This window comes from Procambarus clarkii, chromosome 79 (genome assembly GCF_040958095.1).
Source record: "Procambarus clarkii isolate CNS0578487 chromosome 79, FALCON_Pclarkii_2.0, whole genome shotgun sequence".
NCBI lineage: Eukaryota > Metazoa > Arthropoda > Malacostraca > Decapoda > Cambaridae > Procambarus > Procambarus clarkii.
In genome coordinates, this window is record NC_091228.1 from 5812223 (window position 1) to 5956401 (window position 144179).

A 144179-nucleotide genomic window follows, 5' to 3' on the forward strand; every position below is an offset into this window, starting at 1 on the left:
ACAAGGACACATGGTTTAGTGATATAAACATAACTCCCCTCCCAGGCTGATGGAATGGTGCATTTTTATGGCAACAAAAATGAATAATAAATAAAGAAAGGTTCCTGGTAGGCTTTTAGAGTGATTCTGTTTGTGAAAGGTATTTATTTATTTTCATTGTGTGTGGGATGCAGAGAAAACGGTGAAGAGGAGCTCCAAGTATTCACTCGAGCAGCCTGTGGAAACCTGATCTTGATTTAGAATATTGTTGAAATCATTAATGCGAATAATTGCAGTAATAAAATCTAGCCTTCCTCAGGTTGAAAAGTCCCCAATTTTGTATCTTATTAAAGGCATTTGGCTGAATTTTAATCCTGATATTTTGTAAGCATTTTCTAAACTACCTCTGCCTTGTCATGATTGTTATCATTAAGAAAGTTAATGAAGGACTAAGAATAAAACTAATATCAGGAAATCTCCATCCACATACCGAGAATATTTTGTGGTTCCTTAAAGAATAAATAATAACTTAAATAAATAAATAAAATAAATAACTTTAATGGAAGTACAATTGCTGAAGGATGTGTTTTTATTAAAAATAAATGTTTCCATTAAATTCAATAATTATAGACATGTAAGAAGGTGAAAAAGAAAAGATGAAGGATTAACAGATGTTTTGGGATACTTAAGGGTGATGTGTGAACAAGACTTCTTTTATACAGCTCATTTTTAGACTCGTCTTGTAATATACACATACGTTGGAACATTCTCTTAAGGTGACCACTTTAGTCGAAACCAATCATATCCTTTCATAGACCCAAGTATATCCTTATAAAAGCCAGTCCCATAAATATTACAGAATCTGCTCCAGCTGTCTCAACTCGATAAGTGGCTAATAGATACATAAATAAATTGCACCCGTGTATCTTAGTTTTATGCAGCTCCCCTTTTGAGAAAGTTCCATTTCACATGCCGATCCACGCTAAGATTTTCGTTTTCTGTCCTGTGATACGCGCCAATTTTGTAAGACTCGTACATAATAATATTGCTCCATATAAGCAGGTTAGTAACACTTCAGTATAAGTAATGAAATGTAAATATGTGTGTGTCTGCTGTTTATTTCCTTAGGAAGTACCAGTTTATGGCCTGCTACACTTTGGGTCATCAACATGCTAGAATGACTTGTTTAAAAATTACTGTTTACATTCATCAATGCCCAGATAAACAGTGTTCATCTGATTAAATTACAAATTCAAAGGTATAGTATATTATGAGCTTCTATTTTACACACAACAATATACTGCATTTTGCGCCTCAAACTTTAAGGATAGAGATTCGGAAATCTGTAATTTTGTTTTTAATGCTACTTTCAGCCGGACAAACAATATTAATTAATAGAGAGCATGGCATTCTAGCATGGGATGGACTATTTCAATATGCTTGTTTTGGGTTGTGAGTGATGGGCTACAGACTGAACGTGTAACTGACGTGACATTCAAGATCTTTGAATGAATATGACTTAAAGGTATTTCTGTTTTGCTGCCATTGCAGTATGTACAGTACAGTATTTTTTATGTAATTTGAACCGTAAACAACAGTACATTTTATCTTTTAATTTCCAACGGAAAAGCTTTTAATACTTCTCTGCATTTGTAGGTTTGATTTAATTTTAAGTTATCTGTTAGATAATTCTCATGATATATTTTCACTTAATTTAGCTGTTCTATACAGCTGTAAAATTTGTTCAGAATATTGAACCGAAAAATGAGGCTTAAGATTTGCCTGTAGGCTATGATCTAGGAGTTTGTAATGTGAAAATATTCCTGTAAAATAAAATTTCTTTTTTAGACATGGATTTTTGTTACCTTAATGCAGTGTTGACATATAGATCGTATACATTACTTGTAATAAAGTGTGGGCTATGAAAGGTTTTGTGGTTTCCCATTTACAAGACTCTGCTACATATGTGCGACTTTTAGAGAAGCTAATGTTTGTAGGTTATACATTCTAAAGCTCAAAAGGGCCACTTAGTTGATGAGTACAATCAAGGGAGACTATGAATTATATAAAAATTAATAATATAGTATTCAATATAGTTGTAAGAATATGACAGGAAAAGAAAAGTTCTAAAAAATAAGTAATTGCCTGGGAAACATTGGCAACCCCGGACAGACTATGTACACAATCATTCTTTCCTCTTCAGCCTCAACTGCTAGTTACACTTGTCTGCCACCATATGGAGACCCCCGGCAACTCGGGCTGCAGCCAGCTGCCCACCTCATTCACTTGTGTGGTGTGGCTGTGTAAGCTACTAGTGCTCTGCCTGTGTTTCCTGGCTTCAGTTCAGTTAAGTGTTGGCTATCGTTTTTGGACTCTGTCCAGTAGGAGTCTATGTGTTTCATTTTTATTTTTGCATTGGTTTTGTTGTCCAGGAGCCTTGTTCCGAGTAGTGTATGGGCTTTGGCTCCTTTACAGGGGCCAGAGGTTAGGGTGGAATTGGGTTTATGCCAATTTTGGTGTTGTACTGTGGGTTTGTTGACCAGACCACACACTAGAAGGTGAAGGGACGACGACGTTTCGGACCATTCTGAAGTCGACTGTCTTGAGTTACAATCGATTTGAGAATGGTTCAGGGCGGACCAAAATGTCGTCGTCCCTTCACCTTCTAGTGTGTGGTCTAGTCAACATACTTCAGCCACGTTATTGTGACTCATCGCCTGCACTGTGGGTTTGTCCTGGCTCTGCTTTGGGATATCAGTTTATACCTTCATTTGTTACATTTTTTCAGTTTAGGGGGAGGGCATGAATATGTGCATTTCATGGCACCTGGCCTCACAACCAGTCACCACAGGTCTTGTGTTGTCTGGGATTAACAAGGACCATTCCTTTGAGCCTGTTGCCATCAGGGAAAGAGCTGGCAAAGTGTTTTTTTCCTGCTGGAGATAGCACATCTTTTTCTAGCAGTGTCTAAATGGCTTCCCAGTGGCCTTTTCCAAACAATTGTTGGTGATGTTAAATCCATGCAGCACTAAGGGCAAGCAGTATTCCATGATTTGGGCCTTGCTGCCTCCTGTTCAAGATGAGGGTTTTGTGGATATTACGCTGTCTTTGTCTTCCTCCACCATCAGTAGTGTTCTCATGCATGTAGGAGGGGGGGGAGGAGCCTTCATCCAAGTTCTTTGATCTCGCCTTGTTTGTAATTTTCCCCCCTTTCAGTTGTCTTTTTGACTTGATCTTCCCCAAAAAGTTACTAAATCTGTATTCTCTTGAGCGCAGGCGGGAGAGATACATAATAATTTACACGTGGAAAACAGTAGAGGGGTTGGTCCCAAATCTGCTCCAAGAAATAACACTACATATGACCAGAAAGCATGGCAGGATGTGTGGAATACCCTCGTTGAAAAGTAGAGGTGCTATAGATACTATGAGAGAAAACTCTATCAACATCAGAGGCCCGAGACTGTTCAACACGCTTCCACTACACATAAGGGGCATAACTGGCCGACTCCTCACAGTGTTCAAGAGAGAAGTTGATAAACACCTCCAAAGGATACCAGGCTGTGATTCATATGTCAGGCTGCGATCAGCGGCATGCATCAGCCTAGTTGACCAGTCCAGCAACGAGGAGGCCTGGTTGAGGACCGGGCGGCTAGGACACTAAGCCCTGGAATCATCACAAGGTAACTCCCATAGCTTCTCTCTTTTAGGCATCATGATTTAAGGCTCTGCAGTCTCCTGTGTATTTTGTGGTTGTTGCGTGGGTTGGTTGGTTTGCCTTCCTTCCTGTGTGTTCAATCTTTTCTCATTCCCAGATTGGAACTTGTTGGGCCTTCGGTTGGTTCTTATCCTTTCGGGTGTGTGTGTGTGGTCTTTTCCCCTGCATTTCCTTCTATGTGCCCTCTGCTACTGGATCTGTTTGGCAGGTCCAAACCTGTACCTACTTGGTACAGTATCCCAGGTCCTTCTGGGGCAATTTTGGCCTAGTAGCAGGCATAGGCAGGCAGATTAATGCTCTGGCATTTTTCTGTTTTGCCACGGAAACAAGACTGTTAACAGTGTCTGACATTTCCCAGAAGTTACCAACTATGCTAGAGCACTGAGTGAATGGCAATAGTGCTGTTTATGTTGCAGTAAGAGGCATCACTTTTTAAAAGTTTTGATTTTTATGTGAGTGACCGTAAGTGACTACCATAACGATTAGTGATTTAAAATACATAAAATAAAAAGAGGAATTTAACAGGCAGTCATTGTAGTGCAATGAATGAAGTTAAGTGTGGACTCCATGAACTACTAAGCATCAGAGATCAATGACTAAGAATCTCCATTCAATTAAGTACTGCAGCAACTTGTACATGTCAAATAAAGTTCAGTTTCTGTCGGTATCAAATATAGTTACAAGTTCAGTATGCTAATCATACAACAGTAGGCATTTAGTCCATTAATCAATCATCCCTCTCCTTTTCACCCATATGTGGGCTGTTGGCTGCTCTAAACAACTGCCTGTTGGACCGTGGTATCCCAAGTCAAGCCTGATCCTGGGACAGGCTTGGGAAGTAGAACTCCCAGAACCCCATCCAAGTACAAAAGAGGTATCCAGCATCCAGAGAAGGAACCCACCTTTTTGGCTGGAAGACCCAATGGTTTAACTTATAACTTAAGTAACACAATAAAGAAGCAATATGAATATACGTTATGTATTAATCTTAAAAGTTATTAATGACATGAAATTGGCAGGTAAGGTAAGTGGGTATGTCAAATATGGGATGTGTGATAGGATAGTCACTCACAGAGTGAAGTCAATTGAGTAATAGTTGTGCCAATGGAGCTACCATGGCGATTGTCAAAAAATCACAGCATACAACAATGAGGAAAATGACTGCAAATGCCTTTACCAATTTTATTGAATAAATTTCAATAGCCTTGGCAGTGGCTTAGTCAATGAAACCACTGCCATCAAGAATAGAGAGAGAGAGAGAAATGAGGAGAATAAAGGGGAAAGTTTTGATAAATTAATAAAGAAAGCATAGAAACGATCAAAATATTATACAAACAATTGGTTCACTAGAAACTAGCTCAAATCCCTTCTTGCTTCCCGCTGTTAGAGCTGACAGTAACCCCGAGGTACCGATACTGGTCAACCCATTCAAGAAGTTCCCCATTGATTTGCAGGTCTTCATTTTCTTTCTTGTGATGGGAGTATACTTTTCTTTAGTTTGAGGGAAGAATGGAGCCCGAATTCAGTACATTTTCTTTAAAGAAACTGAATGAACTACTTCGTCTTTACAAGTGTGGAGCTGTACTGTATGAAGACATTGTATGCACGTACCACTTGTACTCCTTCAAGAAACTCGATAGTAACGTTGATATTCATTAAGATGAATACAACACTGCAAATCAGGCATGACAGGGCAGATCTCATTGAAATTTTTAAAATACTGAACAATTTGGAGGATTTAGATCGAGTCTATTGCTTCAAAAGGTCAGATATAACAAAATGAACAACGGTTTCAAGCCTCAATGTAGGACTGAGAACAGGAAATGCGTTTTCACCCACAGGGTTATTAACCCCATGGAACCGCCTACCCGCCAAAACTGTTAGTTAAAGTACAGCTGGGAAAGATCAAGTCAAATAGGGGGACCTTCGACAATCCGCCGGAATCCTGACCCTGTAGAGGCTATTAGTGCTAGTGGCTCTCATGTAAACTCAGGCATGTTATTGTGACTTGCTGAAACTATAAGATTGTCTGCCGGATAATTTCGTAATAAAAACCAAACGCATATATCTACACAAAATCCGCTCCTCATAAAAATTCCTGAAACTGTCTGCATACACATTATATAACATGAACGTACAGAATTGTTGCGATAAAGATTAAGCCACCCAAAAGGTGGCACGGGCATGAATAGCCCGTATTTGCAACCATTATATATGGACGGCGTAATATCGATTTGAGCGACTCTGGTGGTCAGAAGCTTAACTGTGGTGTTATAGTTCAAGAGTTTGGCGTTATGGTGAAGGAAGGGAGAGTCGAGTGTCCGGGTGCATAAAATTAAAGCAAAGGGTCATTTGACGCCGAGGAGCCGAGAGGGAAGGATCGTTGACGCCCATCAATAACAACTACCAAGGAGTACATCGATTAATTGTGAGTACAAGAAATCGATGTGACAGCCATTATTGATTAGTAAATTGAAATAGAAGTCTTGTTCCCGCGTGAACTATATATTTGATATTTTTTGTATTGAGGCCAAAATTGCCATAGGTGTTGTTCAACTGGCAGTTATAGTTGCCACATGGTCATTTGGGGTCAGTGTAGTGGCCTTTAAATACCCTTGTCTAAGGTCAGCCTTAAACCCCACACTAAATGATAAACATTTTGATTTATTTAAATAAGTGGGAAATGTATATAAAACGATAAAGTTGGGCAGCAGATTTAGTGTATTGGGGGGGGGGGGGCTTGACCAGTGTGTAGGTCACTTATACACTAATGTATAATTAGTTAAGAGGAAGTTAGTATATTGAGCATGATTCAGATTAAGAGAAGGCTCGTATGATAAATTTACCTACGGGCCACCATCTCCAGTGGCTTTGACGGGTGACAGAAAGCCAGTGACTTGTCAAAATGTCCCCCCCCCCTCTCCCTTTTCCCCTAATTTTAGTGAGGATTTTTTGTATCTGGATTATAAACTAAAATAATAATTAGGCATTTACAGCTTAAGTGGTTTTGGAGTTCCATGAATTTGTAATCTTATGGGTGAAAAACCATCTTTTCTGTCCTACGTTGTAGTTTAATGTGTACACCTGTATGTTGTACAGTGCGGTACATCATAGCCTAGTGAGTCGAAGGCAAATAGGCTACTGTTATTAATCTATTACACTCTTTTATCAGTATAGGCTGTTTTCTACTATTGATAGTCTGTAATTAATCTCCATTACAATTTCACCCTTTCCAGTGATTGGGTCCAATCTTTCGAACACAATTTTATTTTGCTACTCGATTGTAATTGAAATAAACTTTTTGTATTAAACGCTAATGAAAAAATGTTTTTTTACTTTTAGGTGCGTGGCAAGTGCTGGAGCTGACGACTGAAGCTTACAGCTCAAGCTGTAAGGTAAAGAGATAAGTAAACAATTGTTCATGGGAAGAGAACTAGGCAGACAGGAGTAGACAACTTCAGACTCATGTTAGCAGGCTGAGAGCTTTCCCTTCCCAGTAGCTCATAGTAAGCCTTACTTTACTAGTTTTACACTGGAATACGACTCGTCAATCGGTTTATACCGATATTCCCAATTAATGCTGGGTGATCAGAGGCAAACATTACAGGATTGGCGGACAGACAATCCTCATCTAGGGCTCATAAAAAATAGGTGGGGAAGACTTAGTGAGTTAGGAAGGGTGGTGGAGCTAATTGTAAAGGGCGGGTTACATCGTATATTGAGATATCAGAACCATCTTAAGATTAGGATGAAGCAAATGTAGACTGGCATATGCATTATGTACTATTAATGCATATGCCAGGGGGAGTGCGCTCCCCCCAAAGGCATAAACGTCTAGGTTGAGGTATAATCCACAAACCTATCATCTGTTACCCCAAGTTCATGTGAACTTTTTTTTAGTTCACATGAAAGTGGAGTGATGTTGATTGGTTAGTGGATTAGGAAGAGGGAAAGCGGAGGGGCCTTTCCTAGGGGTTTGTGCCTTTGGAACTATTTGCATTCATTTTATTTTGAGATGAGTGGGAAAGATTAAGTGACGTAAGAGATGGGTTGAAGTAGACTTAATATAGAGAATGGGTAAAACATATTTCGAGCGAGAGATAGGAGAATCGTCTTAGATTAGGATGATGCAAATGTAGACTGGCATATGCATTATGTATTATTAATGCATATGCCAAGGGGAGTGCGCTCCCCCCAAAGGCATAAACGTCTAGGTTTAGGTATAATCCACAAACCTATCATCTATTACCCCAAGTTCATGTGAACTTTTTTTTAGTTCACATGAAAGTGGAGTGATGTTGATTGGTTAGTGGATTAGGAAGAGGGAAAGCGGAGGGGCCTTTCCTAGGGGTTTGTGCCTTTGGAACTATTTGCATTCATTTTATTTTGAGATGAGTGGGAAAGATTAAGTGACGTAAGAGATGGGTTGAAGTAGACTTAATATAGAGAATGGGTAAAACATATTTCGAGCGAGAGATAGGAGAATCGTCTTAGATTAGGATGATGCAAATGTAGACTGGCATATGCATTATGTATTATTAATGCATATGCCAAGGGGAGTGCGCTCCCCCCAAAGGCATAAACGTCTAGGTTTAGGTATAATCCACAAACCTATCATCTATTACCCCAAGTTCATGTGAACTTTTTTTTAGTTCACATGAAAGTGGAGTGATGTTGATTGGTTAGTGGATTAGGAAGAGGGAAAGCGGAGGGGCCTTTCCTAGGGGTTTGTGCCTTTGGAACTATTTGCATTCATTTTATTTTGAGATGAGTGGGAAAGATTAAGTGACGTAAGAGATGGGTTGAAGTAGACTTAATATAGAGAATGGGTAAAACATATTTCGAGCGAGAGATAGGAGAATCGTCTTAGATTAGGATGATGCAAATGTAGACTGGCATATGCATTATGTATTATTAATGCATATGCCAAGGGGAGTGCGCTCCCCCCAAAGGCATAAACGTCTAGGTTTAGGTATAATCCACAAACCTATCATCTATTACCCCAAGTTCATGTGAACTTTTTTTTAGTTCACATGAAAGTGGAGTGATGTTGATTGGTTAGTGGATTAGGAAGAGGGAAAGCGGAGGGGCCTTTCCTAGGGGTTTGTGCCTTTGGAACTATTTGCATTCATTTTATTTTGAGATGAGTGGGAAAGATTAAGTGACGTAAGAGATGGGTTGAAGTAGACTTAATATAGAGAATGGGTAAAACATATTTCGAGCGAGAGATAGGAGAATCGTCTTAGATTAGGATGATGCAAATGTAGACTGGCATATGCATTATGTATTATTAATGCATATGCCAAGGGGAGTGCGCTCCCCCCAAAGGCATGAACGTCTAGGTTTAATCCACAAACCTATCATCTATTACCCCAAGTTCATGTGAACTTTTTTTTAGTTCACATGAAAGTGGAGTGATGTTGATTGGTTAGTGGATTAGGAAGAGGGAAAGCGGAGGGGCCTTTCCTAGGGGTTTGTGCCTTTGGAACTATTTGCATTTGATTTGTAGATATATTTTGGCCGAAATGACACACTAAAGTAGGATTTTTTTAGTGACGTAAATGAACAAATAGAGGAGCTCGATGTGATGAAAGCCATAGGGCCAGACATAATCAAACGTTTCATCCTAAAAGTGGAAGATGCAGGCTTTCTGAGGAGCCCTTGCTATAGATTTCAGCTCGTCATTGGAAAGGAGCTAATGAAGTACCTATATAGAAGAAAGGATGACGAGAGCCACAGAAGAACCGTCGGGTATCATTAGCAAGTAATCTCTAAGATATTAAGGATGTTGAAAGAAGGTTCGTCGAATGCATGTTCTGTTTTCAAGCACCAACGGAAAAGCCTGCGAGACCAATTTCGAGTTATATGACATAATGAGAAGAATCAAACAGGAGAGGAGGTTGCGCAGAATATATTTTCGTGGATTGCCAGAAAGCTTTTGACATTCCCTCACAAGCAACTTCTATACAGATTCGAGAAGCAAGCTGGTGTATTATGAAGAGACCTTAAGTGGTTGAAGGAGTACCTTTCAGAAAGACTGCAAAAAGTCATAGCTATGAGAATGGAGAGAGGTAATAAGTTGAGTCACCCAAGGATCGGTATAAGAACTCATCCTGTTGCTAATGTACGTAAAGGATATAAAGAGGAAGTAAACTCATTTTTTATCAATGTTTGTTGATACTAAAGTAATGAGAAATAAAGATTGCAATACATTGTAAGATGAAGTAGACAAAGTCCAGAAATAGTTTGAGAAATGGCTACTAGATTTTAACCCTGACTAATGCAAATTATGAGGACAGGACTTTGAGCAAAAAAGGCGACTTAGGAGTGGATATAACTCAAGATGCTACACCAGAGAGGCTTATCATGCGACTAATGAAGGAAGCCTATGCCATACTGATAACGTCAGGTTATCCTTCAGGAACTTGGACAAAAATCTCTTCCAAGAGCACTATAGAGTATTCCCAGACCCATTCTTGAGTACACTGCCACAGAATAGATAATAAGTATCACTTATCCAGAGAAAACAGGCCACGAAAAATGTTAAAAAACATGTAACGGGGATCGTTCCTGAGCTAAGGAAACTGTACCTCACTATACTGCAGGAAAGAAGGAATATGACAGCGAGGTACATTATACTGAGGGGTTCGATAAAGTAGATATAGAAGCAATGTTTACAACAAGGAACAGGAGATAATTTAAAAGCCAGACGTCAGAAAGACCTAGTTTCAGTCCAAGAGTGGAACGGTCTAGATGACGTTATCAACGTCAATGCTAAACACAGTTTTAAAAGTAAATGTAATTGCGAGTCAGTGCAATGAACTACTAATGCTCGACCCTGCAAGCACAACTGGACTTGCGTAGTCTATAAGGTCCTGGACAGTGATCCCAACACTGGTGTTCAGCCAACATGAGATATATGGAGCGATGATAAAAATGAAAGGGACATTACGGGGCTGAGAGCGAACAGGCAAGAGGCTACCCCAGATCATCCAACCCCTCATAGCCTATGTGTCAACAAGAGATGCATGGAATAGGCGTGGTAAAAGTAGAGAGATGGGCAAATAGTCCTAAAGAGCCATGATGAGAACGAGGGGTAAGATTCTAGTCGCAGAGAAAGAGATGGGATAAGTAGGAATCCGTCACGGGAAAGATGGTAAAACTAGAAGACAAACGCTTCTTGAAGCAACACATTACGAAATCAACAAGAGTAAGGGAAGATGACCCACCAGCAGTATTAGACCTAGTGTTTACCCAAGATGTGGCAGATATGAAAAAAATAGAGTACGAGATACTTCCTTGCAGCTAGCGACCTGTGCCATATCATGGAGCTAAAAGTTTGATCAAGAAACGTTACATACATGGGGCTTACATGAAGTCTTGAACTAAAAGGTAGAAAGAAGAAATGAAATGTTTTCTCAGAAATGTGTAGATGTTCATCACACTGAAGAGGAAGACAGAAGCACAGTAAACCTCGGACTCGTTAAGTGATCCAAGGAAGATCAGAAGTCCATAAAAACCGAGAACTATGAATAGAGGGGATCTTAGAGACCTAGAAATGAATATACTATGATGGAAGAAAATGGCACTGAAGTGAAAGCCATATTCAGAGCCACGTGGGACATCGTTTAAGAGACGTAAACGAGCGCTCTTTCAAGGCACATGAGTTAGAGGAACCTGACCTGACACACTTTGAAGGACAGATCACAAGATATAAAGTTCCATCCAGAACCTTAAGACTAGCGTAAAGAAAGAATTCGAACGTCAGAATGGTTATTAGGCTACAGGCAACTTAAGTTTGGACCTCGTAAATTATATATTTTAACTAGTTAAATGAGAAATAATACCTTTGAGAGGGCGGACTCTAAGCTGACAGGTTAGTGCAAAGGATAAATAGGCCCATATGTTGGCTTCAGTAAGATTGTCCATCGCGTTAAAAATAAGTTAGGCAGTGCTAGAATCCTGGTTTGTAACCACATATAGCGATGTCGTTTGCTTGTTCCGTTTAATCAGAGTAGGTGTTCGTCGTATTTGTGTAACAGCCGCAGTTCCTGATGATTTTGATCTTATGAACACTAAATCATCATGTAGATTTGCAATCTGCGTTAAATTGTCTAAATCGGCCTCGTCTAGTTGTAAAAATCTCTTATTATTAAATCTGACAAAAATCGTTCAGATTGCTAGCTTTGTAAAAGTTGAATACCGTGTGTCAGTAACTGCAGATTGTCTTCTTTACATATGGAATAATGCGCAAGTTGGTATCATTGCATTATTAGTTTGATCATAATAAATGCAAAAGTTTGTTGGTAACTTATGATTGCGTGTTCGGTTTATCGCCATTGAAAACAATAGTTTTATAAATCAGTCGAGTTCGTAAAAGTTGTAATAATTGGCGTAGCTCGTTCAGTTTTAAAATGCTTGAATGTCAAAAAAAAAGTTGGGTTTACACAGTTTGAAAAATTTGATTTACCTTACGCATCAGTGATGATAACTAAGCTTTCACTATAGTGCAATTAAATTGTCCATAGCATGAAAACAGTTATCAGCCTAAAGTTTCGTATGGGTTCAATGTCGTAATTTTCAATTTCAAAACATTTGGCTTATAAGGTTAGACAAGATTCCTTTGGAAATATGTTTTATTATATAATATCTAGTAATAACAATTGCCTTGGAGCAAAATGTGTATAGTTGCGTCACGATCTTCCTTTATCGTTCAGAAGTCTGTTGAAGTAGTGACAAAGGCGGAAGTTGCAGTCTAAGTTGACGTAGGAAGTCAGTTATCCGATGCCATGATGGTTGTGTAGCCATTGACACAGACGTGTCGCGTGCACTCAAGAAGTCTGCTCAGATCTTAAGCTTGCCGCCAAAGTTGTAGTTATTGGCCGTGTTGCTGCACGTTGCGTTAATTGCATAGAAGTTCAGTTTCATTGCCGTTGTCAGTGATGTCCATTATAGTCCAGTTGTGTTGTACGTCGCCACCTGCAAAGAAAGACGAATATTAGTTGAAACCTTTGATTCAAAACGGTGTTGTACCTTAAATAATTTGAGTAGTGAAAAACATGTAGTTAAATGTTTGAACTAATTCGTTTGCTTAGTGCAAAATAAGTCTTAAATGATCGTGATTAAGTTAATACAAACAAGCATATTGTGCCTAATATGGTTTCTGTTGACGGTTTTGAAGTTAAGCTTAACATGACATTAATTTGAGAATGATGTAACGTTGATAACCTAAAAATAAATATTGTATTATGCATTACTGAAAATTACGGTCAAAGTTTGGTATCCACTTTCTTTAATTGTCTTAAGTCTCTGAATGTATCTTTAAACAAAAACCTAGCAATATTGTTTATCAAATGAACCTAACGATTGTTATATATTTATACCGATTCTATTAAAATTGCTGAAGTAGCACTTAAGGCTGTATTCAATATAGTACATTAACTCTCCCACCACCTGAAGTTAGTTATGATTATTACTGTAACTAATAACCTACCCTTTGTCCTAGAAATTATTCATGGTAACTTGTGTATTATATAAACAAGAAAGATTTTAATTTCTACTAGAAAACTATTTCCTGGTATAGCGATTACTTTAATTCCATATTAGTCAATATTACATCGTATTTACGTTATCTAATGTAATTGAACCTTACCTATATAGTACCGATATCTACTCTTCATAGTTATTTGCTAGTTCTCAGTAAATCTGGTCCGCGAGCCGATTCTCTCAGTATTCATTGGAAGGGTTCAGTTATCTAGATTATGCTACCTCCCCCCCCCCCCTCTTAGGCCTATTTAATTATGGAAATTGGCAAATATTATTTCTCTATTTCCTGTGGTTTTAACCGCGCCTCCTATGCCAGTTTGACTAATTAAATCTATATTTCTGCTGCCTTGATTTCCTGCTTTTAACTTTGTATATGTTTACGTTAAGACATCTGGATAGAATTTTGAACTTTTTCCCTCGACTATAAGAGCTGAAAATTGCTTAAATATTCCTAAGCCAAATATATCCCGCATTTGCTGTATTACCCCTCTAGGTTTTTAAACTAATACTGAACCTTATTCGGTTTGTCAAAAAGATAAAAATGAACAAGTAAAATTGGTATTATGTTCATTACATTAATATGTATATAACTATCTAGTATAGAGTGAATCATATATAATCTATCTATATACAAATGTGCTGAAGACAAGGTCTCTATGCTTGGCTAAACTAATGCAAGTGGCAGCGCACCACAGACGTCTATACTCCATTAACTATCTAAGACAAGTGTGAGACCAACTACTTACCAACCCTTTGGGAGCCTTAAGAAGTGGTGTGGTGCTTGAACAGCGGCCAGGAGTAGTCTGGCTGTTTGGGGTCAGGCGCGCCAACTTGTTGGGTTGGAGGGTACAGGGTTAACGACCCAATCCTGGGGGGGGGGGGGGGGGTGATTATACCCGATAGCCTCGTTATGGATTTGGCCTATGACTTGTGTATATACTGCAAGGATTGTTATAACTGTTTTCTAGTAGTCGTAAAGACTTTTAAAAGTGGCCATCTTCATTAGTTTAATGAATATATTAATAGTTGAGTAACATAGGGGTAACTATGAGTATTGTAAGCTGAACATTTACATCTGCGGTAAGGCAGTTATGCATATACTTTAAGTTGCTAACTATGCTCCTCACTGCAATTAAGTGCAGGGTGGTGGTTGACTATATATTAATATAGTTATATGCATGCGCCACCTAAGCAAATCTTGGACATTTAGTCAGGATTTCTGGTAGTACATAATTTTGAATGATATTCACATTTGTTACTGCTACCTATATATTTATTTCCGGTTTGGTGCCTTCTTTTAATGGTTATTTCGACAAACCTAGGATTGAAATGAGTATAGCATTTCCTATAGTTGCTCCATGCATTTGAGATAGAATCATGTAAAGGAATTTCAATATTTGTTTACATTAAATTAGAGAGACGCAAAATATGCGAATTAATAGGTATTGTATTATAATAGAGTTTACATTTGGTCAGGTTGACCGGCTCGCGTCCGAGGCGTGTTAATGGCCGGCCTCTTCTGAGTGGCTAACAAGGGGTCACTCCACGACTAACAATCCTCAACCAGCAGGAAAAGATTAAAAGAAAACGGGAAGTTGTCTGAGAAAACGCGAGCCATATTAAAGACATTGCAGTGGTTAGTTAACAATAACCGTGACTTTTATGTCTAATATTTGTTTGTTAAATAAAAAAAGTGACAAGAATCATCATTTTGTTGTTACAACAGTGTATATTTCATTAATATTGAATAATGGGCGTTCCTTTAATATAGTTAAACGGCAACTGACAGGTTTTGTAAAAGATCTTAATTGGACCGCTGTGATTTTATTTGACATTATCTTTGTATTTATCCGTACATTTTTTATTTAAATAAAATGATATAGAAAGTAGCAAAGCCCCTCTACTGTTTATCTTTCAGTTTGACGTCTTGAAGTCAGTGAAGAACGACCTGCCATATCCGGATTTGAGCACGGGTGCCAGTTCACCCTTTAGCACACGACACTGAATTTGTCGTGTACTGTAGCTTTGTGTATTAAATGTTAAAAGTCAATTGGGGGAAATTTTGTTACATATGCGCAAGTATTTTTGTAGCGAGGGAGGGAAAGGATTAGGGAAATAGGATGAGAATGTGTTCACGTTAGATGTGGCACCACAGCCTCTGTCCCCTCCCCCTCCCCCGGGTCTCGTCGTCTGCCGTCCACACGCCGCCAGAAGGTAAACACCGTCTCTGTCTCTCTCCCATTCTGTCTATTTCACTGCTGCACAGATGAACTGAATGTTTGCTTGTGTTTATAGTGACATAGAGGTAAGACAGACATTTCTAAGGGGGGAAATAGACCTAATTTTTGAAGTATTTCAAGACCTAAGGGGGAGGGGTGAGTTATGGGGGTAAAGTTTGTTTAATAGTTAACAAGCTTAAGTTTACGCCATTTGTTTCATTCCAGGGACATTTCTTCCACGCCAAACCCTTTAAAGGCCATTGATAATGGTGTAGGCGGTCCTCTATGGGGTATGGTCAAAGCGTACAGGAAATGGTTTAACGAAACATCGTTTTGCAATTGTCAGACTCGTCTATTGTAGTATATATTACATATATACTATATATATTAATATATATATAGTATATATTACATATATAAGTTAGGCTGGGTTGAGTTAAATTAATTTGGGGCGAGTTAGGTTAGAATATTCCGTCTTGTGTACGATGCGACTCGGATCCTCTTAAAATAAATCGTCACATTGTGTACACAAGTCGATTCGCCAACGGATTGTCATACATTCCAAATTTTGGAAATTGAAATTGATTTTCAATTTTATTGAACCCAGTGCAGCCTAACCTGAGGTAAATACAGGCAGTCATAATACATACATACAGTGTTACCAAACAGAAAACGAAAATCGTTGAAGCGTCTTGTTTTTGTTTCCGAAACGACCAAACCCATCATCAAGGCGGTGTTCGGGTTAGGTGCTTGGATGTAAGTCATATTTTTTGGAAGACGGTTTGCTAGCGGATGTTAAAACCTACTTAACATCCACTGGCAAATGTCTCACCTATACAATACTTACTAAACTTAACGGGGAAACAAATGCACCCGGAAGGGAGCCGGTAGGCCGAGCGGACAGCACGCTGGACTTGTGATCCTGGGTTCGATCCCAGGCGCCGGCGAGAAACATTGGGCAGAGTTTCTTTCACCCTATGCCCCTGTTACCTAGCAGTAAAATAGGTACCTGGGTGTTAGTCAGCTGTCACGGGCTGCTTCCTGGGGGTGGAGGCCTGGTCGAGGACCGGGCCGCGGGGACACTAAATAGCCCCGAAATCATCTCAAGATAACCAAGAAGATCCTAACCTGATAATACAGTATACATCCTACATACAGTAATAATACAGTATGCAACCTAACCTAACCTAATAATACAGTATACGGGTTTAACACTTTGGAAAACTAGCATTGTCAAAACTGTATACAGGGTTTTGACAGAAAGGGGGGCTGTTTGTTATTGTATCAATTCCTATTGATACCCAATTTGATGAAAATAGGGTAATTATCAAGGGAAGTGTATGATTTAACTTTTTTTTTTTTTTTTTAATACGGGTTGAGATTATCCTCTATACAACCGTACGTTGTCGTGGACCCCTCCCTCTAAATAAACAATGAAACACCCTTAATCATGGTGTTGCTTGATGTATTTCGACATATCTGGTACATACTGTATTTGCAGATGGAGAGAGAGGTACTAAAGCATCGCATTTAATACCACAGCGGACTGTCTATATCCCTAAAGCAGGGGCTTGGAAGGTATTTATAATAGACTGGTTCTTGGCTGAATTATTTAATGTGCAGTGTCTTCTGGCCCCCAGTTGTACAACTAGTGATTGCTAGAACCTCAGCCACTGACACACTGTGTAAAGTTGCTTCATTCACACCAGTATTTTGATAGGTACATTATTAGTACAGTGTGTTTTCAGAGGTGTCAGTTCACAAGATTTGAATTTGATCCCCATGTACAATTATTCCTTGTATAGTACTCAATTTGAACTGCATAGATCGCCACCAAACTGCAAATGACCTAAACTGTTGTCCTATGTTTTATATATACTGTACAGTATCTCTAAATAGTTTTTATTCATTGTAATTTCGTTTGTATTTTATTTTGAATCCTGTTTTGATAGGTGACAATAAATATTATCACATTCACAGGTAATTAAGAATGGCAGGAGTATACAGAACTCTGTGCGCTATGCAGCGAGACAGCTGTGTGGCTCTACTGAGATTGCCGTCACTTTTACCGTGTTCTACCAGAGCCAATTTTTGTACAAGAATCGTAAAGGTAAAGTATCGGCGTAAAAATTTTAATTTATTATATAGTACTGTGGTTAACGGGTAATGAGTACTGTATAGTGTACACTTAAAATTGCATATTTTTTTATGGATAAGTAACATATATGGGCTAACAAATGAGAAATATTAATTGAATACCTTGTTTTGTTGTTTAGAATCAGCTACTCGGAACAAAATTTCAAAGGAGCACGGGCTATGGTGAGCCTGTAGTGGACTTGATGGAATACGATATGGGTTAAAGCAGGCCAAATTAGTAATGTCTTGAGTTAAAGAATAATGTTCGTTATAAGTTTGCTAGGTTTTCTATTGTTCTCCATATTTCTTATCTGCTCAGTGAATCTTTTAGTTTTGAAAATGTTGGGTGAATATGAGGATAATTACTGGGTATTTTTGTTTTCAATTACTAAGGTCTCGATCATTTGAGTTCTTCACAAGTTAGCGTGTCCCTAATATGCCCACCTTATGCCTCCATGCCCCCTACTTTAATGAATATAAATTTAATAATTAGAATCCAAGTCTTACTGTCTCTGTAGTACGGGTTATTTTGATGCTGCAAATAATGTATTTGTGTATGAAAGGAAACCATTTAAGTAAGGGATTTTGTTTTTAGTGCTTCTATTGATAAAGATAAATGAATTTGTTTGAATATGCAGTGGTTTTTGGGTTGTATAAGATCAGCTTTGCTACAACTTATGTGGTTGTTTTGCTCAGTAGTGGTGGTTGTAAGAACATAAGGACAAAGGCCTATTGGTCCATACTAGGCAGCTCCTATCAATAACCACCCAATCCCACTCGTATACATGTCCATCCTAGGATTTAAACAATCGAGGGACCCCACCTCCACCACGTTATGTGACAAATGGTTCCACAAATCAACAACCTTGTTACCGAACCAGTATTTACCCAAGTCTTTCCTAAATCTAAACTTATCCAATTTATATACATTGTTTTGTGTTGATACTTTGAATACCCTATTAATATTCCCTTTGTTATGTCCAGTAATCCACTTGTAAACCTCTTATCACGTCACCCCTAGCTCTTCGCCTTTCCAATGAATGCAATTTAAGCTTTGTTAATCTTTCTTGATATGAAAGATTTCTGATTTGGGGAATTAACTTAGTCATCCTACGCTGGACATGTTCAAGTGAATTTATATCCATTCTATAGTATGGTGACCAAAACTGAACTGCATAATCTAAATGGGGCCTAACCAGAGCAAGATATAGCTGAAGAACAACACCAGGTGTCTTGTTACTAACACTTCGATTAATAAATCCCAGTGTCCTATTTGCCTTATTGCGAACATTCATGCATTGATCCTTTAGTATAATTTTAAAACAAATCATAACTTCCAGATCCCTTTCGCAATCAAATTCATCAGCATCTAGCTCGTATCTTGTAACTCTATCATCATTACCTCGCCTCAGCACTTTAATCAGCATCTGCCAATCTTTTTGACCATTTCAAAGGGTCTTCAAAACCCTATTTAGATTAACTTGTAGTGATAGTGAGTCTTGTGTGTTAATTTCCCTACCAATTTTTGTATCGTCGACAAATTTGCATATGTTGCTACTCAAACCTGAATCTAAATCATTTATATATATTATAAACAACAGAGGTCCCAAGACAGAGCCTTGAGGCACTCCACTTACAACATATTCCCACTCTGACTTAACCTCATTTATACTGTTTCCTTTGGTATAGCTATGCCCTAATCCAACTTAATATAGCACCCCAATACCATGAGCTTTTATCTTTTTAATGAGGCTTTCATGTGGCACTGTATCAAAAGGTTTGCTAACGTCAAGCTACACAACATCACAAATCTTACTACTATCAACTGCCTCAACTATGCTGGAATAAAAAGATAGCAAATTTGTAAAACCTGGTTGTGACTCGTTTATTAATGTATGTTTTTCAAAATGAAGACGAATGGTATTTGCAATTATCGATTCAAGTAACTTTCCCACAATAGACGTTAGTCTAATTGGTAGATAGTTTGATGCAAGTGATCTATCACCTTTCTTAAAAATTGGTACCACATTTGCAACCTTCTACGACTCTGGCACTCTGCGTGACTGTAATGATGTATTAAATATAGTATACAATGGCTCCGTGGCAAAGACTAGGGACTTGTTTGGTTTGAGTTTTACTATTTGTTTAATAATAATATCCCTGGTAACTGTTAGACTAGTCAACCTGTTCTTGTCCCCACCCACATAGACTTGCATGGCTGAAGGCATAGTTAAGTTCTTCTTTAGTAAGTACAAAATATTTATTAACAATACTACTCGTCTCTACGTCATTATTCGTTATCTGACCTGTCCTTTCCCTAACCTTTGTTCGATATAACTGAAAAAACCCTTTAGGAATTGCCATTGCTTGGCCTGCTATACGAACTTCATAGTTTCTTTTTGCTCTCTTTATCTCTCTTTTTTTTTTAACCAGTTGTGGGAATTCTTGCTCTAAACTGACTTCCCCATTCTTAATCCTTTTGTACCAAGCTGTCTTTCTACCTATAAGGTTTTTCAGATCGTATGTTATCCATTTTGGTTCATTTGTATTTGATCTTTTCAATTTGTAAGGTATACTACTTTTCTGTGCTTTGCTTAGACTATTTGTAAATAAGACATATTTTGAATCCAAATCGAAATCCCCCTTTACATCACACATCGCTGAGTTCATGTCTTGCTCCAAGACTTTCCAATCTATTTGACTCAAACAATTTCTTAGGATATTAAAATTAGCGATTCATAAATCTGGAACTTTTAACAGAATTTTTCTGCTTTTCTATTCCATTCTATGCTAAATCTGATTTCTTTGTGATCACTGTTCCCTAGTACACTCCCAATTTCGATGTCATTAATCGGTGTTTCCCTGTTAGTTAACACAAAATCTAAAATATTATTTTCCCGCGTTGGTTCCTTAATGTGTTGCGTAAGAAAGCAATTGTCAATTAATTCTATAAAATCTTCTGCTTCGTTAATCCAGTTTAATTTTAGTTGAATAAAGTCACCCATGACACAAATAATTTTAGACCTAGATTCTCTAGATATTTCATCCCATAGATGCTTTGCTTCCATTCTGTCTAAATTTGGTGGCCTATATATAACTACCTATTATAAGATTATTTGCTTAATTCTATCCAAATAGTTTGTGTGGGGCTCAGTTTTGATTCCCTCTTTGAGACTACATTTCAAATTGTCCCTAACATATATGGCTACTCCCCCTCCTTGTCTAATATATCTGTGTGAAATAGTTTAAATTCATTTGTCTGATAATCAGCTAATAGTTCTCTATTTTCTACATTCATCCCCGTTTCGGTAAGTCCAATAATATCAATTTTTTCTGTACATTCAAGAGCATTTAATTTGTTTCTTAGACTTCTACTGTTAGTGTAATATACCCTAAGTGTATTGTTATTTTGAGGCCAATCTCTCTCTCCCCCAAACACATACTTTTATTACCGCCTTCCTCCATATTAATTTAATTCCCATACCACTATGTACTAACAGTTGAAACGCCTCCAAGTTTGCAACAGCAACCAACAACCCCATCACGCGCCTACATTTCATTTCTTCCATAGAAGTGTTCGCAGTTATCTATGAAAGACATTGCATTTGATTTGCAATATCTTTCCAGCCGGCAATTACCAAATGCCCTCGACAACCATTCATTTTCAGCTCCCTTACTTGGAAAAATGCCACATATGATTGGGATTTCTCCCTTGCTCCTAATTCTATGGCTGTTTTATACCTCTGAACCAGTTCCTCACTCGTAACTCGACCAACATGATTTCCGCCTGCGCTAATACAAATAAAAGGAATGTTCCCATTGCAGCCATAATATCATTCATGTTGTTTATAATATCACCAATTCCAGCTCCCGGATAGCAAGCCCTTAACCTGTTCCCCCTATCTCTAGCACAACACATGTGTAAATACCTCACCTGGTATTTACACAGGGATTGTGGTTGTGGGAATCTCCCACAACCAAAGTTTGCTTAGGTGCCTAGTTTACGTTCTGAGCACTTTGAGGGGCCTGCACTTCGTTGATTTCTCTTTCAAGTGAACTGCAGGCTCTCGCAGCACTCGTGTTCCAACATGACAAAGGATTTTGAAGTTCTTAGGGCATCTGTAGGCGGCCTTGTCAAGGTCTTCTTAAGACCTCTGTCCTTTACGACTTTCCACAACAAGGTCTTTTTAATATTGTTCTCCTCCTCTGTTTCTTCTTGATGTTTCAGCTGTCGTACCTCCTGTAGGGAATCCATCTCTGCTCTCAGAGCTCCAACTAGGTTCATCAGTTCCTTGACCACACCTCCCATTATTGCAATGATAATATTTCTAAAATTGCAGCTCTAGCTAACACACCCTCTCACTGTTTTCAGAGTTGTGGTTTGGTTGTCAAATACAATCACTGCAATTGAATTGAAATGTGTTTTATACTTTATGGGTTCCTGGACTATACAGTATCTAACATTCTTGCTATAATATGTTATACATAATGGATCTTTATAATAGAAATGTACCATTTTGTAACAGAAACCACTACATGGATGGGAGGATGCACAAAGGTTGGTTTTGATACGAAAGTTTGGCACCAAAGAAAAAGAGACACCGATTTCCAACACCGAGACAGAGTACGTGACATGTTTTCATATTTAGTATAATAAGTATAAAGTAGTAATATATAAAATTTATGCATTGCTATGGATATAAGGAAGTGATTAGTAAATATAACAGTCTAAGACAGGTCGCCAGCCGGTGGTCCGAGAGAATTTTATTTGTGTATTTTCTTTAACTGTTATATATAATGGCATGAAATAGTTTAACTTTAATAACTATTAATATTGTTTAGTGGAACAAAAGGATTTGTCTTAGTGGTCAGCAGCATTTAAAATTATGAATTTGGTGATCCGTAAACTCAAAGGTTGGCGACCGCTGGTCTAAGAGGATTATACCGCGACACAATTTGCATCCAGGAAAATCGGTTACGCATGTATGTAAGAGTTATATTGCTGTCCAGTTGCAGCATGGCTTTTAAATGTCTTCATTTTCACCAGAGTTGATATTGGACCTGGCACTTGGAAGGAAATTTACCATGGGATCCTTTCAACTCAAATCAGGATGGTGAAAACATTCTCACTCTCCACATCTCTTATGGGTCTCATGGTCCAGCCAGTCCTCATGCAGGTTAGTGGTCTTGTGTTACACCAAGTTAAATACAAGTTATATCAACCTGGATACAAGAATTAAGACTTGACGTAATGTAATATAACATATAAATACAGTAGTAAGGTGTTAAATGTTAGAATAATTTGATTTATTGGCTTAACTAGATTACAGTAGGTAAGTGGGGAAAAGATGACAGACAATGGTTAAACATACTGTGTACTAGGATCTTATAATTATGAACTGTAGTGAAATACAGAATCAGAAACACTGGCCTATTCTGAAATGGCATTCAGGAGCTTGCTGCTACAATGACTGGTATCAAAGACATTCACGAACTTACCAGGCTTCTGAATATGGTGCTCTCATAGAGGTGACGGAAGTTTGAGGAGCCAAAAGCGAGTAACATCACCGGGAAAGTATGGGTAAAGGGAAACTGTGTACGGTATCTTATTTAGAGAAGACAGAGGTAGAAGTGGTAGTTTGTCCATTGTCAACAAACTATGGTCTACTAGTGCACCACTAGTAGATGGTAAGCTCTTCACTTGCATGTACAACTACTGTATACAGACTAGGACTTGAGGAGAGATTTTTAGCTGAGGGTCACGACAAGGACAGGAAGCCGGTGGCTTGTCCTGTCCGCTGATATGATAGGTTAGGATCAAGTGAAGGAAGAATGCCCAACCTTATGTATGGATTGATTGATGCGCTGGAGGTGGTTAGTTTATTGTGCACCCCATAATCATCCTGTGAGTGGTGATGCCAAAGAGGATTACAGAGGGCACAAAAAGTCATTATACCAGGTTGAGTATATTATGATGATGATCATCAGGCACATAGCAGTTACTGTACTACTAGTTGAAGGTTTAGTACACGTTGTGAATGAAGATGGAACGTATAGGAAGGTAGTGAATACAGTTTGTTTTTAATGTCACCTGAGGAGTACTTGATAAAGTTAGTGGTTTACATGGGCTGTTAGGCATTGGATGTTGTTGCTTAAGAAGTAGAGGATTATACAGCTATTGAAGAAGTTACCAAATATATACTGTATAGCTTTTTGTTAATGTTTCACATAGACCACTGGCAGCGTATGTCATGAGATTGTTTAGAAATACCCTGTTCAAATTGCTGGCTATGTTGAATCTAGAATTATGAAAGTAGATTATTTGGGAAATAGTGCGGGTACAGATGGTACTTTGAAAATATAGTACCAATTATGTTATGGTAGATTTCAGCATTATTAGTTGCATAAAATATCCCCACCCCAAAACTTGCCGTTTCTGATCTTTGAAAATATTATATTAGTAATAGGTGTTGTGAATGGTAGTGGGAGGTGGTAAAAGTAGCATTTAATATTTAGGAGGAGGAGGAGGAGGGATGTTTGATTATACAGTACTGTATATTGTTAATTATGAGTAGCATAAGTTATCTTCAAGTATTAGTGAATAAAGTTGGTGTATATTTCAGAAAGTGGTAGGAACTCATATGGGCGTGATTCTTGCTGTTGGTTCCTTTGTTGGGTTCTTCACCTTCATCACGCCGTTGCTCATTCACTGGATCACAAAGAAGTATGTGACGTCTTTGGAATACGATCCGAAGAGAGATATCTACTCGGCAACTACTCTCTCCTTTTTCTTGAGGGAGAAAAAGGTAAAACATGCGTAAAAAGTGACAACAGTGTGAATGAAATTGTTTATATGATTGATGCCTTGCTTACTCTAGGAAGTTTCCTTTACAATCTTAGACATAAGGGGAATGAGAGAGCACTAAAGGCTTTTGAAAGAATCTGAAATGTTTGAATATTATTGTTAGGGTATTATACAAGTTAAGGAATGCCTTGGCGAGAATACACAGTGAGGGTGATGGGGCTGTTGTAAGGGGAGGCAGGTGGCACGGCACGCATGAGCCATTGTCTGTGGTTATTTATAAATTTTGTGCAGCCTTAACCCTTTCATTGGTTAAATCATATATGTTTTAGAGTATTGTGTAAAAATTGAAAGGCCCATGGAAGAAGTTCTCGGGTCTCTAATAAAGAAATGGCATATTTTTTTTTTTTAAATGTGGGCTCTGTGAGTGTGAAAGCTTGAGTAACTAAGGGCAAAACATGCAGCACGAGCTAACAGCACTGCTGTTTTGCCTGTGACCACAACATTGCATAAACATGACATAATATATACATTACTGGTATTATTTTGCAATGATAGTATCGTAGTATTTATCACAGTCGGGATGTTCTATGTACGGACATTAGTGAACACAATGTTGTAAAGAGTGTGCGGCAGGTGACCAGAGCACTATGGTTTGGTACATGTAATCATCTTGAAACAACAGCTCATGTTCCGTTACAAAAACTTGTGGGAATGATGATAGCAGCACTGTACACAGGGCGTTGGGAGGAGGCATTTTGGAAAGTAAGGTGGCGTTGTCAGCTGATTAGCACGTGGTGGTACAATAATGTTTGGACTCGCCAGATGAGCTTAGTGATTCATTATGGTGCACAATAATATAAGAAACAGTACTATATGTTTTATTGTTCAAAGAATATAATATTTATCTGAACGTGTGTGTACCAATAATCTAGAGTTTGTGATGCAAATAATAATAACAGGCCAATACAACATATCATTTGAAATATCGATGATAAAAAGATTTGCCATAAAATACGAAAACTAAATTATATATTGAATGCATGGTGCTGTTAGAATTAAGTGAATTGTGATAACCAGTTATAAGAATATTAGACTCAACAGAAATGCATAGTAATCTGTAAATGTAGTGTGAAAACAGTTTTAATAATATCATAATTGTATCACAAATATGCACACCAAATTTGAGCCAAACAATGGTTGACACTGTTGAAATAGTATCCAATACATTTATATATTCAACTATGTGTAATACATGTGGCAGCTCCCTCCACACGGCAAGTACTCTGTCAATGCCTGTATCTTGAGACTTAGTTGGCCCATCTATGTCGAATACAGATTATGTGATCAGGGAATTAATTTAAGCAATATTAGTTTGAAGAAAGAGTCTGAAAATATTGTGGGTTGTCAGTTTATTAACTGGGGCAGAGTTAAATTACATAAGTTTATGGAAACAAATAAAAAAATATATAATATACAGTGTGTGTGAAAAAGTATGTATTTGAGGGCATTTGATTACATTGAACGCTCAAGTTGTGACTGTACAATATTTCAAACCTTGAAGGGGCCAGGCTGAAAATGAGTTGTAGTAGGACAAAAATTAACATCTTTCTCTTAGTTTGGGTATTTATATTTAAGTGATAACATTGTATGTGAGTAGGAGATATTTTGAACAGTTTCGTTGATGTTATTTATACATGTTGTACATCTATTTCAACAGATTCACTTTCACGCTGATGATGTTAAGGTGCCGGATGTTCACAACATTTCTCGTTAAAAACAAACCATTGTTTGTAGATCCCAAAATGTTTGAAAATGTTGAACATTATGGACGTTTAATGGGCTACGATAAGCCAATTGATTTCCATCTTGGAGATCCAAATAAGAAAGAATAAAAGTTGAGTAATAATGCATTGTATAGTTTTATAATAGCAAAAAAAAAGCAAAATTAGTTCAATAACAGTTTTGAAAATATTCAAATTGCAGGAGATTGACTTAGAAAGTGTAAGTTGATATTGTAATGGACAAAGATGTCGCTTCATATTTCTCAGTTGAAGCCGCTTGGGTTTGAGTTATGTACATGAATGGAGAGAGCACAATCTGTTGACAAGTGTTGGGTGAAATGGCACTTGTGGAGGCTTGATGTGCTAGTGCAGTACAAAAAAAAGAGGGTGATAAATATATGTACATATTTAGTTGTTTACCTATTTGTATTGTTAATATTTAAGAAAAGGGTCTTGGACTGAATTGTATTACTTAGGGAAATCTTTGGTAAATATTTTTGTTTGTAAATATATTAGATATACTATTGTTTTTCTTGTCATTGACATAATTTGAGTCTGTTACCCACCAAAGTTCCTGGAATAGCATGTTTAATGATGTTTGTCCTTTGAGTAGTGTTTCATCATTATTTTGTCGGTTGTTTCTGAGTTTTAAGTGATATTCATTGACAGATTTTCCTTGCTGTATATAATGTATAAAATTAAAATGGAATTTCTACAAGTTATGAATTAATCCTTGAATAGTATTAAGGGAGTTTAGCAGACAGAGGGTTAATTTAGTTAAAATGTAATGGACCCATTTAGCAAATAGTGAAATAGGCATCAGTTGTAGGATGCTGACGTTGATAAGGCTAATGGGCTTCCTAGCCCCAGCAGTTTGCTTTGAAAGTAATGTGAAAGTTTCACGATTGTAATCAATGAAAGAATAGTAATTTTCAATGAACTGGAGAAAAGTGCAAAATAGAAATCCAGAATATGTATATATATATCCATGTAACGTTTAGTGGCAGAAGTCCAAATGTGGATAAGGTATATATAATGGAGGAAGTTCGATGGTCGATGATTTGAAAAATGCACATGTATCATTATATCGGAGTAATTCAGTAAGGTTTTGGCATGGTGAGTGTCAAGATAGCCATAAATAAAAAAAATTTGGTTGGTTTAGTATAGTGCAATAAATATTGAATTATTGTACATTGTAGTTGTGTGTGTTAAACCGGTGTAAGGAGCATACACAGTAGTGTATGAATTGAAATTTGTTCAAATATGGAAAAAATAATGTGGTTAGACACATTTTGGAGAAACGTCAAGAATGTTAAATCAGTGTACTTGTGCAGAATGGGCATGTAATATTTTCCAGGTCGAGACAGGATTCACCCTAAAGGTCTGTGACAGTTACAACATTTTGCTTAAAAATCATTCATGTAATGTAAAATGTATAAATTTAGCTTTGTTCATATTGTTAATCTGTTAGATATTGAGGTGTCAAGTACATGAATTGGTTAACTTTTGACTATTTGTAGCAAGAGGAAAGGTGACTACATAGTGAGAATTATGAAGAGGATAAGTTATCTTTAAGTAATACTGAATAAAGTCCTTTATATTTCAGAAAGTGGCAGGAACTGATATGGGTGGTAATCAAGATATTGAAGGTATAAAGTAAGGAGGCTGACAAGAAGGTCAGCATAGGAAGAAATCTAAACACTGAAGCTTGATTTTGAATGGGTACAGTGTAAGCTGCAGGAGGCAAATGAAGGTGAGGTGTTGGCTGTGTTTATCTGCGAAGGGTTGTAGTGGTATCACTTGGAATGCAGTTGTTGGTATCTTCAAATATAATATTGTAACATAAGGCAGGATTTTAGTTAAAGTATCCATTCTGTTTTAAAATTGAAATAGGAAGTACAAAGAAATTGGCACCTTGCTGGTGTGAGGTATATTTTATGTTCATTGTGCAGTTCATGTAATATAAAGATAACTTGGGATGGTTTAGGAGTAGTCTGGCATTAACAAATGGCAGATTCATTGTGGTAGTTGCTCTTGAAAGTTTTGAATTACTCTTTGTTGATGGGCACAGATGGCAGGACTGTTAATACAATACAGAAATGAAACATTGTTGTTACTCCTTTACTGACCGACTATGAAGCCCATAAATGGTTTCATACATACTACTGTACAGTATCTGAAAAGCAATGACAAATTTCAGGCAAATAGGAAGAAATTTTTCTATTTATTGATGGTGATTAGGGCATGAATATTAGCAGAGTATACACTTGACTTTGAGAAAGGTCTATAGATTGTTGTTGGAATGTAGGAAAGAGTTTTGTGTATATGTATACATATACCAGATTAAACGTTAGGTAAATATTTCAAATACAGGTCCCCCTTTGTATGAATGGGCATTATAGATGCAAAGTCTCTCCCAAGTCGCTGTTTTTGTGTGTGTACTGGATACCTGTATGTATATAGGAATGACCCACAATGTAACGTATTCTGCCCCAGTCAGTAGTACTGTGAATGGTGTCAATGGCATAGTAGTTTGGTTGTTATCCCTAATGTTTGCCAGAAAGGCGATAAGAGTACATCATGTTGAATCAGTAGTTCATTTGACTGGTGTTGGTAATAAATACAAATGGGGGATTGCAAATAGAGCACAGAATGTATATTAATGACTTTCATGATATAATTAGACCTCGTAAAAAAACCCAGCAAAGTCCATCATTCCATATTGATAATATGGAGTTGTTGTCCGTTCTGCTTATGCGTATGGAAATATCAATTAACATTAGAAGAAATGTAGTGTACTTAGACTTGTTTAGAAGGGGGGGTTGCCCTCTGACAAATGAAGATCTTTTCCTAGTAGTTGAAAAGTTAATGAAATGTATGTGTACTCGTGAATGTTGCAGAGATATTAATGCAGTAAATGAGAGGTTGGTAGAATGTTTTTCCCAAAACTCCAGGGGGGGTAGGTGGAAATGTGAATGTTTGGTAATATGTTTATATGTATGTACTGAACGGGGTGAGAATAGCTTGAGGTACCTCATCCCTTTGTGTGTATTTTACCTCAATTCCACGGGGGGTAGGTAGCTTGTAAGGTCCAAATTCCTATGAAGCTGTTTACTGTTAGATAAACAAATGGAACTTGAGGTGTGGAAGTGAACCCCAGGACCTTCCAGTCTTTGATATGATGCATTTATATTGGGGGTCAAATAAATAATAGAAAATATTGTGTGTTTGAGGCCGTGCATGGAAGCATAGTGTATAAATCAAAACACGTGGATATACTATATATATTTATTATGCTAGTATATAATATTTACAAAGTTGCAATCAGTTTTGAGCAATAATTGGAACAAATATGTACAATATATTGTAAGTGGCAAACATCATTCAATAAAAAACTGTCAGAAATGCTGAAAACGAAAATATTGGTATGTACATGTCAACACACTTGAAAGGCATTGGCGCAAAAAAAAACAGAATTTGAATATACATGTAGAAGAAGGGCTTAGTATATGAATCGTTTGGGGGAGGGGGGGAAATAACTGTAAGTGCCATGAATGCAGAATGTAGTTTTAATTAGCAAGGCCACCCCCCCTTACAATTGTTCAATATGTTTTTTTTTCTTTTATCAGACGCAAAGAAAAGTGGATGAGAGCCATTGATGTCATAGTGCAGCTGCTGTTGGGACTTTCTAATTAACATGGATTAAATATGTGCATAGAGCAACACATGGACATTCCACAAAAAATGTTTAGGAATTTGTGTGTGAGGAAGAGATATCTTACTATTCAATCAGTAGAGAAGGAAACGGTATTGTGGTCAATTGCAGACTTACATATACAGTATTTTTTGTTTTGCAAGCCATTACAAGACAAATAAGAGGTTTTCAACATGGTTGAGACTTAAACTAGGATACGCAGTAGTTGTATAATCTGAAACATGCATAATGAGGGCATTTGAAAAAGCCAAAATTGTTAAATGTACAACATTATATTTCTTTAAATTTGATGTATTGTTTTTAATGTGTATAACTTAAGTGTAATTTAAAGAATAATGATAGTGTCATTCGTAGGAAACAAATAAAATGTATTGTGTAGGGGGTATCGGGTATATACATGTCAAGACATAACCTGAATAAGGAGGAGAAAATGTTTAGGAAACAGCATAGACTGTACTGGAGCAAGGTCAAAGAAAAAACTTGGTGATGGTAGATTATATGCACCAAATGTTAGTTGATGACTATTGTGCAAATAATATATATATCTTGGTTTCTGCACCATGAAAAATTGATCCAATATACTGTACAAGGAAATAAAAAGAACATGATGTAGGTTCGATCATATTGTATATACACAAATAGAGGAATGGGAACCAAGGTTATATATGTACGAAATAGTTGTTAATACTGTACAAGAAATGTTTAAAATGAATCTTGTTCGAAGCTGTTGTTGATGGCTCTGTGAATAGATATGCCTGGTTCCATGGTGGAGTCTATAAACTCTTCGGCTATCTCCCGGTCCAGTCCTGTGTATGTTTTGTCAATTTGTTCATCTGTTAACTCGTTGTTCTTCCTCGAATGTTTCTTGTCCTTTTTAGCATTTTTGTCTTTGCGTTTCTTGGCATCCTTCTTCTTGTGTTCCTAGAAATAGTGATTGTATCAATACAAGTACTGGATGTAGGTTTTCCCCTTAATGCGTATGTATAATTTAAACAATTGTATGCAACATTTGTTAATAGAGATTTATATAAATTAGCATAAATGATTTAAAATATCCAATGAAGTAGGAAAAAAGATAATACATTTATGCATAGCGATAAAGAGTAATCACCTTAGCTAGAGGGTAGAGCGGCATCATGGGAGTGATCAAGTGAGGGTAGTAGAGCGATGGGTGAGGTGTGTAGTGGTGGGTTACGGGCTGGGGAATGTGATGTAGTAAAGGATGTTGGTAGTGGTGACACGGATGAAGGGGGTGTGGATAAAGTAGTTGTTGATGGCGTGTGGATGCGTGAAGATTTGAACTTTGAGGGCGTGAGTGGGAGGCATTCGTAACGGGAAGAGCAGGTGGAGGTGGCTTGAGAATGGAAGGGATAGATGGTGATGGGGTGGTAGTGTTATTGGCACAAGCCTTTACAGAGGATGAAAGGTGAGATGGAGTTGCATTGCCTGTCTGGTTGTGGATATGATATAACGTAGAGGAAGGGTCTGTAGAGGGTTTCCTAGGTGTGGCCGAGGACGATGAGTCTGAAGAGGAGAGGGGCACAAACTGGGAGATTGAAGAGACTTGATGAGGAGGACTGGATGATGAGCCCTGTAAAGTAGAACACGTGTTAGACATTTTTCATATTATACTTTAAATTGATGCAGACACTATTGATATGAATGTAAGGAAATACAGTAGTTTAATTGACAGAGACAAATATGCAACTAAGATGAGATTGATGTCTTCTCGTGGGAAGCCAATAGGACTATATAAGAGTTTCAGGGGATGTGGAAATGTAGTTGAGTAATGGTCTTGTAAATAAAAGTTAGATGGGTGTGAAGTGATGCAGCAAGTACTCAGCCAAGGTATAGGATGGAGGAGGAGAAGAAGTCCCTGAGAGGGAATATATAACGAGACACGACTAGAGGAGAAGCATTTGCTAGAATTGTATGTGACACAGGCTATAGGTTGAAATGGAATGTGAGCGTGGATACAACTGGTAAGAGGTGAAGGTAGTCCCAGATGGATCATTGCTTTGATGTGTGTACATAATGTTCTCAAGTGAGACTAGACTCGTACCTGTGAATGTATTGTCCCGATGCAAATATTATGAGGAGTAATAAGACAGAGTAAGGTGATAAGAGATAAAATCCTTTTTTTATATAGGGGTGGGCAGCTGCCAGATTGTGATGCTCCTGCCTTTTCCTTGTGTCTCATTTTTCTCCGATCGACTTTTTGAGGAGGCATACTGTGGGACCCACTCTCGACGCACCCCAGGAAGATCGGGGATAGCTTCTTGTTGGGTCTGGAGGCATAATCGTGAATGAAAGTTTTCCCTTGTACTTTCTCAGGCTCATGGGGTGGACAACCTGAGTACTCCCGTCTATCCTTTGCGGTAGGGTCGAGTCCCCTGGCATGGCTTCATCTCTCGTTGTGACTACTGCACCTTTTACCCCCTTCAGGATCCCTTCCTGTAATACTACTAACAACGCCTTGATATGTGGGCAAAGTACTTTGATCTCGTGATGATTTTTCCCTCCATAAACACCGTGTTGATTCAGTAGATGCCTCTGTTACTGTACGCATGTCATCACTGCTCCGTCTCAGGATGCAGCTACTCGCGCATTGGAGAGACCCCTGTTCGAGGTCTCCAAAAACGGTCGGTTAAATGCCAGTGTAGGCACTGTTCTCCTCCCACACCATGTTGTAACTGGTGTTCGGGACCTCAGATATTGCCATGAGGATATTAAAAATATCCTCGAAGCCCAAGGCCATTGTGTCTACCAGGTGGACACGTTTACTCGACCCTTCTGCCCTCTATTATTCTTGCTGGTGCCAGATGCTCCGTTCAGGAGTACATTCCCTCTCCTAGACTTTGCAATAAGTGTTGGAAGTTCGGGCATGGTGTCCTCAAATGCACCAGTATTGTGTATTTCTGCCCCATGTGTAGAGACGATAGTCAGTGTAAGTCCGAGTGCACTTTTCCCCAGGCTCGCTGCCTCAATTGCGGTGAGGCCCACCCTACTTTCTCACGCTCGTGTGTACACTACAAACTCGAAAAAGTCGTTATCGTTTGTCTTTTCCTGAAGCGAGATGCCAAGTTCATCGTCTCACCCCTTTTGCGGGCGTATCCTACGGTTGCGTTCTACCTCTCCTCAGTCTCTCAACCGTTTCCAGGCCTTAAACGCGATGGTCTCCCCTCATCCTCCCAGCAATGTTCGTGTTATTCGCTCCTACTGAGACCATTGAGTCTGTCACCCAGTACGTTGTTACTGGAACAGCTGTCTCTTTGAGTCAGAAACGTAAGCCTGGCTCCTCACCCTCTGTCACTACATCTCCTCCCATTTCAGTGGTCAAACCCCCTGTCCCAGATATGGAGGTTTCTTTCGCCCCCGATTCCCTCCCTTTACTAAGTTTACCCATGGGCGCTAACCCTGAGATTCTTTAATAAACTGTCTTCTTCTCTATTCTTCAGTGGAATATTAATGGATTTTATGCCCACTTCTAATTACACAGTTTTCACCACTTTGTCCTGGTTATTCCTTTCTTTCTCTTCCCCCCGTAACTCTACTGCTGTGTTAATTCGATCTGATATTCAGACTGAATATATCTTACCTTCTCCCTTCCTGATCTTAAGCACCTCGTGGGTGAATTGAACCGTTTGTCCTTGCTTTTTCTCTCTCTCTGTTCGTCGTCCCTTTACTTAGAAGGTTGTTGATGACCTCCATAACAGTGATCATTTCTCCTTCTGGTGGAATGCAGACGCCCGTAGGAAATCTTATGTTTCCACCATTACATCCGATACTCCTTTGGCGTAAATCTGGAAGATTGTGGGCAAGTGTGTTTCAGATGTCTCACCGGTGGATCCAGTGCAGGTTGTGACCGAAGTGGGTTCTCATGTTCCTAAGTTTGTTTTTGAATGTTATCCTATAGATTTCCACGTTCATTATGAGATGCTTCGCAATCTCCCTCCGTGCACATCTCAGTAATTAGGTCTGGGAGTCGTAGTCCCTATTCGGAAACCAGGGTATGTTCCCGAAGGACTTTTGCGGTTCTTGGAACACCATTGCCACCTCTTTCCTTCTCAATTTGGTTTTCGCAAGTGCCCAGACCTCCATTGTTTCTGTCCCAATCTCCCTCATGTTGACGATGCACCACGACTTTTACTCGTAAGCGGGTTGTCCTTTATGGTCATCCCCTTAAGATTCTGGGGTTATTCTTAGTTGCCCCACCCCATACGTCTTGGGGAGCAGATTCCGCATTCCTGTGTAAACTGGATTATGGTTGCCTGTCAGTTTTTGTTCAACTACTGTTGTTTTTCCTGACCACAATTATATATGTGGTACCGTCCTCCGGAGGCTAGTATCTTTACAGCAGACGTTTATGCTCGTGGTCAAGATTCAACATTGCCTGTTTCTTGAATTTACTGGAGATAAGTCAGGTGCGGATGTTATTCATGCTGGCAACAAACTGCGTACTCTTAAGAATTATGGCTCCTTATGCATTTCTGTTCTCGTATTGATAATTACTTACGTATGGGGGAGTCGATATCATTACATTGACTAACATCAGAAACCTGTGCAAGGAATGTCAAATACCACAAGATGAAGCTGGATCATTTCTGTACTCAAGCTCTTCCAGATTGATTTATATATATACACTAGTTTGGGCAGGTCCTTAGAAATAATGTAGTAGGTAATCAGAATTGATAAATGTTATAGATATTTTTCTCTTGCAGTGTGAGAGCTTAGTAAGTATATTAAAGGTCTGATTGATTGATTAGTAATTTAAACAAGATTAATAGACAGCGATGGAAAAATAGGTACTTTTTCGTATTGAATGATGTAAAAGTTGGACAGCGTTTCAAATCGGTTCCATAAAGGAACCCAATTTATTTGCATAGTGTTTGATATCCCCAGAGTTAGAGATATTTATTTCTGGTGTGGTGATAATCTCTTCCTGGACAGATGTAATAGGACCCGATATGTTTAGCAGGCTGTGTGCACCCAACTATCTGATTTTGGAGAGTAAAACAGTTGGTAGAGACTTTTGTCTAGGAATAGGCCAAGAAACATTCCATCTGTTGAACTAAAAGTGCACTTAGTTTGTTAGGCAGATGATTTATGTATGTCTGTAATAGACGAGGTCCCAAGATGCTGCCCTGTGTAATTTATATAGTAGTAAGCCTCCACCACATGTAGATTTGAATGGTGTATATGCAAGATAAGGCAACTTGTAACCGTCTCATTACTTTTTTCAGACCCGTTGACGAGGCATCGAAGACTCCCCCCCACCATCTGTATGATCGTGTTGTAATGGCACGAGGCCAATGGTGAAAAATATTGCTATTTTTATGCAAGATACAGAGAGAAGGTAGCACATGACCCTGTTAAATAAAACTCGATTTCTGAAATGAAACAGGATGCGTTGCAGATAGTTACGTGGATCATATGAATAATAAATGTAAAGAAACTAGGTGTATATAGGTTTTATTGACCTTTGTTGTAACACAAAAGTGTTTATGGCGGTCTTCTGCTACAGAAAACTTGCACAAATAATGAATAATATAGAGCCCTCTTAGTATTCATTTTCCAATACATGTCAGGAGACGTTTAAAAACCACTCATTGATGAAATTCCTGTACATCTGCAGAATAACTTAGCTAATGGAACTATAGCTAAATAAATATAGAGAATACGAAATGTCTAATAATATTGACACATAGTTTCAATACTGCAGCGTAAATAGAAAGGGATATTTGTGTACACGTTTTAGATATAATAATTTCTGTGACACTCAAGGTCATTTATTTCGATATAATATACAAAAAGTTCCCTATTTGCTAAAATGTAGTAAATTCAAATATGCAAAACTAAAAATGACCTTACAAGGTTATCTGGATGAACTCCAGATAACCAAATCGTTAAATGAATAATTAGTATACAAAATAAAACGGCAAGAGGTGTGGAGACATTAGAAAAATCTGAATATTGTACCAAACTTTCCGACACGTAAGCATATCATTCACCATTACAAAAAAAGTAGTTATATTATGATCACTAAAGGAGGCTAAGTATTGGCTGGGTTCAGTACTAAAAACATAGAGGTCCAAATAATATATATTAAATTACTATTACATACAATATAAATGCATTCCGTACTCACTTTATTATTAAATTTAATAATAGAAACCTGTGCTTTCTAATATACTACCTTAAAAAAAGGGGGGCTGAAAGCAAAAATAATACATAGTATGGATCTTCCACGTTAATATTGTTTATAGCAAAAACAAATCTCTATTTTCAATCTTATTATATCAAGATGAGATTACACTTTTCATAATATTGAGGTAAAATACACACAAAGGGATGAGGTAGCTATTCTCAACGTGTTAATATATATATTACCAAACATTCTGAGAGGTAAAAATATACGTTTCCTCCCTCACAAGTAGTATGGTATCAGACGTACACACAAATACTTTTATGACCTAGGTATACTGTATAGACACTTGCAGATAATTCAAGAATATCATCAACCTTTCCGTTGTGACACATCCAGGCTCAGTCTTTATCTCCATGTTTCTATATACACTAATCAAGAATATAATGGATATTGTTTCATATTTTCTCTATTTGTACCAGGGATACTAGAAACAAGTATAGGTTACTGATAAAAATGATTTATTTGTAAGCCTTTTGACAAGGTAAATTACAACATTATGCAGTAAGAGAACATACTTCGTTTTCATCACGTAAATCTAGCACCGGAGAAGGATTTCTGACAGTTTATTTTTCATAAGACCTATAATGTTGATTTGTATAGTCACACATTTAAGGAAGTTCTTGGAATCTAGTATATCTGAATCATTTCACATGCACACCTTAGTTATACTAGTCATTTTGTTATCGAGCTCCAATCCCCTGTCGTATAATGAATACTAACAGTTCAATAAATCCAGCGTAACCCATGAATTCCCACCCTCTAACGTAGTACAATTAATCTGGACATTAGGCAAGCTCCATTTCCACTGTCTTAGCATGATTATCGAAGGTTAGTACGCTGAGACAGTGGAAATGGAGCTTGCCTAATGTCCAGATTAATTGTACTACGTTAGAGGGTGGGAATTCATGGGTTACGCTGGATTTATTGAACTGTTAGTATTCATTATACGACAGGGTATTGGAGCTCGATAACAAAATGATTCAGATATACTAGTTTCTAAGATTCCCACGACAACTCTTAGGAACTTTTAACACAATTCTAAAATCTGTGACTAGTCAAGGGACCTTCCCAATTATACTAAACCAGTTTAATATAAATAACCATATACGACCGCCGCACTGTAATTGAATGGCTTCAACCCCCACCATTGTCACGGAGAGCAAGTTTCTGGTACATTTTTATACTTCAATAACATCGTACTATTATGAAGGAATACTTTACAATTAACGACACAGCCGTATCTATAGTGTACTCGAAACTTTAATACTATGGTTAATGAAGTCGATTTCTCTAATTCAGTACAGCCGATAATACACTCTAACATGGAAAAATATAACCATCGACATTAGAAACACATTCAACTACCACCTTGTATTAATGAGACAAGTAAACGTAATACATATCTCAACGTCCTATGCAGACATACCGAATTCCCTTTAATCTTCACACAAGTGAGGGAGCGAAGAATTATAGACCACTGATGCATTACAAGATAAACGGACATTTGATAATTACTTACCTGTTACGGTAAAAGTCAGAATATCTTTACAACAGCGGGCAGCATACACACCAACTTGAATTTACTGTAAACAAGGCACTACTAGGTTAAAGCGCGATAGACAGGATTGAGCTTGGACAGTGCGCCAATCTGCCGGGTAAGAGATATAGGAACAACCCTTTTTCCACTTGAAGGACAGGCGGAGAAAGAGTAGTGCTCAGACCACCTGAGGCGCACCCAAAAGAATGAAATTGCGATATGATAACGTCAAAAGGTGGCAGTACGAATATGGACATGTCTTGCACATCTAGGCAAAAGAATGGAATTCCATAGTCTGCCTACGGCTCAAGAAGACAACCCCGGGTATTCGTCAGAATGACGACAATTCAACACGCTGGGGGGGAGAGCATCGACACTTGGAGTTCGAGGAAAGAATATCAGGGTTAGGGGGCATGGCAAGGAAACGGGAGAACAGATCTGAGGAGCCAGGTTTACGCTTCTCACATCAATAGACTGGGCAACGGATTCTAGGAGCTGGCGTCTCGCCTCAGGAAAAGATAAACGCTCCCGGAGCTTCAAGCTTGTAATGGAGGCAGGATGGGCCTCACCCCAGTTGGGGAGATGGAATGTACTCCTGGCACCAGCAAGAATGACAGAGGGTCCTACCATCAAAGGTAATCTTCACAACCCTGATGTGGGCGGGTGCCAACACTGGCATTCTTCGAGAAGGAGCAGGGAGGGGACCAAACAAGGCTTGATAGGTAGCACAACTGCGAGGACGAGGTAGTCACCACTTGGGGCCCAATGCAGCGGAGGCTATACGGACCGACTCGGGGGCTTGGTCGCCCACCCCACGAGCCTGAGAAGGTGAAACAGGGGTTATCATCTTGACGTATGTGCCCGGACACCCAACAAGAAGCTATCGCCGGGTGCGTCGTGAGTATACGCCACCTTAAGAAACCGACAGTCCGTCGAGATCAGGGGGATTGACCATAAAAGGTTCCGCTCGCTCTCGACGTCGGGTGCAAAAGTATGCCTCCTCAAGCACCCGGGCGTCAAAATAGAACCAGAACGGGGGAAGGAAAAGATGCCCAGCAGAATTGGAGAGGACTGTCCCAAGGAGGATAACAGGTAAACTAGGCCGGTGGATACTCATTTTCTGTCGACCAGAACGCAGAGGTTACAACGTCTGTGCACCACTACTTTTCTACCTGTTAGTTGCTTGACATGAATGTAAACATACCAACCCATTGTATCTTCGACAAAAATGAGTCATAGCTTTTTGACATTATTTACAAATGACACCCTAATAACGTAGAGGGCAAAACTTTCTTATTATGTGAATAGATTCAATCAAGTAAATAAAACTGTATAAGAATGGTTGCTAATCTTGGCAGTAAAAGCCCTCACACGCATATTACCAGCTATCCAAACTCTCTTCTCCTTTCGCCCGGCAGATGTTGTGTCCATCATACACTCTCTAAAACCCAAGGCAGTTCAATTGTATGCAAGAGTAACGGCAATCCGCCGGACATGACCAATATCAAATCTACCTACAAACAGCTCTATTCCTACCTCATAAAAATGCTGCCACCATGTAGACTATATCAAGAAACATTGCTTGACTTGGAGAGTACTTTCTATGACTGTCAGACGGAAAATTTAACGAGTTTATTGACAACAAAATTATTATGCTAATCACCACTTATAAATCCTACTCTAACACTTAAGAAATTTGGACATGGAACAAAACCTCTGAGATATTCTCTACAGGACCAACATATAGGCAGGGGAAGATTTACTGTTGCTGCCTGGGGGGACACGAGTTATTAATTACATGTGTAACTGACCAGAGGAGATCCATGGATGTTTACACATAAGAATCTCGAGTCTAATTCCATTTCAATGTTTGACAAGAGCACCTTCAAAGTAGGCGTCATGAGTTTCCGATTGACCTAAGAAAAGCCCTTGATACTGTTAATCACAACTACCTCTTACTTAAACTCCAGCATTATGGAATCCGATCCTATCTTAGTGACAGTCATCAATGATACTACGAGTGCCACAGGGCAGAATCCTAGGACCTCTTCCATTCCTTATATATCTCAATGCTCTGCCTAATGTCTCTAATATTGTTTGCTCATGATACTACCCACTTATGGATGTAAACTTTCTTGCCCTATTCCTAGACAAGACACTCACATAAATAACAAAGTCTCTAAATTAAGATATTATGGAATCTGTACCAAAACCTGTGAATACTTCAATGCTGAATGTCCACCTTTTCATATAAAAGGTACCAGGCGAATAAAACCGACAGACAGCCACTACTCCATCGACGAGGAGAACAATGGTCAGATATAAAAACACACAGAGTTCACTTTATAGATGGTGAAATATGGATCTCAGATGTGATAGGAAACACCGCCTACAGGGTAGGGTCACCCTCTACATCAAAGACGTGCTGATAGTCAAAATAGAGATCCTTGTATATAAGTCACCGGAGGCAAACCCTACGGCACCTGAGTAATACCAGGATGTGCGATAGGTTTGCTTTAAACCAACTACGCTGAACCTCATTGTTACTTAATTCAAGTTATCACAACCATTGGGAATGTAACTTCAATAATGAACAGCTACAAAAAGCAAACCTGAACCACTGCCTGGGAAAAATAAGCTCAGTAGCACTGCAGATTGGAACGGCAACGTCGTTCCCTCTATAGCCCAAGAAAACGAATCGTGGAACAACTTGAGAGTCGCACCCTATCTCAAGAAGGTTGGGTAGACAAATAGAAACAATTCAACTCAAGCTGCAAAATGCCATGAGAGAAATCCGAAATATTTTTTTCTCCTATTCAAGATCAAAAACCACATCTAGTATTGGGCCCCTGCGAAAGAGAGATGGAACTTTCAACAAAGAAATGAGGAAGCAGTACGACTCTGTTTTCAGCGAGCCATTAAACGCACTAAAAATTGATAACCCAAATGAATTTTTCATGCATATGATATCAAATCATATATCAGACGTCGCCCTATCCCCACTAGATTTTGAACAAGCCATGAACTGTAAAAAACCACTATCGCAGGCCCTTCACATTCTGTGGAGACAAAGCCTAGATACTGCCGTCATACTAGAGATAGCACCACTCCATAAAGGACGAAATGAGGCAAAAAATTACAGACCGATAGCACATCATCACAAATTCTGAGACACTGCTAAGAAGTAACATCACAGGACCACTATGCTATGGAAGACAAACAAAACGCTGATGTAATTTCGCAAAAGCTTTTGATAAATGTGATTGCACATAAAATGCGTTCAAAAGGGAAAATAGGCACATGGATCTACAATTTCCTGACTAACACAACCCAATGTGTAATAGTCAACAAAATAAAATCGACCACAGGGTACTGTACTTTTTCTCATCCTCATATCGGACAACAACGCACTGTATCATCCTTTGCAAATGACACTAGGATTTTCATGAGTTGGCAAACCTCCGATCACGTCTTTTTATGGGCTACAGAAAATAATATGGTCTTTAACGACGATAAGTTCCACCTCATGCGCTATGGAAAAAAGTCACAACTGCAAGGATTGGATAACAAGAACTTTTCAAAACGCTTGTGCTCTCTACAGTTGAGTACTGCTGCACAATGACAGCCCCTTTCAAAGCTGGAAAAATTGCTGACCTGGAGAGCGTGCAGAGATACTTAACTGCTAGAATCCACTCAGTTAAACATCTAAAGAACCTTGAGCTTAGGCGGCAGAGATACATAATAATTGAGGGGCTGGTCCCAAACCTGCACACAGAAATGGCAGGATGTGCAACAGGAACTCAATCAACATCAGAGGTCCGAGACTGTTCAACACGCTTCCACTACACATAAGGGGCATAACTGGCCGACCCCTCACAGTGTTCAAGAGAGAACTGGATAAGCACCTCCAAAGGATGCCTAATTAACCATGAGGCCTGCTCGACGGCGGGGACGCTAAGCCCCGGAAGCACCTCAAAACATAGGGTTCTGCCACTGCAAACCAGCAAAAATCTGCTTTCAGACAACACTCAGCTCCCTCCAAACATTCTCTTGTGTCAACTACATTTACAAAACTCTGTTCTTAAATGCAAACCATGCTCTGAAACTCTCCCTGGACAGATGTAATAGGACCCATTATCACCACACCAGAAATAAATATCTCTTTGATATCCCCAGGGTCAAACTTAATCTGTGTAAACACTCTATGGAACTCACTCACTAGTGAATTGAAAAGCTGTCAAACTTTTGCCTCATTTAAAAACAAAAAGTACATAGTTTCCTACACTGAGCTTTAAATTTGCTCTGTATCTAGTGTTTCCCAAACAACCATATCATTGTGCCTATTAATTTTTGTCAAGCTGTCATTGCAATCAATCTCGGCTACCTATGTGCTTTAATATACCTACAATTTTCTCTCATCTTTTCTTTTTCTTGCTATGTAACTGTTATCATTTTTATAAATTTGGCAAGTATTTACCTACTTAAAAGTTTCTTAGATTAAGGACCTGCACATACTAGTGGCTTTACAAGATTGTAATTACTATGCTATGTACCTTCTTGTATACTCTATATACAAATATTTGCTTCTACTACTATAAATCTTTAAATCCAGGGATCCCATCACAATGCTCATACTCTTCAAATCACTTGAGTAATGCTCACTTCCCCATTGAGGGCATACATAGGCACCTCAAAATGGGCCCGCGCAGGAATATCCCTGCAAACAAAAAAAAAAAACATGGACTCACTGGAAATTTGAAACAGGTCCCACATTTACACAGGAAATAGGCGAAACGTTTCCTCTAGTACGGGTACCATACGCACAATCCCCCCAACCAATTGAACGCCGACCTGCACGAAGCGAGACCGTCGCTCTACCCTCCAATCAAAGTGGCTGGACATAGGGTACAAAGAAAGGGGGGGGGGGGTTAGGACTCACAATAGGGAAGATTGTCTTCTGTTGCCCGAGCCAACGGTAGAGCCTCTCCTTGCGGTTGTGTCCCTCTGACAGTCCCTGGGCGTGGTCCTGCCCCTTGCTGTAGAGGCCACACGCCTCCCTGGCGCTCACGGCCACACATGCCAGGTTCACTATGCAATCGACGACGCCCAACAGGACGAGGGCGCCAGACACCAACACGGCTGGTCGTCTTACCGCTACCTCTCCAAGCACTTCCACCTCCTCCTGCGTCTCCTGTAATACCAAAATTGGATTAGATGGCACATTAGTCACCTAAATTCTACACAACGTGTGTAATACTGCATATACTCTTGTGGACTCAAATTATATAGTAGTAGCCTATTACATAGAGAACAAATATTAATAACATTACAAGTGTTCTTAAAGAGAGTATTATATGTACGCAATTTTCTGAAAATAAAACATGATTCCCCCACTCACAATACTTCAGTCAAGAGCATCAACATTGTACTTGTTAGGTAATCTCTACAGTCTAGGCCTATGTGCTAGTCCTCAGCAACGTTTGGCAAATGTGTAGCTAAACACGTTATATGTTGGGTAGGCCTCCTTGAGACCGGGCCGCGGAAACACATACCGGGTTGTTATGTATTTCTCCTTTAAAACATAATGACTTTCCTTTGGAGCAACCAAATCTGACACGTCCCTTGGCCTACAACCTCAGTGTCAAAGGTCATAAACATGCTTGCAGAACTGTAGAGGCTGATCAAGTCCTTGCAGGTCGTAACGTTTCACCACAAGGAACACTTTACTGGCTGAATTGAGCGAGCGTGGCACACTTGGTCTTGAGAGTGAAGTGAGTGTGGCACTCTGACCTCCCTGCTAATCTCTCACTCACACACACCAACGGTAATTGGTGCAAGTCTCAACCGCCAGGTACAGTAACTCCCAACGCCAATGTTGTACAACCACCACCAACCCGCTCCTTATTCCCAGGGATCCTCTTGATAGCAGGCCTGAAATAACACATCAAATTATCAGCATTCAGTTCGCATTTCCCTTAGCACAACCAACAGAGAACGGGCCAGTTGAAACTCAACTCCATTAACCTGTTCTTTCAACACTATAGCTACTTTCCCTCTCATGACATATGCATTGACTATTGCTGTACTGCTATTTTAACATCCCATCGGCCTCAGAGGATGGCAAACACACATCAGGTTCATTACAGTTCTAATATAAACTCTTAGATAAATTTCTCCTATACTCCCTTTCCAAATGAAGATATACCATATTAATATAGCCAAGAGAAGACTTGCCAAAACCATTCACCATGCTCTGTGAGCTATATTCAAATTGACGTACAGGTATACAGCTCGTTTAATGAACGGTTTCACCTCGTTGCATACAGACTTGTCCGTGCGGAAACTTTGCCAAGCTCTGCTGCCGCTCTAATTGATTCATTTTCCGCGTCTCATATTCATTAGGCTATTTAGAAACGGGAAGGACTTTCATTAAAAATAATTAACGTTACAAACACGACTGGATTTACTAAACAGGCGCACCAATATTTATAATTCTTTATTTCATTATCTGTAAATTGTTGTGATAGTTTTCCTATCTCAAACTAGCCCGGTGCAAGCCCTTAAATGCCTCGTATATGAGGCTGTCTTCATAGCCCGAACGGCTGATGTCGTGTTACTTACACTATGTAAAAGATACATGGAACACTTTATGTAGCATACATAACTCTGTTTATCTATGTATTTAGCCTAGCATTTTAAAACAACTACAATCACCTTCTGTGATTGATTGTTCAATAAATCTCTCACCCTGTCCATACAGGACAGAAGAAAATGTAAATGTGTGGCCACGTCTGTGGTAGAAAATAATAATATACAAAATAAAAACTCCACCTACATCAAGAAAAACTGGTTCAATTTTACAAATTCTTCCAAGCTGACATTTTACAACACGAACTGAGAAGAGAAACATTCTAGGTATGCAATGAGATTCGCACTTTCACGTAGTAAAACTGTCCCAGAAAGTTTGTGTAATAATATATTCTACTGTACTGTACATTCTGGTACCTATGATGTAGCTTCCTTCATGGTGGATCAAGAGCAATTGTTTACCAACATAAAACAAATCCGCATCTAAAGAAACGATGACAAGTATAAAATAAATATTGTTTTCACCATAAATAAGGCCTCTCTATATGTTCGTTCCTCCATTTTTTACACTAAACCTTCACTATCTCGTTGTGTGGCATAATACATTTTTAATTCAAAACGGCACTACTCACAGGGATTTGGAAAAAAAAATATATACAACTAAATAAAGGGACATTTTCACTTTAACAAATTGAGCAGTGTACTAAGATACGTCTCTCCTTTGCAGATTGAAAACTAGTTTAACGATATAACATTCCTCATTTTGAAGAAATAGCAAAGCACCTTATTTTTATCTTATTTGCTAAATCAATATTTCGGAGTGTACGTCTTATGACAAGACGTTATCAAGGAATTTCATATCTTGTGTTGTTCACATTCTTCAAGTCTTGCTCAGTACCACTAAGATTTTTCACAATAGTCCCGTTACACTTATTTTTCCCCACGTGCCCATTTACATTTCTTAACCATATTAGGCCAAACTTTACGAGAGGAAATATTTCACTTGCAAACAAAGGAACTCTAGTTTGTATACATCATATGGAATACAATTCCACAATACTTTCACTCTGCAAGTTCCCTAAGAAAAATAATTGTATTTTAAAAACAGGCGCAAACCACCTGCAGTCTTACACAATTTCTCGAAGGATTTGAAGATATATTACCTGATCCCGGAAGCGAATCCAGGAAATAACTGCCAATGATGGGACTAAATCATTAACAGCATTGAATTTTTTACAAATTTCGCGATTCAACTACTTCGTTATAATTTGTACACTTGAGAGAGAGCGCTCAAACAACTATTGCCTACAGTTTCTTTTCTAAACGATATATATAGACTTATCTGACGAAGAACATTGTCAAACTTATTTCTCAAGAACAGTTGTCTCGTACCTTAGTGATTTCAACATGAAATCTCTGGAAAACTACGACAAGAATTTTTAAATTCAATTTTGTCACATTAATCCTGACAATAGTGAAAGACTTGTATACAATTCATGTATATTTCTAAATGTTGATATCGCACTACGAACTTTCCTAACATTAACGATTACCAATAGCTCCTCAGAACGCACTTTTCCTCTGTTGAAAACATTACAAAAGTCATCACAAAACTGATTCGCCTCTGTCTCATACAAACTGATTTTTCATGAATGTATCTAAAACATTTGCACGAGAATATTTAAATGTTTTAACTCCAGCATACATGATGAACAACCCAGCGGGTTTTCTTCCTATTGGGGAGTGTTGTACATGCTACTATGGCGGTGGTGTGTCCACTCACAGGATGAGTGGCACTGTCACTATGGCGGTGTGTCCACTCACAGGATGAGTGGCGCTGCCCAATACTGTCACTATGACGGTGTGTCCACTCACAGGATGAGTGGCGCTGCCCAATACTGTCACTTTGGCGGTGTGTCCACTCACAGGATGAGTGGCGCTGCCCAATAAACTCGCCCCTCGGGGCAAAATGTATTTTTAAATTATTGTACGTTTTGTGTAATTTCGAAAAACCTCTTTTAGTCCAGTATACTTTACAATATTTAACTTTAATTACACATGTATGGGGGAGGATACGGGTGGTGGGAGCATAATCCTTTTAGTGCTTAGGACTTCTAAAAGTCTTAATATGATCCTGGCTCCCTAAAATCTTCATCACCCACGTAGTAAATTAAGGTTCCAAGCCTTTAATAGTTCCTTTTCAAGTCTTTGGTTACTAACACAATTATCTTCATTTGAAAGTATAAGACAATTTTCACCTAGTCTAGTTTCTAATATAGTATAAAAGGTCGACACAACCTGACCTCTACCCTACAGCCGGCTGTGTCTGACACAATCACTTCCTGGTCAAAATGAGGTGCATATTACTGTGTCAAGAAACGGTAATGTCTGCATACGTAACACTGTTGTAAAGGGCCACGCTTATCATGATAACCTATGCCACTGTAATCTAATTATGAAACTTGCTAAAATGCCTGATGTAGTATCGTATCCCAGTTAAGTTTAAACTCAAATTCCTTTGTCTCGCATTAGGCTACCTACCATATCACCAGTAATCATTTAGCTAAACTAGATTATGTATTCCTCAACAGATCTCTGGTGGTATATCAGAACGGTTAACACTTGCTGTTGTAAATTCAACTACTCTCAACACAAATTTCCAAGTAGCTTGTAAAAAAAATAGATAATTAGAACAGCGGACCCATTGAAGCCTCAAGATATAACGGTCAGCGCCTCCCCCACATCAATTACTTTAGTAGCCTCGCGCATGGCTTCCCATTACGCCATGCACACCAATTAGGTTTTCACTTTCCGACCAGTTATTCATATTCAGCCGGCGACGTTGTACGGTCTCAGGTACCCAGCTACCTCAAGTCCCTCTCGCCAAACTTTCGACTCTCAGAGTAGTTTTCTCTTGACGTCTGTGTGAGAGTATCTTCAACCAAGTAAATCATAAACCCTATTATTCCCTACACTGTAATGTTCCACAATGCCCTCCAGGTAAAATCATTAAGCATTGACAATGTAACTGTTGAATTTTAACGATAACCAAGTCTGCCCAAATGAAATTATGATCAGTTACAGAAAACTGTTATATATTAAAAATGCAAATATCGCGGGTCTGTTGGACAAAACTCATTTTTTCGAGGAATTACAGCGATGAAAGGGGTAACAATTTTTATATTATATATATATAAAAGCCAGAAACTTGTTGCAGGGTTAAGAAGGTAACCTTCGCGGTAATGAGGTGATTTATCATGCCGTAATTAATGCAATCTTGTGTCCTGTTGTTAATTCAGTGCACGGACGTTAGTTACTGTGACACAATATAGATATATCTACTTGATTATTTGGCAAGGTTGTCATTATTTATCAGTTTATCGTATATGTTAAAGATTAGAAGTAGGTTTCTCTGCAAACTTTGTGAAGAGGAAACACATGAAAGCTTGAGAAGTGAGAGCTCACGTAGTGAGGGCAGCGGTAACTCTAACCGATCCGTTTAGAAAATCTCATTCCATCATCATTATTCCTTATTTTGTATTCTGAACTGACTGGCTTTCCCTTCACACTAGTCAGCCCCAGTTCCAGCTGGTGATCAAATATCAACACACAGTCCCTACCCATCGCAAACGCACTTATATTTATTGTTCAAGTAATATACTTTTATGTGAGTAAAAAAAAACTGGAGGGGTAGGGGGGGGGTGTGGTCCAGTTAGGCTAGCTCATCATTTTTCTTCATTCTCACGGGATTCTTCATGGTGTGACAAGAAATTTCTCACTGGCAAATCCAGTTAGTTTTTCTTCCATGTCTTCACACCAACCACGTTCCGTGCTCATCATGTGACCACTGCTACTTTCTACATGACAGGTTAGACCACTCTGCTGTTGCTACTTTGTATACGAGTTTGTGTTGTGGTATTGAGAGTGAGAGCTGTATAGTGTGTGGTGTGTAAATTTTGCCCCGAGGGGCGAGTTTATTGGGCAGCGCCACTCATCTTGTGAGTGAACATACCGCCATAGTGACAGTATTGGGCAGCGCCACTCATCCTGTGAGTGGACACACCGCCATAGTGACAGTATTGGGCAGCGCCACTCATCCTGTGAGTGAACACACCACCATAGTGACAGTATTGGGCAGCGCCACTCATCCTGTGAGTGGACACACCGCCATAGTGACAGTATTGGGCAGCGCCACTCATCCTGTCAGTGGACACACCGCCATAGCAGAATGTACAACACTCCCCAATAGGAAGAAAACCCGCTGGGTTGTTCATCGTGTTTACGCACCTATTTACCCAATTGAGCTTCGGTTTCTCGGTCCCGCCTCTCAATATTCAATCAACTGGTGTACAGGTTTCAGAGCCGATTGGGCTGTGTCGTGTACTAATCTATCTCCATCTTTTCCCTATTACTCCCATCTCAGGATTGCTTTACCTACACAGCCTCAATTCTTCCCACCTGTTCATTAACGTGGCCACCGCGCTCAGCTAATCTAGCGCCATTCGGCTACTAAATGACATGATCACCACATACAAAATAGTAACAGGTATTGTTTGATAAATTTGATTTTTGAAACCCTACATCTTCAAGCTAAAGGAAACAAAAGGTTCCGATCAATATTTTTTACATTTCTCCTTTCCAAAGATTGTAGTACTTTTTCATATATATATTTGTGTGTATTCACCTAGTTGTGCTTGCGGGAGCTGAGCTCTGCTCTTTCGGCCCGCCTCTCAACTGTTTCTACTACTACTATTTTTTTCCACACACACCGTAGGAAGCAGCCCGTGACAGCTGACTAACTCCCAGGTACCTATTTACTGCTAGGTAACAGGGTCACAGAATGAAAGAAACTCTGCCCATCGTTTCTCGCCGGCGCCCGGGATCGAACCAGGGACCACAGGATCACGTGCCCAGCGTGCTGTCCGTTCGGCCACCGGCTGTGTGTGTGGGTGTGTTTGTTGTGCATGTGAATTGTAATTAAGGGTGACACGCAGCTTGGTCAATTCTGTAATTACAGTTTTTAACTTAAACACTCTTGAAGGGGGATGCCCAAGGCACCCCCCCCCCTCACACTAAGCACACCGGAGTAATGTTCTATTGTTCACAGTGTTTCTGGAATCTCACGAGCTCTCATGCTTTGTCTTAAGTCATGGAACAGCCCAGTTTCACCATTAGGTTCTTAACTTAATAGTTCCGATGTGCTCGGTTACGACTTCCAGAAAATTGTATTTAAGCCTTACAAGATTTGTATGAGAAAGCTCTCAGTCAGCTGATTGGAGTTAGCGGTTATCTGTTCCTGCACCTACTTGTGAGGAGAGAAAGACAGCACAGGGCACCGTTCCTGTGCCAGGTAAGTCCACTACGGGCTCACCATAGCCCGTGCTACTTACCCTGCTACTGTGCCACGTAAGTTACGGGCTCACCATAGCCCGTGCTACTTGGAACTTGTTCCGAGTAGCTGAATCTAAAACAACAACAGACAGACAGAAGGAAGGAATTGTCAAAGGAAAGCGCCAAGCCATTACGACTATATAGGACTGGGAAGGATTTGGGATGGGACGGGGGGGGGGGGGGGGGGGGGGAAGGAATGGTGCCCAACCACTTGTAGACGGTCGGGGATTGAACGCCGACCTACATGACGCGAGACCATCGCTCTACCGTCCACCCCAAGTCGTTCGAGAGAGAGAGAAATAGAAACCAAATCAACTCGGGTACCGTAGAAGATAGAATGAACCAAGCGTTGAGGGTACCTTAGATACCAACATTGATTGTAACCATGATATATATGTGCTTCAGCCTACAGTTTAGACCTATTGTCTTATGTATGACCCTCTGTCCTGCGTGATAGTGAATACCAGCATTATCCTCACTTTAATAAGACTATCAAAATCCTCAGATTAGGCAAAATTATAATTAATTTTGTCAATAAAGATGTTAATAATAATAAATCAGATACCCACTATAGCACGCTGGCCTAAAAGCCGCAGCACACTAGTCTGACGCGTGTAGCGTGGCTTGGAATGTGCTTCCCCCGTCATACTCGAGGATAGATGTGTCGGCAGCCCGTGGTCTGTATAGCTTGTACGGGAACCAGGTTCCCGTACGCATTCAGGTGCGTTTCTCCAGCGCCTGAACGCCCCTCTACTCCTCTTTGTGGACGGAAGCGGGTGGGTATCTTGAGATTCTTGAGATGGTTATCTTGAGATGATTTCGGGGCTTTTTAATGTCCCCGCGGCCCGGTCCTCGACCAGGCCTCCACCCCCCAGGAAGCAGCCTGTGACAGCTGACTAACACCCAGGTACCTATTTTACTGCTAGGTAACAGGGGGGCATAGGGTGAAAGAAACTCTGCCCATTGTTTCTCGCCGGCGCCTGGGATCGAACACAGGATCACAAGTCCAGCGTGCTGTCCGCACGGCCGACCGGGTAGGGAACACGAGATGGCCATCGACCCGTGGGAAACGCGCTGCTGGATAAATCTTTATTCCAAGGAGAGGGATAGATCTACTTACGAAACCTGTCTATCATTTCTCAACCTTTGCCGGTTTTGTTATTGATTAAACAGTTTACGAGCATCGAAACATCCAAATGTTTAAGGGACGACGACGTTTCGGTCCGTCCTGGACCATTCTCAAGTCGATTGTGAATCATTCACAATCGACTTGAGAATGGTCCAGGACGGACCGAAACGTCGTCGTCCCTTCACCTTCTAGTGTGTGGACTGGTCAACATATTTTAGCCACGTTATTGTGACTCATCGCCTGCATCCAAATGTGTATTATAACCATACTGTCTCCTATTGCTTCCGAGCTCGGAAACAGTTTAATGTTTTTTTTTTTTTGAGATATATACAAGAGTTGTTACATTCTTGTACAGCCACTAGTACGCGTAGCGTTTCGGGCAAGTCCTTAATCCTATGGTCCCTGGAATACGATCCCCTGCCGCGAAGAATCGTTTTTTTATCCAAGTACACATTTTACTGTTGCGTTAAACAGAGGCTACAGTTAAGGAATTGCGCCCAGTAAATCCTCCCCGGCCAGGATACGAACCCATGACATAGCGCTCGCGGAACGCCAGGCGAGTGTCTTACCACTACACCACGGAGACTGTTCAAAGAGACTATGTTTGTAAACAAAGGCGCCAAAGATCGAGAAAAGATGCAAAGGTTCCTTTGGCTTCCTCGCTGAGCTGTACTTTTGCTACGAATGTCACTATGAAGGGAGTCACATAAGGAGCTGGTCGGCCGAGCGGACAGCACGCTGGACTTGTGGTCCTGAGTTCAATCCCTGGCGCCGGCGAGAAACAAGGGGCAGAGTTTCTTTCACCCTATGCCTCTGTTACCTGGGTGTTAGTCAGCTGTCACGGGTTGCTTCCTGGGGGTGGAGGCCTGGTCGAGGACCGGGCCGCGGGGACACTAAAAAACCCCGAAATCATCTCAAGATGATCCCCTTACCCCACAAGTATTTTTTTCCCCGTCTCATTCTGTTCCATTTAGAAGGACCCGTTGTAACCGGATTCCTCTGGAACAGGAGCAGCGCATACACACTACTTCCCTTTCCCTGATCTAATCACTGTTGTCCTTTACTATGGAACAGGAGTTTAATCACTGAGGAGACATCTTACACTGAATTAGTGCTTGGTTATAGCACTGCAAATCTCACGACAATAAAGATTAAGAAAGAGGAGCCAATCTTCCCAGTACGTTATAGGACGAGCCCCCCCCCCCGTGACGACCCACACGACGACACCTAGTCGTGTTCCGCAGACGACCGTAAATCAGACAACCCGTTCTCGCAAATTCGTAAAGTCAATATTGACTTATTAACTACGTGCATAGGTGATATACTAAACATAATAGATACCCTTAAAAAGATTCATAGAAAACACCGACCTTACCTAACCTTGTTAGTATCTTAACATAAGCATCTTATTGCTTCGTAATTACAATTATTACCTAACCTATACCTATTATAGGTTAGGTAATAATTGTAATTACGAAGCAATAAGATGCTTATCTTAACATCAGAAGCATCAATACCCCACCAAAAGACAGTCGAGAAGCGCGACCAAAGAGCCAAAGCAGAGTTACAAAAACACTATTTGTCAAATATTGATACTATTTTTAAGAGATTCCCCCATTTTTCACCCGCAAGAGACCGTAAGCTTTTAAGGGTTGACACATGTTAATCTTCTTGTTTGAGAAGCTCTTCAGTTGAGATAGTTAAGCAAGTCCCAGCTGTGTCTGGGTACAAGTGACAGGATGAACAACACAGCGGGTTTTCTTCCTATTTGGGAGTGTTGTACATGCTGCTATGACGGTGTGTTCACTCACAGGATGAGTGGCGCTGCCCAATACTGTCACTATGGCGGTGTGTTCACTCACAGGATGAGTGGCGCTGCCCAATACTGTCACTATGGCGGTGTTCACTCACAGGATGAGTGGCGCTGCCCAATACTGTCACTATGGGGCGGTGTGTCCACTCACAGGATGAGTGGTGCTGCCCAATGCTGTCACTATGGCGGTGTGTCCACTCACAGGATGAGTGACACTGGCCAATACTGTCCCTATGGCGGTGTGTCCACTCACAGGATGAGTGACGCTGCCCAATACTGTCACTATGGCGGTGTGTCCACTCACAGGATGAGTGGCGCTGCCCAATACTGTCACTATGGCGGTGTGTCCACTCACAGGATGAGTGACGCTGCCCAATACTGTCACTATGGCGGTGTGTCCACTCACAGGATGAGTGGCGCTGCCCAATACTGTCACTATGGCGGTGTGTCCACTCACAGGATGAGTGGCGCTGCCCAATACTGTCACTATGGCGGTGTGTCCACTCACAGGATGAGTGACGCTGCCCAATACTGTCACTATGGCGGTGTGTCCACTCACAGGATGAGTGGCGCTGCCCAATACTGTCACTATGGCGGTGTGTCCACTCACAGGATGAGTGGCGCTGCCCAATACTGTCACTATGGCGGTGTGTCCACTCACAGGATGAGTGGCGCTGCCCAATACTGTCACTATGGCAGTGTGTCCACTCACAGGATGAGTGGCGCTGCCCAATACTGTCACTATGGCGGTGTGTTCACTCACAGGATGAGTGACGCTGCCCAATAAACTCGCCCCTCGGGGCAAAATTAAAAAAAAAATAATACAACCCACACATGTACCATTAGGTGAGTACACACACACACTCAATAGCCCACCCGATTCCAGTACCTGAGGTTCTAGGCCTATACTCCGGCCTACAACAATACCATTGTAAACAGGTAACCTACCTCTCCCTTCACCCAGGGGGGGGGGCGTCTCTCCCAGATGCTGGGAGAGGCGGTTGTAAGGAAAGGGAAGGAAACTATCAGGGGGAAAGCGCCATGCTATTACGACTATATAGCACTGGGAAGGGGTCAGGATAAGGATTTGGGATGGGACGGAGGGAAAAGACTTGTTCCCAACCACTTGTGGACGGTCGGGGATTGAACGCCGACCTGCATGAAGGGAGACCGTCGCTCTACCGTCCAGCCCAAGTGGTTGGACGAGGCGGTTGTAAACAACCGCTTGTCCGCAGTAATTCCCGTTGTCGGGGACAAGAAGCCCGAGTATGTGTATCCCGGGCCGAAGGATTGGGAGCGTTTCCTATCACCCGATACTCCTGTCCACCTAGCAATAAACGTGAGTTCGAATCTATGCATTAGGTAGTCCCACGCCCCCTGACAATTATTATATAATATATGTCCTTTAGGCTTATATCAAGCCCCCCCCTCCCCTAGCATACAACCCCACAACAGTTGCCTATACCTCCCGGGTACCTACTTACTGCTAGGTGAACAGATGCATTAGGTGAGAGGGAACGTGCACAACCATTTCTGTTCCCCAATTCAAATCTCGGATCGTCGAGTGCGAGACGGGAACGAAGCCCACTGTCTCGCCACACACTAGTAGGGCAAACTAGCACATAGACGGAAGCTACAAACGCAAGACTCTTAAGGAACGTCTGGAAAGTCTTGGGAACGTCAGAAAAGTCTTAGGGACGTTAGGGAAGTCTTAGGAACGTCAGGAAAGTCTTGGGAACGTCAGCAAAGTCTTAGGGACGTTTGGGAAGTCTTAGGAACGTCAGGAAAGTCTTGGGAACGTCAGGAAAGTCTTGGGAACGTCAGCAAAGTCTTGGGAACATCAGGATAGTCTTAGGAACGTCTGGAAAAGTCTTGGGAACATCAGGAAAGTGGTAACGTCAGAAAAGTCTTAGGGGCGTTAGGGAAGTCTTAGGAAAGAGTCTTAGGAACGTCAGGAAAGCGTCTTGGGAACGTCAGGAACGATAAATTATAACGAACCTGGAGCAACAAGACCCCCAGTTAGGCCTAAAGCTCCTTATACCCAGCCCCTTGTTTACACTTAAGTCTAACAACCTCGTTGGTAATTACTGCGTGATAGTTTAACTTTCCTAACATTAGATTCTCTGTCGAATCTGTAAAACTGTTCACTGAGGTGGCTTCTAAACCTTCCTCTTTCTGTGTATAAAACTTGTTGATATCGCCGCCCCTTCCCCCCACCCAGGGAGCCGGTCGGCCGAGCGGACAGCACACTGGACTTGTGATCCTGCGGTTCCGGGTTCGATCCCGGGCGCCGGCGAGAAACAATGGGCAGAGTTTCTTTCACCCTATGCCCCTGTTACCTAGCAGTAAAATACCTGGTGCCTGGGTGTTAGTCAGCTGTCACGGGCTGCTTCCTGGGGGTGGAGGCCTGGTCGAGGACCGGGCCGTGGGGACACTAAAGCCCCGAAATCATCTCAAGATAACCTCAAGATAAGAGCAAGATAACCCACGTGCTGGGACGTGTATTTCCTCACGTTCTTTGTGTCTCATTTGACTCATTTGTGTTTCCAGATGAGTTAAGAGTGAAGGGTATGGTACATCTGGTGATTGATTGATGAAGATTAAGCCACCCAAAAGGTGGCACGGGCATGAATAGCCCGTAAGTGGTGGCCCTTTTGAGACATTACCAGTATCGAGAGCTGATACTGGAGATCTGAGGAGGTGCGACTGCACCCTACGTGACGGGAGATGTCTCCCGTGTGTATCTGGTGAGTCCTGGAAGCATGTCAAAGCTGGGTATGTGGGGGAAGGTGGGGGGTGAGGGTTATGGAGTAGGGGGGAGCAGAGTACCTTTACGATCGGAAAGAATGGGGAACGGGGAGGTTGTATGGGAGTGGGGGGGGGAGCATCTATTATGCTGTAGCTGGTGGGGGGTGGACCCCTATTCAACATATATACAGCTGACCTACCCCAACCCCAACATGGAGAATACATCACATACGCTGACGATGTCACCCAAATAATATGCCAACCGGGACCATTAAAGCCGCTACTAGCCGACAAGACCAAGGCAGCAATTGAACTCATAAACAACTTTGAGAGGCAATGGAAAATTATCACCAAAAAACAAAAGTTCCAGATAATACACATTGCGAAAAGAAACCCGGACCCCATCATCCTTGACAACCATCCGATTCAATATGCGGAGGTAGGCAGAATACTGGGACTTATGATAAATAGAACAGGGATACAAACTCATGTAAGGGACCGACTAAACAAAGCCAAAGTAGCCTTAGGAAAACTGAGAAGATTCCGAAGCCTCAGTACTAATATTCAGATCCACCTATATAAGGCTCTAGTTCGGCCGCATCTAGAGTATCCCCCAGTACCACTACACACCATAAAGAAAACTAACATGCAGAAACTGCAAGCAGTACAAAATAAGGCGCTAAGGAGAGCAGCAAAACACCGTCCACCATATGATCAGACAATCCAGGAGCTCCACGAACTCCTGAACATACAGCCACTAAATATCAGACTGCAGCACCAAGCCATCAGGGTGTGGAACACCATCGAAATGCTAGAGGACCCAATGTTAGAAAGATTACTCCAAGATGAGACGCCCCGCTCCCACAGCTGGTGGCCCAAGATGAGACGCCCCACTCCCACAGCTGGTGGCCCAAGATGAGACGCCCCACTCCCACAGCTGGTGGCCCAAGATGAGACGCCCCACTCCCACAGCTGGTGGCCCAAGATGAGACGCCCCTCTCCCACAGCTGGTGGTCCAAGATGAGACGCCCCACTCCCACAGCTGGTGGCCCAAGATGAGACGCCCCACTCCCACAGCTGGTGGCCCAAGATGAGACGCCCCACTCCCACAGCTGGTGGCCCAAGATGAGACGCCCCTCTCCCACAGCTGGTGGTCCAAGATGAGACGCCCCACTCCCACAGCTGGTGGCCCAAGATGAGACGCCCCACTCCCACAGCTGGTGGCCCAAGATGAGACGCCCCACTCCCACAGCTGGTGGCCCAAGATGAGACGCCCCACTCCCACAGCTGGTGGCCCAAGATGAGACGCCCCTCTCCCACAGCTGGTGGTCCAAGAGCCTCGATTTACTAGATGCAAACCCCGCCCCACAGTACATAATTCCCAGATGAAATACTGACCAGAAATCCCTCCCCCAATAATTAAATACAAAAAATAATTTTTGTATATATAAAATACTGTATATATATGTATATAAATAAGTAATACAATAAAGAGCCTTAAACAGAACAACATGTGTGGAAGCATCGGAGTGTGTATATATGAATGCTACACAGTATTCATCTATAGACATCCACATATCGTGAAACACATGTGAAGAACCTCTCACACACTCACAGCTCCCTGACAAGAGGGAGCCAGCTTAGCTTAGCTGCCAACACCCACACATCGTGTCAGCAAGGCGGACAGCCCGCCTGCTTTCATACCTCTCACTGTATTTCCCACTTCTATACTTCCCTTCACCTATGCCTCTCCTCTCATAAAAAAAGGACCCCATACCCATCCTGTGGGTGGTAGTGGACCCCATACCCATACTGTGGGTGGTAGTGGACCCCATACCCATACTGTGGGTGGTAGTGGACCCCATACCCATACTGTGGGTGGTAGTGGGCCCCATACCCATACTGTGGGTGGTAGTGGGCCCCATACCCATACTGTGGGTGGTAGTGGGCCCCATACCCATACTGTGGGTGGTAGTGGGCCCCATACCCATACTGTGGGTGGTAGTGGACCCCATACCCACCCTGTGTGTGGTAGTGGACCCCATACCCACCCTGTGTGTGGTAGTCGACCCCATACCCACCCTGTGTGTGGTAGTCGACCCCATACCCACCCTGTGTGTGGTAGTGGGCCCCATACCCACCCTGTGTGTGGTAGTGGACCCCATATAACATCACAGGAACATATAAATGGGCTCACAACCTGAACCCATTAAGCTAAGCAGGTTACAATCTTGATAAGCTGATGAGGTTTTGTTTAGGCCAGATGAGGCAGGTCTGGAGAGGGGATGAGCACGTTGGAAGAATGGGGGGATGATGCTTGATGAGGGGAAGGGGGGATGGGGAAGGGGGGGAGGCCCATGTGTGATCTATTAGATGTAACTGCCACTGAAAGAACGCTCTCACGCTTACAAGACTTGCCGGATTTAATGGTGTGATCCTTGAAGACGCAAGCGCCATTATGTGAACGACCGTATCATCTTATCGGCTCCTGTTCTTGCTGGTTCTTCCCTTCCCCAACAACTTGGGCTGGACGGTAGAGCGACGGTCTCGCTTCATGCAGGTCGGCGTTCAATCCCCTCGACCATCCAGAAGTGGTTGGACACCATTCCTTTCCCTCCGTCCCATCCCAAAGCCTGATCCTGATCCCTTGCAAGGGCTATATATAGTCGTAATGGCTTGCCGCTTTCCCCGATAATTCCCTCCCCCTCCCCGTCTCTACTGCCACCACTTTCTCCTACCCCCTCCCCCTTCTCTACCCTCCCCCCCCCCTCCGTCTCCTTTAAGGGAAACAATACCTCGTTAAAAACGTTTCCAACATCAAAGCAATAAAAACAAAAATTCTACTAAATAAGTTTTCTGGAAGATTCTTCAAGTAATAATCCCGCCCTGACAGTTGCCTCTGACGTCACGAATCACGTGACATGACCGTTAGAGTTACCCGCCGTTCAAAAAAAATTCAAATTTTTGAATTTCAAAATTTTCAAAAATTCAAAGCACTTCGCTGACATCCTGTAAATTAACATAACCTAACATAGGCCTAACTATACACCAAATTTAAATTATCTAATATATCAAAATGTTCATTTATAGGAGCATTCCTCTTTGGGGTCGGACGCTGGAAGGATGAGCATTGCCTAATGACGGGGTCATCCCCTTTTTGACGGAACGAGAGAGTTCGAATCCATTGCAATACCTCACTATTTTTTTCCCATATACCCATCACGCTCTTGGGATATTGTTCATATTATATGGTTCTAATATATTTATTTTATATATTTAGATGAAAATATCTTAATTACTCTTGCAATTATATATATATATATAGGAAGTATTTACCCAGGTATCTGGGCACATACCTGGCTCGTCTCAACTACCTGGTGTCAGGGTTCGAGTCCCGCTTGGTATTTAACCTTCACCCACCGCAAAATTGCACGACAGCCATCTAAGGAGGTGACCTTTGACCTCCTTCAGAAGGGCCACCGTGTTCCCCTTCGCCCTTAACAACCAACTCATTATTACTTTCAATCTCTTGTTTCTCTTCTTAATGTCTGAAATGTTATTTTAGTGTTCATCTTTCTCTCCTTTTTTATCATTTTAACTTCTTATTTCTGTAACTTTTCCTCTCTTGATTTTGTCTGCCATATTGCCTGGTGTTGGGTTCGTACACTGGTTTCTCTAGAGTAGATCTAAGCTCTTGGGCCACCAGCTGTGGGAGTGGGGCGTCTCATCTTGGGCCACCAGCTGTCGGAGTGGGGCGTCTCATCTTGGACCACCAGCTGTGGGAGTGGGGCGTCTCATCTTGGGCCACCAGCTGTGGGAGTGGGGCGTCTCATCTTGGGTCACCAGCTGTGGGAGTGGGGCGTCTCATCTTGGGCCACCAGCTGTGGGAGTGGGGCGTCTCATCTTGGGCCACCACCTGTGGGAGTGGGGCGTCTCATCTTGGGCCACCACCTGTGGGAGTGGGGCGTCTCATCTTGGGCCACCACCTGTGGGAGTGGGGCGTCTCATCTTGGGCCACCACCTGTGGGAGCGGGGGGTCTCATCTTGGACCACCACCTGTGGGAGCGGGGGGTCTCATCTTGGACCACCACCTGTGGGAGCGGGGGGTCTCATCTTGGAGTAATCTTTTTAGCACTGAGTCATTCTAACATTTCCATCGCGTTTCACACTCAATCCTCCATGCTTCTCCTCCTCTCTCTCATTTCATTCTACTTGCCCTCCCTCCATACTCTTTCATCCTTGCTCGCTCCCTCCCCCCTGGTGGGGGGGGGGTGTCAGTGCACAAGCGGTGCGGTATAGGGCATAACGTAAAGTTATTTCTTGGACTGAAGGCCACACAATTGTCTCAGCTGTACTGATTTACTGGTCTAGGAACAACTAGTCAAAAAAAAAAACACACATACTAATACACACACACACACACACACAGGTGGAATGCATTAGGCAGTGATGTGGTGGAGGCTGACTCCATACACAGTTTCAAGTGTAGATATGACAGAGCCCAGTAGGCTCAGGAACCTGTACACCTGTTGATTGACGGTTGAGAGGCGGGACCAAAGAGCCAAAGCTCAACCAAAAGGTTGGGGTAAACCCAAGCACAACTAGGTGAGTACACACACACACACACACACACACACACACACACACACACACACACACACACACACACGCACACACGCACACACGCACGCAAGCTAACATACACGGAGGAAGATGAATTTCACTTGAGGAGAAAAAGAGAAGGCAAACCAGTCAAGGATGAAATGTTTATCGTAGACCTGAGTGTGAGGTCATGGACGAGTGACGGGGACACCAGACAACATGGCTAACCAACGGTGAGTACCTGGATTGTACCTGGAGGGGGTTCTCAGAGTTCTCCTACTCCCCAAGCCCGGCCCGGGGCCAGGCTTGACTTGTGAGAGCTTGGTACCTGCTTGATGGGGTTCTGGGAGTTCTTCTACTGCCCAAGCCCGGCCCGAGGCCAGGCTTGACTTGTGAGAGTTTGGTCCACCAGGCTGTTGCTTGCAGCGGCCCGCAGGCCCACATATACCTGCTTGATGGGGTTCTGGGAGTTCTTCTACTGCCCAAGCCCGGCCCGAGGCCAGGCTTGACTTGTGAGAGTTTGGTCCAACAGGCTGTTGCTTGGAGCGGCCCGCAGGCCCACATATCCACCACAGCCTGGTTGGTCCGGCACTCCTTGGAGAAAACAGTCCAGTTTCCTCTTGAAGATGTCCACGTTTGTTCCGGCAATATTTCTTATGCTCGTTGGGAGGATGTTGAACAACCGCGGACCTCTGATGTTTATACAGTGTTCTCTGATTGTGCCTATGGCACCTCTGCTCTTCACTGGTTCTATTCTACATTTTCTTCCATATCGTTCACTCCAGTACATTGTTATTTTACTGTGTAGATTAGGGACCTGACCCTCCAGTATTTTCCATGTATATATTATTTGGTATCTCTCTCGTCTCCTTTCTAGAGAGTACATTTGGAGAGCTTTGAGACGATCCCAATAATTTAGGTGTTTTATCTCGTCTATGCGTGCCGTATATGTTCTCTGTATTCCCTCTATTTCAGCAATCTCTCCTGCTCTGAAGGGGGAAGTGAGTACTGAGCAGTACTCGAGACGGGACAACACAAGTGACTTGAAGAGTACAACCATTGTGATGGGATCCCTGGATTTGAAAGTTCTCGTAATCCATCCTATCATTGGTCTGGCTGACGCGATATTTGCTTGGTTATGCTCCCTAAACGTTAGGTCGTCAGACATTATTATTCCCAAATCCTTGACATGTTGCTTTCCTGCTATGGGCACATTTGATTGTGTTCGCTGTAAATTGTTTAGTGTGTTCCTTTTTGCCATACTTAAGTACATGGAATTTATTAATTGATTTTATACCGCCGAATCGAAAACTTTATTAATATCAGCCTGAAGTTTTTCAGTGTCTTCAACAGAAGTAATTTTCAGGCAGGTTTGTGTGTCATCTGCAACGAAGCTGTGACTTGTATTTTTGTCTATATCTGATATTAGAATAAAGAAAAGCAGTGGTGCAAGGACTGTGCCCTGAGGTACAGCGCTTTTCCCTGTACTTGAACTCAATTTTTTGATTGACTGTTGACCTCTTGAGTTCTGTTTGACAGAAAATATAATACCCATCATCCTATTTTATTCGTTATTCCTACTGACCTCATTCCATGGTCACATTTATCGAATGCCTTTGAGAAGTCCGTGTATACCACTTCTGCATTCTGTTTTTCTTCTAATGCCTCAGTGATTTTGTTCTAGTGATCAAGTAGCTGTGAGAGGCAAGATCTTCCTGCTCTAAATCCAAGGAGTGCCGGACCAACCGGGCTGTGGTGGGTATGTGGGCCTGCGGGCCGCTCCAAGCAACAGCCTGGTGGACCAAACTCTCACAAGTCAAGCCTGGCCTCGGGCCGGGCTTGGGGAGTAGAAGAACTCCCAGAGCCCCATCAACTAGGTATCAACCAGGTAAATCCATGTTGGCCTGGGTTGTGGAGGTCATTGGTCTCCATGAATCTAGTGACCTGACTCCTGATCACTCTCTCAAATACTTTTATTATGTGCGATGTTAGTGCAACTGGTCTATAATTCTTTGCCAATGCTTTGCTCCCTCCCTTGTGTAGAGGGGCAATGTCTGCTGCTTTAAGCGCATCTGGTATCTCCCCCGTGTCCAAGCTCTTCCTCCACACTATACTGACCGAACCACTTGGGCTGGACGGTAGAGCGACGGTCTCGCTTCATGCAGGTCAGCGTTCAATCCCCGACTAAGTGGCGCCATAGCAAGGGCACGCTATAAACAGATATAACAACCCGGTCTACACCACGTTCAATTCCCGTATGATGTAAGGCAAGGGCATTATATCAGCGTGAACGCGATTGGGCAGTATGATGACATACCACTTATCAATGAGATTAGGACAGACTTAAGAGAGCTAATGTGAACATTGAGAGAAGGACAAGTGTCCACTTGAACCATCGGGGATCAAACGCCGACCCTACAAGAGGCAAGGTACTTCGTTGTACCCAATATAGTCTACAGGTTGAGCGATATTACTACAATATCACCGTCAGTTTAGTCAAGGAAGAAACTAATTAGTGAAGTGACGGAGAAAGTCTTCACAGAGACAGAATTGTATAGATATAAACCACATTAACCTCGGAGTACTTATTCACTAGTCGATCGAAGGAGTGAGAGGCGGACCCCAAGAGCTGGAGCCTTCCCCCCTACAAGCACAGCTAGGAGGGTACAAGTGACCTCACACAGTTGCAACAGTGACCTGCCCTGCATGATTGCATAAATAAATGGTGGGGCCACGACCCCCACTCACCACCCCACACCCTGTTGAGTCGTCTTAGAGGTTCTCTGGTCTGTATTTCAGCTTCGTGTGCGCCCAGCACTGTCTCGTCACTTGAGAATGAACCATGTAGGTTCGAAACGTGTTTTGTGTGGGGAAGGGAGGAGTGGTTCACCAGCCACAGCTAACTTGATCACAGGGTTGCTGCTTCAGAGATGGCTCTTAACCCCCCTCTCTCTGCGTAGTCCACACGTAGAGAACCGGTTACCAGTTAACTGTGCCACTCATATACCCACGAACCAGTTCGTGGTGGCACTTACCATGTCTTTGCGAAGGGTGAGTTACAGCTCTTGAGTCCTCCACTGTACCCCGACCCAATTGTTGAACAGGTTCCAGAACCCATATATATATTTTGCATTCTTGTCACATATACGGACTTTGCGTCACTCACTCCGCTTCTCAACGCAATCATTTGATTCACAATTGAAACCCGCTGACGCAAATGCCTATTCTAATATCTCCGAGGCTGATTTGCGTACACAGCTTCCACCAGTGTTCCCTTGTTTGTGTACGAATCGTCTCCCCTGTACCCACTTGGACTATTGTGGGAATTTAGTAATATATTATGTATCCCATACCCATCCTGTGGGTGGGTATGGGTATTTTGGTGGAAAGGTTTACAGACACACATAATGGGGTTCGGAAACCGAGACATAACTCAGTTCGGGAACCGAGACATAACTCAGTTCGGGAACCGAGAAATAACTCAGTTCGGGAACCGAGACATAACTCAGTTCGGGAACCGAGACATAACTCAGTTCGGGAACCGAGACATAACTCAGTTCGGGAACCGAGACATAACTCAGTTCGGGAACCGAGACATAACTCAGTTCGGGAACCGAGACATAACTCAGTTCGGGAACCGAGACATAACTCAGTTCGGGAACCGAGACATAACTCAGTTCGGGAACCGAGACATAACTCAGTTCGGGAACCGAGACATAACTCAGTTCGGGAACCGAGACATAACTCAGTTCGGGAACCGAGACATAACTCAGTTCGGGAACCGAGACATAACTCAGTTCGGGAACCGAGACACACAATGGGGTTCGGGAATTGAACACCCCCCCCCCCCCAAGAGATTATTTAGCTAAGCAACTAACAATCCTGTGAAGTTTATTACACAATTTGCTCTTTCTTTCACCTAAATACATGTACTTCGCATATAAATAGCATTGTTTACATCAAGTGATTCAAGAAGAGTACCCACAATGGCCTCTATACAACTCACACACCTTACTAATTCAGACGCTAATTTACTAATTCAGACACTAATTTACCAATTCGTACACTAATTTACCAATTCGGACACTAATTTACCAATTCAGACACTAATTTACCAATTCGGACACTAATTTACTAATTCAGACACTAATTTACTGACCATTTAGTCAAATTAGTTGACTAATCCTTTGCTTCACACCCACTCAACTGGACGGCAGCTTTACAGTCATGTGTGCACCTAGTTGTGTTTGCGGGGGTTGAGCTTCGGCTCTTTGGCCCCGCCTCTCAACTGGTGAAAGTGATATGGGTGAGGATGTCTTATCTACAGTGAGCAGATTGTGGTTAACTGATTGTGGTGTTACTGTGCTTGTAATAGTGTTAACATCCATTAACACACTCCAAATCAAAACACACAAGATTAACAAAACACATTAACACCAAAAGCGAAAGTTGTGATTAAAACGAATCAAGAGGTGCGCAAAAAGTGCTTCACTTTCCAAGCTGGTACATGGGCCGCTGTGGCACTCCTCTCCCCCCCTCCTCCCTGTTGGCAGTGGGGAGGGGGGGGGGGGAAGGGAGGAAGGGGGGGTGGGGGGAAGAGCGTGGGCACTCCGCCTCTTGCATGGAAAAGTGACCCTAGCATCGGGGTAGACTGGAAAATTAGCCTGGAAGCGGAGCAGGTATGAGAGAAAGTGAGAGCTGCGATGAGGGCGGTAGGGTGCAGCGGCACTTGGCACTCCACTGCTGCTGCTGCTGCCGCTACTGCTGGTGCTCCTGCTGCTGTCGCTGCTGCTGCTGCTGTCGCTGCTGCTGCTGCTACTGTTGCTGCTGCTGCTGCTGCTGCTGCTGCTGCTGCTGCCGCTGCTGCTGCTGCTGCTACTGCCGCTACTGCTGCTACTGCTGCTGCTTGCTGCCTCACGCCAGAGGTCAACCACCACTTCCATAGTGCCAACCCCACGTGTTCCATCACCACAACTACCACCACTAGCAAACACCAGCAATAACAACAACTACAACCCCATCCCCTCCCTCCCTCCCTCCATCCAACAGTGCCTACGGGCCACTCATCTTGACCACCAACAAAAAGCCACCGAGAAACGAGGGAGAAAGTGCTTGCTAACTTTCCATCGCTGGGGTATGAAACTTTCCCTTGGCCAAAGGTCTTCACTCTCTCCGACCCGCGAGCGAGGCAGCTGGTTGGCTACAAACCACTTCGACCAATCCGTCTAATGAGAATCCGTCTAATCTACTTGAAATTCCTGATAATGTTTACTAGAGGTAGCTATAGCACTCGACTGTAAGACAGGAATGGGTCCTTTACTGCTAGAATCTACTCAGTAAAACATCTAAACTATTGGGACCGACTAAAGAGCCTAAATCTGTATTACCTTGAGCGCAGGCGGGAGAGATACATAATAATTTACACGTGGAAAATAGTAGAGGGGCTGGTCCCAAACCTGCACACAGACATAACATCACATGAGACCAGAAGGCATGGCAGGATGTGCAGAATACCCCCGTTGAAAAGCAGAGGTGCAACAGGTACTCTGAGAGAGAACTATCAACATCAGAGGCCCCGAGACTGTTCAACACGCTTCCACTACACATAAGGGGCATAACTGGCCGACCCCTCACAGTGTTCAAGAGAGAACTATCAACATCAGAGGCCCGAGACTGTTCAACACGCTTCTACTACACATAAGGGGCATTACTGGCCGACTCCTCACAGTGTTCAAGAGAGAACTATCAACATCAGAGGCCCGAGACTGTTCAACACGCTTCTACTACACATAAGGGACATAACTGGCCGACCCCTCACATTGTTCAAGAGAGAACTATCAACATCAGAGGCCCGAGACTGTTCAACACGCTTCCACTACACATAAGGGACATAACTGGCCGACCCCTCACAGTGTTCAAGAGAGAACTTGATAAACACCTCCAAAGGATACCTGATCAACCAGGCTGTAACCCATACATCAGGCTGCGAGCAGCCGCATCCAACAGCCTGGTTGACCAATCCAGCAACCAGGAATCCTGGTCGACGACCAGGCCGCGGGAACGCTAAGTCCCGAAATCACCTCAAAGTAAGCTTTTTTTTTCTCCTGATAGAATGGAAATCATAAAAGGATTCAGTTAATAAAATTCCTAATTCAATCATTGATTGACTCGTTAATATGTATCAAACCCTATTATATTATACAGTTATATTAATCTGCACTAAAAATTCATTCCCACGTGAGAATCCAATTTCAAAATCCAATTACAAGCAGCCAACGTGATGGGAATTGAAACGGTGCTCCGTCAAGATGTAATTAGGTGATAATCTGGGGCCAGATTCACGAAGCAGTTACGTAAGTACTTACGAACGTGTCCATCTTTTCTCAATCTTTGGCGGCTTTGTTTACAATTATTAAACAATGAGCTCCGAAGCCCCAGGAGGCTGTTTATAACAATAACAACAGTTGATTGGGAACGTTTCATGCTTGTTAACTGTTTAATAATTGTAAACAAAGCCGTCAAAGATTGAGAAAAGATGTACACGTTCGTAAGTACTTGCGTAACTGCTTCGTGAATCTGGCCGCTGGGGGCGGAGATTTCATCTCCCGCCCTAAAGAGCAGAACCCACAACCCAAATGAGCCCTAAAGAGCACACCCCACAACCCAAACAGCCCAACACAGCCTAGTAAGCCCACATTTAGGCCTAGTCCTTCCCCCCCCCCTCACCGAAAAAAATAGAGGTTTGTGAGCAGAAAACACAAAAGCAATTATCCTCACTCAAAAGAACTGACACTCCCAACGGTTTATGAACAAAGCCGTTACTTCTATTTGAATTTGAAAATTTAAATACCAAACGGACGTTACATAACGACTTTCTGTCATAGTGTTTAAGTCATATATATATTCCCACTTGGTTTAAATAATATATATATTGGGATATAGAACAATGCCTGTCTTCTTGCCCTGCTTTAGGCCTAGTTAATGGGAGTTCTCGCGGCTTTTCTATAACATCAAAATCCTAATAAATGATACAGTAGGCTAAGCTTGATTGTAAAATAAATTTCTAAAGAATTTATAAATTTATATTTGATCAAAATTTCGAAAATGTCTGTTGCATATTTTGCACAGGCTTATGATTTGTTGATGGTTTTTGGTTGGGGTGTTGGGGGGGGGGGAGATGGGAAAGGGTGAGAGGGGAGGGGGGGGGGGGGTTAGGGTGAGGGGGGGTTTAGGGTGAGGGGGGGGTTCAGGGTGAGGGGGGGTTTAGGGTGAGGGGGGTTTAGGGTGAGGGGGGGTTCAGGGTGAGGGGGGGTTTAGGGTGAGGGGGGGTTCAGGGTGAGGGGGGGTTTAGGGTGAGGGGGGGTTCAGGGTGAGGGGGGGGGTTGAGGGTGAGGGGGGGTTTAGGGTGAGGGGGAAGTCGAGACGTCGCCACCTGCAGTATTGTAAGTTGCCGGCACCTTTGTAACGCCAATCAGCCACCCATCATGGGGCCCAACCCAAAAAACCCTAAAACGACAAAACCAATCATAACCCAATCCCCTGTTGGCTTATTAAACCCCAGAAGTGCCCTCCCTCCACCACACACCCTCCCTCTCTCTCTCCAACACGTCCTTCCCTCCAACACTCCCCTCTCCCTCCACTACCCCCCCTCCCTCCACCACACACCCTCCCTCTCTCTCTCTCCAACACGTCCTTCCCTCCACTACCCCCCCTCCCTCCACCACACACCCTCCCTCTCTCTCTCTCCAACACGTCCTTCCCTCCACTACCCCCCCCCTCCCTCCACCACCCACCCTCCCTCTCTCTCTCCAACACGTCCTTCCCTCCAACACTCCCCTCTCCCTCCACTAACCCCCCCCCCTCCTTCAACTACCCTCCCTCTCTCCAACACTTCGCCCTCCCTCCCTCCCTCCACCACACACCCTCCCTCCCTCTCTCCAACACTTCCCTGCCTCCACCACACAACTACAGCTGGATGGAACACAAACAAGAGGTCACAAGAGGAAACTGGAACAACCAATCAACTATAAGTCACATATACACTACAAATGTTCAGCCTCCAGTAAACAGCACAACGCTAAATGCACCGAGAAGTGAAGCGGTGAAGGCAGATTCCATACACAGCTTCGAATGCAGAAATTACAGCCCAAAAGGCTAAGTAAACCACGTGATTTCTAAACAACAAAGAGCCCAAAAGCCTTGAGAATTTCATACCCAGCTTCAAATATATCAATAACAAGCCCAAAAGGCTTGACAACACGTACTAACCATCCACTGAAAGGTCGAGACGTGAGCACAAATAATTGAGTATTAGAGTACACGCACTCCACCCCAAGGGTCAATACTGAGCGCCACGGTATGAAAAAATGGCGCATAAGAAGAGGGGACGTGAGGGGGAGGGAAGACGTGAGGGGGGGGGACACCTTGGACAGCAGGATATGAAGACGTGAAGGGTCACACGACGGGTAAGATTGAGACAGTGAGTGAAGGACATTTTCTTCAGGCGGATATTTCTGCGCGGGCTCCTAAGCCTCTGGGCTGGCCCACTGAGTGTCTGACTTAGGTAGTCTAATCACTCTCACACACACACAGAACCTCACTTCGTTGGAAGACAGAAGAGTTAGAGGGTACATGATCACCACATTCAAGATTCTCAAGGGAATCGATAGGGTTGATAAAGACAGGCTATTTAACACCAGGGACACACGCACTAGGGGACACAGGTGGAAATTGAGTGCCCAAATGAGCCACAGACACATTAGAAAGAATTGTTTTCAGTATCAGTAGTTAACAAATGGAATGCATTAGGCAGTGATGTGGTGGAGGCTGACTCCATACACAGTTTCAAGTGTAGATATGATAGAGCCCAATAGGCTCAGGAACCTGTACACCAGTTGACTGACGGTTGAGAGGCGGGACCAAAGAGCCAGAGCTCAAGCACAACTAGGCAAAATTACACACACACACAGCCTACCACTCCACTGCCGTGTTCAATAAACCCTTGAACTATATGTTTAACACTTCTCTAACCCTGTCCATGGAGGACAGAAGAAAATGTATATATGCTGGTTAGCATTGTAAATGTCTGGCCACGTCTGTGGTAGAAAAAAAAAAAAAAAAAAAAAAACTCCACTGCCTCTGACCCCACACAAGGAGCGCTTCAAGAAACACATTCCTCCTCCTGACACCACAAGACCAGGTCGACTATGACCCAACACGAGGGACAAAACATATAAGTCACAACTAACAATTTAATGTTGTTCAAGGAAGAAATACAAACTTGAATACAAAAAAATTCAAACACACTCGTCTACTGAATTTAATAAATACAAAATGCTAGAAGCCGGGTCGGCTGAGAGGACAGCACGCTGGACTTGTGATCCTGTGGTCCTGGGTTCGATCCCAGGCGCCGGCGAGAAACATTGGCCAGAGCTTCTTTCACCCTATGCCCCTGTTACCTAGTAGTAAAATAGTTACCTGGGTGTCAGTCAGCTGTCACGGGCTGCTTCCTGGGGGTGGAGGCCTGGTCGAGGACCGAGCCGCGGGGACACTAAAAAGCCTCGAAATCATCTCAAGATAACCTCAAGATAGAAGCCTGATAGGGGGAGGGGGGAGGGAATTCAAAAAGAGCAGATTCACCTCAGAGCTGCAAATGCCACTTCAAACCAACTTAGCAACAAATGGGCATTTTCTCACACTATTGCAAATTATTAAAGCATCATTAAATAAAGTGACAGACTGGCAAGCGAAGACTTCTTTTTAAACACAGTACTACAGGTCCTTCCCAAGACGAAATACAGGGACAGAGAAGGAAAAATAAGGGAAAGGAACTGGAACAGGTCAGGAGGAAGCTGGGAGAGGAGGAAGAGAAGAAGAGTTTGAGGAATGCCTCTATGTTGACCAGACCACACACTAGAAGGTGAAGGGACGACGACGTTTCGATCCCTCCTAGACCATTCTCAAGTCGATTGTGAGAATGGTCCAGGTCCAGGGCAATCGACTTGAGAATGGTCCAGGGCAATCGACTTGAGAATGGTCCAGGACGGACCGAAACGTGGTCGACCCTTCACCTTCTAGTGTGTGGTCTGGTCAACATACTTTAGCCACGTTATTGTGACTCCTCGCCTGCAGTAATGCCTCGAGTCACTGTCGCCTGGGAAGGGAAAATGATCCAAGATTTCTAGGGTCGATTGATGAGCTCAGATCACTAGGAAGAATGAGAGATTAAACGATGGGAGAGATTAATAGGGGATGGGGGACACACGCCGGGAACAAGGGGACTTAAGCAAGCCAGGGGAGTCTAGAGGGGTGACTGTTATCACCAAAATGATAAACAAACAAAACCGAGTTACCAGAGAGGTGTCAACGCTGCTTCTGTGGGGGGTAAAATATTGCTTTACACGGCTCGTTCACATTTTATTAATACCTCTGTGTCTGTCACTGCTATCTGTCACTTCTGGTACTGTCACAGCTTCTGAGACTCTCCCTATCTGTCACTGCTCCCCCGTCCTCCCTCGCCTAACCATCACCAGAGGTGTATAACACGTTCGAAACATCACAAGATCTTACGGGCCGGCCTCAGACAGAGGCTGTGGCTGTCGTTAAGACATTGACCACATTTCTCGTGGCTGGAAAATCCTGACTGTTTACCTCCCGGTCGTTTAGTCTCCGTTTTCCCTTGAACCGTGTCGGGGGAATTGCGACCCGTCGCTATGTCGTGCTGGAAGACCAAGCTTCCAGCAGCATCAGTAGCTAGAAGAAGGGAGTACCCTTTTCCCACAAGCTTAGGGAAAAAGGCGGGAAAGTCCACGGGGGCATTGGGGGTTCGGTGGGATGCTAAATGGGAAAGGATATCGGAATAGAGAAGGAGCGAGTAATGACGGAAAATGAAATGGGGAAAAGATAACTGGGGGTAGAGGAATGGGGAAGGTGAGGGGGTGAGGTGAGAGAGAGGGGAGGGGTGAGAGAGGGGGGAGAGAGAGGGGGTGAGAGAGGGGGGTGAGAGAGGGGGGGTGAGAGAGGGGGGGTGAGAGAGGGGGGGTGAGAGAGGGGGGGTGAGAGAGGGGAGGTGAGAGAGGGGGGGGTGAGAGAGGGGGGGTGAGAGAGGGGGGGTGAGAGAGGGGGGGTGAGAGAGGGGGGGTGAGAGAGGGGGCGGGTGAGAGAGGGGGCGAGTGAGAGAGGGGGGGTGAGAGAGGGGGGGTGTGAGAGGGGGGGTGAGAGAGAGGGGGAGAGAGAGGGTGGGTGAGAGAGGGGGGGTGTGAGAGAAGGGGGGGTGAGAGAAGGGGGGGTGAGAGAGGGGGGGGTGAAAGGGAGAGGGGGGGTGAGAGAGGGGGGTGAGGGAGGGGGGTGAGAGAGGGGGGGTGAGAGAGGGGGGGGGTGAGAGAGGGGGGGGGGTGAGAGAGGGGGGGGTGAGAGAGGGGGGGGTGAGAGAGGGGGGGGTGAGAGAGGGGGGTGAGAGAGGGGGGGGTGAGAGAGGGGGGGGTGAGAGAGGGGGGGGTGAGAGAGGGGGGTGAGGTAAAGAGGGGGGGGGGATATGACCCAGGTCACTGTGGGAAATATGTGGGCCCGGGGAAGCTAGCGGTACCGCGACACGCGCTACCTGTTTCACGCGCTGGGTTAGTGTGTTGCTCGGCTCACTGCTCCCTCCCCTGCCTGCACCAGGGGGCTGACTGCTCCCTCCCCTGCCTGCACCAGGGGGCTCACTGCTCCCTCCCCTGCCTGCACCAGGGGGCTCACTGCTCCCTCCCCTGCCTGCACCAGGGGGCTCACTGCTCCCTCCCCTGCCTGCACCAGGGGGCTCACTGCTCCCTCCCCTGCCTGCACCAGGGGGTTGACTGCTCCCTCCCCTGCCTGCACCAGGGGGCTCACTGCCCCCTCCCCTGCCTGCACCAGGGGGCTCACTGCTCCCTCCCCCCTGCCTGCACCAGGGGGCTGACTGCTCCCTCCCCTGCCTGCACCAGGGGGCTCACTGCTCCCTCCCCTGCCTGCACCAGGGGGCTCACTGCTCCCTCCCCCTGCCTGCACCAGGGGGCTCACTGCTCCCTCCCCCTGCCTGCACCAGGGGGCTCACTGCTCCCTCCCCCTGCCTGCACCAGGGGGCTCAATGCTCCCTCCCCCCTGCCTGCACCAGGGGGCTCAGTGCTCCCTCCCCCTGCCTGCACCAGGGGGCTCACTGCTCCCTCCCCCTGCCTGCACCAGGGGGCTCACTGCTCCCTCCCCCTGCCTGCACCAGGGGGCTCAATGCTCCTTCCCCCCTGCCTGCACCAGGGGGCTCAATGCTCCTTCCCCCCTGCCTGCACCAGGGGGCTCAATGCTCCTTCCCCCCTGCCTGCACCAGGGGGCTCAATGCTCCTTCCCCCCTGCCTGCACCAGGGGGCTCAATGCTCCTTCCCCCCTGCCTGCACCAGGGGGCTCAATGCTCCTTCCCCCCCGCCTGCACCAGGGGGCTCAATGCTCCTTCCCCCCTGCCTGCACCAGGGGGCTCACTGCCCCCTCCCCTGCCTGCACCAGGGGGCTCAATGCTCCCTCCCCCCTGCCTGCACCAGGGGGCTCACTGCTCCCTCCCCCCTGCCTGCACCAGGGGGCTCACTGCTCCCTCCCCCCTGCCTGCACCAGGGGGCTCAATGCTCCCTCCCCTGCCTGCACCAGGGGGCTGACTGCTCCCTCCCCCCTGCCTGCATCGGGGATCGAACCCGGAACCTCAGGACTACGTATCCCGAGCGCTGTCCACTCAGCTATCAGGCATCAACTGCTCTTTTTCCAAGCTTTTCTTCACCTGATGAATCCCAATGTGCTGCTTTCCTGCTGTTGTTAGCGATTTCCGCTCGTTAGAATACCGCACTCAAGCTGAACACACACACACACGCGCACACGCACACACACACACACACACACACACACACACACACACACACACACACACACACACACACACAATCACGGAGAGATAAATTGGGAAACGAGGAATCCCCATGGCGGGGAGGAGACCTGGGGAGCGAAGCTGGTAGACGTTATTGACAGGAATTTCCTAACACAGCATGTGAAAGAAGATACTAGGGAAAGAGGAGGGGATACGCCCAGCCTATTAGATCTCATTATCACTCAGAATGTAGAAGACATCGAGCAGTTGGAACATGAAATACCACTAGGAGCTAGTGACCATTGTGTCCTAGTCTTTGACTACATGATGGAGCTTAAAATTGTGACCAAAGGACAAGAGGTCCGGGAAAGGAGACTTGATTACAGAAAAGGGGACTACAGAAGGATAAGGGACTACCTGGGAGAAGTGCAGTGGGAGGAAGAACTTAGAGGAAAAACAGTGCAAGGTATGATGAACCAAGTCATATTGAAATGCAAGGAGGCTGAAGATAGATTTATTCCAACAATAAAGGAAAAAAGCAGGAGGGAATATAATAACCCATGGTTTAATAGACAGTGTCAGGAAGCAAAGGTGAGAAGCAGGAGGGAGTGGAGGAAGTACAGAAGACAAAGGACAGAGGACAACAGGATTAGATGTAACAGAGCTAGGAATGATTACATTAACATAAGACGAGTGTCGGAAAGGAATTATGAGAACGATATTGCAGTCAAAGCGAAAAAGCAACCAAAATTACTACATAGCCATATAAGAAGGAAGATGTCGGTAAATGACCAAGTGACAAGACTGAGGAAAACAGAAGGGGCATATACAGAAAGCGACAAGGAAATCTGCGAGGTACTGAATGCAAAATTCCATGGAGTGTTCACAACCGAGCCTGAGCAGCTCCCATTGTTAGAAGAGATTACCCAAGATGAAAGACTATCGGATATAGAGGTGACAGCAGAGGATGTAATGAAACAGTTGACAACACTGGATGCAAATAAAGCTGTTGGACCAGACAAAGTATCACCGTGGATACTCAAAGAGGCAGCGCAGGCTCTCAGCGTGCCTCTGGCAATGATCTTTAATGAGTCACTTATGTCGGGAGAATTGCCCAGTTGCTGGAAGGAGGCAAATGTCGTACCGATTTTCAAAAAGGGTGATAGGGAGGAGGCACTTAACTACAGACCCGTATCACTGACAAGCATCCCCTGCAAAATTCTTGAAAGAATAATTAGGCTAAGACTTGTTGAGCACCTGGAGAGCATTGGGTTTGTAAACAAGCACCAACATGGGTTCTGGACAGGGAAATCATGCCTAACAAACCTTTTAGAATTCTATGATAAAGTAACAAGGATAAGGCAGGACAGAGAAGGCTGGGCAGACTGCATATTTCTTGACTGCCAAAAGGCCTTTGATACGGTACCGCACATGAGACTGCTATACAAACTTGAGAGGCAGGCAGGAGTAAGCGGAAAGGCCCTAGTATGGGTGAAGAACTACCTAACAGGAAGGAGCCAGAGGGTAATGGTAAGGGGCGAAAAGTCGGACTGGCGAACAGTAACAAGTGGAGTACCTCAAGGATCGGTGCTGGGACCAATCCTCTTTCTAATTTACGTAAATGATATGTTTACAGGAGTGGAATCATACATGTCAATGTTTGCAGATGACGCAAAATTAATGAGAAGAGTTGTGACAGACGAGGATTGTAGGATCCTCCAAGAGGACTTAAACAGGCTGCAGAGATGGTCAGGGAAATGGCTACTGGAGTTTAACACCAGTAAATGTAAAGTTATGGAAATGGGATCAGGTGACAGGAGACCAAAGGGACAGTACACAATGAAGGGGAACAGCCTACCTGTAACGATTCGAGAAAGAGACCTGGGAGTGGATGTGACACCTAATCTAACTCCTGAGGCACATATAAATAGGATAACGACAGCAGCGTACTCTACACTGGCGAAAATTAGAACTTCATTCAGAAACCTAAATGAGGAAGCTTTTAGGGCGCTTTACACTGCCTACGTGAGACCCGTCTTAGAGTATGCCGCGCCATCATGGAGCCCCCACCTGAAGAAACACATAAAGAAACTGGAGAAGGTTCAGAGGTTTGCGACGAGGCTTGTCCCAGAGCTACGAGGGATGGGATATGAAGAGCGGCTGAAGGAACTGAACCTTACGACACTAGAGAAAAGAAGGGAGAGAGGAGATATGATAGGGACATAAAATACTCAGGGGAATTGACAAAGTGGAAATAGATCAAATGTTCACACGTAATAATAACAGAACGAGGGGACATGGGTGGAAACTGGAAACTCAGATGAGTCACAGAGATGTTAGGAAGTTTTCTTTTAGCGTGAGAGTAGTAGAAAAATGGAATGCACTTGGGGAACAGGTTGTGGAAGCAAATACTATTCATACTTTTAAAACTAGGTATGATAGGGAAATGGGACAGGAGTCATTGCTGTAAACAACCGATAGCTAGAAAGGCGGGATCCAAGAGTCAATGCTCGATCCTGCAAGCACATATAGGTGAGTACATATAGGTGAGTACACACACACACACACACACACACACGAGTTGAGAAGAGTTGTGACAGATGAGGATTGCAGGATCCTCCAAGAGGACCTGAACAGATTGCAGAGATGGTCAGAGAAATGGCTACTAGAATTCAACACGAGCAAATGTAAAGTTATGGAAATGGGACTAGGAGATATTAGACCAAAGGGACAGTACACAATGAAGGGGAACAGCCTACCTGTAACGACGCGTGAAAGAGACCTGGGGGTGGACGTAACACCTATTCTATCTCCTGAGGCACATATTAATAGGATAACGACAGCAGCGTACTCTACACTGGCAAAAGTTAGAACATCATTCAGAAACCTAAGTAAGGAGGCATTTAGGGCGCTTTACACTGCCTACGTAAGGCCAGTCTTAGAGTATGCCGCCTCATCATGGAGTCCCCATCTGAAGCAGCATATAATGAAACTGGAAAAGGTTCAGAGGTTTGCAACGAGACTCGTCCCAGAGCTACGAGGGATGGGGTATGAGGAGCGCCTGAGGGAACTGTGCCTTACGACACTAGAAAGAAGAAGGAAGAGGGGGGACATGATAGGAACGTATAAGATACTCAGAGGGATTGACAGAGTGGACATAGACGAAATGTTCACACGGAATAGTAACAGAACGAGAGGACATGGATGGAAGCTTGAAACTCAGATGAGTCACAGAGATGTTAGGAAGTTTTCTTTTAGCGTGAGAGTAGTGGGAAAATGGAATGCACTTCAGGAACAGGTTGTGGAAGCAAATACTATTCATAATTTTAAAACCAGGTATGATAGGGAAATGGGACCGGAGTCATTGCTGTAAACAACCGATGGCTGGAGAGGCGGGATCCAAGAGCCAATGCTCGATCCTGCAAGCACAAATAGGTGAGTACACACTTCGGTCCTGGTGTAGGCTTACATATGTATGCCTACACGACTAAGGCACTAACACCCTCGAAGCTGTCAACAGGTAAAATCTAGGTTTTTCTCACCTGCTCTGTGAGAGAGAGAGAGAGAGAGAGAGAGAGAGAGAGAGAGAGAGAGAGAGAGAGAGAGAGAGAGAGAGAGAGAGAGAGAGAGAGAGCGAGAGAGAGCGAGAGAGAGCGAGAGAGAGCGAGAGAGAGAGAGAGAGAGAGAGAGAGAGAGAGAGAGAGAGAGAGAGAGAGAGAGAGAGAGAGAGAGAGAGCGAGAGAGAGCGAGAGAGAGCGAGAGAGAGCGAGAGAGAGCGAGAGAGAGCGAGAGAGAGAGAGAGAGAGAGAGAGAGAGAGAGAGAGAGAGAGAGAGAGAGAGAGAGAGAGAGAGAGAGAGAGAGAGAGAGAGCGAGAGAGAGCGAGAGAGAGCGAGAGAGAGCGAGAGAGAGAGAGAGAGAGAGAGAGAGAGAGAGAGAGAGAGAGAGAGAGAGAGAGAGAGAGAGAGAGAGAGAGAGAGAGAGAGAGAGAGAGAGAGCAGCCCAGTCGTTGTCTTTCTCAATTAGATAATTTTCTTCACTGGAATTCCTGCATTAAACGTCTTAATTACGACGTTCTAAGTGGTCTCGTGTTCCTCTCCACCATTGTTCACTGTCTTCCCGTTATTCCTCGTAATTATGTAGTAGAACAATATATTACTGTATCTTAATACTTTTATAGGGTACAGGAAGCGTGCGTGTGTGCGCGTGTGCGTGTGTGCGCGTGTGCGCGTGTGCGTGCGCGCGTGCGTGTGTGTGTGTGTGTGTGTGTGTGTGTGTGTGTGTGTGTGTGTGTGTGTGTGTGTGTGTGTGTGTGTGTGTGTGTGTGTGTGTGTGTGTGTGCGTGCGTGTGTGTGCGTGTGCGTGTGTGTGTGTGCGCGCGCGCGTGTGCGTGTGTGTGCGCGCGCATAGGCTTGTATCGAGGACCCCGCAAGGTTGAACTGTTGACCTTCAACAGGATGCAACTGCACAACTAGCTAATCACTGCTAGGTGAACAGGTGCATTAGGTGAAAAGAAACGTGCCAAACCACCTCCGTCTCGCCCGTGGGACAGAAACAGCAACCCTGGGATCTCCGAGAGTGCGCGCGTGTAGAGTGAAGCCTACTGTGCTACGAGGCCCCCCTGATATGAACCACCCCTATTAAAACCACCCTATTCTAGGCGCCATAACTCCACCTGCGCATCAAATTGGACCACCTGCACCACCTGGGTGCCACCTTACGTCTCAGCCACCTGTTCTCCCCTCCCCCCCGATAGCACAGTGGGCTACACGCGCACATACACTCAAGTCCCGTTGCGACTTCCGGCTCTAGTGGTCATGGGAACCTCTACGCACACGCAAGCGCTCGCACACACACGCAAGCGCTCGCACACACACGCACCCATGGTTGCTATCAAGGTGTGAGAATTGCGAGTCCTATATCAACAGACGAACGACAGCCCCCCAAAAAAAATCTGGAGACCAGGAACTGAGTCTCGACACTGTCAATTTAACATACGTGAACCCCACACACACACTGGACGTCTGGAGATTTCAACAGGACATGGTGACCTGAGCCAGAGTGTCGGCTGTGTCCCTCACTGTGTTGACAGCAGCTGGGAGAGGGAGCTGGGAGAGAGGGGGCTGGGAGGAGAGAGGGGGCTGGGAGGAGAAAGGGGGGGGGGACAGGGCCTAGGAGAGTGAAGGGAACAGAGAAACAAAGAAACAAAGAAATGGGTACAAGATGGACAGGGAGATGCAAAGAAAAGGTACAAGAAGGAGTCTAAGAAAGAACGGGCAAGAAAAAACAGGTAGAATAGGCAGGAAGATTACGTTGTAAGGAGGAGGAGGAGGAGGAGGAGAGACCGAGAAGTGAAGGAGAGAAAGAACAGGAAAGAACAAGGAGAAGAACACTTTCAAACAAGACATAAAACCAAATCAATAACATCTCAAGACTATAGTTCCCTCCAGAATGAAATCTTAAACATGTTCTCCTCCACACGAGAGCGGAGAACACTGTTCTCCACTCTCCACCCACCACGGTGGAGAACACTGTTCTCCACTGACCTGGAGAACACACAGAACATGTCCTGCCAGAATCCATTCAACACAACACCAAGATAAACTGCAAACGTTTGAAAAATCACAACTAATTCATTAACAACCCAAAAAACACGCCATAATTTAAAACAGTTGTAAGTCCATTTACCTGGGCTCTATGAGGCTCGAACCCTGAACCCCAGGTGTGAGAGATCGAAGCTCTATCAACCGCGCTATTGAGTGACCTTAATAGGGAAAGTAGTCAAGTACTAGGGGAATAGAGCGGGACTGGCTTCAATTAAAAGCCCCTCCTATCACGAGTGCGCCCCCTTTCCCACCACCAGTGCGCCCCCCCCCTCCCACCACCACCAGTGCGCCACCCCCCTCCCACCACCAGTGCGCCCCCCCCTCCCACCACCAGTGCGCCCCCCCTCCCACCACCAGTGCGCCCCCCCCCCTCCCACCACCAGTGCGCCCGCCCCCCTCCCACCACCAGTGCGGCGCCCCCTCTCCCACCACCAGTGCGCCCCCCCCTCCCACCACCAGTGCGCCCCCCCCCTCCCACCACCAGTGCGCCGCGCCCCTCCCACCACCAGTGCGCCCCCCCCTCCCACCACCAGTGCGCCCCCCCCTCCCACCACCAGTGCGCCCCCCCCTCCCACCACCAGTGCGCCCCCCCCTCCCCGTAGAGGACAAACTCAGTACTACACATTCTCAACGCACTAATCAAACAGCCCGAGACGAAAGTTTGTTTACACTTTCCCAGAGACGCTGGACATTGAGAGAGAGGAAGGAGAGATGGAAGAGAGGGAGAGGAGGAGAGTAGAAGAGAGAGGAGGAGGAGGATAAGAAAGGGGTGCGTTAAGAAGGAAGTGTCCAAGAGGGAAGCAATTGCTTCTTCCATCTTCATCTGACATTTTTTTTCTTTTAGTCCTCTCGTCTCTCTCTCTTTGGTGGGTCGACTGGTCGACTGGTCGCCTGGTCGACTGGTCGCCTGGTCGACTGGTCGACCTAGACCCACCTGTCTGGTCCCACGACCTGACAGGTGGTCGTGGGACGACCTGACAGCTGGTCGTGGGACGATCTGACAGCTGGTCGTAGGCCCACCTGTCGACCTAAATAGTCGTAAATACTGAATGCCTTCTCCTTATTATCTTAACTATCCTGAAGATCATGACAGACATCACTTAATTCCCTCTTAAGTTATAACTGTGTTTCCTAACAATCAAGTTGTTGTTTCTGGCAAAGTTGGAGTGGTTAATGCTAAAACCTGTCCTAATAGAACGTCGTATTTTGACGTATATACTCTCTACATTAAGGCCGAAATATCGTCGGACTAGAAAAATGGTTCGCGAAATTGACATACTGTCCCCGTTTTCTGTTTTAGGTCCTCTGGTTGGATGTCGGGAACTTTAGGAGGGGGGGGGGACATTAAAATGTACCAAAACAAATTAACAAATCGAAATGCCCAACAGAAAGAACTTAACCTCTGAGATAAAAGTCTCAAATAATGGGAATGAAATACAAGACAAAGCTGACCCCCCATACACAACATTAAGGCGGGTCCACAGCGCTGCCACTCAACCTTGCAGGCACATGTAGGTGAGTACAGAGGAGCTAGGAACCCACAGTCACAAGTGAGAGGGAAGGGGGTGAGAGGAGAGAGTGGGGGGGGTGAGAGGAGAGAGTGGGGGGGGTGAGAGGGAGAGGAGGGGGGTGAGAGGGAGAGGGGGGGGGGGTGAGAGGGAGGGATGGAATAGTAAACATTGTGTGACGGAGGTGGACGTTCCAAGGGCAGGGAAGGGCGATAAGAAAGCCACGAAAATAAAACGAAAGACATTGATAGAGAGAGAGAGAGCCAGAGAGAGAGAGAGCCAGAGACAGAGAGAGAGAGAGAGCCAGAGAGAGAGAGAGAGCCAGAGAGAGAGAGAGAGAGCCAGAGAGAGAGAGCCAGAGAGAGAGAGAGAGAGCCAGAGAGAGAGAGAGAGAGAGAGAGAGAGAGAGAGAGAGAGAGAGAGAGAGAGAGAGAGAGAGAGAGAGAGAGAGAGAGAGAGAGAGAGAGAGAGAGAGAGAGACACAGAATGACTTACCCTCACCGGACCTAACCAAAAATGACCATCAAGAAGCAGGGGGAAAAAAAAGAGACCAGTCCCGACACCATAACATCGAACCCCCACAACAATGTCACTATACAACTATGACTGAAACACTCACACAAGCTTAACGCAACGGCGGGAGCCAGGAGAGCAACAACAGGAGTGCAACAACAGAAACAGGAGTACAGCAACGGGATGAGACATTATTGCACAATAGCGTAGCTGGAAGCTCAGCGTCAGTCCTCGGAGCGCGCAAAAGAGCCGCTTCTCTCAAAAATGGTGTCGTGACTTGACAATAGAATTAGGGTGGATGTCCTTTCTTTCCCCCCCTCCCCTCCCCCAGCGACGTCACAGTGCCCTCTCACTCGTGGGGGGGGGGGGAACTTGCCCCCTCACACGTGGGGGGGGGGGGAAGATGAGGGACAGATGAGGTCCCTTTGACCTCATCTGTCCCCTGAACAATTTCTTAGAATAACCAGTGGTAGACTTGCCTGAATAAATCCCATGAAATAATCTCAATAAATCCCATGGAATCTGAATAAGATTTTATACTTAAATCAGTGGGGACAAGATATGTATTTCTACATATCCATGAACATAGTTTTTACATATTAATCCCATTCAGCACCGTCGACACCGCCCCCCACATCGAAAGATCGGTTCTCTTCCCCCAGGAAGTATTGATCAGCAAGATCACCACAGCGTGAGGTCACCACAGCAAGATCAGCACAGCAAGGTCACCACAGCGTGAGGTCACCACGACGTGAGGTATATGACCTGACGTCGGATTATGGCCTCCAGCGACACCACTACATCATGTGAAGGGCGGTGGCGTCAGCCTTTCTTCAAGGCGCTGCTCCGCCATCCCAAGATGCAGGCAATGGTTGCACCAGAGACACGGAAGGGACGCAGAAGCAAGGGAAAGACGCAGAATCTAGAGATAGAGAGAGACAGAAGCAGAGACGCAGAAGCCAGAGAGAGAGACAGAAGCAGAGACGCAGAAGCCAGAGAGAGACAGAAGCAGAGACGCAGAAGCCAGAGAGAGAGAGACAGAAGCAGAGACGCAGAAGCCAGAGAGAGAGACAGAAGCAGAGACGCAGAAGCAGAGACGCAGAAGCCAGAGAGAGACAGAAGCAGAGACGCAGAAGCCAGAGAGAGACAGAAGCAGAGACGCAGAAGCCAGAGAGAGACAGAAGCAAAGACGCAGAAGCCAAAGACAGAAGCAAAGACGCAGAAGCCAAAGACAGAAGCAAAGACGCAGAAGCCAAAGACAGAAGCAAGGGAAAGAGAAGCAGAACCACTTGATAGATGCAGAAGAATACTGAACGAGACGCAGAAATATGAGAAAACACGCAGGAGTGATTCAGAAGACGCAAGATAAACGCACGAGAATGTGTGACGCAACGGGGGACGCAGAAACACTGATGCGTCCATGTTGCTTCACCATAAAGTAAAGCGCGCACACACACACACACACACACACACACACACACACACACACACACACACACACACGTCAGTATATGAAAGGTAAACCCACACACACACGACAGGAGAAGAGGTTTTCTAACCTAACCTCACTACACAAGACGACAACCCCTTCCAACGGCGCCTTCCACGACTCTCTCAAGGATGAACTCGAGGATTCGCAACAACGACGACCTGGCCCACCAGGAGAACGACCACTCCCCCGGGCATCACCCCCCCCCCAAAAGTGCTCCCAACACGCACGACAGCTCCTTGAGGTGGACGACTTCTCTCATCTTAAGATGCAAAAACTCTTGACAGAAGGAGAATTGACGTAAAAACGATTTCATTAAAAGGGTGTTTTCCGCTTCAGTGGAGGCGGCGAGTGGGTGGATTGGGGGGTAGGTGGGTGGATTGGGGGGTAAGTGGGTGGATTGGGGGGGTAGGTGGGTGGATTGGGGGGGTAGGTGGGTGCATTAGAGGGGTAGGTGGGTGGATTGGGGGGTAGGTAGGTGGATTGGGGGGTAGGTGGGTGGATTGGGGGGGTAGGTGGGTGGATGGGGGGGGGTAGGTGGGTGGATTGGGGGGTAGGTGGGTGGATTGGGGGGTAGGTGGGTGGATTGGGGGGGTAGGTGGGTGGATTGGGGTAGTAGGTGAGTGGATTGGGAGGTAGGTGGGTGGATTGGGAGGTAGGTGGGTGGATTGGGGGGGATACTCATCATGTTAAATAAATACTTTATTCACTTAATCTGATTTTAATTGTGTTCTGAGATCTTGGCTTTTCGGATATATTGTAAACTAGAGTGTAGAGAACTCTTAAGATTATTGACTTAAGGAATCTTGCATCTTATCTTGAGGTTATCTTGAGATGATTTCGGGGCTTTAGTGTCCCCGCGGCCCGGTCCTCGACCAGGCCTCCGGCTACGTGCTGCATGGAACAAGATACAGATGAAAAATGCTAATAATGACATTCGATAACAGATTAAAGTAGAGACAAGTTCCATTCCTTGTCTTGTATGTAATGAACTAGAATGGATGGTTATCTTGAGATGATTTCGGGGCTTTTAGTGTCCCCGCGGCCCGGTCCTCGACCAGGCCTCCACCCCCAGGAAGCAGCCCGTGACAGCTGAGTAACACCCAGGTACCTATTTACTGCTAGGTAACAGGGGCATTCAGGGTGAAAGAAACTTTGCCCATTTGTTTCTGCCTCGTGCGGGAATCGAACCCGCGCCACAGAATTACGAGTCCTGCGCGCTATCCACCAGGCTACGAGGCCCCCTGGTGGATGATGGCAGCACTTTCTACTTATCTACCCTTCTACCTCTACCACTACTTTCTACTCATCTCCATACTTTCTCTCACTTTCACTTTCAATTAACTACCCTTCTCCCCCCCCTCTCTACCTCCCTCACCCCAAACCCTCATTCATTACTTCATTATTCATTTCTTTCCTTTCGTTTCTCTAATACGTTTGTGGCAGTACAATGTTCTCTAGAGGTAGCTGGTCAAGTTACAATGCCTTGTGGGTGTAGCATCTTAGGTAAACAGAACTACGGGCTCACCATAGCCCGTGCTATTTGGAACTTTGCTCCAGGTAGCGAATCTTTAACATCATCATCTTAGGTAATCAAATACCTGGGTTGCAAGGTGTTAAAATAGAGAGTTTGCACTCTGAGGGGATTCTAGAATAGTTAACTAGGGGGTGAGATAATGAACAAAAAGATAGCTATTCCTCCCCTCCCCCCCTGTGCTTGGCAATCCTTCTGATGCAAAAAAGGGACTGTATCTTATTGGTACAGTCATCTGTAACCGGTACAGAGTCATCTGTCACCGGTACAGGGTAATCTGTCACCGGTACAGAGTCATCTGTCACCGGTACAGAGTCACCTGTCACCGGTACAGAGTCACCTGTCACCGGTACAGAGTCACCTGTCACCGGTACAGAGTCACCTGTCACCGGTACAGAGTCATTTTGAAATAATTCCTTAGCTCCGTGACTGAGGAGACATGTCCATAACATCACCACTTTCTCTGATCTCCTGTACTCACCTAGTTGTGCTTGCGGGGGCTGAGCTTTAGCTCCTTGGTCCCGCCTCCCTTCAGGAAACCTCTTTAAATTCACCGTTTTCTTAACGTTGCGAAACCTTAAAGAGAACGGGTTGATTGGTCACCCTGACCCCCTCCCCCCCCCTGTAAGAGGCTCACCTGTTCACACTGTTGTCTTAGATTTAGCTACTCAGAACGAAGTGTGCATGTAGCACGGGCTATGGCGAGCCCCGTAATGGCCTGGTCACGCGATCCTCATGATTTAAGCACATTCCTTCACCTCACCTGTGGAAGAAAATAAGCAAACTGAAATTAAAGTGTTTACGAAAAAAATGATTCACTCTGTTAACATTCAAGAATGTTATTTTATGTATTTTACACATATACATACATACATACATACATACATACATACATACATACATACATACATACATACATACATACATACGCCGCCGAATGGAGGTCGTATTCCTAAGGTGGTCCCGGGTTCAATTCACGGCCGAGGCAGAGCAGACAGCACGCTGGACTTGTGATCCTGTGGTCCTGGGTTCGATCCCAGGCGCCGGCGAGAAACAATGGGCAGAGTTTCTTTCACCCTATACCCCTGTTACCTAGCAATAAAATAGGTACCTGGGTGTTAGTCAGCTGTCACGGGCTGCTTCCTGGGGGTGGAGGCCTGGTCTAGGACCGGGCCGCGGGGACACTAAAGCCCCGAAATCATCTCAAGATAACCTCCTATGCCCCTGTTACCTAGCAGTAAAATAGGTACCTGGGTGTTAGTCAGCTGTCACGGGCTGCTTCCTGGGGGTGGAGGCCTGGTTTAGGACCGGGCCGCGGGGACACTAAAGCCCCGCAATCATCTCAAGATAACCTCAAGATAACCTGACATCTTTGTTCCGTCTCAGTATGTGTCTATCTGGCTCTTCCTCTTCCTTCTCTAGACTTGATCGCTCTCGCGTACACACACACACACACACACACACACACACACACACACACACACACACACACACACACACACACACACACACACATACAAACACACACGTACGTCTCAGAGCAAGTGTATAAACATTGAATCATATGTACACCAACAGACGTGACCGTAACGTGTACACCGTTACCTCAGCACGCAACCCGGCCTCTGATCAAGTCCATTCCATCCAGCGATTGACCCCAAAGATGCATTCATCAATTTTTAACGTGAAGTCCATTCAAAACACGATTTTTTTCAAATATAATTATTATTATATATAGGGGGGTACCACCTCTGGTGCAATTATAGGGACCCACAGCCTCAGAGAAGGGAACACAGAGCATTCAAAGAAAAACTTGTCATTTATCTCTGAATACGTAAGTGTGTTCGACACGGGAGACATCTCCCGTCACGCAGGGTGCAGTCGCACCTCCACAGATCTCCACAGATAGCTCAAAAGGGCCACCACTTACGGGCTATTCATGCCCGTGCCACCTTTTGGGTGGCTTAATCTTCATCAATCAATCAATGTTTCCCTCTCCTACCACCCCCATTATTATTATATATTAGCATATATAATATACCTATATATAGGTATTTTGGTTCTATTGGCGAGTATTTGTAGTACGCGGGTGAATCAAACCCACATTCGTGAGTCGAATATGAAACACAATGCATTTACAGCGTTGTGGTTCGAACAAAAGTCGTCAGCGAAGCACTTGTTCCGGAAGTGTTCGAACGTCATAAGTTGTGAGTCGTGTGTAAACCGTTTTTCAGTCATAAACCAGCCCGTCCTCCAAACAAAGATCTAAAAGTGATTCCATCCACCCACCAAACCCCCTGTCTATGAATGAAAAGCGGTTTACACCCGACTCACAACTGCTGACGTTCGAACATATCCGGAACAAGTGCTTCACTGACGAATTTTGTTCGAACCACAACGCTGTAAATGCTTCACCCACGTACTACAAATACAAATAATCGCCGACAGAGCCTAAACACCTAACCTATCCTATGCCTATTTATACACAATATGCTAATATATTATAATATTAATTTATACTTGAGAAAATTCCCGTTTTGAATGAACAGCATGTTAAAATATATGAATGCGTCTGTGGGGTCGACCGCTGGATGGAATGGACTTGAATCGAGATTTCTGCTTCTTGAGGCATAACATCAAACATTTTTCAAGAACAAATAGATTATATGGATAATTGTGAAACAAAAATGGTAAGCAAATTTAACTATATTGAGGTTGGAAGGGATATGGGTTATCTTCTTCTTGAGGTTATCTTGAGATGATTTTGGGGCTTTAGTGTCCTCGCGGCCCGGTCCTCGACCAGGCCTCCACCCCCCAGGAAGCAGCTCGTGACAGCTGACTAACACCCAGGTACCTATTTTACTGCTAGGTAACAGGGGCATAGGGTGAAAGAAACTCTTCCCATTATTTCTCGCCGGCGCCCGGGATCGAACCCGGGACCACAGGATCACAAGTCCTGTGTGCTGTCCACTCGGCCGACCGGGACAAGGAGCTGGGATATAGAGCTGGGATATAGAGCTGGGATATAGAGTTGGGATATAGAGCTGGGATATAGAGCTGGGATATGGGGCCAGGTTGAAGGAACGGCCTCCCAACCCCCTGGGACCATTGGGAATAGAACTACAACCTTGCCAGAATCAAGATAGACCCGCTACCGCCCAATACAAGTCGTCAGCACGAAGTAGTTCTTTAGAACGCCTCGCATTTTAAATTCTATTATAGATCTTGCACCTAAGAGTGAATTTAAGAGGCAGCGCCACTCATTGTATACACAAGGAAATGACAACAGCCTGGTAGATCTACGAGAAAATCGTCGAGGCAGGACGGTAATCGCCCTGTGAGTGAGCGCCGCCACAGAGAGCTATCATCATCATCATCTGAGAGTCATCAGTTAAGCTCGTTGAAGAGCCTTTCAGTGACTTCTTTAACAACTCAGGAGAAACGAATCACCCTGTTGGACACCTTCACAGGCTTGAGAGGAGGAGGGTTGACCAGACCACATACTTGAAAGTGAAGGGACGACGACGTTTCGGTCCGTCCTAGACCATTCTCAAGTCGATTGTGAAGGCATTTTTTTAAATCTAGTTTGATCTAGGCCTTTTTTTTGGTCTGTGATGTTGGCTATGATTACTCTAGCTAGTTCAGCCGGGCCGCCGACCCCTCTAATATCCTAAGGAATGCCAAAGTCAAGCTGTTTTGCCTGGTGAGTGTTGCCTGCTGGGTGGCTGACTCTTCTCGATAGCCCAAGTCTTTCTTGGAAACTTCTTCTTTCATATCTTAATCACATCCAAGCTCCTAAATCTTATATCCCTTCCAGGTGCCATATAGACATACTGGCTTAGCGATTTCTCCTCACAATGTCTTTTCCTTCCTTTCCGTCCTCGTGTGGAACTATCTCAGACCGCGAGTTTCGAACCATCTCCCCCTCCCCAGGGCTGTTGAGATGGACATTGTTGACATGCCGGCGGTCAAAGGTTTCTGGATACTGCCAAGAGTTTAGACGTGACTAAATAAATGCAGGTACGGGATCATCTCGAAACATTCGCCAGGTCAGCGCTTTCTGCAGCCTTGAATGGGGCTGTTAAGCGTGCAGCAATACTCTGGAGTAGCGAGTAGTTGAGCTATAAAAAAAAAGCTATCATTACTAGCTTGGCCTCTGAAGCGAGGAAGGTGCCTACGGTCCCACCTATCATTGGGGTTCTCCCTTTATGGATATTTCTACTGTATTCATCTAAGATGTTCCGACAAGGTAACTCCCATGATGCTGCTGCTGTTGCTGCTGCTGCTGCTGCTACTGCTGCTGCTGCTGCTGCTGCTGCTGCTGCTGCTACTGCTGCTGCTCCCATGTTTCTAAGACCGTTTTACACCCCCAGATTGTCTTAACTGCCCACTTCGTACACAGGCCATTCACAGACACGTCTTAAACACTTCCGTCTCCTCAAAGAGATTGAGAGACAAACTAAAGTTAATTTAGTCATCTACATTTGGGTCACATCACTGTACCGCTGCTGTAATGAGATACAATAGGGGGAGGAAGACCCCCTCCCCCCCTAGCAGTAACAAGGGTTGGACTAGTGGTAAGTGTAGATAGCATCAGTAATAATGACAGGAGTAATATTAGTACCAAAACAGGGCTACCAACAACATAACAGAAGTACCAACAACACCAAAACAGGGCTACCAACAACATAACAGAAGTACCAACACCACCAAAACAGAGCTACTAACAGCAACAAAACAGGGCTACCAACACCACCAAAACAGAGCTACTAACAGCAACAAAACAGGGCTACCAACACCACCAAAACAGGGCTACCAACAACATAACAGAAGTACCAACACCACCAAAACAGAGCTACTTACAGCAACAAAACAGGGCTACCAACACCACCAAAACAGAGCTACTAACAGCAACAAAACAGGGCTACCAACACCACCAAAACAGGGCTACCAACAACATAACAGAAGTACCAACAACACCAAAACAGGGCTACCAACAACATAACAGAAGTACCAACACCACCAAAACAGAGCTACTAACAGCAACAAAACAGGGCTACCAACACCAAAACAGAGCTACTAACAGCAACAAAACAGGGCTGCCAACACCACCAAAACAGGGCTACCAACAACACCAAAACAGAGCTACCAACAACACCAAAACAGAGCTACCAACAACACCAAAACAGAGCTACCAACAACACCAAAACAGAGCTACCAACAACACCAAAACAGAGCTACCAACAACACCAAAACAGAGCTACCAACAGCACCGAAACAGAGCTACCAACAGCACCGAAACAGAGCTACCAACAGCACCGAAACAGAGCTACCAACAGCACCAAACCAGAGCTACCAACAGCACCGAAACAGAGCTACCAACAGCACCAAAACAGAGCTACCAACAGCACCAAAACAGGGCTACCAACACCACCAAAACAGAGCTACCAACAGCAACAAAACAGGGCTACCACCAACAAAAAACAGGGCTACCAACACCACCAGACAACCACACCAGGTGCCTCTACCACCATGACCTGAAGATGGCTCCGTCAGGCACCCGCTCCCCCCCCCCCCGCCAAGTGCCAAGGCGAGCCCGGTGCTTGCGCAACCTCTTCCTCAGGAGCGACCCTAGGGCGAGTGACGCCACTCAGCTCCCTAGCGGATAACCCTAACTACCGCTGCTACCAACACCAAAACAGAGCTACCAACACCACCAAAACAGAGCTACCAACAACACCAAAACAGAGCTACCAACACCACCAAAACAGAGCTACCAACAACACCAAAACAGAGCTACCAACACCACCAAAACAAGGCTACCAACACCACCAAAACAGAGCTACCAACACCACCAAAACAGAGCTACCAACACCACCAAAACAGAGCTACCAACACCACCAAAACAGGGCTACCAACACCACCAAAACAGGGCTACCAACACCACCAAAACAGAGCTACCAACACCACCAAAACAGAGCTACCAACACCACCAAAACAGGGCTACCAACACCACCAAAACAAGGCTACCAACACCACCAAAACAAGGCTACCAACACCACCAAAACAGAGCTACCAACACCACCAAAACAGGGCTACCAACACCACCAAAACAAGGCTACCAACACCACCAAAACAAGGCTACCAACACCAAAATAGAGCTACCAACACCAAAACAGAGCTACCAACACCACCAAAACAAGGCTACCAACACCACCAAAACAGAGCTACCAACACCACCAAAACAGAGCTACCAACACCACCAAAACAGGGCTACCAACACCACCAAAACAAGGCTACCAACACCACCAAAACAAGGCTACCAACACCACCAAAACAGAGCTACCAACACCACCAAAACAGAGCTACCAACACCACCAAAACAAGGCTACCAACACCACCAAAACAGAGCTACCAACACCACCAAAACAGAGCTACCAACACCACCAAAACAGAGCTACCAACACCACCAAAACAAGGCTACCAACACCACCAAAACAGGGCTACCAACACCACCAAAACAGAGCTACCAACACCACCAAAACAAGGCTACCAACACCACCAAAACAGGGCTACCAACACCACCAAAACAGAGCTACCAACACCAAAACAGAGCTACCAACACCAAAACAGAGCTACCAACACCACCAAAACAGGGCTACCAACACCACCAAAACAAGGCTACCAACACCACCAAAACAGGGCTACCAACACCACCAAAACAGAGCTACCAACACCACCAAAACAAGGCTACCAACACCACCAAAACAGGGCTACCAACACCACCAAAACAGAGCTACCAACACCAAAACAGAGCTACCAACACCAAAACAGAGCTACCAACACCACCAAAACAGGGCTACCAACACCACCAAAACAAGGCTACCAACACCACCAAAACAGGGCTACCAACACCACCAAAACAGAGCTACCAACACCACCAAAACAAGGCTACCAACACCACCAAAACAGGGCTACCAACACCACCAAAACAGAGCTACCAACACCAAAACAGAGCTACCAACACCACCAAAACAGAGCTACCAACACCACCAAAACAAGGCTACCAACACCACCAAAACAGAGCTACCAACACCACCAAAACAGAGCTACCAACACCACCAAAACAGAGCTACCAACACCACCAAAACAGAGCTACCAACACCACCAAAACAAGGCTACCAACACCACCAAAACAGAGCTACCAACACCACCAAAACAGAGCTACCAACACCACCAAAACAGAGCTACCAACACCACCAAAACAGAGCTACCAACACCACCAAAACAGGGCTACCAACACCACCAAAACAAGGCTACCAACACCAAAACAGAGCTACCAACACCACCAAAACAGAGCTACCAACACCAAAACAGAGCTACCAACACCACCAAAACAGGGCTACCAACACCACCAAAACAAGGCTACCAACACCACCAAAACAAGGCTACCAACACCACCAAAACAAGGCTACCAACACCACCAAAACAGAGCTACCAACACCACCAAAACAGAGCTACCAACACCACCAAAACAAGGCTACCAACACCACCAAAACAGAGCTACCAACACCACCAAAACAGAGCTACCAACACCACCAAAACAGAGCTACCAACACCACCAAAACAAGGCTACCAACACCACCAAAACAGAGCTACCAACACCACCAAAACAGAGCTACCAACACCACCAAAACAGAGCTACCAACACCACCAAAACAGAGCTACCAACACCACCAAAACAGGGCTACCAACACCACCAAAACAAGGCTACCAACACCAAAACAGAGCTACCAACACCACCAAAACAGAGCTACCAACACCACCAAAACAAGGCTACCAACACCAAAACAGAGCTACCAACACCACCAAAACAGAGCTACCAACACCACCAAAACAGGGCTACCAACACCACCAAAACAGAGCTACCAACACCACCAAAACAGAGACACCAACACCACCAAAACAGAGCTACCAACACCAAAACAGAGCTACCAACACCACCAAACATCATCCTCGTTACTAAGATCTATAAGACCCAGGAGGCGTCAAGCTCTTGTGTGTGCAACCACTTGCGAAACCTGTGCATCTTTTGTTAATTATTGCAGCCATGTTCACATGAAACAGTTATACCTGGAGCATACCTGATATACCTGGAGCATACCTGATATACCTGGAGCATACCTGGTTTAGGGAGTTATTTTACTCGAACAAATCCACAAGGGCTGTGACGAGGATTCGAACCTGCGTCCGGGAGCATCCCAGACATTGCCTTAATCGACTGAGCTACGGCATGGTCGTAGCTCCAACGTTCACTATCAAGGATTTATTACGTATTATTATGTAACTTCTTACGAAACCTGTGCATCTTTCCTTAGTCATGACAGCCGGTCGGCCGAGCGGACAGCACACTGGACAGTGGTCCGGGGTTCGATCCCGGGCGCCGGCGAGAAACAATGGGCAGAGTTTCTTTCACCCTATGCCCCTGTTACCTAGCAGTAAAACAGGTACCTGGGAGTTAGTCAGCTATCCCGGGCGCCGGCGAGAAACAATGGGCAGAGTTTCTTTCACCCTATGCCCCTGTTACCTAGCAGTAAAACAGGTACCTGGGAGTTAGTCAGCTGTCACGGGCTGCTTCCTGGGGGGTGGAGGCCTGGTCGAGGACCGGGCCGCGGGGACACTAAAAAGCCCCGAAATCATCTCAAGATAACTTTGATAGTTCCCTTCCTTTCAACCCTTAGATCCAGCTGGATGGCTGACGGGTGTCGAACCCTGTGGTTAATGGTTGCCCACAGTCATTAATACATGTATGCATCAGGTTCAAGAACCTGTTTTCCAAGCTGGAGCCAGATTCACGAAGCAGTTACGCAAGCACTTACGAACCTGGGGCCAGATTCACGAAGCAGTTACGCTAGCACTTACGAACGTGTCCATCTTTCCTCAATCTTTGACAGCTTTGGTTACATTTATTAAACAGTTGACAAGCATGAAAACTTGCCAATCAACTGTTGTTATTGTTATAAACAGCCTCCTGGTGCTTCAGAGCTCATTAACTGTTTAATAATTGTAAACAAAGCCGCCAAAGACTGAGAATAGATGGACAGGTTAGTAAGTGCTTGTGTAACTGCTTCGTGAATCTGGCCCCAGGTTCGCAAGTACTTGCGTAACTGCTTCGTGAATTTGGCCCCAGGTTCCTAAACCCAACCACATCCTCTGTTCTTCTCAATTGATGGGTCTTAATTGGGCTTGAGCCCCGCTTAGCCACGGGGGCCCATCGTTAGCATGTGACAGCCAGTTCCCAGCCCAAAAGCTCATGGTAAGCCTTCCCCCAATAGTTCCCTGGAACACGATCGGCCAATCGTTCAGCAACCAGGTACCCAATCGCTGCTGGGCGAACAGAGGCGTACAAGATAAGGATTGGGGCCCAGTCAATCCTCATGGTAAGCCTTCCTTGCTAGTTTCCCCCCTGGAACACGATCGGCCAATCCGTTCAGCAACCAGGTACCCAATCGCGAACCTAGGCGCACAAGTTAAGGATTGGCGCCCCAGGCAATCCTCCACTGACCAGGATACGAACCAAGGGCCAAATCGCTCTTGGCGGGAGCGAGTGTGGTACCACTGCGCCATCTGAGACCACCTCAGCGCCCTAGACTTAAGATTTAATTCTCCAATTATCGTCATTTAAGTATTTTCCATTCCTTTAGCGACATTTATCATGTGCTTCAGCGATTATCAAAGTTGCTCTGTTTATTTTTTGTTCCAATTCCTCGCTTGACCACAAGCAGGGGAGGGATTGTGGTATTATATATATTGTGGGAGTGTGGGATATAATATATATATATATATATATATATATATATATATATATATATATATATATATATATATATATATATATATATATAATATATATATATATATATATATATATATATATATATATATATATATATATATATATATCATTTGTTACCTGTTGACTGTGTGTGTGTGTGTGTGTGTGTGTGTGTGTGTGTGTGTGTGTGTGTGTGTGTGTGTGTGTGTGTGTGTGTGTGTGTGTGTGTGTGTGTGCGCGCGAGCGAGATCATGAATACGTGTGAGTGACAGTAAAGTTACACACACACAAAACTACACAAAAAATATGTACATTCAAAAAAAAAACTTTGTCTAGAACAATTGAAAAATGTACACACAACAAAAAAATATATATATTGCACAACTCTCCGAGAAAGCTTTTTCGGCATCTTAAATCTTTTCCTAATCTGATAAACCAGCATTACATCCAATCTTTTTGAACAGAAATAAGCCAAGAAGTGAGTCGCACTTTGCGTCACTCGATCAAGGAAGAGATTCAGTCAGTATCAGCACCAGCACATTGCGTCACCCACACCAAGGAAGAGATTCAGTCAGTATCAGCACATTGCCTCTCCCGAGCAAGGAAGAGATTCAGTCAGCTTCAACACACTCCTTCATCCGAGCAAGGAAGAGATTCAGTCACCACCAGCACACTGCCTTTCCCGAACAAGGAAGAGATTCAGTCAGCATCAACACATAGTCTCTCGCGACCAAGGAAGAGATTCAGTCACCACCAGCACATAGCCTCACCCGAGCAGGGAAGAGATTCAGTCAGCTTCAGTGCATTACCTCATTCCTCTCAGAGGAATTGGTAGGGTAGATAGTGACGTTTATTAAACACAGGTGTACAGGTACAAGGAGAGAGACAGGTGTGGGTGAGCTACTTTGAGCCACAGAGACATTAGAAAGAATTTGTTTTCAAGAGAAGTTAACAAATGGAATGCACTAGGCAGTGATGTGGTGGAGGCTGACTCCATACACAGTTTCAAATGTAGATACGATAGAGCCCAGTAGGCTCAGGAATCTGTACACCAGTTGATTGACAGTTGAGAGGCGGGACCGAGGTGGTGAAACTCCAAACACACACACACACACACACACACACACACACACACACACCTCCTTTGGGGCCTCGTAGCCTGGTGGATAGCGCGCAGGACTCGTAATTCTGTGGCGCGGGTTTGATTCCCGCACGAGGCAGAAACAAATGGGCATAGTTTCTTTCACCCTTAATGCTCCTGTTACCTAGCAGTAAATAGGTACCTGGGAGTTAGTCAGCTGTCACGGGCTGCTTCCTGGGGTGTGTGTGTGTGGTGTGGGAAAAAAAAAGTAGTTAGTAAACAGTTGATTGACAGTTGAGAGGCGGGCCGAAAGAGCAAAGCTCAACCCCAGCAAAAACACAACTAGTAAACACACACACACACCTACCTTTCCAAAATATTCCATGTTTGATCAACTCTGGACCACCAAGCCTGATAATCTCCTGGTCTCCGTCTGGACTAATCTTCCCCAACCCAACTCAATGTCCATAGTTAACACCTTAAAAGTAGTCACAGTGCGTGCGTACCGACTTCGTATTGAAGTTCCTTATAGTCGTAGGCCTCGTAGCCTGGTGGATAGCGCGCAGGACTCGTAATTCTGTGGCGCGGGTTCGATTCCCGCACGAGGCAGAAACAAATGGGCAAAGTTTCTTTCACCCTGAATGCCCCTGTTACCTAGCAGTAAATAGGTACCTGGGAGTTAGTCAGCTGTCACGGGCTGCTTCCTGGGGGTGGAGGCCTGGTCGAGGACCGGGCCGCGGGGACACTAAAGCCCCGAAATCATCTCAAGATAACCTCAAGATAGTTCAAATACCGCAATTCTCTGCATCTCCCAGGCCTCGAGAGGGACCTGAGAGCGTGGGAAGAACAGCCAAACTCCCACATTTAGTCAAGCCATTGTATCTCCTTTCTCTCCCGGGTGATTTGCTAAACCGTACCAGGACACCAGATTCACGAAGCAGTTACGTTAGTACTTACGAACCTGGGGCCAGATTCACGAAGCAGTTACGTTAGTACTGACGAACCTGGGGCCAGATTCACGAAGCAGTTACGTTAGTACTTACGAACCTGGGGCCAGATTCACGAAGCAGTTACGTTAGTACTGACGAACCTGGGGCCAGATTCACGAAGCAGTTACGTTAGTACTGACGAACCTGGGGCCAGATTCACGAAGCAGTTACGTTAGTACTGACGAACCTGGGGCCAGATTCACGAAGCAGGTACGTTAGTACTTACGAACCTGGGGCCAGATTCACGAAGCAGTTACGTTAGTTCTGACGAACCTGGGGCCAGATTCACGAAGCAGTTACGTTAGTACTGACGAACCTGGGGCCAGATTCACGAAGCAGTTACGTTAGTACTTACGAACCTGGGGCCAGATTCACGAAGCAGTTACGTTAGTACTGACGAACCTGGGGCCAGATTCACGAAGCAGTTACGTTAGTACTGACGAACCTGGGGCCAGATTCACGAAGCAGTTACGTTAGTACTGACGAACCTGGGGCCAGATTCACGAAGCAGTTACGTTAGTACTTACGAACCTGGGGCCAGATTCACGAAGCAGTTACGTTAGTACTTACGAACCTGGGGCCAGATTCACGAAGCAGTTACGTTAGTACTGACGAACCTGGGGCCAGATTCACGAAGCAGTTACGTTAGTACTTACGAACCTGGGGCCAGATTCACGAAGCAGTTACGTTAGTACTGACGAACCTGGGGCCAGATTCACGAAGCAGTTACGTTAGTACTGACGAACCTGGGGCCAGATTCACGAAGCAGTTACGTTAGTACTTACGAACCTGGGGCCAGATTCACGAAGCAGTTACGTTAGTACTGACGAACCTGGGGCCAGATTCACGAAGCAGTTACGTTAGTACTGACGAACCTGGGGCCAGATTCACGAAGCAGTTACGTTAGTACTTACGAACCTGGGGCCAGATTCACGAAGCAGTTACGTTAGTACTTACGAACCTGGGGCCAGATTCACGAAGCAGTTACGTTAGTACTTACGAATCTGGGGCCAGATTCATGAAGCAGTTACGTTAGTACTTACGAACCTGGGGCCAGATTCACGAAGCAGTTACGCCAGTACTTACGAACGTGTACATCTTTCCTCGATCTTTGACGGCTTTGGTTACATTTATTAAACAGTTTACAAGCATGAAAACTTGCCAATCAACTGTTGGTATTGTTATAAACAGCCTCCTGGTGCTTCGGAGCTCATTAACTGTTTAATAATTGTAAACAAAGCCGCCAAAGATTGAGAAAAGATGTACAGGCTCGTAAGTGCTTGCCTAACTGCTTCGTGAATCTGGCCCCAGGTTCGTAAGTGCTTGCCTAACTACTTCGTGAATCTGGCCCCAGGTTCGTAAGTGCTTGCCTAACTACTTCGTGAATCTGGCCCCAGGACAGTAAGTCTTACTAGAGGAGCTTGTCCTCACAGAAAATCCATTACCATAATAACTCCCCCCCCCCCTTTCAGACCACCTAGATAGTTATCTAGATATTTATGATGATCTGAACGCCTATTATGGTTCCAGTAATAGTCCACATGTAAACTGGCAAATGAACCTTTGTCGTAAAGAGATTATTCTGAAGTTATATCGGTATTGTATTATAAATCGTTGGTTTAAAGTATAAAAAGTGTATGCTGAAAACGTTTTTCTTTGAAGAATCTATGTAAACGGAATTCTCGGGGCACACTGAAGTAGTTTACGAATTCCATATTTCCCATTATCATAAGTAACACACCGTATTAACGTAACGTAACGAAATCTAACCTAACAATACCTTAACCTAAATCAATCTCAACCTAACTATGGATAGATAGTAAATAATAGCATTATGTAGTCGTCCTCAATCCATTCCCTTGAGTGGATCTCCTCCCCCGAAGACAGGTTGAGTGGAGAGAGACAGTACCAGATGTAATCAGACAGAAATAATGACAGACAGACCTGTACACTGTGATACAGAACTAGATGACAAATAGACAAGCACTGGGATACACAGACAAGCACTGGGATACACAGACAAGCACTGGGATACACAGACAAGCACTGGGATACACAGACAAGCACTGGGATACACAGACAAGCACTGGGATACACAGACAAGTACTGGGATGCACAGACAAGCACTGGGATACACAGACAAGCACTGGGATACACAGACAAGCACTGGGATACACAGACAAGTACTGGGATACACAGACAAGCACTGGGATACACAGACAAGCACTGGGATACACAGACAAGTACTGGGATGCACAGACAAGTACTGGGATACACAGACAAGCACTGGGATACACAGACAAGCACTGGGATACACAGACAAGTACTGGGATACACAGACAAGCACTGGGATACACAGACAAGCACTGGGATACACAGACAAGCACTGGGATACACAGACAAGCACTGGGATACACAGACAAGCACTGGGATACACAGACAAGCACTGGGATACACAGACAAGCACACAGGGACACACAGAGAGCCGCTCAGGGAAAGCACAGACCGACACACAGAAACGCTATGCATGCAGCTATCAAAGTGTCACAAGACAAGATAACCCGACCAGCGGTGGGAATGACTCTCATGGGATTACGATAGCTGTGTGTGTGTGTGTGTGTGTGTGTGTGTGTGTGTGTGTGTGTGTGTGTGTGTGTGTGTGTGTGTGTGTGTGTGTGTGTTTACTAGTTGTGTTTTTGCGGGGGTTGAGCTTTGCTCTTTCGGCCCGCCTCTCAACTGTCAATCAACTGTTTACTAACTAACTACTAACTACTTTTTTTTTCCCCCACACCACACACACACACACACCCCAGGAAGCAGCCCGTGACAGCTGACTAACTCCCAGGTACCTATTTACTGCTAGGTAACAGGGGCACTTAGGGTGAAAGAAACTTTGCCCATTTGTTTCTGCCTCGTGCGGGGATCGAACCCGCGCCACAGAATTACGAGTCCTGCGCGCTATCCACCAGGCTACGAGGCCCCCCTGTGTGTGTGTGTGTGTGTGTGTGTGTGTGTGTGTGTGTGTGTGTGTGTGTGTGAGGGGGGGAAAGGGGGTGAGAATAACGCCAGATGCTGACAAAAGCAGAAAATTGGTAGCCTAAATCTCTCTCTCTCTCTCTGTGAAATTCCACCGCGTAATGTGATCATTGTTTTTTTTTTCCTCCAAAATACTGCACTTTCAAAGTCTGGCGATTTGTACATATGTGTATTGTTAATGGATTTCATATTTGGCAGTTTCTGACTGGTCACTATTGCGTGAGAACACTGCTTGAATTATTTATATGATTAAGGGACGTTTTAAAAGCTGTTACTTCGTAGTTTCCTCGTTAGCTTGAGATGATTTGATTTCGGGGCATAGCGGCCCCGCGGCCCGGTCCTCGACCAGGCCTGATTTTTGTTACACATCCCCAGGAAGCAGCAACCCGTAGCAGCTGTCTAACTCCCAGGTACCTATTTACTGCTTGACAGTTGAGTGGCGGGCCGAAAGAGCAAAGCTCAACCCCCGCAAGCACAACTAGGTGAATACACACACACACACACACACACACACACACACACACACACACACACACACACACACACACACACACACACACACACACACACACACACACGCACGCATCAAACAGTGAACAATTAGGAAGCATTGAACTCGCCAGGCTGAACTAAAGAGACGGAACTAAGCGGTTTGACATTAAAAAAACATGAATTCAAACATCTCGTTTAAAAACAACTTGAGCACCAGCACTGCCAACAAACACATACGAGTGTGTAACTACAAGTGTTTGGGTCAAACAGAAAAAATCTGAGGCTTTTCAAAATTCCCCAATCCCCCCCCCCAAAAAAAAAATAGTAGTTCTGTAAACGGGGTTTATCGGTAACATTTTTGACATCAGGTGAGTTATCTTGAGGTTATCTTGAGATGATTTCGGGGTTTAGCGTTCCCGCGGCCCGGTCCTCAACTAGGCCTCCTTTTTGTTAACCCCCCCCCCCCCCCAACAAGCAGCCCGAGGCAGCTGTCTAACTCCCAGGTACCTATTTACTGCTAGGTGAACAGGGGGGCCATCAGGGTGAAAGAAACTCAGCTCATTTGTTTCCGCCTCCACCGGGGATCGAACCTGGAACCTCAGGACTACGAATCCCGAGCGCTGTCCACTCAGCCGTCAGGCCCAGGAATGAGTCAAGACCTGATCAGATCAGATCCATATAGTAATAAGTAGACAAATAGATTGGTAGATACAACAGTGGGTAGACAGTGAGAGGTAGACAGTCTGAGAAATACTCAAGAGTTTAAAACCCAAATAGATACAAGTAGACACATTATATATATATATATATATATATATATATATATATATATATATATATATATATATATATATATATATATATATATATATATATATATATATATATGAGCTTCCTGTTCTCTGTTCACCTGTCCACCCCCTGTCCATTCCACCGTCCATTTCCATCTGTCCTTACTACTTTGAGGTCACCTCCATGGATCTGTCTACACCCCCCCCCCCCCCCAAGCAGCCCGACCTCTGTGGTTCGTGGTCAACCAGGCTGTTAGTTGCGCGTCACTGCACGTAGTTAGACGAATAAATCCCCCAACCCGTCCTTATTAACCAAAGCCAAAGGGGAGGATTACATGCAATCCACCCAATAAACCCCCCTTCCCCCCTGGTGATGAATAGAAAACGGTTTGCGCAAGCTAGGCTCGTTAAAGCCCCGGCCGTCTCTGCAAGACGCATCATACGTCAGTTTTAACGTATTGTGTATTAGAGGTTTGTTCTCATTTATATATTACAGTTCTGTGTATAATCATTATTATATATTATAGATTTATGTATAGTTAGGCATAGGTTAGGTTAGTTGATCAAGTTTTGTTGGATATTATTTGTATTTGTAGTACGTGAGTGAAGCATTTACAGCGTTGGGATTCGAACAGAGGACGTCAGAGAAGCACTTGTTCGCGAAATGTTCCCTCGTCATCAATTGTAATGATGTTTAAACTGGTTTTCATTTTAAAACAAAAAAGGGGGGGGGGGTTAACGGGTTGATTAACGAGCTTTTGGCCTTCGTTAATGAGGCTGTTACAGACGACTTAACTAATGACTTGCGAACACTTCTCAAACAGCGATTCACTGCTGCTGTTCGAATCCCAACTCTCTAAATGCTTCAATCACGCCCTACCACTGCAAATAACGTGAATCTGAACACCTGATCTCCCGCCCCACCCCCCTTGGGCTGGACGGTAGAGCGACGGTCTCGCTTCATGCAGGTCGGCGTTCAATCCCCGACCGTCCACAAGTGGTTGGGCACCATTCCTTTCCCTCCGTCCCATCCCAAATCCTTATCCTGACCCCTTCCCAGTGCTATATAGTCGTAATGGCTTGGGGCTTTCCCCCTGATAGTTCAATTCAATTCAACACCTGATCTAGCCTAACCTTTGGGCAAATATGCACAATATGCTAATACACATTTGAGAAAATTCCTATTTCGAATGAACAGTATGTTAAAAACTGGTGAATGCGTCTTTGGGGGTCGGCCGCTGGATGGAATGGACGCTGGATGGGCTGGAATTGCAAGTATGTTGACCTCTCATCCGTCCATCTGGTCGAACTTCCCACCCATCCATTGGACCACACATCCAGGAGGGAGGGCGTTTTCAGGGGAAAGCGCCAAGCCATTACGACTATATAGCACTGGGAAGGGGTCAGGATAAGGATTTGGGATGGGACGGGGGGGGGGAGGGAATGGTGCCCCAACCACTTGTGAACGGTCGGGGATTGAACACCGACCTGCATGAAGCGAGACCGTCGGTCAAGATTGTTCTAACCTTCGACTAACCGAACGTCCGGTTCTTCGGGCTATACAGTATGTGCTTGTATTATTATGCATCTGTTTGATCTATTCATTTACAAGAACTCATATTTTTTCCGTTCATTCGGCCTTCCGTCCGTCCGTCCGAACCACGCCCGCCCGCCTGTCCGTCCGTCCAAACCCGCCCGTCCGTTCGTCCGAACTCGTCCGTCAGTCCCCCCCGCCCGTCCGTCCGTCCGGACTCGTCCGTCAGTCCCCCCGCCCGCCCGTTCGTCCGAACTCGTCCGTCAGTCCCCCTCCCCGCCCGTCCGTCCGTCCGGACTCGCCCGTCCGTCCCCCCCGCCCGTCCGTCCGTCCGAACTCGTCCGTCAGTCCCCCCCGCCCGTCCGTCCGTCCGAACTCGTCCGTCAGTCCCCCCCGCCCGTCCGTCCGTCCGAACTCGTCCGTCAGTCCCCCCCCCCCCGCCCGTCCGTCCGTCCGGACTCGTCCGTCAGTCCCCCCGTCCGTCCGTCGTCAGTCCCAGCCGGTGCGAGGGTGACGATCATTAGCGATGACTTCCGCTCCACTTCCGGAGAAACTTGCGTGAAAGTCAAGCCCGCCCGCTACGACGCGCGCCTTACACACCCGCGAAAACCGCGAATTTTCCCTCCGCGACCGGAGGCCAACCGACCCGTCGGTATTGCTATGACCACCTTGCCGGGGCCAGACCCTCATGCAGGTCGGCGTTCAATCCCCGACCGTCCAAGTGGTTGAACACTATTCCTCCCCGCCGTCCCATCCCAAAACCTAATCCTGACTCCTTCCCAGTGCTATATATCTTGAGATGATTTCGGGGCTTTAGTGTCCCCGCGGCCCGGTCCTCGACCTGGCTTCCACCCCCAGGAAGCAGCCCGTGACAGCTGACTAACACCCAGGTACCTATTTTACTGCTAGGTAACAGGGGCATAGGGTGAAAGAAACTCTGCCCAATGTTTCTCGCCGGCGCCTGGGATCGAACCCAGGACCACAGGATCACAAGCCCAGCGTGCTGTTCGCTCGGCCGACCGGCTCCCATATAGTCGTATTGGCTTGACGCTTTCTCCTGATAATTAAAAAACAAATGCCAGGGGGGGGGGCAACTTCCTGGCACTGTGGCTGGCCCGTGCCACCTACCTAGGAGTTGTAACTGGCACTGCGGATACTTGCCTTTTCTAAGAGAAAGCTCAAAGAGAAAGTTCCTCAAAAGCCTTTCAAGCTTCTTGCATAAAGGTGGTGACTGCTGTTGTTAAAGATTCGCTACTTGGAACAAAATGTCCCAAGTAGCACGGGCTATGGTGAGCCCGTTAAGGTGGTGGTGACGTATTTCTTCCCATTTCTACTAGCCCTCAGGGACTCGATGTGTCTCAGTCACTGTTGTGTGTGTGTCTAATGGCACCCCGTACCCTGGCGAGAGGAAAGGGCGTGCCAATAGCTGTGAGAGGAAAGCTACTGTCTTCCTAAGTTTCCCCCAAAACGTGAAGAAAACGATTAATTTAAAGTGGTCTCCCCTAACTTACCCAGAGGACCCAAAACAGAAAACGGGACAGTACGACACTTTGGCCAGCCGCTTCCATTTTCTAGTACGACGATTCTTGGCCCTTGTGTAACGCATACGACCGAAAAGCGACGTTCTTTGTAAGCGAACAAGTTGAATTATAAGCAGTTAAAGGGAGATACAAGACATAGGATCCAAGACATAGGGTCCAAGACACAAGGCATAAACGACAGACAGACAGGGAACATTAGACAGGAAAAGGTAGATTGTGTGGTGGACGGGGGTTAGGAGAAAGTGGAGATGGAGAAAGCCAAATCCAGGAAGCGGAAGATAACGCAAGAAGGAAAATTTTAAGAAACTTCCTGGAAGAAAGAGGAGGTGGATTAAGAGAGTAGAAAGACTTATGGTAGGCAAGTGAGTGAACAAGATGCTGGTACCTTGAGTACTGTGTGAGCCAGGTACCTTGAGTACTGTGTGGCCCAGGTACCTTGAGTACTGTGTGAGCCAGGTACCTTGAGTACTGTGTGGCATCAGCTCACAATCCAAGCATAGGTCTTCAGCACAATCCCAACTCACAATCCTCCAAGAAACTCAAAAGGACAGTGAAGAGAGATGTTGCGAGGAGAAACCCGGAACTGAGGTGACGGGGGGGGAGAGGGGGGGCGAGGAGGGGGGGGGGAGGGGGGAAGGAACTCTTATAAAACCGCTAATCACGTTAAATGAGAGATGAACTAGTTACTAGTGACCGGATATTGATATACGGGTCAGTTGGGTTCTAGGCCTGCCACACACACTCAAGGTGCTCAAAAGCAGCCACAATTTTTTTTGGTGTTATATTAAAAAAAAGGGGGGGGGGGGTTTAGTAGTCAATTTTATATAATAAATGATTAGAATCATACATGAATTTATATAATAAATGATTGTTATCATGCTGGTGCTCTGTAGCATGATTTTTGCACACCTTGTTCACTATCATTCGTGAACACACGGGACACTTATGTGTTGATTCGACCGGTAGCTCAAGAGTCGGAGCTCAACCGCTGCCAACACACCAGGAACCCGCCTGCCATCTGGCGGCGCTCACCCGAAACGCAACGAACTCTCGCACGCACGCACGCATGTACACACACACACACACACACACACACACACACACACACACACACACACACACACACACACACACACACAGCTATAGAGCCCAGTAGGCTCAGGAATCTGTACACCAATTGATTGACGGTTGAGAAGCGGGACCAAAGAGCCAAAGCTCCACCCCCGCAAGCACAATTAGGTGAGTACAAACACACACACACAAACTACCTATTAATATGTAAACACACATCTCGTCCTTGCCAAAAACCCATAGAATGGTACGCGGCTTCCATGTTCAATGATCATAATGTTTCGTTCATACTCGCCCGATATTGTCACTATTCAAACTATTCAGAACAAGTGGAATGCACAGGAAGAAGAAGTTGTGGAAACCACCTCCATCCACAACTCTAAGGTCAGATTCGACAAAGAATTCTTACGCCAAAAGGAGTTAAATTATAACGCAATACGTAGAGCAAGCCTGGTAGGCTGGGTATGGAGAGCTAGAGCTCATTTCCTCGTAGTCACTGACAGGTCAGGCGGGGGCCAAAGAGCCAGAGCTCAACCCGCCCGCAAACACACCTAGATGAGTACACAGGGTCGTACATGCAGCGCGCAGACCACAACAGAGGGATGATACAGACTGAGGGAGGACCAATTTGTGAACGAGATTCACTATATAGGAAGTGGAGCGGAGGAAGATAATGTTATCCCACTTGGGGGGCGGCCACCCCCCCCCCCACCTGTCACCCCCCTGTAACACCGCAAAGTGTTCCAAACATTATCAATATACCTTTACTTCCACCGAGATTAAATATTTATATTCTCAAAAGATGTTCAAAAACAAACCTCATAAAGTCGAGGAAATAGGGCCAGGTGTCCCCCAGGGTAGGAACTGACCTATCGAGCACCTAGCATCTCGAGGCCCTAAGGGCCTCGTTACCCCATACGTCTAGGGTAATTAGGCTCTTCCTTCAGTACACACTGAACTTTTTTAGTGTCAGAGTGGTTGACAAATGGAATGCATTAGTCAGTGATGTGGTGGAGGCTGACTCCATACACAGTTTCAAGTGTAGATATGATAGAGCCCAATAGGCTCAGGAAATCTGTACACCAGTTGATTGACGGTTGAGAGGAGGGACCAAAGAGCCAAAGCTCAACCCCCGCAAACACAACTAGGTGAGTACACTATTGTCCCATTTCAAGCATTAGTCCCTAGAGATCAACCTGGCAGACACGCACTTTAAATCTCTCTCATTTTTACCCAACACGAATCATTTCTGATTGTAAACAATCAATGCTCCTAAACGGAGAAGATAAATCCTCCTAAACTGTCCTAAATTGGCCTAAATTGTCTTCCAATTACCCTAAACGGAGAAAATATATCTGGAGAAGTTTATGGCCAAGTGGGAAGTGAAAATGATACTGTGAAGCTTAACAAAAATAATCTCTATAAACTCCACCAATGACTGTAAGACTGGAAAATGCTTTTTTAATATCGAAAAAATGCCAGATCTTGCACGAGGGGCGTAATATTACACATAACTCCCAAATCAACACTACCTTGCAGCAGACCGAAGGATCTTGGAGTCAGAATGCACCAGTCATGAAAATTTGCACAAGTGGAAACTGCAGTAAAAAGAGAGAGAAAAAACTTTAGGAACAGCCACAAGAACCTTTTGACTTAAAAGAAAGAGAAGGTAGTTATTTACTTGGACGTCTCTATGGTGCGTCTCTATTTGGACAACTGTATTGAAGCATGCAGAGACTCATCTTTAGAAGGACAGACTCATCTTTAGAAGGACAGACTCATCTTCAAAAGGACAGACTCATCTTCAAAAGGACAGGACTCATCTTCAAAAGGACAGACTCATCTTCAAAAGGACAGACTCATCTTCAAAAGGACAGACTCATCTTCAAAAGGACAGACTCATCTTCAAAAGGACAGACTCATCTTCAAAAGGACAGACTCATCTTCAAAAGGACAGGACTCATCTTCAAAAGGACAGACTCATCTTCAAAAGGACAGGACTCATCTTCAAAAGGACAGACTCATCTTCAAAAGGACAGACTCATCTTCAAAAGGACAGGACTCATCTTCAAAAGGACAGACTCATCTTCAAAAGGACAGACTCATCTTCAAAAGGACAGGACTCATCTTCAAAAGGACAGACTCATCTTCAAAAGGACAGACTCATCTTCAAAAGGACAGACTCATCTTCAAAAGGACAGACTCATCTTCAAAAGGACAGGACTCATCTTCAAAAGGACAGGACTCATCTTCAAAAGGACAGGACTCATCTTCAAAAGGACAGGACTCATCTTCAAAAGGACAGGACTCATCTTCAAAAGGACAGGACTCATCTTCAAAAGGACAGGACTCATCTTCAAAAGGACAGGACTCATCTTCAAAAGGACAGGACTCATCTTCAAAAGGACAGGACTCATCTTCAAAAGGACAGGACTCATCTTCAAAAGGACAGGACTCATCTTCAAAAGGACAGACTCATCTTCAAAAGGACAGACTCATCTTCAAAAGGACAGACTCATCTTCAAAAGGACAAACCTGTTTTGGAGAAAGTTCAACGCTGGGTAACAAAAATAATCGCAGGACAACTAAGTCAACTCTCACAGGAACAGTTGAAGGCCACAGACCCTATCCCCTCTCCAAACCAGAGGGGATAAGGCTGATCTCATCCAAACTTATAAGACATTGAACAATTTGGAGGGTACTGTTCCAGACCACTTCTTCAAGAGATCAAATGTAACTCAAACAAGGCGCAACAGCTCAAGCTTAACAAGCCACAAAGCAGGACAGAAAACAAAAGATGCTTTTTCACTCTGGCTTATAAACCCATGGAACCGCCTACCCGCCGAAGCCGTAAAAACACTGATTTTAGCCAACTAGATTCATAATCCAGCTGAATAAAATCCCCAGAACAAATAGAGGAGACTACTGACAAGCCGCCAGTTTCCTGTCCCCCCGTCGAGGCCGCGGGAAAGACGGTGCCCCCTCAGGTAAATTCGGGTAAATTATCTATGCCGTCCCAACGTGCTCCAGTAACGCAGTATATCGCGCCGATCAGCCTGGACCACCAAGCTAAATTACGGGTTTGACTCCAGTCCTGCTGGAACGCCCAACTGCTTCTGTCGCAGTCCACCACCGCCTGAACCTATGGAACGTGTAGAGCGTCATCTGGACCTATGGAACGTGTAGAGCGTCATCTGGACCTATGGAACGTGTAGAGCGTCATCTGGACCTATGGAACGTGTAGAGCGCCATCTGGACCTATGGAACGTATAGAGCACACTGCCCTAACAGCCCAAGAATGTGTGTGTGTTGGTTAGCAGTGTTCAGAGCCCTACATCCGCCTTCTGTGATCGCGTGCTCAATAACTCACATAATATGTTAAAATGATCTCTAATCCAATCCACGAACGACAGAATAACATTTACAATATGCCGTTACCATTGTAAACGTGTGACTAACGTCTGTGATGGAAGATATACTAACAGAAACTACATTCTTCTAAGCAATTATCTTCCTTCTATCTATCGTCTTCCTCTTAGCGATTAAGAAGCGTTACACGAGTAATTTGCTGTAATTGCTCATCATTCCTCACCTCAACCCATTGATCGGGATGATTAACCCACGCTGGAATCACACCTGATGATTAACCCACGCTGGAATCACACCTGATGATTAACCCACGCTGGAATCACACCTGATGATTAACCCACGCTGGAATCACACCTGATGATTAACCCACGCTGGAATCACACCTGATGATTAACCCACGCTGGAATCACACCTGATGATTAACCCACGCTGGAATCACACCTGATGATTAACCCACGCTGGAATCACACCTGATGATTAACCCACGCTGGAATCACACCTGATGATTAACCCACGCTGGAATCACACCTGATGATTAACCCACGCTGGAATCACACCTGATGATTAACCCACGCTGGAATCACACCTGATGATTAACCCACGCTGGAATCACACCTGATGATTAACCCACGCTGGAATCACACCTGAAGATCACCCCCTGTCCTCCCCCTCTGCCCCCTTACTCTGATCCCCCAAATTGATCAGAACACACTGACAAACATCAATTCATCATGAACAGACGACTAATTTGATCCGTCAGAATTAACACCATTCGGTTGGATCACAACAGGGGCGGTGACCCCGACCACGACCCTGGAAACTATAGTCATAATAGTCCTGCTTCATTGCGGATTATTTTGCGGTTTAAGCTTGTGGTTTAAGATTCTCTAATCAGATACGTTATCGCAATCAAGGCAGCTGTGTGATACGCAAGTGATTTTATCGCCGTTAATGTAATTTGTTTAGGTATCCCTAGAGGTTATCTTGAGTTAGAAATCCTTACTTTTACTGTTAGTAAAAAGTTAGTACTGTTTCCTTATTGTTAGGAATCCATACTACACCTCTCCTCTCTTCTGCATATCATAGCCTGACCAACACCACCTGCAGGCAGCCTGACCAACACCTGCAGGCAGCCTGACCAACACCTGCAGGCAGCCTGACCAACACCACCTGCAGGCAGCCTGACCAACACCTGCAGGCAGCCTGACCAACACCTGCAGGCAGCCTGACCAACACCTGCAGGCAGCCTGACCAACACCTGCAGGCAGCCTGACCAACACCTGCAGGCAATTTATCGGTCAACGGCCGGATTGAGTAGAGGAAGTATGTCAGCATTCCAGCCAGTGACCAGCTCTCTGACCTACACACGCGCGCGCACACACACGCTCCTGGGGGGAGGGGTGGCTCTCACTCACACTCACACTCACACACACACACACACACACACACACACACACACACACACACACACACACACACACACACACACACACACACGCGAGCGCACCTTTCATCCTGTACCTACACTTAGGTAATTACACACACACCTGTAGCTACATGTGAGTGGACAGCGCTCGGGACTCGTAATCCTAGTGACAGGGGATCGATCTCCGGTGATCGCGGAAATAGGTACCTGGGAGTTAGACAGCTGCTACGGGCGGCTTCCTGGGGGTATGTGTGAAAAAAAAGTTGATTCATTGACAGTTGAAAGGCGGGCCGAAGGAACTAGAGCTCAACCCCCCGCAAGTACAACTAGGTGAATACAACTAGATGAATACACCGGAGGGGCTCATTCGATGAGGATCCACATATGTGACCACAAAATGGCCGCACACCACAAAACATAACTTAGGAAGTACAATGATGTTCCTCTCGACTCTGCAACCAGTCCGGAAACTGGACGGGTGGTGATCCTGTACTGTGTGGTGTGGTGTGGTGTGTGGTGTGTGGGTGGGTGGGTGGGTGTGTGTGTGGGTGTGTGGTTGGTGTGTGGTGTGGTGTGGTGTGTGTGTGTGTGTGTGTGTGTGTGTGTGTGTGTGTGTGTGTGTGTGTGTGTGTGTGTGTGTGTGTGTGTGTGTGGTGTGTGGTGTGGTGTGTGGTGTGTGGTGTGTGATGTGTGGTGTGGTGTGGTGTGTGGTGTGGTGTGTGGTGTGGTGTGTGTGTGTGTGTGTGTGTGTGTGTGTGTGTGTGTGTGTGTGGTGTGTGGTGTGTGGTGTGTGGTGTGTGTGTGTGTGTGTGTGTGTGTGTGTGTGTGTGTGTGGTGTGGTGTGTGGTGTGTGGTGTGTGGTGTGGTGTGGTGTGGTGTGGTGTGTGTGTGTGTGTGTGTGTGTGTGTGTGTGTGTGTGTGTGTGTGTGTGTGTGTGTGTGTGTGTAGGGGGGGTACCCCTACCACCACTAGAAAACCACCCGCACTTCTGATAATGACAGTACTATCACCTTCAGTACCAGCATCATCATGTAACAAGCTAAGTTAGCTTACAAGCTTATAGACCTTGGATTATATGCTTCACAGAGTAGCTGTGGATATAAATGATATACTTGGGGCCAGATTCACGAAGCAGTTACGCAAGCACTTACGAACGTGTACATCTTTCCTCAATCTTTGACGGCTTTGGTTACATTTATTAAACAGTTTACAAGCATGAAAACTTGCCAATCAACTGTTGATATTGTTATAAACAGCCTCCTGGTGCTTCGGAGCTCATTAACTGTTTAATAATTGTAAACAAAGCCGCCAAAGATTGAGAAAAGATGGACAAGTTCGTAAGTGCTTGCGTAAGTGCTTTCGTGAATCTGGCCCCAGGTATGGTATACTGGGATGATCTACTTGGTAGAATCAGAGGGTGAGTTTCCCTGGGTTTACACAGATTATCCGGGAAGGGGCACCTACTAGCCTTGAGGTTACCTTGAGATGGTTTCGGGGCTTAGCATCCCCTCGGCCCGGTCCTCGACCAGGCCTCCTGGTTGTTGGACTGGTCAACCAGGCTGTTGGACGCGGTTGCTCGCAGCCTGACGTGAGAGTCACAGTCTGGTTGATCAGGTGGATTAGTCAAGCCAAGTCACGCCAGGCCAAGCCAAGTCACGCCAGGCCAAGCCAGGCCAGGCCAAGCCAAGTCACGCCAGGCCAAGCCAGGCCAGGCCAAGCCAAGCCACGCCAAGTCAAGCCAGGCCAGTCCAAGCCAAGTCAAGCCACGTCAAGCCAAGCCACGCCAGGCCAAGCCAGGCCAGGCCAAGCCAAGTCACGCCAGGCCAAGCCAGGCCAGGCCAAGCCAAGCCACGCCAAGTCAAGCCAGGCCAGTCCAAGTCAAGCCACGTCAAGCCAAGCCAAGTCAAGCCACGCCAAGCCACGCCAAGTCAAGTCAAGCCACGCCAAGCCAAGTCAAGCCACGCCACGCCACGCCAGGCCAAGTCAAGCCAAGCCAAGTCAAGCCACGCCACGCCACGCCAAGCCAGGCCAAGTCAAGCCACGCCAAGCCAAGCCAAGTCAAGCCACGCCAAGCCAAGTCAAGCCAAGTCAAGCCACGCCAAGCCAAGTCAAGCCACGCCAAGCCAAGCCACGCCAAGCCAAGTCAAGCCACGCCAAGCCACGCCAAGTCAAGCCACGCCAAGTCAAGCCACGCCAAGCCAAGCCACACCAAGCCACGCCAAGCCAAGTCAAGCCACGCCAAGCCAAGCCACGCCAAGCCAAGTCAAGCCACGCCAAGTCAAGCCACGCCAAGCCAAGTCAAGCCACGCCAAGCCACGCCAAGTCAAGCCACGCCAAGCCACACCAAGCCAAGTCAAGCCACGCCAAGCCAAGCCACACCAAGCCACGCCAAGCCAAGTCAAGCCACGCCAAGCCAAGCTACGCCAAGCCAAGTCAAGCCACGCCAAGCCAAGTCAAGCCACGCCAAGCCAAGTCAAGCCACGCCAAGTCAAGCCACGCCAAGCCAAGCCAAGTCAAGCCAAGTCAAGCCACGCCAAGCCAAGTCAAGTCAAGCCACGCCAAGCCAAGTCAAGCCACGCCAAGCCACGCCAAGCCAAGTCAAGCCACGCCAAGCCGAGCCACGCCAAGCCAGGCCAAGCCAAGTCAAGCCTACAACCCATCCTCCTGTTTCTATACAGCACCTAAGCCTCGCGAGGTGGACCATCATAGCCTAAGGAACATCTAGCCACTCAACGAGCCTAAGGTACATCTCTTATATTGGGTAATTCCCGTTGTTGGGGGGTAGTAAGTCTGAACTAAGACTTCGTTAAGTCTGAACTAAGACTGAACTAAGACCTCGAGGTCTTCCCCCAAGCCATCCACCGCCCGTCTCAAGGTTGCAACCCATTGACAGTACCGAATTATCCACTGCAATGGGTACCGGATTATCCATTTGCTCACACGGCCTACGAGATAATGGGTAGGGGGGGAGGAACTATCAGGGAGAAAGCACCAAGCCATTAAGACTATATAGCACTGGGAAAGGGGTCAGGATATAAGGATTCGGGATGGGACGGGGGGAAAGGAATGGTGCCCAACCACTTGTGGACGGTCGAGGGGATTGAACGCCGTCCTGCATGAAGCGAGACCGTCGCTGTACCGTCCAGCCCAAGTGGTTGGACATGATTAGAGATCTGTTAAACATATATTTCAGGTAACAATTAGCTGTACTCGCTATTTTCTGAAGGAATTTGTTGGAGCAAGCTTAGTAAACACTTATTTTCACTGACAAATGTCGTCTACAGATATTGTGGTAAATCTTGAGGTTATCTTGAGATGATTTCGGGGATTTTTAGTGTCCCCGCGGCCCGGCCCTCGACCAGGCCGAATTTTAAACGAACGTTTGCATACGAACGAACCTTGCAACTGCCTCGTTTAACCCGGAAGGGCAAGTGAAAAGTCTTAATACGGCAACAACAGTTACCAAGTCTTAATCCGGCCACAAATTATGCCTGCGTTATGCCCTAATGTCTGAAAATCAAGTATTTTTTTGGTATCTGTAACATGTCTTCGACAACCATCAAGATTTTCTTTTAAGACAAGCTGGTGACCCATGTACTCGGACAAAACTACCCGACCATTTAACTCGTAAACTGCTCCCTACCCCTGATTCAAGTACAAGTTTACTGAGACAATACATCTCAAAGGGATAGAGTCGTTTAGGCTATTTCTATCCCTCCTGGTTAGTACCAATAAGAAACAAGATCGAGAGGGGATAGTTGGCTTATGAAGATAAGACTACAGTATGCTGGATGAATTCCATTTTCTTTGGACGAGCTCTGAGAGGTTCTGAAGTGCCACATAGCATTATCCTCTCCGGTTTATGCTTAGCAGTAGGATCCACATCTGTGTAGACCTGGCCTAAAGGGTCTGATGAATTGTGTGTGAGGAGCCATAGAATCATCTACAAGCATTCAGGGGAAAATGTCGTTTTTTTAAGCCTGAAATAGGCGGAAGGAAGGAATTTTCAGGGGAAAGCACTAAGCCATTACGACTATATCGCACTTGCAAGGGGTCAGGATAAGGATTTGGGATGGGACGGGGGGGGGGCAAGGAATGGTGCCCAACCACTTGGATAATCGGGAATTGGACGCCGACCTGCATGAAGCGAGACCTAGCGGGGGGGGGGGGCGGGGGTAGAAATTGCCTAAGCTACTCTATCCCTTTGAGATGTAGTTCTTTCTTGCCTCAATAAACATACTTGAAGCGAGACCGTCGCTCTACCGTCCACCCCAAGTGGTTGGAGATGAAACAGAATTACCCAAAGTAGTCGACACCGCTCAAGACCATAATTAAGAAACTGTTAATTACCTGTTCAACGAAGACTGCCGTCGGGTGCTGGTCGTCGCGGGCCCAAGCCGTCGCCGACAACACAATCAGCAATCCGGACGATGCCATAGAGAGAATAGCCACGCACATGAAACTAACCACATACACATGTGCGTATGGGCGCCGGGAGGCGCACACGCCCAAAAACCCACACAGGCCCACCACGGCACCCGCCCACAGGCCGCCCCCGAGGGCGGAGAGGGCGGCACGGAGGATGAGTGCCGCCGCCCCTAGTGCCACCATCAACGTGGCTAGCAGCAGCTTCAGCAGGGCCAAGGACAGTGCCAGCTTGGATGGGAAGAAGTGGCCCTGGGGGTCGACGGCATCGGTGGTGCCAGACACGGAGCGAAGGGAGCGCCAGGTCAGGCCGGTGCCACGGGTGGTGCCACGGCTGCTGGTGCCACGCCCACCGCCACGGCTGCTAGTGCCACCACGCCCACCCAGTAACACGTCTCTTAACGACCCGCCGCCTGCACTTACGCCCATTACGACACTTGTGTCACGGCCCTGGCACTGTCACTATCCTGGCACTGTCACGACTCTGGCACTGTAACGACACTGGCACTGTCACGACTCTGGCACTGTCACGACTCCTGGCACTCACGATCCTGGCACTGTCACGACCCTGGCAGTCAACTCTGGCACTGTCACGACTCTGGCACTGTCACGGCCCTGGCACTGTCACGGCCCTGGCACTTTCACGGCCCTGGCACTTTCACGGCTCTGGCACTGTCACGACTCTGGCACTTTCACGGCTCTGGCACTGTCACGACTCTGGCACTGTCACAACTTTGGCACTGTCACGACCCTGGCACTGTCACTATCACGACCCCTGTCACTGTCACGGCCCTGGCACTGTCACGACTGGCACTGTCAAGACCCTTGGCACTGCCACGACCCCTGGCACTGTCACGGCCCTTGGCACTATCACGATCCTGGCACTGTCACGGCCCTTGGCACTGTCACGACCCTTGGCACTGTCACGACCCTGGCACTATCACAATCCTGGCACTGTCACAACAGAGCCAAATCACCACTTAATAATATCTAATATTCACCAAACAGTTTTCTAAGCACCATAGACAGTCACAAACCATCTTTCAACACAATATTCATCACTGCAAACAAATTTCCAAAATATATCAAAATTCCCGTCTCAAAAGTCTGCTTTGCACTGCCAAAATAAACAGAGAGAGACAGGTCCAGTCAAGGTTCACGGAGCGCGAGGCGACACACCCTCCCTCACCAACGGCTCAGCAGACACTGCCGCCTCCAACACCTATTGCCAATGGCCACCAGATAGTTTGGAGGGAAAAATCCAATTCCTATAATTTAACGCCTATATTTTGCCTTAAGGCTTGGCATTTAAATGTTTAAATTCATATACAAATCTGATCTCATACGAAACAGTAAAGGCGATGAAATGAGTTTGTGAAGTAAATAATTCTGATGAACGATTTATATGAAGTCAGTCATGAGGCTATGAGATCAGTCATGAGGCTATGAGGTCGGTCATGATGCTATGAGGTCGGTCATGAGGCTATGAGGTCAGTCATGAGGCTATGAGATCAGTCATGAGGCCATGAAGTCAGTCATGACTCTATGAGGTCAGTCATGAGGCTATGAAGTCAGTCATGAGGCTATGAAGTCAATCATGAGAATGAAATCAATCATGAGGCTATGAAGTCAGTCATGAGGCTATGAAATCAATCATGAGACTATGAAGTCAGTCATGAGGCTATGAATTCAGTCATGAGGCTATGAAGTCAATCATGAGGCTACTTAGAATACTTCTTCCAAACTTCTTAATAAAAATGAGATATCCCACAAGAATGTCAAAAGAATAATGGCATTCAAGAACAGTTTGAAACACACTGATACCTTCTCTCTACCCAAACACAAGCCTCTTAAATCAAATCTCTAGACGCCATATATTTCTATATATATTTTTCACCTTTCGTGGACAAATCGCTAAAATGAAAATATTATCTCAAAACGTATATTGACGAGTTTGTAAATGTTAACTATAGTATTGCTTATCTGTTCACTGATTGATAACGCTTGAATCAACGTATATTTGAGGTAATTTAATGAGAGAGAGAGACAGAGCATTCGGCTACTTTCTCAAGGTGTGTGCAGAGTGCCTGATAAGAGTGCCTGGTCGGCTACGTAAGATTAAAACACTTTCCCTTTGTACTTTCTCCCGCCTCTGCTTATTCAATTCACCTTCCGGACCGACAACGCTATGAAACCGGTTTACAGCCTCGCGTCTGAGGGTAGCGTCTGAGGGTAGCGTCTGAGAGTAGCGTCTGAGAGCAGCGTCTGAGAGCAGCGTCTGAGGGTAGCGTCTGAGAGCAGCGTCTGAGTGTAGCGTCTGAGAGCAGCGTCTGAGGGCAGCGTCTGAGGGTAGCGTCTGAGGGTAGCGTCTGAGAGCAGCGTCTGAGGGTAGCGTCTGAGAGTAGCGTCTGAGGGTAGCGTCTGAGGGTAGCGTCTGAGAGCAGCGTCTGAGGGTAGCGTCTGAGGGTAGCGTCTGAGGGTAGCGTCTCAAAGCAGCGTCTGAGAGCAGCGTCTGAGGGTAGCGTCTGAGAGCAGCGTCTGAGGGTAGCGTCTGAGAGCAGCGTCTGAGTGTAGCGTCTGAGAGCAGCGTCTGAGGGTAGCGTCTGAGAGCAGCGTCTGAGTGTAGCGTCTGAGAGCAGCGTCTGAGAGCAGCGTCTGAGAGCAGCGTCTGAGAGCAGCGTCTGAGAGCAGCGTCTGAGAGCAGCGTCTGAGAGCAGCGTCTGAGTGTAGCGTCTGAGAGCAGCGTCTGAGCGCAGCGTCTGAGTGTAGCGTCTGAGAGCAGCGTCTGAGAGCAGCGTCTGAGAGCAGCGTCTGAGGGTAGCGTCTGAGAGCAGCGTCTGAGTGTAGCGTCTGAGAGCAGCGTCTGAGGGCAGCGTCTGAGGGTAGCGTCTGAGAGCAGCGTCTGAGGGTAGCGTCTGAGAGTAGCGTCTGAGGGTAGCGTCTGAGGGTAGCGTCTGAGGGTAGCGTCTGAGAGCAGCGTCTGAGGGTAGCGTCTGAGGGTAGCGTCTCAAAGCAGCGTCTGAGAGCAGCGTCTGAGGGTAGCGTCTGAGAGCAGCGTCTGAGGGTAGCGTCTGAGAGCAGCGTCTGAGTGTAGCGTCTGAGTGTAGCGTCTGAGTGTAGCGTCTGAGAGCAGCGTCTGAGAGCAGCGTCTGAGGGTAGCGTCTGAGAGCAGCGTCTGAGGGTAGCGTCTGAGTGTAGCGTCTGAGTGTAGCGTCTGAGTGTAGCGTCTGAGAGCAGCGTCTGAGTGTAGCGTCTGAGAGCAGCGTCTGAGAGCAGCGTCTGAGTGTAGCGTCTGAGAGCAGCGTCTGAGCGCAGCGTCTGAGTGTAGCGTCTGAGAGCAGCGTCTGAGAGCAGCGTCTGAGAGCAGCGTCTGAGGGTAGCGTCTGAGAGCAGCGTCTGAGTGTAGCGTCTGAGAGCAGCGTCTGAGGGCAGCGTCTGAGGGTAGCGTCTGAGAGCAGCGTCTGAGGGTAGCGTCTGAGAGTAGCGTCTGAGGGTAGCGTCTGAGGGTAGCGTCTGAGGGTAGCGTCTGAGAGCAGCGTCTGAGGGTAGCGTCTGAGGGTAGCGTCTCAAAGCAGCGTCTGAGAGCAGCGTCTGAGGGTAGCGTCTGAGAGCAGCGTCTGAGGGTAGCGTCTGAGAGCAGCGTCTGAGTGTAGCGTCTGAGTGTAGCGTCTGAGTGTAGCGTCTGAGAGCAGCGTCTGAGAGCAGCGTCTGAGGGTAGCGTCTGAGAGCAGCGTCTGAGTGTAGCGTCTGAGTGTAGCGTCTGAGTGTAGCGTCTGAGTGTAGCGTCTGAGAGCAGCGTCTGAGAGCAGCGTCTGAGAGCAGCGTCTGAGAGCAGCGTCTGAGAGCAACATCTGAGAGCAACATCTGAGAGCAGCGTCTGAGAGCAGCGTCAGAGAGCAGCGTCTGAGAGCAGCGTCTGAGAGCAGCGTCTGAGAGCAGCGTCTGAGAGCAGCGTCTGAGAGCAGCGTCTGAGAGCAACATCTGAGAGCAACATCTGAGAGCAGCGTCTGAGAGCAACATCCGAGAGCAATATCTGAGAGCAACATCTGAGAGCAGCATAAGAGAGCAGCGTCTGAGGCACAGCATCTGAAGATACAGCTTCAACATGAAGAAGTGGTGGTACCATACCTTTTGTAGAACCAAAGAGTAGAAAGTATCTTGGGGAAAATACTGACCATTCAAGTTAATTCAGGTAAAAAAAATGATGAAATTCAGGTTCAAAATGTGTGAACTCACCCTGGAATCAGATACAAACTTCTGCTATTGTATTTATTCCCAATCCTGACAACTGTTCAAGTAGCCTTAAGGAGTCTATACAAGGAAGCGATCAGAATGCTGTGCTTCAACTTCGGTCTTTAGTTTACCCTAAAATTGAAGAAAATGAACCTACAAGATCATAGAAAACGACAAAACTTGTGCCAGAACTGGGGGAACTCAATTATAATTAACGAGGCAGGAGCTGTACCACTGGACCAACAGTGACAGGAGCTGTACCACTGGACCAGCAGTGAAAGGAGCTGTACCACTGGGCCAACAGTGGCAGCGGGTGAGATGACATTAACTTGAGATATGACATCATCTCACCCGACTGTGCGGGAAAAAAGTTTTTAGATCACCTCACCCCCAAGTTAAGCACACCCCTCCCCCTCACTCACCAGAGAGCCCCACCTCTCCCCTCACCCCCCAGAGAGTCCCACCCCCGCCCCAGAGAGGCGAAGGGGGGCTGTGCTACCCCACAAGTGAGGACAAGTACTGGCTTTACCGCCACTGGCGCCGGACCGGTGTCGACATCCGCCCGCCGTGATGTACTCGTCTCTCTGGAGTTTGAGGTGACAGGTTGACACGGAAAGTGTGCCATGATGACTTGGAATGGTTGGTGGTTGTGCGTGGCGGCGGTGAGCCAGTGTGTGGTGGGGCTGATTATTGTGATGGTGGCAGTGCCACTGGTGGTGCCAGTGCTGGCGGTGCTGTGGGTGTGGCGGTGTGTGGTGATGATGGTGGTGCAAGGCATCCACGGAGGTGGCGTCTACGCCGCGTCGGGGATGGATGCGCTGTTCGCCCTGGATTCGACAGGTGCGCGGGCGGCGATCTGCGGAGTCGCGGTGCTGCGCGGACAGGTAAGCGTCGCTACGGTCAGGAATCGCCTAGCTGCGCGGATTACGGAGGTTCAGGACACCCGCGGACGCTTCGTACACGCAAAGTTCCGCCAAGTGGTGGAGAAGCGGTGCGGTGTGGTGGTGTGGCTACCGGAGACGAACTTCCACATTAACAACCACGTGAGGGAGCTGCACCAGCGACTCCTCGACGACGAGGACGACATGCTGAGGGAAATGAGCGCCAGAGTCAACCTGCCATTCGTGCCCGGACAGTCTAAGTGGGAAGTGCTGGTGGCGCCACTGAGGAACCCTGCCACTGACAAGTGCTGCGAGTGGACACACACGGCTGTTATCGTCAGGTTCCACCACACCCTAGGAGACGGCCGGTCTGTAATGAGGCTGATATCAACTCTGGTTGATCCTCCACCATCGGATATCCTGCCTCATCCTGCCACCAGCTCCTGCAGCAGGGCATCCCGCGCTGCACACCTGCTGTGGTCGCTGACCCACGTGCCCTGGGTGCTGCTCAGGCTGCTGAAGAGGACTGACGCCTCAGCCCTCCACGGCCCCAGGCTTTCCGGGACTAAATTCCTCGTCTGGTCTCCGCCTCTCTCTCTCGCGGCACTCAAAACTGGACGAGCTCTCGCCGGCGTCTCCGTCAACGACCTCCTCCTGGCGGGCCTGGCAGCGGCACTCTGCAGGTACTCGCCTTCACACGGTACAGCGACGGTCTCGCTTCATGCAGGTCCGCGTTCAATCCTACGGGTTGATCTACGATGCCACATCGTCGACAATCTCAGTATGACATATTTTCCTCACTATTTCACCTATCCGGCCCTCACTACATAATCTATCCGGCCTCAGGACACAGTTTCAGGGTGCTTCTCTTCATCCTCACTGACATCCTGTTATCGCTACGGATATGACATGGAATATGTTTAACATTTACACATAAGCTCATCATATGTGTGAGCTTGTATTATGCTCACTCAAGCTCACACAACATATTTACTTCGTTCGCGGCGTTAACAAGTTCATTACAAACTCGATGAGGTCGTCTCACTATCTTTCTTATCTCAGTCTTTGCCTACACCATCAGCCAGGCGTGTATAATGAAGATTGAGTGTAGTGTAAGATACGCATGTGGAGTGAATATGAAGGTAGTGACTCCCATGTGTAGCTAGGGATTATGTGGAATGAGGGTTCATGTATAGTGAGCCTCATGTGAAGTCAATATGTGGTTTGACTCAATTTTGTTGTAGTGTTTTCAGAACACCTGATATCAGATATCACTGCTTGAGGTGGTTATCTCCGGGCCCTGATATATTAGTGTTTTCAGGTGTGATACCTGGAAATCTGGTATCACACCTGGAGTGTCAGGTGTGATATCTGACACTCCAGTGTCAGGTATCTAGCAAATGCCCTGCTGGTTCCTAGGAGTTCAGATATCACTGCTTGACGTGGTTATCTCAGGGCCCTGATATATTAGACGAACTGAATGACGACGTATCATTCATACGACGGTAGGCTAATCTCTCTCTCTCTCTTTCTCTCGAGATTAGAATTGAGCGCGAGACTAGGGGGCCACATCTTGTAGTTAACTAGAGACAAACATGGTCACTTTGGGACCGTATTCCTCATTCATGGGCTCGCCATAGCCCGTGCTGCTTGGAACTTTTTGTTCCAGGTAGCAAATCTTAAACAACGAACAAACAGTATTCCTCATTTTTCCTTCAGGAAAAATGTCCATTTTTCCTTCAGCTTATCAACATCCTGGACGTTTCGTTCCAGGACGGACCGAAACGACGACGTTTCGTTCCAGGACGGACCGAAACGACGACGTTTCGTTCCAGGACGGACCAAAACGACGACGTTTCGTTCCAGGACGGATCGAAACGACGACGACGTTTCGTTCCAGGACGGACCGAAACGACGACGTTTCGTTCCAGGACGGACCAAAACGACGACGTTTCGTTCCAGGACGGACCGAAACGTCGTCGTTTCCCCATATTCTGATGTGTACTTTGGTCATGATGATATGTATATGTTGACCAGACCACACACTAGAAATTGAAGGGACGACGACGTTTCGGTCCGTCCTGGACCATTCTCAAGTCGATTGTCGATTGTCAATCAAGTTGATTGACAATCGACTTGAGAATGGTCCAGGACGGACCGAAACGTCGTCGTCCCTTCACCTTCTAGTGTGTGGTCTGGTCAACATACTTCAGCCACGTTATTGTGACTCATCGCCTGCATGATATGTATATAATATAAAATGGGCCAAGAACCCCCACTGTGAGAGAGGTTACAAAGACGACACCGCCTTCTGCAGGTACTTCACGGAGGAGGCGAGGGAGGTGCACCCCCAGGTGATCACCGTCGTACCTGTGGACCTAACTCCTCCTGGTACCCCGCTCGTCCTCACCAACCACTTCTCCTTGTGCACCGTACCGCTGCCCACCTGTGAGTACCAGAGCACCGTCACTGTACCTGTGAGTACCAGTACACCGTCACTGTACCTGTGAGTACCATAGCACCGTCACTGTACCTGTGAGTACCAGTACACCGTCACTGTACCTGTGAGTACCAGAGCACCGTCACTGTACCTGTGAGTACCATAGCACCGTCACTGTACCTGTGAGTACCATAGCACCGTCACTGTACCTGTGAGTACCAGTACACCGTCACTGTACCTGTGAGTACCAGTACACCGTCACTGTACCTGTGAGTACCAGTACACCGTCACTGTACCTGTGAGTACCAGTACACCGTCACTGTACCTGTGAGTACCATAGCACCGTCACTGTACCTGTGAGTACCATAGCACCGTCACTGTACCTGTGAGTACCAGTACACCGTCACTGTACCTGTGAGTACTGGTATAGAAATATATAATGTGTATAACTCTCTACATCCTGCAGGTGCGATGAGCAAAAGGAGTCGCCTGATGACGGTCCACCGACGCCTGGAGGTACTCAAGCATTCCCCGGACGTCATGGTTAACTTCTTGGTACTGGATCTGGTGGCTAACCTCCTCCCGGCGCCGCTGGCCCGTCGGGCCCTGGCTACCCACGGGGTCACTATGGTGGCCTCCAATATGCCCGGTCAGTTGGGCATCGACGCCCCTCCCCTGTGTTTCTGTGTACAGCCGTCGACCATTTGACTCAGACGAAAGAGTAATCCAAATAACTGTTTCCTAGCAGTAAAATAGGTACCTGGGTGTTAGTCAGCTGTCATGGGCTGCTTCCTGGGGGTGGAGCAGTAAAATAGGTACCTGGGTGTTAGTCAGCTGTCACGGGCTGCTTCCTGGGGGTGGAGTAGTAAAATAGGTACCTGGATGTTAGTCAGCTGTCACGGGCTGCTTGCTTCCTGGGGGGTGGAGACCTGGTCGAGGACTGGGCCGCGGGGACACTAAAAAGCCCCGAAATCATCTCAAGATAACTTTCCGTGTCAGCAAATAAACCCATTCCTCAGCCTCTCACTTAACGTAAGAGTTAAGTTGCTGACCGACTATCGATCGGCCTCTGAGCTGGTCAGAGAGGGGGTATATATGTAGCCACTGGCAGCTAGCTACATCCCCCATGACCAGGCATTTGTGGGGCTTTGTGGCGAACTGGAATGTGTCTTACGGCCCCCACTCTGGTATTTATATGGCTGCTCCAAGAGCTAGAATGTTCATAAGTAACATTTTTGTAAGCAGACGAGGAGTCACATGGCTGAAATAGGTTGACCAGACCACACACTAGAAACTGAAGGGACGACGACGTTTCGGTCCGTCCCGGAACATTCTCAAGTCGAAATGTCGTTGTCCCTTCACTTTCTAGTGTGTGGTTTGGTCAACATTTTTTTTTTAACTTCTGTTTTTTGGACTGGACGGAAGAGCGACGGTCTTGCTTCTTGTAGGTCGTCGTTCAATCCCCGACCGTCCAAGTGGTCGAGCACTTGTGATGGAGAAAGTAATCTCCCAATTATTGATTAAGTGTAAAGTGTAATTATCCTCTTGTCCGTGCAAACTAAAATTTACAATAAAGTGATAATAATAGTGAGAAATTTTCAATTTTTACGAACGTAAAGGAAATTATACACTCTTTCCTCTGCTGTTTTGTGATATATATATATATATATATATATATATATATATATATATATATATATATATACATACACCTTTTTTATAATCTTGCTATTTAATATCATTCTCCACAATTCAGATTTCCTCTTATTAAAATATTAATTCATATTTGTTTGTCTTTTTGATATTTTATGCTATTTACAATATCCCAAATAACTCCCAAACTTACATTTAATTCCTTTTTTTTTAAATTAAAATGATATCGTAGCTTTTCAATTACACGTATTTCTTAGGTCCTTCGGACCAGATCCAGATGTTTGGAGAAGTTGTTGAAGACTTAATGTTTTGGATTCCTAACAAAAGCAGAACAGGTAAGGGATACCCTGTAAGTAATGATTACAATAATTCCAATAATAATTAAAATTCTAATCATAATTCTGATATAAAATATATACAGTAATGATCATTTTTAATCATAATTCTGATAAAAGAAATATTAACGTTACCGATCATTTTAATAACAGTAACAATAATTTAAATGGAAATCGTAACAATAATTGTGGTGTGTGTGTGTGTGTGTGTGTGTGTGTGTGTGTGTGTGTGTGTGTGTGTGTGTGTGTTATATGAGAAAACCAGGTGTGTCTTATCCTGCTTGTTTCAGGATGTTCGTTGTTACCTGGTATGTTATGGTATAACATCTATGCCCAACTACTTGGGCTGGACGGTAGAGCGACGGTCTCGTTTCACGCAGGGCGATGTTCAATCCCCCTCGACCGTCCACAAGTGGTTGGGCACCATTCCTTCCTCCCACCGTCCCATCCCAAATGCTTATCCTGACCCCTTGCAAACGCTATATAGTCGTAATGCCTTGGCGCTTTCTCCTGATATTTCTTTCCCTGCAGGTCTCGGGGTATCCATGCTGAGCTATCGGGGCTCCATCCGCTTGGGGCTCAACGTGGACTCAGCACTCATACCTTCCAAGACTTTGGCTAGTCAGCTGATGGAACACACAACAGCCGAAGTCAGCGCCATCCTGGCGGAGCTGGCGAACTCTGAGATCAAGTCAGAGGAGATTCATCTCCCTGAAGGTGGCGAAAGCTACAGCAGCATCAGCATCGGCGGGATATCGGAGGTGGTGGCGACGCACAGCACGGACGAGTACGATGACGACGGAGCTGGCGTCGGGTCCTTCAGCTACTTCGAAATGCGCGGCAGTTCCGACAGAAGGACGATTGACAACTCAGTCACGTCCTTTGAAAACGAAGTCCTCTGTCCTTCCGAAGACCAATACTTATTAGGAAGAGTTTCGCGAAGCAGCGCGTCTCGCTCGCCAAGGAGCGACTTGGAATTAGAAAAGACTTTCCACGAAATCAAACGTCACAAGTTTGAGCTGAGTGACATACACCTGGAAATCTCAGACGATAATCAGATTGAAGACAGATGAGACGAGTTTCAAGTAACCAAAAACAGCCCCCCAAAGCAAAACATATTTTAAGAATATATTCTTGTACGACAATTTTGACAATTTAAGAGGTAAGCAACCATGGCAATGACCCCTAAACACTATGAAGACAATACGAAGATAAAACGGAAGAAAAGGAGGTGGAATCGAGGTCTGTTTAAACTGCTTAATAACGGTATAATAATGGAGTCAAATTGACCAGACCACACACTAGAAGATGAAGGGACGACGACATTTCGGTCCGTCCTGGACCATTCTCAAGTCACAATCGACTTGAGAATGATCTTGAGAATAGTCACAATCGACTTGAGAATAGTCACAATCTACTTGAAAATAGTCACAATCGACTTGAAAATAGTCACAATCTACTTGAAAATAGTCACAATCGACTTGAAAATAGTCACAATCTACTTGAAAATAGTCACAATCGACTTGAGAATGGTCCAGGACAGACCGAAACGTCGTCGTCCCTTCACCTTCTAGTGTGTGGTCTGGTCAACATACTTTAGCCACGTTATTGTGACTCGTCGCCTGCAAATGGAATCAAGGAATCCATATAATCACCACACCTTAACAGTTGTATACAATAGAAATAACAGTAGAAGATAAAAAGGAGACCAGGATATAGAAAGAGAAGAAAGGAAGGATGAAGCAGGAAAGGAAGAAAGGGTAAACAATATTAAAGAATATAAAACTAAAAATCCATTCGAAGATTTTTTTCCAGCAGAAAGTAGCCTAATACACCGTCCTCAAAATACTATATAAAACCATTAACAAAACGGCTAAAAAAAATGCTTCATCAAAGAGGCTGTCGAAGACACCTAAAACCTCTTTAAAGAAGCAAAAAAAAAAAATAAGATTTACAATCAGACTAATAGGCTATAACTCATTAGATTTTGATCAAAATCTATCCTTACAAACTTTGCTCAAAATCTCAGAAAGGCTAATAATACGCGAGAAATATATGCAAGGCTTATCCCTGGAAACACAAACCGAAACTATCTCTATTTTCCGCTTGTTACAATTTGTAATAAAGTTGTTACATCTTGGGTTAACGTGTTTATGACGTATTAGAACGTTGTTACAACTTGATATATTGCTTGTTATAACTGGTTAGGTGGTGTTAAAACTTGTTCGAACGTTGTACCAACGTCGTAGTTTCGGTGTGTGTTTGGCGGGATTGGGTCTAGCTCCACTACAATAAATTTCTTATATACTGATTCGTGTTGTTACTGGAAAATTGGAATGCAAATTCAGGTGTTCGATTTTCCGGGTTGTTTGACTCTTTCCAGTGAATAAGGTAATTTAACATTTCATTCACTTGGGCAATTGAAGCCTTGAACGACATACCACAAAAGCGAAAGACTGTAGTTCCAATACCACTCACAGGATGAGTATAGGGGTCCCATACCACTCCCAGGATGAGTTTAGGAGTCCAGTACAACACACAGGATGAGTATAGGGGTCCAATACCACTCACAGGATGAGTATAGGGTCCAATATCACTCACAGGATGAGTATAGGGGTCCCATACCACTCCCAGGATGAGTTTAGGAGTCCAGTACAACACACAGGATGAGTATAGGGGTCCAATACCACTCCCAGGATGAGTATTGGGGTCCAATACCACTCACAGGATGAGTTTAGGAGTCCAGTACAACACACAGGATGAGTATAGGGGTCCAATACCACTCACAGGATGAGTATAGGGTCCACTACCATTCACAGGATGAGTATAGGGTCCAATACCACTCACAGGATGAGTATAGGAGTCCAATACCACTCACAGGATGAGTATAGGGGTCCAATACCACTCAGGATGAGTATAGGGTCCAATAAAACTCACAAGATAAGTATTGGGGTCCAATACTACTCAGAGGATGAGTATAGGGGTCCAATAGCACTCACAGGATGAGTATTGGGGTCCAATACCAATCACAGGATGAGTATAGGGGTCCAATACCACTCACAGGATGAGTATTGGGTCCAATACCACTCACAGGATGAGTATAGGGGTCCAATACCACTCACAGGATGAGTATAGGGGTACAATACCACTCACAGGATGAGTATAGGGTCCAATACCACTCACAGGATGAGTATTGGGGTCCAATACCACTCAGGATGAGTATAGGGTCCAATACCACTCACAAGATGAGTATTGGGGTCCAATACTACTCAGAGGATGAGTATAGGGGTCCAATAGCACTCACAGGATGAGTATTGGGGTCCAATACCACTCACAGGATGAGTATAGGGGTCCAATACCACTCACAGGATGAGTATTGGGTCCAATACCACTCACAGGATGGGTATAGAGGTCCAATACCACTCACAGGATGAGTATTGGGTCCAATACCACTCACAGGATGAGTATAGGGTCCACTACCAATCACAGGATGAGTATAGGGTCCAATACCACTCACAGGATGAGTATAGGGGTCCAATACCACTCACAGGATGAGTATAGGGTCCAATACCACTCACAGGATGAGTATAGAGATCCACTACCACTCACAGGATGAGCATAGGGTCCACTACCACTCACAGGATGAGTATAGGGTCCACTACCACTCACAGGATGAGCATAGGGTCCACTACCACTCACAGGATGAGTATAGGGTCCACTACCACTCACAGGATGAGCATAGGGTCCACTACCACTCACAGGATGAGTATAGGGTCCACTACCACTCACAGGATGAGCATAGGGTCCACTACCACTCACAGGATGAGTATAGGGTCCACTACCACTCACAGGATGAGCATAGGGTCCACTACCACTCACAGGATGAGTATAGGGTCCACTACCACTCACAGGATGAGCATAGGGTCCACTACCACTCACAGGATGAGTATAGGGTCCACTACCACTCACAGGATGAGCATAGGGTCCACTACCACTCACAGGATGAGTATAGGGTCCACTACCACTTACAGGATGAGCATAGGGTCCACTACCACTCACAGGATGAGTATAGGGTCCACTATGTTAATCTTGAACATGTTTCAAAAGTAAAGCCTCAATGGTTCATTGCTGAAACACGATAAACCTTTTAGTGTATATCTCATATTACTATATTTCCAGCATACACAATCTATATTTCAATTAATTTGTGTCAATTTTAGTAACAGGTTTAAGTATAGTATACTAACAGTCAGTTTCTCGCTATAGTGTTGCATATATATATATATATATATATATATATATATATATATATATATATATATATATATATATATATATATAGAGTGAGCAGTATATATATATATATATATATATATATATATAGATATATATATATATATATATATCACTCACTCTATATATATATCTATATATATATCGCTCACTCTATATATATATAGAGTGAGCAGTATATATATATATATATATATATATATATATATATATATATATATATATATATATATATATATATATATATATATATATATATATATATATATATATATATACTGCTCACTCTTGCTGTATATATCTTATCATATTTGGCTTTAAATCTGTGAATATAAATCGAATAATTACGATCTTCATATAACCAGCTATATAAATTAACACCTATTATGGTAAGCAAATATTTATTTCATCATTTTGGCCTTTCCGTTCCCAATTTACATTAGTTACTCTTCATCTCACTATTACCCAATTTAAAACTCCACCTTTGTTGTTGACTTTGTTCATATACTAGAGTGGGTAGACGAGGAGTCACAATAACGTGGCTGAAATATGTTGACCAGAACACACACTAGAAAGTGAAGGGACGACGACGTTTCGGTCCGTCCTGTACCATTCTCAATCGACTTGAGAATGGTCCAGGACGGACCGAAACGTCGTCGTCGTCCCTTCACCTTCTAATGTGTGGTCTGGTCAACTTGAGTGGGTACCTTGCCTGACTCGGGTGACGCTACAGGCAGGCTTCATCACTGTAACCATTTGTGCTTTGACTTAAAGGGGAAAAAAGTAGTGATTCAAATGAATAAATCTCTGGTTCGCCTCCCCTCACTTGGATTATTATATCAAAGCATGGAATGCTCTTCTTCAGAAGGTCGGAGCTGCATTGGAGAAAGTTCAAGAGCGAGCAACCAAAAATAATAATATAAATAATATAATAATAATAATTTTTATTTAGGTAAAGGTACATACATAAAGAGATTTTACAAAGTTTGTTGGCTTTATAGATAGAGCTAGTACATACAATGCCTAAAGCCACTATTACGCAAAGCGTTTCGGGCTTTCGAAATCATTTCAGAACTCAGTTAACTCTCCTATCAGGAACGGTTGAGAGCCACAGGGCTAATAACATTTCAAACCAGGCATGACAGAGCCGATCTCATCTAAACCTCTAAAATAATTAACAAATTAGAGGATGTTGACCAGACCACACACTAGAAAGTGAAGGGACGACGACGTTTCGGTCCATCCTGGACTATTCTCAAATCGACTTGAGAATGGTACAGGACGGACCGAAACGTCGTCGTCCCTTCACCTTCTAGTGTGTGGTCTGGTCAACATACTTTAGCCACGTTATTGTGACTCATCGCCTGCAAATTAGAGGATGTTGATCCGTTCAATTTCTTCAAAAGATAAGATATAACACAAATAAGGACCAATTTTATCGAGCTCAACAAACCATAATATAGGACAGAAAACGGGAAATGCATTTTCACCCACAAGGTTATAAACCCATGGAACCGCCTACCCGCCGAAGCCGTTAATAGCAAAACTGTTGAATTTTAAAATCAACTAGAAAGAAATCACCAGGACAAATGGGGGGGGGACCTTTTGACAAGCTGCCGGCTTCCTGTCCTCGTCAAGGTCAATAGAGTGTTAGTAGTTGTAAGGTCAATTCTGAATTAAACAATGAATTAAATTCGGGTGAAGACAATGAAAACATTTTATAAATGTTTAGGAACAAGTCAATACGTACGTGTCCGTTTTCTATTTATAAAGCATTATAGAGAACGAGAGTGCTTTAATGGGAAACTTTCATAAAATTTAGATTTTCACTACATATTATTATTATTATTTCTACAATAAATATACTACTACTAATAATAATACCAACAATTGTTGTTGTTTGCAATAAAGATATAATAGATGACGTCATAATCATTTTAATGTTTTGGGCTTGTTTTATAAAAAATTAAGTAATTATTGAGAGACTTGAGTCAAGAACGTGAGACGGAGGGGAGGTTCCTCAAATGTACCTCACCTCACCTCACTCAAATGTAGACATAAACAAATCGAAGATGTGTAAGTTCTATTCAGTTGTGCATGCGTAAGCTAAAGTCTTTGAAAATGTAATAAGTTTTACGAAACGCGCTCAAGTGTCACGTTAGACTAGAAATAAAAATGAATTTTGGAGAATTGATTTTTGAATTACCACCAACAGTGAAAAGAAACGTACGAAAGATCGAGAAAATTCGTGTTAGAATTATTAATCTTACTTTTTCGGTCATATTTAATATATATATATATATATATATATATATATATATATATATATATATATATATATATATATATATATATATATATATATATATATATATATATGACAATGTCAGACCACGGAGGAAAATGAAACAGGAATTTCCTTAAGTACTTTCGTATATTAAATACATCTTCAGAAGGAAGATGTATTGATTCCTTCTGAAGATGTATTTAATATACGAAAGTACTTAAGGAAATTCCTGTTTCATTTTCCTCCGTGGTCTGACATTGTCACATTCTTAATCACGTGTTTATTTTCGTGATATACACACATATATATATATATATATTTCACCCATTTCAGTTTAATGGTTATCAAAATACCAATGTAAGTAACTACTGTAATCTGATTATCTAAATTTTTGATATAGAAATAAAATATTATCAGTGATGGAAAGTTTTAGTCACATTAATGAGCTCAGGAACTCGACCCCATTCCTGTATAGACTAAGTAGTTGACATTTAGAGTATATTTGTTAGTTTTAATTTACTTCATGTCTCTGTTAAAATTACCTGAATTTACCTGAGGGCTACTAATACTCTAGTGGCCTCGACGAGGACAGGAAGCCGGTGGCTTGTCAAAGCCTCCCCCCCCCCCACATGTCCTGATGATTTTTTCAAGTAAGTAATTATCAAAAGAAGGCACCAAACCGGGAAGGCTATGTAGCACCATCAAATGTTCGGGATAATCAGAGGGCGCTAAATATCACCAAGGATGCCAATACGAGAACATAAACGCATGAGGCGAACGATATCAAAAGTATCCGAGTCACCAAGAATTCTATCGGGATACAAGTGACCGCGAGGGACAGTTGGAGAGTAAGACACACGCTCGTCCTGGAAGTCTGGACATTCAACAAGGATATGCACGACTGTAAGAGGGACAATGCAATTTGGACAATAAGGAGTAGGGCGGCGCTTCATCAAGTGACTGTGAGTTAAGCAAGTATGGCCAATACGCAGCCTTGCCAGAGCCGTTTCCCACTGTCGGTTACGGTGGTAGGAGGAAGGCCACGGGGACACACTACGCTTAAGAGTACCCAGTTTGTTACCAACAACAGAAGACCAACAACCCTGCCAATGGGCAAGGATGGAGGAATAAATAACCGGGTAAAAGTCGGAATAAGGAATACCCTATGGGGGAGGGGACAAGATCGGATAGCTTCTTTAGCAGCAGCATCCGTACGTTCATTTAAAGAAACACCAATATGGCTGGGAACCTAGCAAAACTCTGTAGATTTAAATTTACTAGAGATAAGAAATAGCCAATGTTGAATCTCGACAACCACTGGATAGACAGGATTAAAGGACCCGAGAGCCATGAGGGCACTACGAGAGTCAACTACAACCACAAAGAAGGACTGACAACGAAAAAGTAGGAGACGAATAGCATAGAGAATAGCATAAAGTTCTGCTGTGAAGATGCTAGTCTCCGGAGGCAGGCGACACATATAAGTGCGGTCAGGAAAAACAACAGAGTAGCCTACACCGTCCGCAGACTCAGACCCATTGGTGAAGATGGAAACGGAGCGGGAGTGTGAAGAAAAGTGCTCAAGGAAAAGGCGTTTCAGAACTGTAGGAGTAAAAGCTTAAGTGATGCGGGTCAGGGATTTGCAATATTGAGGAAGGGGGCCCTCCACGAGGGCAACGACGGAACAACACGAGGAGAAATATTAGTAATACTAGCCGAAAGAGAATGTTGTAAGCGAGACAACCGGACAGAAAGAGGGAGGTGATGAAGGGGAACAGGAACTACAGGAGGGGGGAAAAGTCAAAGCACAACACAGGCGAGAGTGAGGGTGTTGTAAGGACCGCGCAAGGTAGCGAAGACAGTAGCGATCTCGGCGGTCCTGGAGAGACAGGAAGCCAGTGTCAGCGTACAAGCTGAGGGTAGGAGTTGAACGAAAAGCACCAGAGCTGAGGTCAACCCAGTACGGTGCAAAGGATCAAGACGGCGAAGAGTAGAAGGAGCAGAAGAGTAAGCAGGGCAACCATAATCGAGTTTAGACAGTATGAGAGAGGAGTGCAAAGAGTGCAAAATCAGGGTTAGGGGGCATGGGTAAACTTAGTAAGGATGGAGGGAGGGGAGCGGGAGGACAGACCAGAGGCAGACAGACGGGGTTCGGAGGAGGGGAGACAACCGACAGGGGCTGTCAAGGATAGCAGGAGGAGGGGGGGAGGGGGGTAGAAACTGGGGAGTGCACCTCAGCAAGGGCAGCAACCGAGAAGGAATCGGGGGCATAAGAAACCTCCATATCTGGGACATAAGGTCCGACCACCAAAATGGGAAGGGATGTTGCGATAGAGTCAGAGTTGGGGGGCGAGGAAGAAAGTGATGCCTTCTTACCCGCTGGGGAGGAGAAAGGAGAGGAGCCAGGCTTACGTTTCTGACTCAAAAGAGACAGGTGTTCCAGCAACAACGTACTGGGCGACAGACTCAATGGTTTCGGCAGAAGAAGAAGAACGGAAGTGAACAACATGAATATCGCTGGGAGGATGATGGACATCAGCCTGGACAGACAGGCGGCGTGGAGGGCCAAGAGACTGTGGGGTGGGTTGGGAAGAAGAAAAAGAAGACACAAGAGACATGGCGGACAGGGTAGAAAGGGGCGAAACTCCAAAAGGAGAATCAGGAGGGAGACCTTTCAGGACAGGACAGAAAGGAACAGGGGAGGAGGTGGAGGGCGTGTCCGGGTCCAAGGCCTGGAAATGGTTGATGGACTGAGGAAGGTGGGAAGGACGAGGAAAGGTAGAACACGCGAGCATAAGATACGCCAGTGAAAGGGTGGAGATGCAGACTTTGCGTCTCGCCTCAGGAAAAGTCAAACGATCCCGGTGTTTCAAGTTGAGGACTGCTTCCTCAAGCTTGTAGTGGATACACGTGTGGGAGAAGGTAGGGTGGGCCCCACCACAATTGAGGCAGCGAGCCTGGGAAGATGAGCAATCTGTCTTAGAGTGGCTATTGTCCCCACACATGGGGCATAGAGAAACAAGACTTGTGCATTTGAGGGCACCGTGCCCGAACTTCCAGCACTTATAACAAAGTCTAGGAGAGGAAATGTACTCCTGAACGGAGCACCTGGCACCAGCAAGAATGATAGAGAGCAGAAGGGTCCTACTATCAAAGGTGATTTTCACAACTTGAAGGGGCTGATGGCGGCGACCACGAGTGGGTGGAGTGAAGGTGTCCACCTGGAGGACAGGATGGCCTTGGGCTTCGAGGATATGTTTAATATCCTTATGGCAATCTTTCAGGTCCCTAACACCAGTTGCAACATGGTGCAGGAGAAGAACGGTGCCAACACTGGCATTTAACCGAGCGTTTTTGGAGACCCAAACAGGGGGGTCTCCTCAATGCAGGTCAATGCGGCTAAGCGGGTAGCTGCATCCCATGAAGGAGCAGCGACGACATGTGTACCGAAATGGGTGGAGTTAAAAGTAACAGAGACATCCACCGAATCAACAAGGTGTTTATGGATGGAGAAATCGTCAGGTGTAGAATCCAGAGGGAGGAGATCAAAGTATTTAGCCCACGAAGCAGGACCAACAAGGCTTTGCATGTCTTTTTATGGGAAGGGATCGTGCGAATGCGGCCGTGGTGGGGACGGCGTTGAGAACCCCCACAGAGAGAGAGAGAGAGAGAGAGAGAGAGAGAGAGAGAGAGAGAGAGGGTTTAAAGGGCGCAGTAGTTACAATGAAAGACTGAGCCATGCCAGAGAACGAGGTGGTTACCGCTGGGGGCGTGTGGCTCGACCCAACCACAGAGGAGGGAGGGGAGCCAAGGGAAGTAGTCAGGAGGGTCAAAGGAGGAGCTAGGTCTGGGTCCAATGTAGCGTGGGCTACAGAGCCCGGTCTTCCAACACAGTCCGACTCGGGGGCTTGGTCGCCCACCCTACGAGCCTGAGAAGTTATCAGAGGAACAGTATTCAGCGACATGGAAACGAGAGGTAATACTTTCATTCACGAATGTGCCCCTGCACCCACCACAGAGCCACAATTAGAGGATAGGGCACCCAACAAGAGACATGTTGCCGGTCTTGCCGGGGCCCCCAGGGGTGAGTCGTGAGTATATGCCCCACAATTGCCATCTTAAGAACCGTCAGTCCGTCGAGATCGGGTTCAACGATGAAAGGAGGATTGACAATAAAAGGGTCCCCTCGCTTGAGGCGTTGGGTACTACAGTTCTACGGGTGCAAGAGTATGCCTCCTCAAACACCCGGGCGTCAAAACAGAAAAAGTCTGAAAGAATAATCAAGACTGGCAAAAGGTCGGCAGGAAATGACAATTATAAAGGAGAAGAGGGGGGGAGAAAAATGAAACACAAGGAAAAGGAAAAGATTTCTGGCACAATTGGTGAAGACAGCAGCAGGAGCATAAGGCTTCAAAAGGACAGAGGATTGACTCAAGGATCATCACACTTCGGCAGCCGCCTACCAGGCCCCCCTTGAGGTTATTTTGAGATGATTTCGGGGCTTTAGTGTCCCCGCGGCCCGGTCCTCAACCAGGCCTCCACCCCCAGGAAGCAGCCTGTGACAGCTGACTAACTCCCAGGTACCTATTTTACTGCTAGGTAACAGGGGCATAGGGTGAAAGAAACTCTGCCCGTTGTTTCTCGCCGGCGCCTGGGATCGAACCCGGGACCACAGGATCACAAGTCCAGCGTGCTGTCCGCTCGACTGACCGGCTCCCTCACGACGACAACGGGCCAGAAAGGGAGGGGTGATTTTTTCAAGCTGGATTTTAAAGCTCAGCAAAACTTTGACATTTACGACTTCGGCGGGTAGGTGGTTCCATGAGTTTGTAACTCTGTGGGTGAAAGAGAATCTCCTGTTTTCAGTCCTATATTGCGGCTTGTTGAGCTTGAAACCGTAACTCCTTGTCTGCGCTACATCGGAACTTTTGAAGAAGTTATCCGGATCAACATCCTCTAAATTATTCAGTATTTTGAACGTTTCGTGTGTGTGTGTGTATTTTGAACGTTTCGAAAATAAATGTATGTTCACGGCCTACCACGTTTGTAAGACTTCATATGGGTGAAAATAGGCCTTCATAGAGGAGATAACATAGGCCTACATATAATAGATTCAATTAGAAACGTATTATAGAGAGAATATTATATATATATATATATATATATATATATATATATATATATATATATATATATATATATATATATATATATATATATATATATATATATATATATATATATGCGCCGGCCAGGAGGGCAAGGAATATCAAAAGTGAGTATGGCGCATGTATAGGAGCTGACCCCGGCTAGTGAAAGTAGTCAGGGAGGTCATTACTGACCCCCTTTCCTGCCCCGCTATCTTCATATCCCCCCCATATCTATCTATCTCTCTCATTCTCTCTCTCTCTCTCTCTCATTGGTGGTGCAGTGATTCAACAGCCAATAGGAAACATGAAACGGAGGTTTGAGAGAGAGGTTTGGCAGCAAGTTGTCAGGTTGTGAACATAGAAATAATCAAAAACCAAATACAAATCAAAGAGGAACAAACGATTACAAGGACACTAGGTCCCTTGTTAATGAAGGACTTGTTGTAATATATTGTGTGACGCTGATATGAAGAGAAGTGTTTGTCTAGTTGATTTGTGATGTTATACATATATCACTTGACCACCTGCTGTCATATCACTTAATAGTGAAGTTAAGCGTTATCACAGGTAGTGGGATGGGACCTAGCTGTCACAGGTAGTGGGATGGGGCCTGTCACAGGTAGTGGGATGGGGCCTGTCACAGGTAGTGGGATGGGACCTGTCTCAGGTAGTGGGATGGGACCTAGCTGTTACAGGTAGTGGGATGGAGCCGGTCACAAGTAGTGGGATGGGACCTGTCGCAGGTAGTGGGACGGGGGTAGGGTAGACACCAGGTAGTGTAGAAGGGTGTAAAGGAAGCCCCCCCCTCACCCCTCAACCTCACTCCACAGGTGACCTCACCTGTGGAGTTCTCAGGTCACCTGCGTTTGTTCGCTTCTACCTCCCAACAAACAGACCATCTCACCAACAACACAAGAATAGAGACCACTGCTGAAGGACTTATAAGCGACTGGAACACACACAAACACACACACACACACACACACACACACACACACACACACACACACACACACACACACACACACACACACACACACACACACACACGCACACACACACACACACACACACACACATCTGTACCCAATCATTCTCGCTGATATTCAGTAGCAATCTACGCTTAAAACAAGAACAACCACACACCCACGTCTACGCTCGCCCGCTAATCTCTTTCCTAAATAAAAAACAAACTCACTTTCCAAACTAATGGTCTATCCAGGTGTTTTGTGAGTGTCGATATACACGCTGCGTGTATTGTTGTATGTTGCGTTGGTGTATACACCATTCATAGGGGGTAGAAATAGCCTAAGCTACTCTATCACTTTGAGATGTATTTATTGCTTATCTCAGTAAACATACTTGAACTTGATACACCATTCAATAACATCTCATTTTTATCCATTTATATCCCCCCCCCTCCAAAATTAGTTGATATCCTATTTGCTATACTCTACACTGTCATGTAATTGTGTTATCTAATTGTGTTACTCTTACTCTTGGCTTTTGTAAAGGATGTTAACTAAGCTTTCTTAATCTCTCTTCACAAGGGAGCTTCTAATTCGTAGGATAAACGTGATCCCTTCCTATGAATCGGTTTACGGGCTATTCATGCCTGTGCCACCTCTTGGGTGGCTTAATCTTTATCAATCTATGAATCGGTCTGTCTTGATTCCCCAAAGCTTCCTAGCATTTACGTAAATAATGAAGAATTATGATGTATTTACTCACTATAATGTTGGTGCTCAATGACAATGACAAAAATGACACATTTTTACTCTTAAATAGCATCATTTGGACCCTGAATTAGATGGACCTCATCTAATTAGATGGACCTCATCTAATTAGATGGGCCTCATCTAATTAGATGGACCTCATCTAATTAGATGGACCTCATCTAATTAGATGGACCTCATCTAATTAGATGGACCTCATCTAATTAGATGGGCCTCATCTAATTAGATGGACCTCATCTAATTAGATGGACCTCATCTAATTAGATGGACCTCATCTAATGAGACTGACCTCATCTAATGAGACGGACATCATCTAATTAGATGGACCTCATGTAATGAGATGGACCTCATCTAATGAGATGGACCTCATCTAATGAGATGGATCTCATCTAATGAGATGGACCTCATCTAATGAGATGGACCTCATCTAATGAGACGGACATCATCTAATTAGATGGACCTCATTTAATGAGATGGACCTCATCTAATGAGATGGACCTCATCTAATGAGATGGACCTCATCTAATGAGATGGACCTCATCTAATGAGATGGACTTCATCTAATGAGATGGACCTCATCTAATGAGATGGATCTCATCTAATGAGATGGATCTCATCTAATGAGACGGACCTCATCTAATTAGATGGTCCTCATCTAATTAGATGGACCTCATGTAATTACATGGTCCTCATCTAATTAGATGGACCTCATGTAATTACATGGTCCTCATCTAATTAGATGGACCTCTAAGAACACGTTGAAGTAAACTAAAATTCCATTCTCTTAGTTCTAATAGTCTGGTCTCTGCTCTAAAATCTCCACTTTAGAGCAGAGACCCGACCTTTCTGCTCTGAAGGAGCTCTAACAAGACCAAGGTGAAGCTGTTAAACAAGATTCGGTCGTATAAGTAACGCTTCTGGATCCTGTGATCCTATTGTTTTGTTTTCCTTAATATTTCTTCAAGTTATGATTTATGGATTTTGTCACATTTAAATTTGGCAAATTATTCAGTGGTTTATAATTATTATTATTATTATTATTATTATTATTATTATTACTTACTTTACTTACTTAGGCGTAAAGCTCTATCTTGAGGTTATCTTGAGATGATTTCGGGGCTTAGCGTCCCTCACGGCCCGGTCCTCGATCAGGCCTCCTTTTTGTTACACATCCCCAGGAAGCAGCCCGTAGCAGCTGTCTAACTCCCAGGTACCTATTTACTGCTAGGTGAAGAGGGGGACATCAGGGTGAAAAAAACTCTGCCCATTTGTTTCCACCTCCACCGGGGATCGAACCCGGAGCCTCAGGACTACGAATTCGAAGCACTGTCCACTCAGCTCTCAGACCCCCTTTCTCTGACCATAGAAAGCCGCGATTAGCATCTCTCTACTTTCTCTCGACTAACACGTAAGCAAAAAAGGTCAAGCATCGTGACCTGACATCAGGAGAGGTCAAACCCGCGTATAAGAGGTGCTTGACCTGCTCCCTGACCTCAGAGACCCTCCGACCTCCGCTACGGACGGTGTATCTTCTCTCTCGACGACTGCAGGCGACGCCGAAGGGGGTACTCTACCCCACGACGAGTCATGGAGTAAGACAGTGTCGCTTCTAGGGGGTTATCGAGGTACTAGAGGCGATACGGAACACATTTGAAGCGATACTGAAGAGAGGTGGTGATCCAGCAGCGGCGAGAGGACGGGCTCACCATAGCCCGTGCTACTTGGAACTTTTTGTTCCTGGTAGTGAATCTTAAACAACAACAAGCGGGGAGAGGCTGTACTCACCTTCAGCATGAAGAGCAGGTAATGCTCGCTGCAAAAGTTGTCAAACAATATGTTTAATCTTTTTTTCTGTCTGTCATTCATTCTGTCTCTGTTTGCCTCATTACTGTCTAATTACTCGCTTACTCGCTAGGTAATTAATCTTAACTTCTTGATTTGATTATAATTTCGCAATTATAACTTTTTTCTCTTCATCCTCACAACTTTTTGTTCACATTTACATGTGGCAGTTTTGTCTCACATGTGGCAGTTTTGTCTCACATGTGGCAGTTTTGTCTCACATGTGGCAGTCTTGTCTCACATGTGGCAGTTTTGTCTCACATGTGGCAGTCTTGCCTCACATGTGACACTCTTGTCTCACATGTGGCAGTCTTGCCTCACATGTGACACTCTTGTCTCACATGTGGCAGTCTTGCCTCACATGTGGCAGTCTTGCCTCACATGTGGCAGTTTTGTCTCACATGTGGCAGTCTTGCCTCACATGTGGCATTCTAGCCTCACATGTGGCAGTCTTGCCTCACATGTGACACTCTTGTCTCACATGTGGCAGTCTTGCCTCACATGTGGCAGGCTTGTCTCACACAAGATATACTTGTGTAGTATACTTGTGTAGAATTGACAGTATTTGGGTCGACGGATGTATAATGTTACGTAATACACTGCTTATGTTTCAGACTGTACCTGGCGGTGTTGGCGCTGCTAGTGGCGGATACAGCGGGATACAGGCTGAGATACATCCAGGAGCATGTAGATGTCCTGTGTCCCTGTGTCCAGGGGCGCCTGTGCCCACACTACTACGGGTCCTCGCCCCTTGACGTAATGAACTACGGCAACCTGTCGCCTTGTGTGTCCTACGGCCGCTTCCGCTGCTGCGACGACGCTGCCATCACCGACGCCTTGCGCCACGACGCTGCCATCACCGACGCCTTGCGCCAGGACGCTCCCATCACCGACGCCTTGCGCCACGACGCTGCCATCACCGACGCCTTGCGCCACGACGCTGCCATCACCGACGCCTTGCGCCACGACGCTGCCATCACCGACGCCTTGCGCCACGACGCTGCCATCACCGACGCCTTGCGCCACGACGCTGCCATCACCGACGCCTTGCGCCACGACGCTGCCATCACCGACGCCTTGCGCCAGGACGGCCACCAGGACTTAGAGGGCTTTGAGAGCGGCGCCTTTGGTGACACCATTCAGGTTATTGAAGGTGCTGGAAGTGTTGGTACTTCTGGAAGTGACATCAGTTCTGGAAGTGACATCAGTTCTGGAAGTGTCATCAGTTCTGGAAGTGATATCAGTTCTGGAAGTGACATCAGTTCTGGAAGTGACATCAGTTCTGGAAGTGACATCAGTTCTGGAAGTGTCATCAGTTCTGGAAGTGATATCAGTTCTGGAAGTGACATCAGTTCTGGAAGTGTCATCAGTTCTGGAAGTGATATCAGTTTTGGAAGTGACATCAGTTCTGGAAGTGACATCAGTTCTGGAAGTGACATCAGTTCTGGAAGTGACAGTTCTGGAAGAGACATCGGTTCTGGAAGTGTCATCAGTTCTGGAAGTGACATCAGTTCTGGAAGTGACATCAGTTCTGGAAGTGACATCAGTTCTGGAAGTGACATCACTTCTGGAAGTGACATCAGTTCTGGAAGTGTCATCAGTTCTGGAAGTGACATGAGTTCTGGAAGTGACATGAGTTCTGGAAGTGACATGAGTTCTGGAAGTGACATCAGTTCTGGAAGTGACATCAATTCTGGAAGTGACATCAATTCTGGAAGTGACATCAGTTCTGGAAGTGACATCAGTTCTGAAAGTGACATCAGTTCTGGAAGTGATACCAATTCTGGAAGTGACATCAGTTCTGGAAGTGATATCAATTCTGGAAGTGACATCAGTTCTGGAAGTGACACCAGTTCTGGAAGTGACATCAGTTCTGGAAGTGACATCAGTTCTGGAGGTGACATCAGCTCCGGAAGTGTCATCAGTTCTGGAAGTGACATTATTTCTGGAAGTGACATCAGTTCTGGAAGTGACATCAGTTCTGGAAGTGACATCAGTTCTGGAAGTGCCATCAGTTCTGGAAGTGCCATTATTTCTGGAAGTGACGTCAGTTCTGGAAGTGTCATCACTTCTGGAAGTGACATCACTTCTGGAAGTGCCATTGTTTCTGGAAGTGACATCAGTTCTGGAAGTGTCATCACATCTGGAAGTGACATCAGTTCTGGAAGTGACAGTTCTGGAAATGACATTGTTTCTGGAAGTGACATCAGTTCTGGAAGTGTCATCAGTTCTGGAAGTGACATTATTTCTGGAAATGACATCAGTTCTGGAAGTGACATTATTTCTGGAAGTGACATCAGTTCTGGAAGTGACATTATTTCTGGAAATGACATCAGTTCTGGAAGTGACATTATTTCTGGAAGTGGCATTATTTCTGGAAGTGACATCAGTTCTGAAAGTGACATCAGTTCTTTAAGTTTCTTTATTTCTGGAAGTGACATCAGTTCTGGAAGTGACTTTATTTCTGGAAGTTACTTTAGTTCTGGAAGTGATGTCAGTTCTTTAAGTGTCTTTATTTCTGGAAGTGACATCAGTTCAGAAAGTGATATTATTTCTGGAAGTGACATCAGTTCTGGAAGTGACATTATTTCTGGAAGTGACATCAGTTCTGGAAGTGACTTTATTCCTGGAAGTGACAACAGTTCTTTTAGTGTCTTTATTTCTGGAAGTGACATCAGTTCTGAAAGTGATATTATTTCTGGAAGTGACATCAGTTCTGGAAGTGACATTATTTCTGGAAGTGACATCAGTTCTGGAAGTGACATCAGTTCTGGAAGTGTCATCAGTTCTGGAAGTGACATCAGTACTGGAAGTGACATCAGTTCTGGAAGTGACATCAGTTCTGGAAGTGACATCAGTACTGGAAATGTCATCAGTTCTGTAAGTGACATTATTTCTGGAAGTGACATCAGTTCTGGAAGTGACATCAGTTCTGGAAGTGTCATCAGTTCTGGAAGTGACATTATTTCTGGAAGTGACATCAGTACTGGAAATGTCATCAGTTCTGTAAGTGACATTATTTCTGGAAGTGACATTATTTCTGGAAGTGACATCAGTTCTGGAAGTGACATCAGTACTGGAAATGTCATCATTTCTGTAAGTAGCATAAAATCTAATAATGGCTTCAGTCCTGGAAGTTGCATAAGTTTAGGAAATAGCCTCAATTCTGGAAGTGACATCAGTTCTGGAAGTGACATCAGTTCCGGAAGTGGCACGAGTTCCGGAAGTAATAAAAGCATCAATTATGGGGAAGAAATTAGCCCTGGAAGCGCCATTATCTCCCACAGCGACACCAGTGAAGGGATCGTGATTATTTTTGGAAGCCCACTAGGCTATGGAGACAGGCCCTCGGACAATGGGTCTTCCACCAGTGCTGCTTCAGGCCCTCAGGCCGATGGTGTGAATTCTTCCAACGATGAATCTGAACTGTCCGACAAGCCTGAGATTCAATGCATGGCCATCAGCCTGTGCAAGCGTCGCTATGGCTCGTCGATGGCTGATAGTCTGATCTACGGCTTCCTCTCCTTATGTCCGGTGAATCAGGTCCGGTGTCTTGACGGCGTGTCATCATCATCCCAGGATGATGAGAGGGCTAACTTTAGCAATCAGGATTCGGTGCTCAAACTGGCAGCCAGTCAGGATGTTCAACGATCTAGCGTCTTCGCCTATGGCCTTCGAAACAACACTCTTGGAACGGTTGAGATGAAGAGCCCTGACACAGTTGCCTCTCTTCCCGCCCAAAAGTTACGCTGGCAGCCATTTATCTTTGTCCGTAATGGCTTCCAGAATCTCCCACACCAGCAGGCCCTCGGAGCCACACCTCTGCTACAGCACCAAGCCCTCGGAGCCACACCTGTGCCACACCACCAGGACCTCAGAGCCACACCTGTGCCACACCACCAGGCCCTCGGAGCCACACCTGTACCACACCACCAGGCCCCCGGAGCCACACCTCTGCTACAGCACCAGGCCCTCGGAGCCACACCTCCGCCCATTAAGATCCCAGACCTGCGGTTTCGGCACACCACAGTTGACAACACCAATCCACCAACATTCAGGTTTAAAAACCCTCTTAGATTTCCCATTGCGCTTTTGTTTCAATAAACTTTGGAAAGTCTGCTAGGAGAATTGATCTATAACGATGGCTTCAATGTTATCAATAGTGTTATTTTTGTACTATTCATAACTACAAAAAAATGTATGAATGGTTAGTGCTCTTTTAATTAGCCTTTCATTGCACAATTCCTGCAGATAAATGCCTCTGAAACTCACTGGGAAAATTTCCATTCTGATGTACTGGATAATGTGGAAAAAAAGTCTGAATTAACAAGCTGAAGTGACTTTAAGGCTCGCGTTGAGTCCTCCAGTACGCCCCAGAACCTTTACTGGTCACTTGTTTGGTGGGGTTAGTAATTGGTATGTTCCAAACAGCACTGGAACCGCGCTTGGCACTGGGGCACCTACCCGAGGCAGCAGGTGGCACTGGAGGCACCTACCCGAGGCAGCAGGTGGCACTGGAGGCACCTACCCGAGGTAGCAGGTGGCACTGGACGCACCTACCCGAGGCAGCAGGTGGCACTGGAGGCACCTACCCGAGGCAGCAGGTGGCACTGGAGGCACCTACCCAAGGCAGCAGGTGGCACTGGGGCACCTACCCGAGGCAGCAGGTGGCACTGGGGCACCTACCCGAGGCACACCATCAAAGCTCAAACGAATCGCAACAAGACTTGTTAGCAGTGCGTCAAACACCATTAATAACGAAGCGTTTGTTTGTTTGTTGTTTGGTAAACACAAACAGCCCTCCCCCCCCCCCCCCCACCCACCACCACTAACAACCGAAACCAGATTCAAAAGTGTTCAAAACACTTTTATTTGTCTACTCAATTTTCACATATACAGTTGTGGATTATGTCTATTAAACGCTTCAGAAATACGCCATTGAAAACATCTACATTGTCGGGAAGACTTGTATCATACATGAAGCAATAAGAAGGTTATCTTGAGGTTATCTTGAGATGATTTCGGGGCTTTTTAGTGTCCCCGCGGCCCGGTCCTCGACCAGGCCTCCACCCCCAGGAAGCAGCCCGTGACAGATGACTAACACCCAGGTACCTATTTTACTGCTAGGTAACAGGGACATAGGGTGAAAGAAACTCTGCCCGTTGTTTCTCGCCGGCGCCTGGGATCGAACCCAGGACCACAGGATCACAAGTCCAGCGTGCTGTCCCCTCGGCCGACCGGCTCCCTTGGTGAAAATAAATAGGTTGAAAATAAATAAATTTATTTCAATAGGTTGGTGAAAATAAAACAAAATATAATTTTTTTATAGTTTATTACTCTCTGAGGCGGTATGAACCCGCCAAACACACATCGAAACTACGACGTTGCTACAACGTTCGAACAGGATTTAACACCTAACAAGTTATAAGAACCAATATAACACGTTGTAACAACGTTCTAATACGTCAAAAACACGTTAAGCCAAGATGTAACAACTTTATTACAAGTAGTAACAAGCGGAAAATAGGGTCATTTATGGTTTGTGTTTCCAGGGAATTACTGGATGTCACTTAACTGCCACTACAAGTTGTCACTTGTTAATGATTAGCCAACAAGGCCAAGCTGCTTGTTCTTGAATAGGTAACAATTAGTGAAGTTAGAACAACTGTTGAAGAACAATTAGTATTAGTTATCCCAATTAGTGAAGTGATTTACTTGTATGGGGGTAACTATGCTACCTCGCACTCTGGCACTTAATGGCACCTTGGCATTAAGAGGCATAGGAACCAATCGTATTGGTGTATGCCTTTCTATTGGAGACTTTCAGCGCCGTGGGGAGGGGGGGGCCTGCTGCATGGGTAACAGCTTCTCCCCCGTATCAACCTACCTTGGCTTTGCGCCCTGGTGAGGGGGGGGGGACCTGCTGCATGGGTAACAGCTTCTCCCCCGAATCAACCTACCCTGGCTTTGCGCCCTGGAGAGGGGGGGGGGACCTGCTGCATGGGTAACAGCTTCTCCCCCGAATCAACCTACCCTGGCTTTGCGCCCTGGTGAGGGGGAGGGGACCTGCTGCATGGGTAACAGCTTCTCCCCCGAATCAACCTACCCTGGCTTTGCGCCCTGGTGAGACCACTCCAGACCAGGCCGACACCAGAGCGCAACTCCATAGTCTCCTGAGACCGATGGATGCCTAGTAATGGCACCTTGGCAGCAGGTGCTGAGTGCAACTAATGGCACTTTGGCAGCAGGTGCTGAGTGCAAGAGTACTCGAGGGTGTTGCTGATGATATAATGCTGACCACAGTTCGCGCTACGGACAAT

At 45.1% G+C, this 144179-nt stretch overlaps 6 protein-coding genes and 1 long non-coding RNA gene across 18 annotated transcripts in view; 4 read left to right on the plus strand and 3 right to left on the minus strand.

Annotated features, from left to right (window-relative positions):
• The window catches only part of LOC138349618 (transmembrane protein 70 homolog, mitochondrial-like), a 35853-nt gene extending 34027 nt beyond the window's left edge, over positions 1-1826 (plus strand). For all 5 annotated transcript variants that reach the window (XM_069314484.1, XM_069314483.1, XM_069314487.1 and 2 more), the window contains one exon: positions 1-1826. This exon is cut by the window's left edge and continues 786 nt beyond it. The gene's annotated coding sequence lies outside the window, so the exon portion shown is untranslated.
• A 4154-nt stretch (positions 1827-5980) lies between these two features.
• LOC123764475 (transmembrane protein 70 homolog, mitochondrial) lies at positions 5981-35358 on the plus strand. The gene is given in 12 exon segments (XM_069314488.1): positions 5981-6122; positions 7037-7089; positions 14717-14876; positions 15159-15454; positions 16961-17037; positions 17440-17569; positions 22122-22219; positions 22643-22772; positions 24219-24401; positions 26118-26149; positions 26151-26294; positions 35140-35358. Coding segments are annotated over 6 exon segments (705 nt in total). The 5' UTR covers positions 5981-6122; positions 7037-7089; positions 14717-14876; positions 15159-15454; positions 16961-17037; positions 17440-17449; the 3' UTR covers positions 26293-26294; positions 35140-35358.
• Positions 12317-14725, minus strand: LOC138357570 (uncharacterized). 2 transcript variants are annotated; one of them, XR_011225063.1, is made up of 3 exons: positions 14707-14725; positions 13987-14108; positions 12317-12673 (listed from the first exon to the last, which is right to left on the minus strand). It is a non-coding gene; the product is annotated as an uncharacterized lncRNA (long non-coding RNA). The 2 variants fall into 2 exon arrangements; XR_011225062.1 differs by having other exon boundaries at positions 13987-14718.
• On the minus strand, positions 30515-114407 carry LOC123764478 (uncharacterized). Its single transcript, XM_069314482.1, has 4 exons — positions 112935-114407; positions 42581-42832; positions 31008-31487; positions 30515-30817 (listed from the first exon to the last, which is right to left on the minus strand). The coding sequence occupies exons 1-4, from the start codon at positions 113436-113438 to the stop codon at positions 30599-30601; spliced, it is 1455 nt and encodes a 484-aa protein (XP_069170583.1). The 5' UTR covers positions 113439-114407; the 3' UTR covers positions 30515-30598.
• Positions 114408-117770: 3363 nt separating this feature from the next.
• On the plus strand, positions 117771-123755 carry LOC123764474 (probable diacyglycerol O-acyltransferase tgs1). Its single transcript, XM_045752335.2, has 5 exons — positions 117771-118806; positions 120441-120571; positions 121030-121212; positions 122474-122551; positions 123083-123755. The coding sequence occupies exons 1-5, from the start codon at positions 117866-117868 to the stop codon at positions 123622-123624; spliced, it is 1875 nt and encodes a 624-aa protein (XP_045608291.2). The 5' UTR covers positions 117771-117865; the 3' UTR covers positions 123625-123755.
• Positions 123756-130678: 6923 nt separating this feature from the next.
• Positions 130679-141963, plus strand: LOC123764564 (uncharacterized). The gene is made up of 3 exons (XM_069314642.1): positions 130679-130735; positions 131575-131759; positions 138474-141963. The coding sequence occupies exons 1-3, from the start codon at positions 130679-130681 to the stop codon at positions 141961-141963; spliced, it is 3732 nt and encodes a 1243-aa protein (XP_069170743.1).
• A 1211-nt stretch (positions 141964-143174) lies between these two features.
• LOC123764477 (uncharacterized) overlaps positions 143175-144179 on the minus strand; it is a 79784-nt gene continuing 78779 nt past the window's right edge. For all 7 annotated transcript variants that reach the window (XM_069314489.1, XM_069314491.1, XM_069314490.1 and 4 more), the window contains one exon: positions 143175-144179. This exon is cut by the window's right edge and continues 564 nt beyond it. The gene's annotated coding sequence lies outside the window, so the exon portion shown is untranslated.

Excerpts from the sequence above, each read along its gene's own strand:
- LOC123764478 (XM_069314482.1), bottom strand. The coding sequence starts at position 113,438 with ATGGGCGTAAGTGCAGGCGGCGGGTCGTTAAGAGACGTGTTACTGGGT. Across the intron at positions 31,488-42,580 it reads AGAAGACAATCTTCCCTATT|GGCTCATCATCCAGTCCTCC; the intron begins GTGAGTCCTAAC and ends TCTACTTTACAG. Across the intron at positions 30,818-31,007 it reads CGCTCTACCCTCTAGCTAAG|GAACACAAGAAGAAGGATGC; the intron begins GTGATTACTCTT and ends CACTATTTCTAG.
- LOC123764474 (XM_045752335.2), top strand. The coding sequence starts at position 117,866 with ATGATGACTTGGAATGGTTGGTGGTTGTGCGTGGCGGCGGTGAGCCAG. Across the intron at positions 120,572-121,029 it reads CACCGTACCGCTGCCCACCT|GTGCGATGAGCAAAAGGAGT; the intron begins GTGAGTACCAGA and ends TACATCCTGCAG. Across the intron at positions 121,213-122,473 it reads GGTGGCCTCCAATATGCCCG|GTCCTTCGGACCAGATCCAG; the intron begins GTCAGTTGGGCA and ends CGTATTTCTTAG.
- LOC123764564 (XM_069314642.1), top strand. The coding sequence starts at position 130,679 with ATGGAAACGGAGCGGGAGTGTGAAGAAAAGTGCTCAAGGAAAAGGCGT. Across the intron at positions 130,736-131,574 it reads GGAAAAGGCGTTTCAGAACT|CAACAACGTACTGGGCGACA; the intron begins GTAGGAGTAAAA and ends CAGGTGTTCCAG. Across the intron at positions 131,760-138,473 it reads CAAGAGACATGGCGGACAGG|ACTGTACCTGGCGGTGTTGG; the intron begins GTAGAAAGGGGC and ends CTTATGTTTCAG.